Consider the following 103458-nt stretch of genomic DNA (forward strand, 5'->3'; position numbering starts at 1 on the left):
TATATGTACATAATTATTTTACCTACAAATATTTTATGTATCTGTTATGTGTGTATAATATTTGTATATAGCTATTTATTGAATAATACATTTTATAAAACTGTTTGATCACGATTAAATAAATAAATACATAATAATATTAAAAATATAAAATAACGAATTATTTACTATTCAAAAATGTATTAATAATAATATTAAATTCAAAATGTGCTGTAGGTTTAATTTCGTTTTTAAAAGGGTTTAAATTTAAACAAATACTATAAGGTTATTGAATTGTACGTACAACAATATTAAAAATTTAAAAATGTACAATATAAAATATAAATATTATAATTATAATTTCGCAAAAAAAAAAATATTTACATAATTGTTTTACTTTTACGAAAGTGTAAAATTTCACAGTACTTAATAAAATCCCGAATGAAGTGATGAAATTAACTATTTATAATTAAATCACTTATTGAATATTGGTTTTACATTAAATTGTTTTTGTTAACATTTTATAATCCAATTATATTTGTTTGTATAATATATAAATAGGTGAAGTCGTAGAGCTGTGTGCCAAAAGTTGAATTGTTTCAATTTGGCAATTGACTTTCTAGATAATATTTTATCGACTATATATATATATATATCAGCCGGTAAATGTAATCTAGTTATTAAACTTTATACCTAGAGATGATTGTTTTTCTCATTGACGTTCTTTAGGCAAACATTTAGTACTGAAATATAATATATTATATACTATTTACACTGCAAACTTTTTTTTAATGAAATCAGCTTCTATTTTTATGTGTAGTAATATAAGAAAATGTCAACGCAAACCCTAAATACTAGCTACTTAAAACATTTACCAACCATTTGGTTATAAAATAGTTTTCAAAAAATCGAAAATTTGTGAACTAAAAAATTATGAAATTCATTTTTTTTTTTACTTTAATTTTTAAGCTTTAATTGTAATATGTTTGTATAGGTGTTACCGGGATATAAATATGCACTAAATATGTAAAATTATTGAAAGTTTCGATTTTTCAACTAATTCAAAAAACTTAAAAATCATAGGACAATGTTAATTTTTGTGGACATTTTTAGTTTAAACAACAAAATTAATTCAAATTTAATCACATGTTGTTTTAGTCGTTTTAGATTTAATTTAAATGTTTGCATATTTAAAATCTTGATGAAATGTTTTTACTAGAAAATTACCAAATAAATAAGAAATCCCCAATGGCACAATTAATAATAAATTAATAAGTTGTGTATTTGGAACGTACAGAATACAATTTTATATACAACTAGCGCACTCCGCGTGACCACAATATTTCGACTGAAACAGATCCTCGTGTTTCACTTTCTAGCGAACCAGACCACTAGAGCGCGGGCTTAGTACGTACACAGTTTCGGTTGTCGACGACCCGCGACTGCAAAATCGACCAAACAATTATAGAGATTAATGTTATACAGATTAAAGTGTAATAATAACAATATATGTGATATTAATCAAAGATATTGTGCTATTCGATATTAGTTATAATGAACGTGACTCATGTCCACCCTTCCAGGTGTAATCATAAGTTTCAATTAACATAAAAATATTTATTAAATAATATGTTTTTTATTGCGTACCATAATTACCAAGAAAAACGTATTTATTTTTTTTTTTTACTTCCACCTCGTACGGCACCCAACACATTTCATTTCCATATCCCCTAGACACCGGCCCAGATTTCTTAGAGTATGCGCCGAGGAATTTAGAATATTAATTTGAAATTTTGACATATTATTATGGTATTAGACCATAAGTATGTGTTTGCCGTTTAGTTTACCGAACAGTCCGAACGGAATATTTTACACGAGTTCGTAGAAAAAAGAAACTACCTAACCCTTAACGGGTTAAGCCTTATTGTAATTGTACATCAGCATACCACGCATTATTTAACTCTGAAAAGTGAAAGCTATAGTCTTCACGGAAAAACAGTTCACACTGATTTTGATTATAATATATCCGCGATTTTCTTCTTAATCGTCGATAAATTTCCAACTGAAATATGAACATTTTAATACATGAATATTTTTACATCAGAGTATTGTAAAGAACACTTCTTTTTCAATTATATGAAATACTACTCAAGTACCTATATTTTCCTTACCTAAAATATTCTACATACTACTCAACTTCTCATATGAGTACTTTGAAAAATGAATTAATTGTTTATTGCACTTCGAAAACCTGATATTTTCAAAATTATCTCTGTCGTATTGGTTCTTTTTTAACCATGTCCGGATGGAGCATTGGAGCGTCCACACTGATTATAAGTAGTATAGGAGTGAGAAAAAATGTAGTTTTCTAACTGATTTTTCGAAAAATAAGCCAAAAGTATTCAACATAGATAGTAGGTAATATAAAAAAAATATACCTAAAATGTCATCTAAAATACTTCAAGTATTTTAAATAAGTATTCAATACTTGAAAAAAGTATTTTAATGTTTTTACTTGAATATTTCACAACGCTAATGATTTACCTCTTAAAAATATGCAGTTTAAAAACAGACATTTTCACATTTTCGGTTTTAACACTATGATTATCCAGTATTTTATTATGACAACATTATAATCTTATAAGAATCCTCTTTCTTTACTCATCCTTACCAATTGATTTTAAAACTTCCATAACTATCTATTGGTATTAATTAAATACTAATAGGAATTAATAATTGGTCCGATTCAGGGATAATATGTGACAATTGAAACGATAAATATTGCACATATCAATATTAAATATTAAAATAAGTATATCATATTTATGTATATGTATAATTTTAATATTTATTATGAAATAAATACATAATATGGACTTTTTTTTTAAATTATGTGGCTTTTTAAATAATCAACCAATGTATGTTATAACGAACGAGTACGATATAGCAAATATTTTCCTTTAGTACCGTAAAAAGGAAAACGTTAAACAAGTACTGTAAAATATAAATGTAATTAATGGCTTATTCCCCGTTTATGTCCAAAAACGTAACTAATGTTTATTACTTTTAGGCTTTTAGCATTTCAAAAAGTAGGTAATTTGCTCTTTTGGATTATCTCAAAAATAATATTTAATTGTTTTTAAAATCTAAAAAATGTTTGTTGAATAAAAGAACAAAATTATTCAAGGTTTTAGGTGATTATGTGAAATAATATAATAGAAGTACTCTATATAACTTTTCAAAAAGTCGTTTAAACAAATTTAGATGGTATAATAATAATATTAATGATCTATAAATAGTATGTAATTAGCAATTGATTTAAATACGTATTAATACATATAAATATGTTAAAAAATTGATTATTTTTTGATTGCAGAAACCACTGAATTAGTGTACTTCGATTATCGATTTATAATTTGTGTTATTCTAAATATTAATACGTAATCATGTGTTAATATGTAAATTATATAATATTGTGTGAGACTATTTGACGCATAAACCTCATAGTTAAACAAAATAACAAGGTTGTTAAAACTGAAAATTTTACTTTTATCCCATACTATAATATAATATATATTTTTTTTTTTGCAAGCTCAGCCTTAAATTTCTATACAAAGTTTTTCTCGTGAAATAATATAAATTTTAAAAACAAAGATACTACAACTTAATTTAATTAAATTAACAAAAGTTTGTAATAACATTACAAATTCTTGATAATTAGGTTAATACTTGTGACTTTGGGAATGGAACACAAATGTGTGTTACCAAATAGTGAGAAACAACCTCTTTAATACTCAAAAGGTATATTTTTCAGATACAATACCTGTTGTTATTAGAACTAAAAATATATTTTTTTAGTTATAGAAAAAATATTATAGGTTTTTTTTATACTATATTTAAGTAGAAAATGTAATTCATTTAAATGTATTAAATTAAAATTATTAACGTGTTGCAATAAGTATAGACTTTCTTGAATAACATAAAATAAACGATATCATACTTAAAACGAAACATTTCGCAGTTGAAAAGCACAATAAATCACTACAGAGAATATATTGTTAAAGAGGATCAATTTGGGATGAAGCCAATGCAGTCGTTTAGGGGCAAGTCGTGCATAGTTGCCAGCGATTTTGTTAAATTATTATTATTTGGAAAATTAGTTTAAAACCCGTAGAAAGTTAAAGAAATCTTTTCGATACATAAATACCAACCTTATTTCTTATCAGTGATCAATATTTTATCTACTACATTGTTATAGCGGCATTTATTATAATATCTTATTATTCGTATACCGTTACGAACTATTATATTATCTGCAACATTGCTGTACAAAGGCTGCATTAAAAAAAATGTACTATTTAAAATGTTGTTGTTATTGTATAAATAATAAAAATAAAAATTATAAACAACAATGTTGTATTACTTTTTTACAATTATGCATAGGTACATATAATTGAAAATAAATTTAATAAACATAAATAACATTAATTAATAAAAATTATTAGGTATTAAAATAGGAGTTGTTTTATTCATCGCTGAGAGATCCTAACACATCAATAATTGCAACTTTATATATAAATAAAATGTTAACAAACACATATTATAATAATCATACTAAACATATCATATTATATTTAAATCCAAAACGAGTGTGTCATTAGCTTACATTCGTTCTGCATTAAAAAAAAACTTGTTTAATATATATATATTTTATTTTTATTTATTTATAAATTAGAATTTGTTAATTTGTAATTGTATTGTTCAAAAGTCAATGATAATATTAAAACACGATAGACGTAAGGTACAAAAATCCAGTATTCTATCCAATTTAAATATATTTATCGTGGTAAATATTTCTATTATAATGTGTTTATATATTTTAATAAAATGTCAGTAAATAATATCTAAAATAAAAGACTTTTTAGTAAACCTAATTTTTCAATACTTAAAACTTAAAAGACGTTATTGTAAAACCAATACATCAATATCGTTCCATTCAGAGTAATAAATATACTTTGTCCAATAAATTGAACAAAAATTATTTGGTCGATTTCTTTTTTATTATATTAGCGGATAGACAAAGATAAATCAAAATTATGTACATGTACATAAATATATATTAAATGTTCATTAGTCGAATAAGGTATTAATAAAAAAAGCTTGATCTTAATTATTGATCTCTCCAGAATAACAACAAATACTTACCCAGAAATTTAAACAAAAATTATTTAAAGTTTAAAAAAGAAACATTCTACGTCACAAGGTTGAAGTTTAAATTTAGTCATTATAATATCGGACACTTTCAACAAAGGTACATATTGATGAAATCAATGTTCTCAATTTCATTTAAAATTGAATTTGTATTTGCACAATCTTTAATAAATACTTACAATAAGTGTACGTGTTATACGGTATGTTAGGTCGATTGTGAGTGAGTTAAAAGGCCTAGCAGTTTTTATTCGAGGCACTTTGGAAATTTAATTATTATTAAATAATTAACAACAATGTTCTATGTATATCACATTGCATTGTAAAAGTGTGAAATCACTGTCAAAGAACCGTCTCCAATCTTATTGTTACCTATATTCATTTTATATTTATTTAGCTAAATAATATCATAACTTAACTTAGCAGATTAAAAATATGGTATAAAATTGTTTTAATAACTTTTGTTGTATACTATTATTAACTAATTATTTGACTAAGTACTAAAATTATATTTTTTTTATTAATTAATATTATAACTATGTTTTTTTTATTGGTTTAAACTATTATGTATTAGTGTATTAGTTTTATATGTTTTTAACTCAAAACGTACATATTATACAATTAAGAACACTTAAATAATCACAAAATTTGTAACTGTAAATACTTCAAACTGTATATTATTATTTAAATTATTAAAACAATAATGTTATATTTATATTATAATTATCTTAAATTTTTAAGTGCACGACGAATGTGTACTCTATACTCGCAATGTCACAACACTTAGTTTCGAGTTTTAATCACCTACTTATTATAGTTTATATTACTGATTATTATAATATTGTAATTATTATGCTTTGAAAAATAATTGTTTTGTTTCTTTAGAAGGAAAAAAATAAATATAAAAAAAATATTTGAACATACATAAATGTATAAATATAAATGTTTGATATACATTAAAAAAAAATCGTAATTTTAAAATGAAATCATCTCCTATATCATTTCGTTAATGGAATAAAATATTTTCAGTTTATATAAACATTATAAACTATCAAATTTGCTGAATACTAAAACACAAAATTATATCATAGTCAATTATTTTTAAAACTGAGCTGATAGTTGTAAATTTTATTAATAAAAAAATGTCGTGTTCTTTTGAATGTTTAGTTTTTAATTTAATCTACCAACTTATACATACGTATATTAGAATAAACAAAAATCCCATTTGTTAAGCATGACTTTTAGTGTGTCTCATTGCGTTAATCAACAATGTGTATAAATAAAAATAATGAGAAATTTAATTCAGAAATCATAGGTGTCCAATGAGTCAGTTGTGGTTAACGCAAACGATTAGGTGCGAAGTAGTTATAAAACGACAATATAATTTACCAACGCGGCAACAAGCAACAAGCAACCCTCACAACATCACTTCCGTTCGACATAATTTGTGGTGGTCATGCAGTAATATTGTAATGTACTAACGTGTATTCAGTATTCACAAAATATCTACTCAAGATGGGTAAACAAACATTTAGTATACTTCAACATAATATAATAATTGATTCATAGCGAGACTCGACAAAGACACGAATAAATAAGTAATAATTTTAATTTTTGTGAAAAAAAAATGCAATATTAACGTATTAACACTGGCCACTTTTCTTTAGCTGTCGAGGCTTTGTTTCAGTAAAAAAAAAAAAAAAAGCTTTAGTCGTTGTGTTATGTATCTTTTCCACTGTATAATAATATAGTGGGACGCGCGTGTAATACGATAGATGATGATAGTATTATACAATATTTATGATACTAAATCACGTTTAATTTACTGAAAACAAGAGCAAATACACAGTATAGTTGTCTATAACGTCGTTAAAAAAAAACGGGAAAAATAGGTCATAGTACCCGATAGTCAGAACAACTCAAATTAAAAAAAAAAAAAAACTTTGGTAATACCAAACTGTATAATTGTATACATTCTATTGTACATTAATGTTAATTCGAATTTTGTATAGTATAAGCTAAAAAGTAAAATGTATTTCAACTAAGTATCTATTTTTATATATATGTATTACATATAAAAAAAATTCGTTTGTAACAATTTCCTTTTTTTACAGAAATTGTGATTTAGTTTAGTTTTTGCTTTTACAAAGTTTGTTCCTATATTATTATCATTTAGTCATATTATTGATTAATTTTCCTCGACCACGATAAAATATATTATTTTCATAAACTGTTTTAAATGTGGTATTTTGCGTGCGGCCATCATATTATTATAGATAGATTTTTCGTTTAAATTCACCAAAAATCATTATCGTTTCACCCGTATGGTTATTAATAGAACTCGGATTTCAATGCATTTGCATATTTTTTTTTTTTTTTGGAATATTTTACACGATGCTTTTCAAACTACAAATGTGTTTCAAGTACTCTGTGTTCTAACCACAAAGTTTTTTTAAGTATTTTTTGCATTTTAGCGGATTTTATAATTTAAAGCGCATTTTTTGACTTTTTAATGCATTTTTTTAGAACATTTTTAACCTATTTCTAGTGTTATGACCAAAATATTTACATCATTGAAATATAAGTAGGTACTACATAGTAATATAGTATTACGTAATATAAATTATTTTCATTTTGAACTTAACATCAGGTAATCTGGTTTTAAATTAGAGAAGACCAGTTAGATGAAAACCTTTAATCTTAGGCCTTTATACCCGATGTTTCCTTACATTTGGGGTAATAATAAACGGATTTATGTACTGTAGATAATTTCTGAAAACGCACGTGCTCGCTACATCGTGTTCCTACTTGACATTTGAAATTTTAAAGTGTATTATAGACCTATTACATATTTACATATTATTATAACAGTTATTAACGTACAATATAGTACGTCGGATACATTGAATAATTATCAATACAATTTGTTCGTGCACGCACACGTGCTCAATGTATTCGACTTTAAATACAATAGTAGTAGATATGTAAAATATATTAAAAATAATTAAATAGGCACATGACGAACCTATACACACACACACAGATGTAAAAAACAAGATTGCATTTTAATTGGCGAGCGATGACGTATAAGCTCACACTTATAATAATTGTTATTAAATGATACACTCGTCGTCAGTCGTAAGTCGTTATAATATGCGATATAGACGCGCGTTATCTCGCCGCAGTTATTTGTTCAATTATTCGCATGGTATGCTACAGAATTCGTAATATTTAAATTATTAAATTCCACTCGGCTGTTAAACGCGTCTTGATATTGTTATCCAATAGCTCGTTGACGTTGCGTCATGCACTTATGCCCGTCGCCGGCGTTCGATGCACGTGTAGACAACGTACATAATGTTATAATGCACCTAAAACATACTGCTCATAATATTTTGGCCATAATCGTACCGGTCCAAGGCAAACGGTGGGTATTACATCGCCAGTCGCCGTCGATCACGAACGTAGTAATTTAGTGAACAGTCACTGCGCTATAGTGTACCAATACATGATATCCACATAAACATATATTATTATCACCACAACAAGGCAAGTATAAATCATTTATAATAAATTAATTGGTTCAATTTCACTTGTAATATCAAAAAGACCAAAAAGATATAAAAATACTTAAAAAATATATTAATAAATTAATGAAAAATTTCATTCTAGTTTAAAAAATTAAATTTCAACTTGTTTTTTTTTAAATAAAAATATATTTAATATAAGCTAAAAACCGGTAAACTCGACATGCTGTGTAAATTTCAAATTTAATGTATCTAGATATTGACCTCGAAGTTGTCATAATAGACAGTGGCGTGGCCCAAGACTACCCACATTTTTTAAATCAAAACCATCAAAGTTTTTTTTAAATATAAAACATAATCATTTTTGTATAAGCAGGGTGTCCCGCGAGGATTTACCCATTGTGATATCTCCTGAAATAATGGAGATATCATAATTCTGTTTTTTTTAATAAGATTTACAGGAACAAGTATTACAAATATTTCATGTTTTAATTTTGTTTTTTTAAATTGTGTTCAATCTGATAATCCCATGGACATATTACTCATAGATTTAATACAATAAAATTGTCTAACACAATGTGATAGTATTAAGGGTTTTGATGTAAAACTGCAAAATTTATTTGATCCATAAAATAATATTAAAACTATTAAATAATTTAATAAGTACTTTTATATGTGGAGAATAGTTAACATTCAAAACTTCAAAGCACACTTTGTTATATGACTAAAAATAATAATTGTTTAACTTTTTATACGTATTAAGATTTTGGACAATTAAATATTGATAAATAATGTTAACGATACTTTAAAAATCAATTGATGATTTAGAATTTACAATCAAACTAAATTTTAGGAAAAATTATTTAATTATTAAAACGAAATTATTGACATAATATTATTTTGTAATTGGAATTTTTAATCAATTGAATAATTGTTATCAGACGATAATTTGTTGATCAATAGGTAATTAATTATTTATCAAATGTTATATTATTAGAAAACGATACAAGATTATACCACAGGATAAAATTATACCAAGGCGCATTTTATGATGAATACACCTTGTCACCTTATCAAAACTTTAAAATATTAATGATATTATGGAATATGGACTATGACCGACCTATACTCTATGGACCGACCATGACATTATAGGTTTATGACTAAAGTATTAAATAATCCAAAACTATTCTCTAAACTAAAAAATCAATATAAAAATTACGATGTTATTGAAAATAAAATTTTGAAATATTAAACCTTTCAGAAAAATAAACTACAAAATAGCTTTTTTCAATTTTTACTTGGTACTTACATTTAAATTTTATTTTAATTTTCCTATGTTCTTTCTAAAAAGTATAATTTGTATTCGTACAACGTAATATCACAAGTGTTAAGTACCATACATTTTACTACTCAAAATTAATATGACAGATACGAGTACAAAATTATGTGATTTTAGAATTTATGTAGTGATCATTTTTATCAAAATATTACATTATATTGTAGACCAACAATAAATTTATAATATAATGTTTATGTCTTGCCAACAAATGGGACAAGATAATAATATCGAAACATTAAATTAGGTATTTAAATTGTGGACTATATTCAAATTATCAACAAGCCATAAAATATTAACTATTACGTATTTATACGTTGGCGGACAAAACACATTTTTTTACTAAATTCCAAATAAACAAAATACATTTGTTTTATCTATTTATTATAATTATTATAATATAATCGTATTTAATACTAGGTATAACAAAAATGTACATATTGATATTTTGTACAATAGTTATTGACTTTATTTAAACATTTAACAATGTTGAAGAAATAAAATATGACGTTTATTGCGAGCCACACTGAAACCCGTTCGCCAGCAGTACGAGCACGCGAGCCACATGTTTGATACAATGATAATACCACTATGGCACTATCGTATTAAATAATTCGCAGTTTTTTTCGAAACTAGAAAAAATATTAAAAATCAAGAAATTGATGAAACTAAAATGTTAAAACGTCAATATTTTCAATTATTTTTAAAAATAATTAAATAAAAAAATACATTTTTTTAAACTTTTTTACCAAAACATAAAAATAAATTAAAACATGAAATATATGTAGTTCTTGTTTCTGCGAATCTTATTAAAAAATCAGAATTATGATATCTCCATTATTTCAGGAGATATCGCAATAGGTAAATCCTCGCGGAGCACCCTGGAGATACAATGATTTATATTGTATTTAAATTTAATACATTCATTAAAACAACCTATACGATGACTACTCAACTTCTACTATATATATACCATACAGCACTGTCTCCCAACCTTTTTGTAATAGTAATCCACAAATTTACTGTTTGTTATGTAAGTGATCCACACTAAAAAAAATTTGTCTGGGGTTTTTTTATATGTTAACAACCAATTAGTTTACAAACGCCACGAGTCACGAAACATAGGTTGGAAAACATTGCTATACAGCAAAGCTACTTTTTTGGTTTTTAATTATATTTTTGATTTATGTTTTTCATCTATTCAAACATTTAGAGCGATTTTATACTAACGGTAAACGTGGCAATGATTTCCACTTGTCCCTCCATCAACCAACCATAAATCCGATACTGGATATGTATATACATGATTTAAACTTGACGTATGATTTATTTTTTTTTATTAACTATAAAAAGCTTACTTGTAATATATAATTTATTAATTAAGTTATTAAGTTAATAAACGAAATAAAATTAACGGACTAATTTAATTTAAAAATTTAAAAAATATATATTTTTTATCGATTATGATTCCTGCCTTTGATGGTATCATCATATTATCATATAACATAATATTAATATACGTAACAATGTTTTGTATTTTATATAATAACACTACATCCGCCGATTCCAACCTAACGCTAACTTTTTTTAAATGATAACTTTTTTTTTTCACGCAGTTTTTCGTGCTTCGTTGACATATCTACACGATTCTACGGTGCGCAATACGAAAATGTACCTCTTGGACGGTAGTTTTATCAGTGGGATTTTGCCGTATGCAGACTACGACAATGTCATGAAACATCCACTTTGGGGATCGAATTTACTGTTAACCAACGAAGAAGCTGTGGTTAATGGTCACAAAGATTATATAAAAGGTAAGGTTTGTGATTATAAAAAAAAAAAAAAATCCATACGATATAAACTGCAAATTGGTGTTTTTTTTTTTTGTTATTCCGAAATCGATTTCTGTGATTGCACAATGAACGTATACAGCCGGAGCGGAATTTCTAACTACTAACACATACCAGGCGAGTATCGAAGGCTTTCGGAAATACTTGAACTTAAACTTTGATCAGAGCTTTGAGTTAATTAAAAAATCTGTCGCGATTTGTCGACGAGCAATAATGGAAGAAAGTTCTGGTGAATATCATTATTTTTGTAACTATTGGTGAATGACGTGACGAAAAAATCTATATTTTCATGTTGATGTGATCGCGTTTAAATTGCACCGTAAGATTAATTAATTTCTTACAGGACGGACAGTGCGAATAATGGGATCAGTCGGCCCGTACGGTGCTTCACTGTGCGATGGTTCTGAGTACACCGGCAGTTATATCGACAAGATCGATTTAAAAGAACTGTACGATTGGCACAAACCTCGGATCCAAGCACTGGTGGAGGCTGGTGTCGATGCCGTACTTTTCGAAACGATTCCTTCGGTCAACGAGGCCGAAATTTTACTAAACATATTGTCCGAGTTTCCCAATCAAAAAGCGTGCTTGTCGTTCTCCTGTAAGGTATGCAATTAGTTGTGTTTTCTTTTAGATATTAACATCACATCTGCGCGAGAATGACTTGTACGATATCAGAACTATATAAGCATTGTAACGAGTGGTGACTTGATTCAGAAATGAGTGTTACTTTAAAAGGTTTACTTGTTTTATTAATGAATATTGTTTTTGCATAGACATTACCTGAGTTGTATTATTTTTTCGTAGGATACCGAACACTTAAGTCACGGAGAAACATTTGCAAGCGCCGTCGAAAAGTTCTGGTCGAATGATTCTCGAAAACAGTTGATTGCTATTGGCATGAACTGCCTGGACCCAACACTCATCACACCACTTTTGACGTCCGTAAAAACTGATAACGTCGATTTCATTACCTATCCAAATGGAGGCGGCGTGTGGGATGCTGTTAAAAAATGGTGCGTATAATTATTACTTTACTCTCTTCTTGTATTTTATTTATTCGTTTGACATATTGCGATAAATTTATTATATTCGCATAGTTGGGATAATACTCAAAAGTATCAAATTTCCATCGACGACCTGAACTTATGGAGTAAAAAAGGACTGAAAATAATTGGAGGTTGTTGTAACACCGATGCGACTGAAATATTGCGTTTTAGAAACTTGATTGATAACTTATCTTCGTAACAATAAATTTTGTATTACTATTAATTTGGGATTTAATATCAATTGTAAATTATTCGTTTAAATATTAAATTTATAAAATTTGTTTAAAAATATTTATGAAAATAAAAAATGCGTCTATTGGAATCAAGTATTAACTAATTGTTGCATATCATAAATTTACCATAATTTTATAAGTAAAATGAGACAATTAAAAATTCAAATTAAATTAAAACTTTGTTTTCATTTGTTTAACTAACTAATGTTAGGTTTTTTATCAATTGTATATTATTTAAAGTCCTGGTAATTTGAAATTAGAATTCATTTTTTTTTATGTCTATGATTTGGACAAGATGGACATAATAAAATACCTATTATAAAATATAAAATAAATGGTCCCAATTCATTATCCTCAAATCATAGAATTAGATTTTGAAAAACGTTTTTTTGTATGTTTATAAAATATTTGTATTTTATTTTAAATTTATACTTATACAATGTTATTTTTATATTTTGACAAACAATTTTTTAGCAGCTTTAAATTGAGTTAACTTAAGGTGTTTAAAATTATCTGACAGTAATGTTGTAATGATACCATCATTAGGATGGTCTGTTTTAAGGACTATGATAAATTTCTTGCTATACTTAACTATACGCTAGCTTAGCTTTCAATTTAATCAAATTTAATAAGGATATTTTAATGATATAACCATTAGACTTTTATATAATAAAAATAATAAGCATAATATGGTTAGATACGAAAAATGTGAATGCTATTCCGACGATTTTAAAAATATATAATTGCAAAAACAAAATACTCAACTAAAAATGAAAATTTGTCTAAAAAATTGGGTTTTTATTGCTACTAGTTTTCACCGAGTCCATTTTGGTGGTTTTATGCACACGTATCCTATAATCACTATAATAATATCAGCTAATCCAGCTGATAGTAACTGATGACTATCGAATATTTTAATCTATAGAGTAAATTTTTGTTGTACATAAAATAAATAAAATACATAATATAAGGATATTGAAATACACAATATGTTTCACCATTTTTTTTTTACAATAAGTACATTTATTTTGTAAAAAGTGTACATTATATTTTGTCACTAGATATATAGATATATAATAATAATAATAATAATAATAATAATAAATATTAATTTGATCCCGATAAAAATTCAAATATACTAGAATATGTTGTATAGTTTATTTAATAATTAGTTACGATTACATAATATAATTCAACTAAATAGTTAGTACAACCAAATTGTGTTAGCTCTAATTTATTAATTGAATACATTATCATTCACAGCTAAGAAATAACACATAATAAACAGGTAATAACTAATATTACGAGTGCGTTAAATATAATAGAATATATAGTTTCCTAATCATAATAATTTTAATTCAGGTATTAGAACATTGTGTTTACGACTGTACCTATACATGTTTTATGGACATGTATATGTACAAAACGGAGTTTCAGATTATGTGGAGTTTTCCGTGTTATTATAAAAGGGCGATTAATATGAGCACAGACTCATCAATCATAACCCCTTTGATTTTTTTTTATAAACATTACATATTATTATGCAATATTACAATATACTTAGTCTTATAATATTATGTATTATGCGTGGTAGTTAATTAATAATATAATTCATAAATTTGTTACATACCAATCAAATTTTTTTTTTTATTTTTTATTGTTTGGCACTAAAAAAAAACATTTACAATTTTAAAATAGAATTAACGCTATTCATTATATTATTTCATAGAAGTAACATTATATTATACAATTTATAAATTGGAAAATATTATAGTTTCGCTTACCAAACTTAATATTATACAATATCTACTAAAATCGAAACATATTGCCAATGAGTTTCCTTATACATAATGTATACGTAGTTATAGACCCCTAATAGCTATGTAAAAACCTGTATCCAAATTATGCTAATGATAACCCAAAGCTCATTACTTGATTCTTATCACAGAACTGAGTATAATAAGAAATAACTAAATTAAATTTATTATTAGGTAGGTATGAATAATTTTGGTCATAATAAAGGCCTGGACGGCTACCTATTTTAAAATTGACTACTCTTTGCTACGTATTAAGATAATAAAGTAATAAATTATTAGTTGAAGTGTGGAGTACCGTCGTGTGAGGTTTATCTTGGTTGTTAGTGTCAAATGAAGTAACACAGGTGTTGGTTATAGGTATATATATTATATTATAATTACTGATTTACGAACTTAACACTGAATACATCAATATTGATATGAATTAAACACTAAAGAAATGAATATTTAAATGAATTACACACTAAAGAAATGAATATTAAATACTAATATTACGAGAGGATCTGATTAAAACTATACGAGGTTCTGCTATAAAAATTATAAGATGCTCTGCTGAGTAACGCAGGTGTCACTCTCTCTTTAGACCAGACTCGACTAATTACCAACAGACGGGGCGCGTTGCAACGGTCCGTCCGAGGTCTTCAGTATGTGCTGACCCAGCCTTTTTGGTCACGTAGACCATCGTGAGAACCGAATCGGTCACACAGGTAATTTATCCTGAGTCAACGCATTTGAGCGTTATATATATGCAAGCTCCATCGGCACATATATACATACACATATACGTAAATATATACGCAGTACATACATACATACATACATACATACATACATATATACATACACACAGGCATGCATATACAACATAGTAATAGGCACTAAAAATGTTCGTATTCGAGTATTAAACCTAACTTATCTATAATATATTAGTGCTATTTTATTTAATTGATTAGTGACGATTAACCATGTACTTTATAAATATTAAAAGACAATGTTTATTCGCATTGTCCTTTGAAAATGTTCCTTTTTCACAACGTGACGGTGTACGTGTGCAGGTATGCCTATACGTAATTAATCGAATAATTAGAATAATAGATAATAAATGTAATGTATTCGCACAAATGTTTTCATAACCCTCGAGCATGCGCACGGTGCACACGTGCAGTTAATATAGATATTTTTTTTTTAATAACAAATAGAAACCCATAAGTTTTTTTCATCACATGATAATAAAGAGCGTTGAACCAAATGTTCAGCGGTCGACAGCCGTAAGTAAATTGGAAATAACAAACTCCGTCACAGTTCAAAAAGCTGTGCGACGACCAGCCGATATCATAGGCGAACGCAAATGGTATAAAAAAATAAGTACGACAATCTGAGCGCAATATAAATATATAATATATATATAACTTATTTCAATCGGAATCAATATCGTTATGGCCGGAATTCAACACTATAAAATACGTGACGACTTTATCAAATAATTTATTATGAATCACAGGTTTAATTTAAAAATAAAAAAAACAATTGTAACGACTCTACACACTCGCAAACTACGTTAGTTTAGATCGGAGTAGTATAACGACGTTTCATAAAACAATATCGTAATAATCTCGAATCGTGTACAAGACCGGGGCTTGACACGATCTTTTGTAACAATATTATATCAATATTGCCGGTTTTTGACGAGTTCAGTTTTTATGAAGCTGTTCAATATCAGTTTCAAGCCCTATAAAAACGATTTTGTACAACATCAAAATTATCCGTTTACCTAACTATACTTAAACTAGTTAACGAATGACTATATCTATGTTATAACATTTTTTTATTATTTTTTTTTTTTTTGGCTGGGGGAAATTATACTGGTAGATCAATTTTTTATGAGATCGGTCCAACTTCCAAAAGGAATTTAATTGATATTATGATTATTTTTCATATTTATTAGTTTATTTTTTAAATTTATCAAATAATATAGATGTATAGGCCTAGTATTTACCTAGTCAAATTTAAATCTTTTATATTATAACTTATATTAATATATTATACATTAGTTTTATATAAACTACCTATTGTTTTATAACATTTACTTTCATATAGTAATAGATAACCATTTATTACTGATGATCGTTAAAAATTATTAAAATTTATATTGTTTATGATACATTTTTAACAAACAGGAGGAACTCACTCCCTATAATGCGTACATATAAATATAAGAAAATTACAATTAGGATAAAAAACGATATTTTTTTTAAGGTTACAATTTTATCCTTTACAAAAATATGAAAAAACACCACTAATATTGTACCGTAATATATAAATTAGACAATATTCTGTCCTAACACTATGCCCCCAAAGATATTCTTTGGCCTTTGTGACTTTGATACGATGTATAATAATATAGTGTAATACGTAACAGTACAAAATAAATATAATTGCTTATCGTCATACGCTGGTACCTACGCAGTACCGGCTAAAGAGTATCCTGCGGGCTGCGAAACACTTCACTTTCTAAATTTTAGATGAAAAAGTTAAAAAGTTAAACGTGACTTCCGTAACAACTTGTTCATTTTACGTACTATATAAAATGTTATAATATTATTTTAAACTTAACCACCAATGCATGGGCGTATTAAAATCATAGACTTATACTTAATATGTATATACATAGATAATATAGAAAAGGATAATGAAATCAGCTACGTTTTTTTAATTGAATATTCTAAGTAGTCAAGGTGAATTATTATAGTGTAGTTGCGTATGGTAATCGCTTCCTCAGTTAACAACCATATCGATTGCAGGCCTCACGAATATTTAGTTTTGGCAAGTATTTCATTATATATGATAATCAGTATAAGTCTACGACTATGTTATATATTATACAAATAGGCACATTTGGAATATAATAAAATCACCATCGTGGTTGTCACCGCAGTTATAAAAAGTGTTCGTCGCCGGCGACTCAGAGTAGCGTGTCCTCGTGCTCGTAGGTGACGATCGTCTGCTGACTGCCGACGTCGTCGTTGCCACTCATCTCTCGGTCGCTGCATCCCGCAGCGGTCGCCACTGAGCCAGGGCTATCAGCCGGCATTATAGTAGAGCAGCTGGCGGTTAGACAGTTGTGATGGTGGTGCAAGTGGACCGGAGATGACGACCGCTCGTCGGAGCTGCCCATCGGCATCATCAGCAGGCTGCAGTTCTCGCGATAACCCGACGTGCTGGACGTCCGCGACGGCGCGCTGTGGCTATCCTCCTCCCATATCATATCGGGTTTGGATATCGAAGTCCGGCCTTCGTCCATGGGCACCGTTCTCGTGCTCAGGCACTCACATATACAGTTGCTGGGCATCATCTGCACCTTGTCCATGTCGTCGTAAGTCTGCTGTTGCTGCGACTTGACGCCCTGCTGGATCACCTGTGGGTTTGTTGGGTAATTGAGTCGCGGCAAAGAAAAATACGCTCGAGAAAATTCGACCAAAAATAAAGTGTCTTAAAACGATTTTACGATAACAATATCATAATCTGTATACTGCAGTATTATATATTCATATACTCGTCATAGTATGGAAGTTGCGTGTTTGGTGAGGATGACGATCGGCAAGTCCCATTGAGCCTAAAGTACTCTTTATTACTACGTATAATATTTTCTATAATAACATAATACCTATTGTAAAATTAGCATTGAAGAAACTTAAAATTGATATTGCTGTGAAAAAATCAAGGAATTTAAAAAAAAATGATGAATTTTTGGGACACTTTTCATATCAACTATACTATTAAAAAAAAAATGATATCTTCTCTTTGGACGAGCTTCAAATATTCCACAGTCATATTACGGTTACATTTGTGTAATTAAGTACATCTGGTATCTGGTATCTGGTATTATTCGTGTTGCTATATAAGTTGATAATTATTTTGATTTAAGTTTTATTTTTATTATATGAAAATGAATGTATTTTAAAGGATTTCCTTTCACATTCCTACAACTAGTTTAACATGGGTATACAAGTGTATTCAAAATGAATAGTGTTATATCATTCAGTAATTTTTGATTATACTGGTGTTACACGCAGTAAAATATTTTTAAATGTATTTATCGAGATAGGATACGGATTATTTGGGAACAATGAAAATACCTATGCAAAATGTATACAAAATATTAATTATAAAAACGCTATCGTAAAGTAAAAGTCCACTTTGACATGTGATTTAAAAGTCGGCAAATTAAGATTGCTGATAAGTAAATAGAATATGTACTGGTATGAAGTATTAAAAAACATAAAATGGTAAAATGTTTTGGTTACCTCCATACGACGGCTTTGACGAAATCTAAAAATTTTTCGACTCTGTGCTCTTGAACGTTGTAAACGGGGTTCGTTGTGTTTGATATCGGTTTGGTCTCCATCTGTATTTTTAGAATCTATATTTAAATCGAAAATACAATTTATGAATATAAACAGTTATTTCGCTTTAGTTATTGTACAAATAAGCAATTTAAAACTTAAAATAAGCCCAGATAATAGAGGTAATATAGCGAATTGTATACAATTTACCATAAATAATACTACTATCTATTTTAATAGATATAATCTACAATATTTTGCACATGTGTGTTTGATGTGTACAAATAGATATATTTTAGTGTTGATTAATGATGATGATTTATACTCGCGATTTACTAATTAATAACACTATAACAACAATTAATTATAATGAAATGGGAAATATTGTATTAAACGCTAGAAATATAAAACTTATCATAAAATTATATTTTTATTATTAAGGTACTTTTGTGCTATTAAATTTAAGACATAGTGAGGACTGTGGTGCATTAACTCAATTTTTAATTTTAATATCGAGAAATCAGCATTTGATTGGGTTTGCAGGATCAAGCATTTAAGATTAATTTTGTAGTGAGAAGCTCGAAAGTTGTAAGTGCACTGGTCTATGAAAAACTTTTGGTCGCAGCTGAACATATTTATTTAAATCACACTAAGAGTATAGAATATTATGATTATGTTCTTAAAAGATTACCTCTTTGCATATTTCCCAAATTCTTGATGGAACTTTCTTGGCTACTCAAGTTACTGCGTACACTAGATATTGATTCTCTGTGTGTATTTATGGTACATACGCTGTACGAGGGGTTTGAGTTTCCGGGCAGCAAATTTATAATAGATGGTCGGTGTTGAGTTTCACACGAATTTCGCAAACCATTATTAGATCTTGTTCGTTGCTCATCTAAATATACAAATAAAACAAATAAGTTAAATATTTAATAGAATTATAATTTAACAAACGTTATGGTGATAAAATTATCATAAAATTATTTTTAACATTTTATTAAGATTTACTTTTTTGTATTCGAAAACACCAAAATCAAGCACAGTAATTAAGATATAAATTGAAAATGACAATCGTACCTAATCGATCATCTAGTTCTTGTTTGAGCTCAGTCATTTCATTCATTAATTCGACAAGAAGAGAACTTCTACATAACGGTGTAATGGCAGTATACTCTGTAAGTTTTTCTTTAAGCAAATTGTGTGATGTTGTTTCTTGTTCGGTCGCGTTTATTAATCCCAACTAAAAATTGAGTTAGTTAAACGGCGAGTTTTGCTAAAATTAACATGAATATAACTTACTCTTTGTAAAATGAAAGGCTGAAGAAGAATAAAGAGAGGTGATCGGTTAACAATGATAAACTCAATAAAAGACCAAATGGATGCTCTGGCGTCTTGCACGTTCATAAGTTCTTTCACAGTATGCGCTATACGTTGATATTGCAAAGCCAACTCGCATTCGAAACACACAAGCATTATTTTCAGAGCTACAAAATACAAGTAAAAATCAATTAATATAGTTATACTTCAATTAGCCATGTTGTTATTATGATTATTACCTAAAAATAAAACTTTGAAAAATGATTTAGAAACTGTTGGAGCTGGTTTTGAATCTCTGTTGAATGTATACGAATTTGTCCGCAAATCAGACGTTTGTTTTACGTTTGTAAGCTGCACAAATGTCAGACACGTTGTTTTTACGGGTGGGCTCATTGAATTTAAGACGACCGAGAGCATAAATTTGATATCACATGGTCTCATACAATGCATATCTTAAAAAAAAGTTTTACAAATATATTAAATTAACGCATGCTAAATTTAAAGAAAAAAAAATTCAACATTTATAGGTACCTAGATAAATGATACATTTAAGATGTATTCGTTATATTCGTTATTTACAACTAAAACTATACAACATAAAATGTATCAATCATAATATTATTTTAAAATCCTTGTTTTGTATTATTTAAAAATAGTTAACAGTATTTTTGTTCTAGTTTTTTGACATTTTTTAGTGACATTGTAATATTTTTTTCTTAGAAACGGTTACGATGAATATTTTTTAGTAACTAGATAATTGTAAAAAATTTTCAGGACTTAAACACTAATAATTATAAAAATAATAATATTACAAAAACTTTCATTTTATACAACGAAGAAAAACATACATTTTAGTAGCATCATAAATAGGACACCAAACCAGTATAATATGGATAACTTATAAATAATTTGTATTATAACTGATTAAGTATATTTTTTATATTATATATTTTTTAACAGGTTTTACCTATCATTGTAATATAAAAAACCAAAAATTAAATATTTAAATAAATGATTTTAGTGGTTACATTATAGTTTAAAGAGACAAATATACTGCCAAAATGTATAATACATTAAAAAAAAATTAGACTTAAGAATAATAATCAAACGCGGGTCAAGAACTATAATGTATTTAAAAATATATTTTTTGAATGATATAATTTACCTTTCTTTCCTATACCTACTCTGAAACAGAGTGGTAAAAATAGATTCATTAGAAAGCTTTCGGTTTTAACTTGCGATGACATTATGTTTATCATTCCTCCAACTGATTGTTCCAGCGTATAATTATCCTAGTAACATAATAAAATAAAATGTGTAATATTTTTTACAACCTTTAACAATAATAATATTTTAATATTGGTACAATATATTATTATCATAATTATTTAGTTATTTATATTTTTGGCTTAATGAATAAGTTAATAATAATATGTTTATGCTTGTGATCTTTAAAGTTTTAACTGTTATAGTAAATATTTATTTTTAAGATGATTTGATTAACTTTTTATATAAATACATATATACTATACTGCCCTGCTACTGCAAAAAGCAGTAACTACAAAAATATCAAAAATGAGGTTTTGATGTCATATTGTTAATGAGATTATTCTGCGTATAATTTTTTAAAGGTTAAATACACGAAAATTGACATCTAGTGGCTTAAAATGCAACTAAAAAAAGTCGTACCTAAAATATATTTACAAAAAACGTATTTTTCCTAGAGTAAAACACAGTAATTAACAATTCCTACAATTAAAAGTAGTATGTGCATTGTAGTTACTGCGTTTACCGTTAGGATTAAAATATTAAATGTTTTTACTGCGTTTTCTTCTAACAACTTTATTATCATTATTTCTCGCGCAACTGTCGTAATTTGATTTTTCTATCTAATGATGACTTGGCATAATACTACGAAAGTAAAGTATTAAAACTAATATGATTCAGAAGGATCTTTTTATTTGTGTAAATTGATTATTTTCGTAGTTACTGGCTTACTGCATTTTCTACTAGCAGTGTTTTATTATATTGATAATACTGCGTTTTATACATTGTACCGATATATAATATAATATGAGCAAAGAGAAACACAGTAGCTGTAATATTATGCGAAAATTGTCAAAAATAATTTATTAATCACAAAAATAATAGCATTTTTGAATTTCTAGCATAAATTTCCATCTATTTCAGTCAAAAAGTGTACTTTAAGTTTTCAATTAATTAAAAAAATTACAAAAACACAAAAGTTCAATTTCCCGAAAATTTGATTTTTGTAGTTACTGCTTTTTGCAGTAGCAGGGCAGTATAGTCCATTGAAATGTTTTTAAATGATAAGCAAAGTTATCTATTTTAATTTTTTAAATTTTAATATTTTTAGTTATTTTTTTAAACATTTATTAATTAAAATGGACGTCATAAACTTTCACATTATATTAGTTTTTTTTTTATAGCACTTATAAAATTATGCTATTTCGTGTCATATAACAATTTAGATAAATCTGATTACGATCAAAATTATTTTGTCCCCTAACAAGAATTTACATTTTATTTCTGATTAAGATACATATACAGAATTCAATTTTATATTTCGTGATTAAAATCATTTATCTATAACCTATAAATTTATGCAGGAATAGAAAAGAAGAAAAATGACTTAAAAAAACTATGCCAGATTAGTACTTTATAGTTTCCTAAATATTTCTACTAATTTACCCCTATTGCCAAAATATGTAATGCCAATAGACGTATGACAATGGCACAAAAATGCGGAGGAGGTGTTTCCACTGGTATAATAGATTGTTGGAAATTATCAACTACCGCAGTAGCCGTAGTCCCTGAATCGCCAACTATAATACCCTACATAAAACAAATAAAAGTTATATTAATAATTAAATGTAAAATATCTTTCATTAAAAAAATTACCCAACTAAAAAATAGTAGTATTACTTACTTGGCAAGTGGAAATAAGAGCTTTGAAATGTGGAATATGTACGATAAATGGATGTTCCGACAGTATTTCATAAACACCTTTTATTAATTCCCCTGCAGCATACCAATCAGTGTATCTCTAAATCATAAGAAACGTCGTTCTAATACAATTTAATTAAAATTCTATTTTATATAATATTTTTTTTTAAATCGACATTTTGAACTATATTGTCTACATCGATACATAATATATAATAAACTATAATTTTTTCTCTACTTACTCTGATAGATGGCTTTTTGTAAATTTTATTAAATGTTTTATCAAGTCTCCTAAGAATTCCTAAGAGAGTTGGACGTAAAGCTTCGGCTGCCCAATCAACTATTGGTAAAATATTTGTCATGTACTTAAGTAGTCCTTTACACGACATCGTTTCTGGGTCATAAGGCGATACTTTCAATAAGCTATGAGCCACTTCACCTAATCTCTATAAAAGTATTTGATAATAAGTAAACAAGACAAATTACAGTTTAAGTATAAAAACTAACGATTTGCATTCGTGTGTCTAAAATTTCAAAAGGTTTCCCTTCTTGAGGATATTTTCGACTTAATTCAGTAAGTCTGGCATGGCATATAACCACAAAATCTGTAACAACTGATAACAGGACATCTCTAGTTCGTCGAAATTCGTTTCTTAAAGCCTAAAAAAAAAGTAAGTTTGTAATAATATAAATGAAATAGACATAAATAATATAATAATCTTACCGCATATTTTTCCTCAACTTGCATCTCAAATTCCAAAAAATCTCTGTCGAATGGAGATTTATGAATTTTACGCTCACTAAACATTTTTGAATTCGATTCCAGATCTTTTGTTTCACCACCAGTTGGAGAACATAGTCCTTTACTACAATTTCTTTGGCTAGAATCTTTTGGTTCCTGGCTAGTTTTTTGTGGACCGTTATAATGTCTAGTATACAAATTTGAAATAGTTTTGATAAACAAAAGTTATTGTTGTATATAAACCTAAAATTCATACTTTGATAGTGCTTCACTGTTATTAATTAATGTTTTTATAGAAATTATTAATTGATTGATTACGTCTCTTTCGATATCCCGGTACATTGGTTGCTGAATGTGTTTCAAATAACATGGTAAAATGGCTTCCAAAATAAGCTACGAAAATAAAAATTGTATATACAATATTAAAAACATTACTCAAAGAGGTTATGTAAAATTTAAAAGAAAATACATCATTATAATAAAGACATGAGTTTTAAGTAAAAAATTGTATCTTTTGAGCAATTTTACTAGAAAAATCTTGTAACACCTTTGTACACTATTTATAATGATTCGTTTTGAATTAAGAACTATTATCCATGTTCAAAAATACTCACGAGCATTTGATATGAGCGTAGCGTTTCAGGTGAAAATGCTATAACCATTACACATAGAGATATACAATCCTGTATTGTGATAGTATCGTCTTCGTCTTGATAACAAAAGTCAACCGCTTGTAACGGCTTTTCTTCTTTTATTAATTCACTAATATGAATAGGATCGGGAGATGCAGTTTCCAAGCTCAATATCAATTTGAAAAAGTAATTAGCTTCAACCTAAATAATTAAATTTTATCAGAAAAACATAAGGAAAAATGAGTTAAATATTTAATAGGTACTGAATACTTATCATATTATAATCTCTAAGGTAGGTACTATTTAAATAAAATCGTTGTTATATATGATTTTTTAGATATAGCCATATATTGGGTAAACACCTCTACAATATGTTTCCGAAGAATCAAGTGTATACCCAAAACATGGATACATCCAAAAACCAAATGACTGGCTATACATATAATTAAATTCTAAAAATAAAAGATTTTTTTTTATACAGTTTTTGTACATAACATTAAAATATAAACTATGCGTAATACAAAATCATACTGTCAAATTTTAATTATAATATGAACTATAAATCACATACGCGACTTGAATCCTCAACATTTGTTGCATCGTCCAAGTCTAGTATACTAGATGCACTGCCAAACATTTGTAATATGAATGGTTTACGATTCATCAAGTAAAACTGCTTAATAGTGTATTCAATTGATCGAGTAACAATTTTGTTTGTATGGTGACTTGCGTATAGTTGGAGTAGTGTGGGAATAATCAATAGATACCTGTGAGTATAAATTATAATTAAATACTAATAAACTAAATATGCATTTTGAATATTTACCCGTTGCTTGAAAATATATTTTTGAAGTTGCGTGCGGCGTTTATATACGTAGCCATTACATAACGTAATACGCATGAATCTTCGCTGTGCAATGTAACCGCTCCGTTCAATACGTTCAAAAACAAGTGAATATCACCCGAATAAGCAAAGTTTCCAGCCATTGCTTCAAACATCCGGGCCAGTAATCGAACCCAAATAAACTTGTGTAATAAATCCAATCCTAATAATTCCTGTAAAAACGGATGAAACACAATATTGATCGAACGTCTTTAAAGAAAATTATTATCATTCGTGTGACAAGCATATTTCAAACCCAAAGCAAATTAAACAATGGCCCATTCACTACCCCTCAATAACATAATATATAATTTAAAACTAAATGTTAATTCAAAATGTTTATTATAGAATAAATATCATCAACAATTTAATATAAAAAAGTACCTAAGCAAGTAAGTACCTATTTGGTTGTAAAATAGATATCGATTATATGTGTGTTAAATTTGAATTCAATGAAATATCGTCGTATACCAAAAACGATTTTGAGCGAGAACTGTCTAACAACCTATATCACTAAGTATATCTTATATGTTTTTCATATAGCTATTTGATATAGTAATTTCTTTTACTTTTAATAGGGGTAAGTTGATTAAATTTTTTCCAAAAATACCTAATTTATTTATTATTTTTTATAATAAAATTATATTATTAGTATTTAATTATTTTTATAATATAATATAGGTATGTATATCGAATTATCAACTTAAATAACTCGAAAATATCATAAATAATTATCGTAATTAATAACATATTAGTGTTTAAGTACTATAAAATAGTACACATTAGACTCATAGTATTAATAGATAATATCCATGGTAGTAATGATATTTACCTTTCCCATATTACCACCTTGGTATAAATCGAGATCTGCGTCTAATGCTTTTCTAGGAAATGAAGGAAGTTTAATTAATTCCTCGTGTAAAAATACCACTCTTTGTACGACCTTAAAAAATAAAATTCAAAATAAACTAAATTATTCAATTGTATAAACTATTGCATGCTTTATAATAATGTATAATGTATTAATTAATAAATTTAACACTACAATTCGTGATTTTTTTCTCTAATTACCTTATAGTACCTATATGAAAATACATATAATAACTTGGTAAAAAAAAAATATTTTTTAATTTAAATAAAATAATAATCGGTGTTTTTAATTTAATATAATATATATTTGAATAAACACATTGAGCTTTTCGATTAACGCTATACTATTTTTTAGATAATCAATAAAAATTACAGTTTAAAAATTTTAAGGATATTATTAGTAACATATTAATGATAAATGGATGTTTCTATATTAACCTGAAAAAAATCATTGGTTTTACAATAATATAATTTTTATTTTATATTTTCCTATAAACATATTCAACTAGAAACAATGTCAAACAAATTTTAATGAAAAATCAGAATTTATAACGTTCAATATTGTTATGGTATTATGAGTTGGTTATTATTGGTTATTTTAACTAAATAGTAAAATATATAACTCACCATATCAACATTTTTTAAAATCGCCCAAGTGAGAAGTACTTTTCCTATTTCAATAAATTTGTGTATAAGCTCCTGACTTTGTAACTGATTGAAGGCTTCAGTAAGATCCATTTGGATTAATTCTAGTTGAGGATATTGTGATCTCTTGAAAAAATAATAATCCCTTACATAAGAAGTAGGATTATGAATTTGACCTAAAAATATAAATATTAATTTTACATTACTATAACATATCATTTTATTTTTAAAACAATAATCATGTTAAAATACAATTAAAATTATAAGTTCTAAATTTTTTAGATATTTAAATTGTACTCACGTGTTTTAATATTAACAAGGAAAAACTCTCTGTGTCGTTCTTCGGGTATACCGAAGAAATCTAAGGATTCTTTTAAAATTTGGAAAAACTGTGTATCTTCTTGCACAGGAAATTGTGATGGAATACCTCCAGACATTTGTTCTATAAAATTTGTATATTTTTTAATTTTATTTTTTAAATCTTTTTAGCATATTAGACTTATACTCAAAACAAGGGAATAAGTATATTATTGGAATAAGAACCAGCTGGGATAAATTGTCAATCTCACAACTATAGTCACTATACCACGATAACTAGTCAGTTTATATTTAATTCATTGCTCTATTATCTATGAGTGTACTATAGTGATCGAGTGCACACTAATTTAAATTACGTTGTATTTACCTTGAGGACCGTGCACTACAACTTTCTTTGTAGAAGGAACATTAGCTGTAAGTAATATTGAACCATCACATTGTTCTTTTCGTAGTATTTGTTTCAAGTCTTTGAACATTATACCATGCACACTATGGACAACCTAAGATATTCAAATTTTATTACACAAATTAAGAATAATAAATTAAGTCAATTATATTTTCTTACCATCCATAAAATAGATAAAGCCGAACCAATCATAATTTGACCTTCTTCATGTGGTGATCTCACATAAAACATAACATACCCAATTATATAATTATACAAAATAAACGCAGCTTGATGGGGTAGTTTTGGTACAAATCGTATTAAATGACGTAACAACTTAAACATTTTTTCTTGATTGTCCCTGGTTAGTCTTTCCAACACGAAACGTAAAAATAGATTACAGTCTTCAACCAGACAGTCCCATATGACCTATGCAATTGTATACGATTTTAACATTTTATAAACTTTATTTGTTGTATACATATTTTATTCATATTGCACTTGAATAGTTTATACCTGATAAGCTGTTTCACAAACTGAATTACCATCTGCTGTAACGGCAGGATCATTTAATAATGTTATGATATCGATAACTGCAGAACAAAGAGCAGATGGAAATAACACAGTTACAGATTGAACTAAATGATGTGCCACAACACGTAATTGGTTTTCATGTTCATCAACTTCAACGCCTATACACAGTATTAAGTAAATTAAACTAATAAACATAAATAATCAACGATTAACCTTCTTCGTATTCTGGATCAGATAAACCATGGTGCATGCTTGACTCGTGTGCTGCTTGACTGTTAATAGGAATGGCTGTGATGAGAAAACTTTCTCGTTCGTTTCTTCTTTGATCTTCCTTAGCTTCTAAAGCCAATTTAATAAGTTCTGTTTGCTGTTTTTTACGTGTTTTAGTCGCTGTTACTAATGATCGCTATAAATTAATTTTATAAACATCATACGTATATATTATAATAGTTGTATTATTGGTTTAGCGAATATTATTATTAATGCTTACATGTGTATCCTGACCAATTGTCACTTCTTCTACTTTGGTTTCCACTTGAGGCATCCAAGGAGGATCAACGATGGGTAAACATTCTATTCCAATTTTAGGTGAAGTTAAAGTAAATTCAATTCCTGGTGGAGGTATTCTGAATGAATTATGTGCTCCTTCTTCCATTCGAGGCCATGGTTGAAATCGGTTTTTCCATAAAATATGAAATCTATAGACATATTAATAAAACAAAATTATCAATATACTAAAAAAATATTTCAAAAAATGTATTTATTACTTTAAAATTGCATTGGCTCTAATTATAGGATCTTTATTAGTTAAACTGCTGCTAATTAGTTCAATGCATTTTTGAGGAGCTTTAAATGCTGCTATAATAAACAAAGTCGAAGATGACGCCACCAATTCTTGGTTAGGGTCTAGTAAAAATTCCCATGCAATTGGTAAAATATCCAGAACTTGTTCCTCCGTTAATACAACAGCTGCTTTTATCAATAAGGCCATTGAACAATGAAAAATGTCGTGTACCTATTTAACAATATTATTATTTATTTATAAATTAATTTAAATAATTAGTTTGTTACTTGATTTTTTATGTATTTCAAAATTATTGGAGGATCATTCTTATCTTCATTGGTATTTTTACTATCATTTTTTTCATGAACCTTAGAATCAGATTTTAACAGCATTTTTTTATTGCTTGACATACTTTCTCCGAGATTGTAAAGTAAATTAGAACTGAAAAAAAAAATATACACATTATATAAAACTAAATTGATTAATTTAAATATATGAAGATAATATTCTATTTACTTTTCTATTTTCCCAAGACTATCTTTTCGTTTGTTTGGAGAAGATTGACAGCTTGATAGTTGAAAATTTTTTTTAGCGTCAATTTTAGTTATCATGCCAAATTCTTCAAAATCCCCACTGCCTTCTAGGGAAGCCATTAAGCCAAATTCTTCACCGTATAACTATGTATAAAAGTATTTATAACATTAGCAAATAATAACGTTAGTGATTAAATTACTTAAATTACATAAAATAAAAATGTAAGCTACCTTTCTGATAGCTTTAATAAGTCTTGAACAAGATCGCATCTGTCTTTTATAACAGAATGGATGACAAAATGACTGATGAGTGCAACTATGGTCAAATGACTTATTTATTTGAATTACAGTCTGAAATTATAATTGAGTAATTAAATATTACTGTGTGTGTAATTATTCTAAAATAATTCGTATAAGAATGTTTTAACAAAATTACTTTTAACCATGGCATAAAATATGTCGTATCGTCAGTTTCATTACTTTCACATGGGCTGGTTGGCGCATGATCATCACTCATCATGGCTCCCGATTCATCTTCTCCGCTAATTTCGCCAGGTATTACTGCAGCACAACCGTCTGACGTATCGCTCCGATCTTAAAAAAATTTGAGTTAGTTTAATCACATCATGTATTATATATTAATAGCGTGTATAATAATAACACTCATATAATACGCACAATCTCCATCGGAAGACATAATTTCTTTTATTCCTTCTTTAGTATTTCTTCGTAATTTCAAACTATATCGCTTAATTGATCCCGCCATGCTCTTTCTTTGTGACAAAGGATGAACAGTAGATTGACTTGCCCCCTTATTTCTTTTATCATCTGTGTTTGCTGAACTCGTTTCGTCCCACTAACCGAACAAAATGTTAATGATATATAACAAGATCATTGGAAAATATGATTATTATTTATTTTTTTTTTCACCTGATTAAAATGAACATTTGAATTAGAATTTTCATTTGACTGTCCAGATTCACAATCGTTTCGCTTCAGACACGTTTTACCTTTGTCAGCGGGAGCTGATCAGACGAAAAAAAATAATTTGTTTGTCAAAATAATTGTGTACAATATTGAATATGAATAGTGTAATCTTGGTAATCCAACCTCTACGTAATCACATACTGTGCAACAAGAATTGCTATTTTAATAGCGCAATCTAAACAACACTACACCTAAACGATGCTGATAATCTGTACAATTATGATTCAGGTTCATAAATTATAGATACCACAGAAGAAAATAAAGACAATTAACTTGAATAATAATTATCTTCTATAAAAAAAAAATTTCGAGTAACAGAAGTGGTAGGATTACAGATATTACACTATTCAAACAAATATAATATTCTACCAGAGACTATACAGCTAATATTTACGATTTTTCAATAATTGGAGTACAAGATAATGACATATACTTTTTACAACATGTGCATTTCTATACATAAATATATATATTACAAATTGTTCTTGGTATTCTTAGTTTTCAATAATATATAATTGAAACACAGATTTATTACGAAAATAGTTATAGAAAATAAATAGTAACGCTAGAAAACGATTGGATTGGTAAATATTCGTGCATTAACCATTAATTTATCTTTTAATATTGTCAATATTAGTGATGTTTAATTTAGATTTTCATTATGTACACAAGTGAGCAGTAAACTTAAGGGTTTCCGTAAACAGTCTAAACATTAACAGGTAATGAGTATGAGGTATCTATTGAGTATGTATTTATGCAGGTTACAGAAAATATTTTATTATAATGAATAGTATCACATATTTATATAATTAAATAATTAAATACAAGAAAATAATAGTCATCGTTCTGTGTTTTCTGCAGAAGAATAACAGAATAGTTTACCATTGGGTACATAATTTTACAAATATATATTAAGTAAACAAAATTGTACATAGAACAATTGTTTCTTTACTGTTTAAATTCAACGACCTAACATTTAAACTGGTTTCAATCTAGGACATTTTGTATGTTAAAAAAGTGCAAACACTAATATTAGGATTCAATTCATTATTATGTTATATCATAGTATATACATATTACAGACTAAATAGTGACTCATATAACATATCTTATTTACAGATACCACACATAGGTAAGTACACAGTACATTTCACATTATACATTACACAGTCTATGCCTGATTGCATCAAAGTTCACTAAACATATAATAAATCAATATTTCTTGATTTAAATTCCATACAAATTAGTCATTAAACTAAGCATTATGTGCAATCTGGAAATTATAGTTAACACATTTGTAGTACATAGTCATATTCATACGAGACATTAAGTATGCAGTAGGAATAGTAGGATATTATGATTTTAAAGTGAAAATCCGTATAAATCGTAAGCTATTTTAGTTATTAGTAATTAGTATACCTATTGTAATATCTAATACTCAAAAATATGTCCATTGTCCAATGTTCATATTAGTATATGAAAATATTTAAATGTTTATAATATAAATTGATCGATTAAATCCCATTCAAATTGTGTGTTAAAGATACGATGCATAAGTAGATTATGCATCTATGAGAAAAATTCATTTATCATATTTTGTAAATCACATTTTTTAAATACCTATGTATATAAATGATAGGTATTATAAAGATTAGTTAAGTCTTTAAATATGTAATATATAATATACAAAGTAAGTATATAATACTAAAAGTAGTTTAATTTTATTAGAAACCCGAGTTTTAAAAAACGCGTATCTATAACAGTTTCACATGTTAAATAGGTAATGTTTTTTAAATATATTATTTATTTAAAAGTATGAAAAAACCATATATTTATCGTTTAATTTATTTCGAGAACAAGTTAGTTTATTATATTAATTGTATAAATAACACTAGGGTATCCGATGAATTGCTCACTCTAATGATATTTACCTCTGACTAGCATTGAACTAACTTGAAAACTGTAATGAAAACATAAAATATTAATACTAAGTTTTAAAACTTAAGCAGTTTTTAGTGTTTTAGTTTCAATCTATATCTTGATTATAAGAATTTTAATACAAATCATTGCGTTAATTTATTATAATACGTTAATTTGTGTCAAATGTACAAAAAAAAAATGCGTATTAAGATTTAAGTTGGACTTGTTGAATATAAATTCATTTTATACAAATATAATACCTAGATAATAATAGTATTTATAACTTTATGTAAGTTTTATGTTTAATTATAATGCGTCATTTAAATTAAATATTTAGTTAAGTACTGAAATTTTATAATTAACTATATTATATCAATCAACAAAATATATTAAACGAGTGTTATCATTAATAAAGAAGAGTAGGTAGTTGTTAAAATAATACCTAATGAATTGAAACGTAAAATCTCATCTGTGAACTTTGTAATAGGTACTTAGAAATAAGTTGTTAAATAAGCATGAATATATTCTATTGACAAATTTTTATCGGGAATGCAAAGCAAAATCAGTTTGTCACAAGGCGCAAGGCAAACAAATCAAACAAATGTTAACACAAATTAATTTGGTAAAAGCATCAGTAAAAATTAGTTTCGGACTATATTCCATGCAAACTATTTTTTTATATATGTAGTGCAATATTATTGGTCAGTAACACTGTTTGAAGCTCATACCGCGCTTTTCTTTAATTAGTTTAGCGTGTCTGCGAAGTTTGGTCAACACATTTGTAGCAACAATGACGCTACTTTTTCGACTAACTTCCTCTTCTGGTTTTAAATGACTCTGTAAAAGCTCATTTCCACTTTTCTCCATCTCTGCGATACAACAGTAATGACATCCATTCGTTAAACAAGCATTCAATTTTGCCAAAGATACAATATTTGTTCACACTCAAGTTTTTTTTTCTTAACAAATGTATAACTACGAAAGCTAATTTCAAACATGTAACATGAATCACAGAATTCAATAATCGATCTTAAGATACATTAGTATTATTATAACGCCATTCAATAGTAATTGTCATACTTTATGACATTTTTACTGGAATAAAGGTATATTTTATTTCTTAACATGTAGATTCTGCAATAAGTAAAAACTATTAGTAAACTTTAAATATTCATGTGAAATATACCTTGATCCTTTTCACCAGAAATCGATTGTAAACTTTGAGCAGAAGCTTGTGAATGACCCATCGACGATAAAGCCATCGACCATCGTCGTCCTTCTCTACTATGAGATTGCCTTTCCCTTTCCCAAGCATTTGATGTAACCGGTAATGTCGTGTAAGGATTTGATGGTCGAGTTTTTGGTAAACTTCTATATGTCTCCCGTAGATAGGAAGTTATTTCCAAAAATAACATACATGCAATTAACCGTAGGACCATTGGACAACTGAACATCCGAGAAATTCCCGATGCTAATATATTAATTATATATATTTAAAATGTGTTTTAGGAAAATTAAAATTAAAATTATTTTACTTTCATCCAAAAAATCTTCTTCTTCGTCTTCATTTTGTAACTCTCGTTGATTAGCTTCGTCAGCAATACACGATAAAACATGAGGCAATTGTTTTTTATCCTCAGAAATCATTTCATCTAAACGTGCAGCAATAATCTGTTTTTCAAAATAAATTATGTATACTATTATATTTGTCAATGTTTATTAATAACTTTACACATTTTATCACTTTTAAGGATTTATATAGTTATTTTTTATTAAATTTGAAATTGTAAATACTGATTTAAAGTAACTAATTAGTGTTTCTGCGTAGAACGTCAGTATTGAAAGTTGTGTAATTATATATTTAAAATTATTAAAATTAATTTATGTTCAACCAAAAATCTTGAAAATATACCACAAGAAAAACTTGTCATATACATAATCTGCACCATTCTTCAAATATAATTATTTACTATAATCCTTCCAAAATGGATAACATAACTCTAATATTTTGTATTTATGTTCTTATACATCTACAGTTTTACAGATCATTGATGTTTAATAGTAAGTATATACCAATACAATGTATACAGATGAATTTTCTTATTTCATATGAATATTACTTAGACAAATTAATGTGATAGTGTTTTTGATAGCTTACACGGAGGTATTTACTTGAATAGGATTTAATAAGCACTAAGGAGTAAAAATTATATAATAATGACAATATTTATTTAATTTTTTAAACAACAGGGAATACGAGTTGAATTAATAAAATAAAATACAAATTATAATTTTAATACGTGGGTGATGCTTTGATATTAAATATTGTTAATCGTATACGTGTTTTTCGTAAAAATTACTATATACGTGTTTTTAACTTAATAACTTTTGTGGACCCCTATTTTTATCTTATGCGTTTGGCACGGACCCCTTCCTTGAAAGTCAGATCGACCTAATACGTGTATTTATATATTATATATATTTACTTCTCCCCATTGGCGAAAAAGTTTTCCAGCATTATGTTGAACGACAACAGACTTCTTGGCTCCAGAAATTACTGATTGTTTAAAATTTAAACCAGAAGGTCTCACCATTCGTATCCAAGTAGACCATTGACCTTTATTACAGCCATGTACAAAATGACAACATTCCAAAAGAAAGACTGCTCTTGCCAAAACTGGTGTATTTGGCTAAAGAAATATTTTATATAAAAATGACAATCTAGATAAGTTATATATTTTTTTATTTACCAAATCAAATGCTGCAGATATGAAATTTGCATCTGGGACAGATCCTGGTCCACACATTTCCATCATTATTGAAAACCGCTGAATTCCCGCTCTTAGCTGTTTAATTTGTACTAATTTTCTTTCCTTTAAAACGACAAATTCTGATTGATGAGGGTGATCCCCATCATCTAAAGAATCTCGGCGACTTAAATCTGAAAAATTCATGGATATTAGTATTACGTTTTAGTTAAACTTTAAATATATAAAGTAAAATAACAAATTTACAGCTTCCTTGAGAATCTTCAGTACTCTTATCCTTTTTTCTTCCTTTTCGAAAAACATACTTATTTAAATGGTGGCCCATTCGCTTTTTAGTTTTCTTAAACGTGTGAGACATTCTATAACGTACAATTTTATTTATTTGAAACTTAATATATTCTATCTATATTAAATTAATTTACCCAGTTCTACTCTTTTTAGAACCTCTGCAATATGATTGATGTAAATTTGCTGCCTGTCGTACTAATGAGCCTACATCTGAAGATGAGTCATAAGAAGAACTTAAACCCTGCGGTCTTGTACGGCATTCGTGAACACTTGACTTTGAACTAATCCAATTAACTAATAATTAAAATAATAGTAAAACGATATTATTAGAAATTTTTCGATAAAATGTAAATTAATATTCCTTAAGACATTTATATTTTCTAACTATATATTATATATTTTTGTTAAAATAAAAAATAATTGTTCGACTAACCTATTTCTTTGATTTGTAAACGATTTGTATATGATTTTTTAGAACATTGCATACTTCCTTCACTGGGTTTAGAAACTAGCATTGGATTTTTTCTTCTTTTCAGACTAACTGATGACATTTGATTCCTAATATCATCGCTAATTTGATTTTCAAAAGCATTCTAGAAAAAAAATTGATATGTTCTTGGAATTTTCTTAATAATTGAAAAATACAAAATTGTAAAACAATGAGCCTTAACTGAATAACTAGCTATTGTATTTCTTTTTTTAAATAAAAGCTTTCTATTTGTTCTATCCAATACAAAAGGTTCCGTAATAGATTTTGAATGCTCATCGTGATCATGAATAGGTATGTGCCTTTAACAATACGCATTTAATTAAACATTTATTGAAACTATTTACTATAGATATTATATTTTTCCAAATATTACCTAATTACACGTGTAGTTTGAATATTGCAATGCTTTTCATTGTTTCTATTTGCTGTATCTAGTAATCCACTTAACATCACGCGTCTAAATATTGATGAATGAGTGTCTTTGACGTAACCGATTAAAAATCTTAAGGTATTATAAATATCCTATTCAAATGAAAGGTTTATTATTATATATATTTAATATTACTTGAACTTAATTATTTAACTAATTATAAGTTATAGTATTATAATAGTATTGTAACACTTAGGTGTATGTCATGCTTACAGTATTTTCAGGATGTTTTAGTTCTTTATATGACATAACAACTCTAGTAATAAGACTTCTAAATATAACACTTATAACATGATATTCATTTCCTTTACTACATATCGATGGTCCATATCCGGATGGAGATCCACTCATCTGGGATATCGTATCAAGAGATTTCCTTTTGTTGTCTGTAAAAAAAATAATACCATATAAAGACCATTTAATTAATACCAATAAAACTGAATATGTTTTATTTATACTTACACATGGGTGAGAGTATTTGCATTGGTTCAGTACAGAATCCAATGTATGAATGAATAAAATTTATTATAAAAGTAAGTGAGTTGTTTTTAACAAAATGTCTCAAATAGTTTGAAAATTGACGTTTGTCATATTGTTTTAGTCGATTTAGCAAACATTGACATTGGGTCCGTACAAAATTTGCAGGAGGTCCTCTATGTCCTTCTCCACAACTATGAGGACATCCTAAATTTTGTATTATTCTGTAAATCAAATTAAATTTAAAAATTTAGCAATTATTTATTTTGTATCGAGACAATTAAAAAAACACTTACTTTATAATGGAGCTCATAGCAAGTGCATGTGCTGACAATGGTTTACTGTACGATAAATGCACCAAGTATTCGGGACTAATATTATGTAAACTAGTATTGGGAACTTTAGAAACATCTCCATGCCATGATTGATTTAATATTCCCAGATCCAACAGTAATTCCAGTAAATTAATAACAACTTCACACACTCTAAATGTTTTACAAGTGTTTACTTGATACACTGAAAAATGGATGGCCTAAAAAAATCATAAATATTATAAAAATTAAATAATTAATAATAAATACGATCATACCCTTAACACAACTTCAAAATCAACATCCCCATCTTTTGTAATGTAATTTAATGAGCCTGGAACTTCTGCTACTTCTTCGCTAATATATGTTATATTCGAATCAGTTTGAGATCTTGTTAAATTCGACTGACGAAATTCTTTAGATAGTTTTTGTCCTTGGGGAAATACGTTGTCAAATGGAAACTCGTCAAAAAATTTTGCCTATAATATTTTAATCAATTTGTTTATGAAATTATTAAAAACCAACCAATAAATAATAAAACCAAACACACTAACCTTGTAGAAATTTATATCTGGAGAAGTTATACCAGAGTGTTCCGTTATAGTAATAATTGGATTTAGGAAACTTTTGACGTGTTTTATATCATTAACTCTGAAAGAAAAAAATATAATAATATTTATAGGTATAGACATTATCATCATACATTTTATACACAGACATAAAATATTAATAAATACCTAAGACTTGGAAGACTCTTTCCTCTATTGAGAAAACCAGTTTTATTGTTTTGAAACAAAAACTCTAATTTTTTAATTAAAGGGTTTGGTAATTCTTCATTTGCATAGCCATCATGACACTGTATTAAAATATTGAATATTTTTATCAAACATTTTAATTAAAAAATATTATTTCAAATGTATTAGTAATTACTGGCTCTAGCATCATCACGTCATTTATGTAATCTATTTTTTGTAAATTTTTTTCTGATTTTGACAAAAGTTTACGTCCCACTGCAAATGCTTTCAAGTCCACAATTTTTTTCTTTTTCTTTATTCGTTCACTGGCATGCCTTGAATGAAGGTTCGTTACATCTCGATCTTCAAAAAATGTTCTTTTCCTATCTTTGATCATTTCTGTGTAAATAATAACAGAAATATTTTATATTGAATGTATGGGTACATTCGTCAAACTTAATTTCGTAACAACACGTTTTGAAATAAGCATACCAGGTGAATTATCGCCTGCGTCAAATATGTTCGAATAATTCGGTTTTACAATTCTTCCTCGAAAATCTGGTTCATGATGAAATGATACCTCAATTTTAGGTATTGGCAATGAATTACTGCGTCTTCGAGGTTCTTGTTTAATTTTTATATTTTCATTGATACTCTGTAATCTATTATAACAGAAGATGCATACAAAAATTTAACTATTTAAGTAGAGTATTGAATTTTTATGCTCCTAACTAAATTTATTTATTTATTTTTCATGTATTATGTATAAAAGGTTCTCAAATATTATTCCTGTACTATTAATATCTACCATTATTCGTTTTTTAGATTATTTTTACATTTTAAAAATGTAGTATTATTATACAGCTTTGTAATAACTACATTATACAAACCTATGGTATAAAAATTGAAGAGACCAGTAAACACCTTCTTCGCACCATTGAGGAACAAATAAACATCTTAATACGGCAACATCTAAAAACGTGGCAGCATTCAAATCAATAGAAACAGATTCTTCTGTTAAGAAACTTGAACTTTTGTAACTGCTTGAACCTGTCATTTTTTTTTTTGAATTTCTAAAATTTAAAACGTAAATTATCATGTTTATATGTATTAATAATATGAAATGAAATTGGAAAATCCAACTAAAATATCTATGCAATTAGTTTTATTGTGTATATATATTATACAACGTATGTGCGTGTGTAGATGGGAGAGACATAAAGACAAAGAGAGAATATTTACCCTATTCTCATCTTTTTTTGTAATTGCTTCATCTCAGGTAAAGTTATTGCTGCCAAATCTTCATAAGTATAAATTGAGTCTGACTTACCAACTGGCAGTTGAAATATACTTGGTTTACCCTGATAAATATACATGATATTTAGTAGTATTAATGATCGATTAAATAATAATTTAATATTTCATTTTCATACTTGGTAATTATTTTGTAAATTGTCTGCATTATTGATGTATTCTTCATATGGAGGTATGTGAAAAATCACCTATAATGCATGTTTATAAAATGATAGTAGGTAACAATAGATAAACAAGGTTGTGTTCTTTTTGACTTACGACTTGTTCGTCTTCCGTACTTGAACTTTCTTCAGGTATAGTTTCTGGAAAACATTTCTCTTTTGGTGATGTTATCCATATCTACGTGTAAATAATAAAATTAATAATCATATCATTATTATATATTTATTGATTAGTGATTATAAATTATAATAATGTTTAACCAATTAATGGTAGGTATAAAAAAATCTAATGATAAAATTAAAAATTAATTTAATAAATAGCATATGCATAATATTATGTAGAAATAATTAAATACATATAGATACCTCATCGTCTAGTGATTTACTCTGACAATACTCGTTATGATTTATATTATGAGGTGAACTAACAGATGCTGATATTGTGCGACTGTTATATTCTTGATTCCTTAGTTTTTCTATAATTAATAAACATGTAAGTAATATAAAACTTAAATTTATAATTTAATTATAGAGAATAATATTTATTAAGAAATACCTTGTGACAATCGTTTAAGATTGTACCATAGAGATTTAGGTTTTGGCTTACAATGTGCCGAAAAACTTGCAATGTTAGGTGTGCGATTATCCCAAAATGCTTGCCACATTTTCAATCCACTTTCTAATCCATTAGTTATCAAATCTGATTCTTTAACTTGATTTATTAGAGGTGCAATCAAATAAATAAATAACTAAAACATATTTTAATTGAATAATTAATATAATTTAATTTTAGATAATTAAAATCATAATCTACGAATTAAAAATAATATTTACCGTCATAGTAGGAATATTAAAAAGGTAATAATGTGGTAAAGTTTGAAACGTCCCTTTTTCGTAATCAGAATCCGCACACTCATCAGGCGCGTCTTGAATTATCCAATGCAGAATAAGTAATAGTTTTGACTCTATCGGCCCAATGTATTGTATGTTTGTTCCTTTTCTAAATAAAAAAATATAGAATTAGAAATTAATTATTTAATAAAGTAACCTAATTTTACTAGAAAAAGAATTAAAATTGCATGTTTATGTATACTTTTTAGAATCTAAAAAACTAATATTAATTAAATATTTCGATAAAATTAGACTCGCGCAAGCATTTTTATTGGTAGGCACATATTTATTATTTCACATTAAAAATAAACCAAACTAATAAAATATAGAAAATATTTAATTCAGTTTAATAATTAGAAAAAAATTATTTTTGATAACAACGCAAACAACCAATATGTGCTATCTAAGATTCTAATCTAATTATAATAATTACAATAATAATATTATTAATAAAACAATGGCTGATGTATTGTTCTTAGAACCCTCACAGCAAATATCTCCAGCGACACCTCCGCCATACGAAAGAAATAAATAAATCTAATTATGAAAAAATCATAATAATAAAATGTGTTATACAACTTATAACAATTGAAATTTAAAATTGAACTAACATTTAAAAATTAGATATTAAAATTTCTGTAAATTTCTTCATAAATTTGAATACTATAAATTATAGAAATACATAAATTAAATTTAAGAAAATGACACGATGAAAATGATTGATTATTTAAATTACTATTTATTACAATGAAACTTAAGCTGCAGGTAAAAATTATATTTTAAACCTTTGCCAGTTTTCCATGTATTTGGGTTGAATTCTAATGAACTACAGGTTGCAGAAGTACAGTATAATTATACTTATATAATTTAATAAAAAAAATAAAACGTAAAATATTTTCATTCTCATATTTTCCTTTTTTTTTTTTTTTTTTTTTTTTTTTTTAATCAGATACAGAAATTAAAAATAGTATACGAGAATTAATGAAGATTTTAAGTTTAGCAAAATTAAATATTTTAATAATTATAACTAAATAAGTAAGAAATTGCATGTATGAAAGAACATTTTCAAAATAAATATTTATTAAAAATATATTGAGAAGCAAAATAAGTATATATGTGAATTATTAGTGACGCTGTAACAATATATGTAATTTTAATATATATTTATTAAATGAGGTCAAAAGTATGTGTATGCTTCATATCAACTTTGATGATAAATTATGATATTAAAATTTTATCAAACTTTTACTAGGTACTCAATGGGCACATAAAAAATGTAAACATAAAAAAGGAGTGAAAATGAATAATAATAATTAATATATAATATGATATATGTACCTAGTGACTATATATTATACCTATGCAGTCATGTCACAAACATATTGCTTGGTCACCTTATAATTTATTTAACATAGCAAATTTCATATCACCAAATCAATCTCTCAGAATGCGAAATTTAATAGATTAAACCCAACTTGACGATGTGTTGCAATGGAGTAGCGTCAAATTCCAATCATATTTTTAATAATTTCAATTTACTAAATTAATATGACCTATCTCTAATAACACTAGTGACATTTTAATTTATTTAAAATACGCCCTTCAAATATTAAACCAATGCAGACTTTCCAATCTATTTAAAGAAATAACCTGAGCCCTTTACCCCGTGGGCCGGTGGTATAAGACTAACAAGTAACAACGAATTACATAAGGATTTATTAACACCGACCTTTACTGAACCACCCAACCGACACACAAATGATTAAATGCAAAACTTCGTTCTAATGAAAAATCATTAATCTCCCTTTTGTAATCATACACGATTCTAAACAATTATCCAAGAGGATACAAAGTAAGAGTGACGCTCGTATTTAAAAATAAATCAAAGTGTCATAGTTAAATTAAAATATAAACCAAAATTAACTAAACTAAACTTTAAACATTGTTTAATTTTTAACGTTATGATTATTGAACGGTTTCATCCCTCGCGTTCACTAAAGTTTTTTAATTTAGGTTAGATTACCTCGTATTTTATTTATTTAATGTAAAGCGATAATTATTTAAATAAAAAAAAAAAAAATAATAAACAATTTTTTACAAAACATTTTTAAACTATTTGACTTGAATAACATCGTATAATATTTATGTTACGGCGAATGAAGTAAATATAGTAAATTATGTGAATGTAGATATTCCCTAGTTAACTACCAGTTTAGTTGAAGAATGATGTTCAATTAATCTATATCGGTGTAAACATCATTCAAGAAGGTTCGGTAATAAGTACTTATGTATGCAACAAAACTTTATTTGTATAAAAATATAATGACGACAGAGGAAAGACGATCGAAAACCCAACTAGTAATAACCCGCAAGTAATAATATGAAATGGTTTATTAGTTTATTTATTAATATTTTCGCTTATAATCTGCGAGTTGTGTTTGCGACGAGCACGTATAATCATTTGTACTTATGTTACTCATAAGTTGTGTCATTCGTGAACTGTTAAAATAAAATTTTAATTAAATTATAGTGTTGTGGTTTTATTTAGTCATAGTATTAAAGTACGAAGTACCGAGAAAAAATTAAAGCAATCTTAACAATAAAATAAAGGCGACATATATGATTTAGTTATAGTGTTGAAAATCACGAAAACGCAGTAAAGTCGAAGACAAAAATGAATTAAAAACACTAAACTATTATTATTAATGTTATTATTATTTTTTTTTTATTAATAATATTAATCATATATATAATTTACTAAAAAGTAATAGTTGTCTTTTTTGAAGATAAAAAGATTTTTAAAAAAAACCAAAGTCTAACGACGAATATCGGGTTTGACATCGTCCAAATGTTAAAATTTACTAACGAAAAATTATCAAAATTCGAAGTCGGTACAATACCAGGTGTTGATAGAACTCAAAGTTATACTCGTAATTTACTTTCAGTTATTATTTTGTATAAAAATGACATGTATAAATTATGTAAACCAATTTTAATTTGATAATATTTATTTATATAATATAATATTATGTTATATTATATTCTATTTTATTATATTAATATATTTTTAATTATAAGTAGCCGAATGTTTGAATCAGGTTCTAAATATGGTGTGTTTAAACACAAATATTTCTTCTTATATCAATAAATCTACTACTTTTAAAAAAATAACTTCAAAAAATTTCCGATTGAAAGAATGGATGTCAGCTGGTTTGTTATGTTCTACCCGACATAAACAGTCCTTATCCCTAAAATGTAGATCAAATCCAAATAATAATAAATTAGCCCTACACTATAAAAAATATAAAAACAACTATACAAAAATCTCGAGGCTTGCAAAAAAGACTTATTATGAGAAAAAATTTAAGAGCGTTTCAGATAGTCCTAAATTAACCTAGAAACTTATAAATGAAATTCCTTGCTCTAAAATTAATAACAAAGATGACATTAAAACTGTAATCTATAATGAATAGAAATACGATGTTAACAATGATCCAAAGAAGGTGTCAAATATTTTTAATACATTTTTTTATAAATATGTGGAAGAAATTAGCTGAGAGCTCTAATTTTTTTGCGAATAATTGTGTCTTGAATGGGAATAATGAATTTTCTTTCGATAGTCTTTTCTCTAAAAAAAAATAGCAAACATCGATGTTATCAATATAGTTAATAAATGCAAAGATGATACAGTTGCAGGACAAAATAACAATTAAATTATTAAAATATATTATTGAACTTATTGTCAACCCACTAGTATACATATATATATAACTTATGCATACAGCAAAGTATTTAACCAGACAATCTTAAAATAGCAGTGATTAAATCAATTTTTAAAGCTGGGGACCGCAAAAATTTAAATAATTATAGGCCAATATCCTTGCCGAGTAATTTTGTTAAAATATTTTAAAAAATAATTAAAATCAGATTAATCTCATTCCTAGAGAAAAACAAACTATTATCTAGAAATCAACATGGATTTAGACCAGGTATTGGCACTGAGGATGCCTTATTTAGTACGACCCAATTTATTTCTAATGAATTAGATAGCAGTTACAAGGTAATTGCTGTATTCTTGTACTTAAAAAAAGCATTTTATACTGTGAATCACAAAATCTTACTACAGATATTGCCAAATTTTGGTATTAATAATCTCAGTTTAAAATGGTTTGATAGTTATCTAAAAAATCGAAAACAAATGGTTATAATAAATAATATAATAGGACAAGAAGGTGTCGTTGAATATGGAGTCCCTCAGGGAAGTATATTAGGTCCGATTCTATTTTTATTATACATAAATTTGGTTAGTGATTTATGTCTTGATGGATTAGTTGTTTCATATGCAGATGATACATGCCTACTCTTTTCCGACAAGTCATGGGATGGGGTTCATAAAAAAGCGACTGTTGGGTTAAACAAAGTTTATCAATGTCTATGCGACAGAAATTTAACACTTAATGAACAAAAAATCATGTTTATGACGTTCTCGATTTATAAAAGTTTTCAAAATCTTAACCCCATAAAAATTCATAGATGTATCGATGGTAGCAGTTGTAGTATCGTAAGTAAATGTATAGTTATAAAAGAAGTAAATAGTATTCGATATTTAGGTATCATATTTGATAAAACTTACGATGCAATCTTCACATTCAAAACCTAGTTGGGAAGTTACGCTCAATAACTTATAAATTCCATAAATTAAAAGGTTTATTGCCCAAGCAAACAATGCGAGTTATTTATTTTACTCTATATCAATCAATATTCCAATACGAAATATTAGTATAGGGGGGGGGGAATTGGGCGATACCGTTTTAAACAAATTGCAAATAAATCAGAATAATATAATAAGAATTTGCTTAAATAAATACTCCCTGCAAGGTTCTACAAATCAAAATTATAAGGAGTTGGGGGTTTTACCGACTAGATTACTCTATAAAAAATTGCTATTTTGTTCACTTTTAAAAGGTTCAGTCAAGATAAAGATTACAAATTGTTGGATTGTAAAAGACAAAATATAAAGTACAATATACCTGTTAGATATTCTTATAAATCTTTTGGTCAATCTTTTGTAAATTATCTAGGGCCTGTTTATTTTAACTGTATGCCATGCCAATATAAAAAAAATATTCACTGTTCCAAATTTAATATTAAAAAATTGTATATCATTGGCTATTTTCTCAATTAATCTAAGACCTTCATAATATGTTTCGTTATATTTAATATGTAAAATTAACTCATTTTTAAAATTTTTCTATTTTTAATATTATTTTAATTTCTAATGTATTCATCACTTTAGTTTGCTAATTTTATAATATAAATTATGTTTTTAATTATTAATGTTACTCTCTATCTCTAACACAAGCTAATAGCTTAAAAGAGATAGATAATCATGTAAATTATCTGAAATTATTTGTATTCTATGTAATTTATGATGATTTAATAATAAAAAAAAAATTATATATATATATATACAAGAGCAAAAATATCTCCATGTAACGAAAAATTTATAGAACTGGATATAGTCGCGTAAAAAAATAAAAATAGGGAAATAAATCTACGCAAAACTGCAGAACTAGTAATAGCTGGTCATCAAGACTTCAATAGATGCAAACGTAAAACTGGTTATAATCCTAAAAAAAAAAGTTTGCAATGCAGCGAAAATGTTATACAGTTCGAAATGTCATAGTAATCTTAATTCTTAATTGCACTAATAAATAATTTGTATTGAGCACCTATTTTATTAATTTAAATTAACCTAACTTTTCATTAGATTATAATATGTAATAAGACAATCAATTAAGTAATAAAACAATCAATGTATTATTTAAAATTTATCATCATTGACCACCAATCTTAGTGAACAATGTCAGTAGCTGGTGAAAAATGTACATTTGAGTTTAAATTGTTTAAAACGTGTTTTTACAACATTTACTTACAACTTACATTGTTGAATAATTTACCAATTTTTATCATCCACTGTAACATATTATATATTAAGCGAGAAATTTTTTTTTAATCAATAAAAATTTCATAAAATTCAACTCCTTGAAATTATTATAATTATAATTTTGACAACTTAAATTTAATTTGAATCGCATTTAAAAGTTCTAAAAGCATCGTCAAAATTAATCAGAAAATCCATTTTTAGAAAAGGATTTCAAAAACTGAGATTTTTTTTAGCTTTTAAAATTACCTACTAAAATAGGTACTCATTTCTACAATATGAATTTAAAAACTGAAAATACATTTGTATCGTAATCTCTAAACAAATAATATTATCTTAAACTACAACGCATATTATTACATTTAGACATTAATATTTTATAACTATCATTAGCTAAATACGGTTAAATTAACTATTACTAATTTTATACCTGTTTTGAAGAATAGCTACTGTAGAATGTATTATGTGTGGGAATGAAGCTTGAATAATATTCCATCTGGGTAATAATTTAATTTCGTCTTTAAGTTTTTGCGGCAAGTCAATTTGAGAGTCTAGTACTAATAACCGTTCAAAAGTCTAATAATCAAACAAATTAAAACATATTAGACAACATATGACATTAGTCATTATATTTATAAATATATTAAGTAAAAACACACGATTATCTTTGTATTTAAAATTTAATACTCGTATTCGGGGTATATTAAACAATTGCAAGTGTTTTCAAAATAAATCTATCAAATATACATTAAGTTACCAATTGTAAGTTTATCAAATTTAAATTTATTATAAAAAAATATGATAACTATGTTTTCAGATTTTAAATAATTTGGAAAATCTGAAAACGTATGATTATAATAGTACGTATTTAAAATTGTTTTTAAAATACTGTTTTAAAACAATAAAAACGTTTGGTAAATATTGTTACTTTATTTTTCAAATTACTATACTACTTCTACGGTAGTACTTCCACTGATGACAGAATATTAAATTACCTGCATCATAATTAAATTGTTTTTGAGTACACCTCTTCAAAATAATTGAAATGTACGTAATAACTATACGAAATTTGATTTAAATTACAATATATAATCTAGTCATATCCAAACTAATAATGTAGAGTCACTTCTAGAACCTTAAAAAACATCGCGTTAACGATACTACGATAACAAATCGGAAATTCTTTCCTCGAAGAAAATACTGACATTTTGAAAGATTTTATAAGTTGACGACTATTTTAAATCTTAGTAGCTAGTAATAGACTAAAAAAAATTTTAATTTTAAAATATTATTACCTTGCATGCTTCTTTCATTTCCTGAAATATATTAAACAGAAATTAATAATTATTTATATTTATAAATATGAATTTTACTAAATAATTTATTTTAAATAGGTTTGGTACAGTTCACCAATATGAATAAATATGAGATAATATATTCACTATTTAGTCACATTTTAATACGTAGACGTGCTTACAGGGATAAAAAACTGCATTCACAAATTTATTTTTTTTTGTATGTATGGTTAATTATATAGATTTAAAATTATTGATGATTAATTTAAGAAAAATAATAAAAACAAACTTTTATTGGTACCTAAATGTTTTGTGCGTTCCGAAATACTAATTTATTAAAATTAAAAAAATAAGTATTATTATACTTTTATCGCTGAATTGTTAACCAAATAATATAAAAAAAAATAAATAAACATTTAAAACATTTTATACTAAAAAGTAAAAAGACAAAAATCACAATATTACTTTGATAACTCTAATCTAAAATAACGACATAAACAAAACAAAAAAAAATTTTAAAAAAAGATTAAAATTAAGTTTAAATGTTTAAAATAAGATTATTTTAAGGTAATTTCATATTGAGTATTTAATTTAAAAGATTTGTACTGTGTTAATTTATACTATAAGGAGCGAGAACAAAATATTTCAATGCACGTGATCTGTATTATGTATTATGTTAATAATTGTAAAACAATTCAAAGTTTAAATTTAATTGATTACTTGAATTGCTTAATTAATATTTTTAACTTTTTATTACAACTATTACTTAATAAATATAAATATTTATATTGTACGAGGCTCTTGATAAAAATGTTTTTGTAAAATTTGTATGGTGTGTTCTGCATCCATTCTCGAGTTAAGTTGATTTACATGTACACATAGTTGCAGTACAATTTTATTTCAAGTATTCCCTTTGGCCAAATTATTTTTTTTTTTTAATTTAAAATAAATTATATTTGAGGGTAAGTTATGTACTAAAAGGATATATGTACAAGGTTTCTAGTCAATATACATGTATCCTAGACAAAGTTAGTGTACCGTGGTATATGACAAAATAGTAAGCAACTAAACATTACAAAAAACTCTATTCTAAACTTTATTCAAACTAAAAACCCCTATTCTCTTGTATGTCATCAATCGCCGTTCCTTATAATCCAACGAAAATACTGAAAATAAAATAATCAAAAGACACCTAAAAAACAGTTTCTCCACTCAGACCCGTCAAGATATAAAATGAGGAGGTGCTGTTGTTTAACGGTTTTCCCACTATTAAGCTATCTATATCACTATTTATAATGTTATTATATATGTATTTATTGTATATTAATCATTTTATAAAAATTGTAAATAGAAAAATTATTCAATAATAATTTTAAAAAAATGTTAGTAAATTTAATGTATAATAAAATCATTTATCAAACTATATTAAGATTTAAGACACGATTGAGTCAAATAAATATTATTAAAAAAGAGTTTATTGTATTGATGTATAATAAATTGTAAAAAAAATTTATAATTTTATTATATTCAATTATCTGTCATTTTAGATTTCAAGCGAAGTGATGAATGTATTGAGTCAGTGGTGTAGCGAGGGTTTTTTATCGGAGTCGGTAAATTGCGTCCCACAAAAAAGGTCATAGTCATATACTATGTAAATTGCTGCCCGTGTATATTTTATATATACGAAAATTGCGGCCTGAGTATATTTTATATATACCTACTTAAATTGCGGCCTGGGATATTCTGATTTTCGGTCGGCTGTACAATTTAAAGATAAGTATTGATAATCTTTAATCGATGTAGATAATAATATGTTCACTAATATAATATTACTAGCAGCCAGTGTGCATTTGACCAACGATCTTACGCACGATGTTTTAACTCATTAATCTAAGTTAACATTTTTTTCAACTTATTAAAAATGGACGTTATGAAAAACGAAAGGAATAAAACTTTAAAAGTTAAGACACATGATTACTAATTGCTAATATTATATTTTTTAATTATAAGTAAAAAAACCAGCAAAACCAATATTTTTAATCATACCAATATTTATACAATTATATTGCCAGTCCTAAGACTGAAAAATGAAAAGGAAAATATTGATTTTGCAAAAAAAGCCTTAGACACAGGGTTTAAAACATTACTTTACAAATTTATAAAAGCTATTTAGATTTTAGGCAAATAGACCAATAGAAATAAACAGTAGAAAATAAACAACAGTCCTTAATCTTTAAACTTTTAAGTTTTAAAATAAAATTAATATATATATTTGTATTATTATTATTTTGTTAAATTTGTTATAAACTTGAAATTGATTATTCGGAGGTTATGTGCCTCCAAAGATTATACAACTAATGTATAGGATATCGGTAAATCGGTTGATCGGTTGATTAAATTTAAAATTAATTTTAATTAATAAATTACGTACTAATATAGGACGTAATTTACGTACCTATGAATAACAAATATTTTGAATTACTTCCGGCTCCCAGGTATAATTTCTGAATTATACCCAGGCCGCAATTTACGTTTTTTATTTAATATAAAATATTTACAATCTTCATATACTGATAATACAATAAGTAAATAAGATAAAATAGAATACAAGACATGAAAACGTGATAGAAGGAAGCACCCATCGACACTACTTCCAATTAGAATTTAGGGGGATAGTTCATAATTATAGAAATATTTTAAATGCCAAGTGTTATTTAATAGATCACGTAGCCATTTGCATTTGAGACGACGGATAGGTTTGTCAGGTAATGTGTGAGCAGATAGTTTAGACATGAGGGGGTTTGAGTGATTAAAGCAGTTATTATGAAATTTGTTGTAGTGATAGGAATAAGCAATAGTGTGGATAATGTTGATATGTTGAAATCATGATGTAGGGTGCGGTTACTGACGTATCAGGGAAAGCATTAGAAAGGACACAAAGAGATATTGATTAAAAAGCTTGAAGTTTGGTTAGGTTTGAATTTAAGTTGGATTCCACATGTCATTTCCGGACGTAGTAATTGTTTATAAATCAATGTTTTGTTGTTTAAAGAAATTTTGGAACGGAGTAGTGGTCTTAGTTTATGGAGTTAATGTTGAGTGATGTTTTATTTGATTGGATATGGTTAACCCAAGTTAGTCTTTTGTCAAGAAAGAGACCTTGGTGAATTCATAATTAAACGATGAAAAATGTATTGTATTATAATTTATTTCTTTGACATGAAATAATTTTTTTAATATTTTTAATTTTTGTATCTTGAAAATGTACAAAGTGTTTTTAGTTATATTTTTAAGTTAAAAACAATAATAATACACAACTAAATTATTATTATTAATTTAATATTGTTGGGATATTTTTTCGTTAAAAATAAAACAAAAAACAATCATAATATACAATTTATAGAAAAATAAATTACTTATAATAGTATAAACCATTTATATTATAATATCCAAAGAACTACGTAGACTGACTATAAATCTCTATCTAGAATCGCTTTTCATATTATACAGTTATTTACTATGGAATTTAAATTTAACATATGTTAAGTATGTTACATTTGTAACATAATATACGACAGAGCGACTTTTACGTATTTTTTATATTATTTGACAATTTATTGCATTTTTATACTTCATAAGAGGATATATTTAACTTTTTAGAAAAACTATACGTAAAATACTGCAAAACTATTAATGTTGAGTATATTATAAAATTTATATTGTAAAAATGATGTTTTCTATTTTATTTAAATATTTTTTTCTATACAATAAATATACTTTAAGTAATTTTATTTTGTATTTTTAAACAAATATAACATTTTAATGTGATCTTATTATTTTTTATGCCTTTTGAAATATTTTTATGTCATAAAATAAAATTATACCAGAATAATTACCAGGGTTTCAATTTTAATCTATGAAAAACAATAAAATAAAGTTCCTTGTACACTCAAAATAAGGAACATTTACTAAAAATTCAAAAATAAGTATTTAGAATTATGTTTGGAACTAAATTGCAATTTGTAGATGTACATCATAATATTTACAACCTGGGTAATGACTATAATAATTTACACAATGAAGTAAAAAAGGGATTTTAATAAATAATTAGTAGGTATTTGTATTCATTTATTTTATCTTAATGCTTAAAAAATAATTAATCAAATATAAAATATAAATAATATAATAACACAGCTATTTAGTTAAAATATAATGAAACCATATATTTATTATAGTTTTAGGCATTAAAGGTAGGTAAAATAAATTATTATATTTATAAAGTATTTCAATTAATATTTAAACAATTGAAATATAATATAATAAGCTCAGAAAGCTCAGCGTGGTATTTAGATGTTGGAATGGTTAGAATGTTTAATATAAAGACACACGTTCAACGAAAAAAATATACTATTAATGTGTCACATCAACGATCTTTACAAGACTACCGGACTAGCAGGCGAGACCAGTTGCCGTAAAGCTGATGCTGATACATTTTAAAATATCGTAGTGATAATAACCACAACAGGTATGAATGTGAGAAATTATCTCTACAATCTACCATCTATGTTTGACCTTTAAAATAAAACATCACTTTTATAGTCCTCCGGTTCTACTCGAAAAAGCGTGTACAGGAAAATGTAATAGAGGTAATAATAATAAAAATAAAGTAGATATATCATTATAACTAAAGCTCAAACATTTTTTGCGTCACTCAAAATCTAATAATATCGACAGTTTTGAACAGAATACTTTTATTTTGTATTCTGAATACGTATTCGAATAATTTTCAAAAAATATATTTAGAATAAATTCTGGAATACTCAGAAAATTATTCGAATACTTTGAGAATACTATTTATTAATACTTATTTTGCTCAAAATACGGATATTATCTACACTGGCAATAACAAATTACTATCACTATTTATCGGATTTTTTGTGCTAATACAGTAATACCATAGATCTTATGTCCTTATACTCCTTATACTATACGGAGGTATATGTATGTAGTTCCGGCGTATAAAGTATAAACGTGAAAACGCTGGTAGATAGTACATCGTACACCGCACGTCCAACATCTAGTCAACTAGTATATAAGGTCTTTGGGCTATGGATAATACTATATTTTATGTTTTCAATGACCACTACCCAGGATTATAATTTATAAACACAAACATTTTTTTTTTCAAATTTAGTATTTAAATATAAAATAAAAAATACTATAAAAAGATTTTCAGAATACGTATTCGAAATTCGAATATATTTATTTTAATGTATTTAGAATAGTATTCAAATACTTTTATTCGAATACTTACAAAACTGAATATCGATTATTTAAAGACAATGAAATAGTGATCCTAAATTAAAAATCTATCACTATTTATTAAAAATAAATACACTAAAATACACATTAACCATTATAAATTGTAGCCTAACTTTACAAGTAGGTATTATCATTGTGCGGGAACAGTTTATAATTTTTAACTTTATTAAAATGAAAACAAAAATAGAATATAGTTTCAATTAAAAAATAAGAACAAATGAATCATTCTTAATTGATTTTAGAGAGTTAACAATTTTTAATAAAACTACATATAAAACCTACTAGAAAATTATTTCATACTTAATAATTGAATTTGTTTAAGATAATATTTTATAATATCAATAATTATAATATTAAGTAAATACTAAATAATATTATTTTACCTAGTTAAAAAATTATTTTAAAATATGACAAATTCTTCAATTTATGTAATTTAACATTTAACCATACTATTATTAAATTATAAGAATGAAGAAATGGCTATTATAATTAATAATTATTAATGTAAATAAATTAATCAGTAATCTCGAAATGAATCAATCAATTAATATGATCATCATATGCAATAACATTATTTTTAACGAGACAACATTTACAATATTGTAAATATTACATTGTAATAATGATTTATAATATATTAATATTATATCATCATTTTTAATTTAATCTAAATAATTGACGAATGGTGAGATGCATCAGTATACATTTATTATTTAAACTTTAACTAATATTTGGTAGAAGTTATTATTTTTTTGAAAAAGAAAATGTAAACAATTACATTTGTAAAATTACAAAAATATAAATTATTTGGTAACAAAAACTTACGTGGTGTCCAGCAGTATGTTGACAAAACTTTATGGTGAGACAGCACAAAAAAAATATACATATTTTTATTGAGTAATTAAATTAAGTATATTAACAACAATAACAAGATAGCTATTATTAAAAAAATGAATATATGGAAAATTGGTACAGCTTTTTATTTTACAACTTTACAGTATTACCCTCGAAATTAAATTTTATATATAACATTATAATACGTACATAATATACCTACCCGATAACCCACAAAACAAAGCAAACTTTTTTAAATTCAACAATATGGTTTATTTAAATGTTTCTGAAATGTGCATAAAATATAATACAATTTACTCATACCTAAATAAATTACACAATGCATTTACGTTTATATATAGTCTTATATAATGTCACGAAGACAAAACAATTTTAATTAATGGTTTACTTTGTATGTTTATAACAATAATAATGTTTAAACAATACTTAGGTTACCTACCATCGCCTTAATTTAATAACATATACGTACGGCCGTACATCATGGACAATGAAATAAAATATTTTGATAAAATTATATAGATACACATGTAATATGTGTACAGTAATAATGAATATCTGGAAATTAAATCCTCAAAAAAACATTAACCTGGTAGGTAGGTATTGTTTAATATTTTTTCTGTAATATATTATATACACATAATGTATGTACATAATACATTGATACGTATGTTTAATATATTTAATTTGTTAATTATAATAACCTCTGAGAATAAATTTCAAAATAATTATGCTAAGTTGTATAAAAAGCAAGATCATTTTCAGTATACTTACAAAATTTGCTGTACCAAAATTTCAAATAATCTTATTTTTCAGATATACCATATATAATTAATAAATAATATAAGTATACTAAATAATTCTTACCAAACACGAATTTTCATGTAGTTTACCAACTTTAGGTCGAATAAATGCACTAAAAAATATAAACAATATTAACATAATGTGCAATATAAACAAATAGCGATAATAAATTTAAATAATACTAAATAATATTAATCAATGGTACGTATGTAATCTTTTTTTAAATGATTGCGCTCGTTTATAAATGATATTATAACTATGGAGCATAGGCTCTATCGAAGTACATATTTAATAATATGATGTATCTATTAATAAATATTTTATATGTTGTTTGTAATTTTAGACTCTTAGAGAAGTGATTAATATATTTATTTCACATTTATCTGTGCATTTTTTGTCTATCATCTTATGGGGAAGTAAAAAATCTTCCATTTTTCAATTTTGGAAATGGTTCCAGGTAGCAAAATGCCAAAATGTATCTAGTTAGCGCGGGGGAGTTGAAGGTAAAAATTGCAGTAGTCTTCAAAATAACCGAGAAAATCAAAAATAAATGTTGACTTTAAATGTTGAAATATAATACAAAGTTTCTCAGGTGTTATTGATAGAAATAAAAAATTTGAGCGTAAATCCACAAAAAAATATTATACCTAATTCTTTAAATTTATTATTTTAAGAAAGTACTTTAAAATCATGAAAATTAGCAAAATATTTTGTAGTTAAGAATTCATAAAATGTTTAATATTCATATCTCAGATTTTAAAATGTAATACAATATATTTATACTTTTTCAACAGAAAATTAAATACATTTTTATAAGCATTTAAAATTCAAATTTTACTACAATATATTTAGTTGTAAAAACTATTTATCCTTCAATGACTTTTGTTATTTTGTTGTCATTCAAAAATGAATAACCGTAGAATTTAGATAATTAATTGAAATTGTTACTAAATGCTTATAACTATCATTTCTTATATGATAATAGTCTAATATTATTATGCCTTTTTTTGAGTTTCGACATGTAAATTTATTTCAATTTTGTTTTATATCTACCGATAAAAAATGTTTGTTGGATTAAAATGCTTGAAAATTTAATAAAATATTTCTCATAAGTCTTTCCTAATCAACAATAATAACAATTATTAAAATTACATAATCATAATATTTATTTATAAGCGTTTAAATTTAAAGCTTTGACAAAATTCGTAAAATCACAATTATTTACACATATTTTTGTAGTTAGAACTTTTATAAGACATTTTATTTTTATAACTAAGATTTTAAAATGTAATGCAAAATTTCTCATTGGGTAGGTTAGGTACCTACAACAAAAAAAAATTCATGAGTCAAAAGAATGTCATATTTTTTATGACTACTCGAAGTTCAAATGTTCACTAGATTGGATATAATCAACGATCTTGATATGATATTTTGTTGTAAATCAAAAACGAACAACCGTCGTAGATACTTAGAATTTTCAACAAACACTTTCGTTAACATTGTCTATGTAGGTATATATAGGTACTATTTATGGATGTTTTAATTTTTTTAGTTTTTGCTATAAGTTACTATAAAAAATTATTCACTGGACAAAACTCTTGAAAATGTATTATATGATCTCACATAAGTTGATTTTACATCTGTGTAAAAAATAAAAATATTAAAAATACGTAAGCATAATTTTTATTTATATTAATCAAGTGTTTGACAAAATCACGACAATTTAGACAAAAACTAGTCTTTTGTAGTAAAAAAATTATAAAATCTTCAATTTTTATAGACAAGGTTTGAAAATGTAATACAATGTTTCTCATAAATATTTCATACCATCATAATTGAACCAAAATATCTAAAAAAAATATATTCAAGCTCAATCACTTTTTATAGACATTTGAAGTTAAAATTAGGAGAAAATTTACATATTTTAACGATGATAACAATGTTAATTATTTTGTTATATTCAAAACACTATTCGGTGAAATTAGAACATTTTACTTGTACCATGAATTTTACTATACGCAATGACAACGCAAATTTTCAAAATATGAAGATTAATTAAGGTATTACATATTTTATACTATTCGCACTATTTTACTGTAATAAGTACCAGTAGCATAATAAATTACTTTAATAGCAATTAAATTAAGATATCATGACCTATGTAGGTCATCAGACTGTCTCCACTCAGAATCATTTTTTGTATACGAGTACAACGAAATGTCATTGAATTCCTATTTAGCACACTCATAATAGTAACCCATTCGACGCCTATATTGTACAGCAAACCGGAACCCACTTACCCACCCTTTTTATATTTAAATCCCAATTAACGATGGTTGACTTTAAATAATGCTACAGCGTATATATTTTATAAAGACGTTACAAATATGAGCAAAACTATTTCTGATGTTTTAGTATTTTGATACTTTTAAGATTTTTTTTAAATTAACTTCATGATGTTATTAAAAAAATACAATCCTTTAAAATAGGTGATTTTTCGGATTTGTATTGTTGTTGAAGTTAATTTAAAATTGAAGTTCGTATTATTATAGTTTCAACCTTAAAGATAATTAAGTGTTTTCGGTCAAATATAACTTAAGATAACAACACACACTCAATTTTTAAATGGTTTGATTTTGATAAAAACAATCTGAAGAAAAATTTAAAAATTAACTTGAAGTAATTAACAATGAATTAGTAATCTGCTCCATAATAACGAAATGAGATTTTTTGGCGATATATGCATTTATTTACAATTTGAATTTATCTGATTCTGTGTCATACAAAAATAACAAAACGAATTTCTTACTGGGTTTTCAATGTGTACGACTAAAAGAAAAAATATGCAAAAGTCACAAACATCCTAACCCTATAGATAAGAAACCTAATTTTCACATATAAAAAATAACTTTAACTGTGTATTGAACAAAGTCGTTTTTATTTTTCAATATCACTTAAAAAACTTAAAACTAATTTTACAATATTCTTATATTAACGTTATCGAGAAAAAAGTAAACGGTTTTACTCGGTTAAAGTTTTTTTAACGGTGGAAATTCGACTAAAACCCGATAATGTATTTATAATGATATATTTAAGAAGAACGGCTTTAACAAACCATTTATGAACGTATAACATTCTATTAACATTTTTTTTTGCGCAGAAAATATTAAATAACATTTAGTATTATTCAAAGAAAATTATTTATCTGTATGTATATTGTACACATATTATTATATAAATATATTATATGTGTTAATCGGTGAAGATCAATCGAGGTAATTAGATGGAAAATACAAACAATGATGCTAATTAAATAAATTGTTACAAGTTAGTGTACACGCTCGATGATAATAATACGAAATAATATGAAATGCCGAGATTCAGCCCGACAGCTCCTAGCTCTTGTTGTAATTTCTCGTTTGCACTAATAAGATTAGAGAGACATCACACTAATCGTAAATCAAATCAGTGAACAAAAGAAATACTACACTACATGTTTAATTATGTCTATGTAGATATTACGAGTTTCCTGGTTCGACAAACACTGACCTATCTATACGCGAACCGTAGTGGTCCGTGGGTTTGAAACGTGACTGTCATCATTAATAAGCACGCATTTATAGTGATTTTAGTGGCGTATTTACAGCATAGATACATAACATTATTATACATGTCAAAAACGTCAATCTTTATTTAATATCACATCGTACAATGATATATAGTATTATTAACACCCCCTAAAGCCATAATATTGTATTTATTGTATTAAGACATGAGAACACGTCAGCGAAGTATCTTGGTATTATCAGAGACGTCTTTCAGAAGAGGGGAATGTGGGAGTAATCCCTCCCCCATCATACTTAGCAACTTTTCAAAAATATCGTCTTTTTTTTTTTTATTAACTTTACTGTAACTGAACAATTTTTATATACAACTGTTTATGTAATATATATATATATATATACGTATATACTAATAAAAAAATGTGTAGTAACATTTCAATGCATTTATATTATAATATTTTATTGCCTTAAAATGTGATGGTTATTATTGTCCGTCCGTTTAAACTCTTAAAACATATTTACATAAAGGTATAAATACATATTTTATAGTAAACGATTTAAAATCGTACGCAAAGACTATATAAGTATAAATCATTAGCTCCCCCTCCGCCAACCGCCTGCAAATTGATCAAGGGGCGCCTCTTGCGTGACAGAACTCGGGAATATAATATACCTAATATGGACACTCACCTGGTCAAGCCCCAAAAGAAATTTTGGAGATTTATCGGGACTGGCAGATCGTTGGCCGTGGTCAAGTCGTTCCAATTCAACGGATTGTTTTCCATGATTGCGAGTTACGGTAACAAAAATAATATAAGAAAAACGAACACAAGCAACGGCGGTGATGGATATCGTGAAGGTGAATATGACAGTGATGACAGTGATGATGACGATGATGACGATGATATTGATGACGATGACGATGATCTATAAGTTTACGCGATCGAAATCAGTCTTCGTCGTCGTCGTCGCCCTCGTCGTCGTCGTACCCGCGGTCCTAACCGCCGTCTTGGTGGTCGGCGTCTCTGCGATGTGCGGCTGATTGTCTTGGCGGCGGCGGTGCGTCGTTCGCGCATCGCCCGCCAGACGGCTCAATGTGCCGCGGGTTCGCGGACCGACGGGACGGCGAGATCGCGACGCATCGGAGGACCGCGCGTCCCGAAGACGACGGGCGGTGGTCGCACGTGCCGGTAACGTCGTGCCGCCGTATGAATTCAAATGACCGTAATGTGATAATAAAACGACCGGAGCCGCGGCGGCGGTTGTACGGTGTTACGCGGTCGCGAAGTCGCGTTTAATATTTAAACGATATTACTATAATATATATAATATAATAATATATAACCGGAGCGCGGCCGTGGCGATCGATAACCGCTCGGCGACGACGACTGGAACCGCGGCCGTTGCGTTGCGTTTTGCGCGGACGGTGGCGTCGCGACGAGGAGTCGCCGACGACGACGACGACGACGACGACGCCGGCGCCGGCGCGCGAGCACCACCCGCCCGCCACCTCACCGATCGCCCGCGCGTTACACTGCCGTTAACAACCCTCACCGCCGCCGCCACCGCCGCCACCGCTACCGCCACCGCCACCGCCACCGCCGAGAGGGATTAAATAATATTATATATTATATTGTACTATATATTCTTTACGGTCTCTCTCTCTCTCTCTCTCTCTCTGTCTCTCACTCTTTCTCCCGAAAACTTTTTTTTCTGTATCTGTGAAACGGTCTCGCGCGTATAGACGATCGAGGCGGCCGATTTCGTCGACGACACTTTTGTCGGCCGCGTGCGTGTGGTGTTAATCATTTTTTTGTTTTTCCCCGCCGACTGTGCGCAGTACAGCGCAATAACGTATATAACACGCGATATGGCCGCGGCGTTTGCCCCGACGAGTTCCTCGCGCCGTTCCCTGCGAACGAGCGCTAGCAAATATCCGACGTGATGATTACATAACATCACAAAATACGAAAATCGCCGAGAACCGCGACACCAAACAATGTTATACTGATTTTCCGAGGAACCGCGACGAAAACGGTATTCCGGCTGTTTTATTATATTATATTAAATCGTTTGGTTACAACTCGGTTGTACAATAATTATAATGACACCCACTGCCGTATACCTATGTATTTGTAATACCTGCTACTGTATTCGATAGTATTGGTCATTGCCTTACATACTCTATAATGTGCGTGCAACGTGTGTACCGAATTACGATATTAGGTATGCGAAATCGCGCGACAAATCAATTGTTTTAACGGCATTAGATGTGCTGCCCGGAAGGCCAAAAAAATGTAGATATTTAAAATATTTTATTACGCGTGTTATAACTTAAAATGGTTATTTTAATAATAAAAGTCATTTTGAAATTCAGCAGTATCTACCGGCTTATACGATTTATTATTTTAAAGGACTTTTAAATGTTTTTAACGTTTAATATAAGCGTGAGTAGTGAATTTGTTAGTTTAAATACGACTATATAATACTTTTACTGGTTTCGTCTAACCAAAATCTAACAGTTTTGTCAGATGATTAGATCTAAATTCCATCTAACCCTTTTTTTCAGTAAAAAGTAATCGGTTAGCTAACGATATGTTCACACAAAATCAAATTATAAACTTACAAAAATGAAACCGAATGAAATACAGCTGATGTGATACACATGTAATTAAATCCAAGGATTCCTATAATTAATGAAGTATAGCATAAATAAGTTCCCTATTTATAAACTTAAGTTTATACTGTGTGTCCACAATTCAGTTGACTTCGTCCTCCGCAGTCATACTAAAACCGTGTGTCTTTTATCACCTTATCGTGGTTACTGTATCGAGCATATGGTACTATTATAATTTATGGTTATTGGGGTTATTGCTATAGCCGTTAGTCAGTATATACCACTGCAGCATATTATACCTATAATAGTAGTGCAGTGCTATCGGACATGAGATTATGTCTTAACACTTACCTATATAAACATGCATGGAACATTCAATAAAATTATCTAATTCGAATTGTATACATACATTTCTTTTTTTTATTAGGAGAATATAAACTCTTAGATTAGGTACATGAAATTGGTGGAAGATAACATGAGCGGAGATGCCGTCCGTAGTGATGACGGAACTCCAACTGACGGGAAAAAGTTATATAATATAGACACTGAAAATCTGAAATATCAAAACCGCGTATTACACGCTGTATACACATAACTACATCCCACATTTCCACGGTATAAATCTTGATACGCAAGTATAATGCGGTTACAAAGTATTTCATTACACGACTTGCGGTAAGTGCTCAAAAAGTATTATTCAAAATCTGCAGTACACACATTATTTATTGCAGCTAACTCGTAGTAATATTATTATTTTCTTCGATGATTAGCACGGGAGAGAGGGGACCTTTCAACAGTCGAGTGGGCCCGGTGCCAATGCCCCGCGCGCGTAAATATGGCTCTGATAATATTATACATAACATTATGATATTGTTATCGAGTGTGTGCCGGCGGCGGGCGGTATCATCACCTATATACTCACCATTATTGTTATGTAACGTCTTGCGTTTACGCTCGGTATATAAATGTATAATATTATTATCATACGTAATATTATTACTATTATTATTACGTGTTTATCATAATATTAGCCGCCGACGGCACGATGACCCTCCCACCACAGTGTACGGACCGCGGTCGCCGTCGTTCCACACAAGCGGGGCAACAGCAAACACCAGTCGCTCCGTCCGCGTCGCACTGCTCGCTACAGCCGAGTGCCGCACACAAACACGCACGTCACATTATTCACAGCTCGCTCGCTCGTGGTCTATACATAATAATATTCAGTGCCACTACACGCCGTCGACGCGCGTCCTACGCCGAAAACCGGAAAGGTAAATATTGTTCGACTTCCACTCTTGCCACCACCACCACCACCACCCCCCTCTACGTGTAGCTCCTACTAATACCCCGACGCCACGGTCCGCGACTGCCGACCGCAACACCCCGCTCCGGCGATGCCGCACCCGCGAGCCCGTGGCAAACAAGCCGGGAATTAAGTTATTTAGGTGTTTATTCCCGTAATTAATTCGACTTGAACCGCGGCGGGTAACCGTAGCTAAACTTTTCAACTAAAAGTTTTTACCGAACGTCAGTTCACGCACCGTCGGACATCCTGTGCAAACGCGCGAATAATCGTTGCCGGCGCTCGTTAAGTTTTAATATATTATATTGCTACAATATATACTTTGCGAATTGATTTTTCGCTCGCCTACAACGAATGGCTATAATCATTCATTCGTTCCAACGAAGCGATCTCTGACTCGCGCAAATCGTTTTCGGCCAATATCGTCTAAACATTACTCTGTGGTACAGGCGCATTGTGCGTTGTCATTACATGCGAGTGTTATCGAATATAACATCACGGGTATCGCATTTAATATTTTTTTACAATAAGTGTTATAACGCCCATGACATGCGTATTTTGTAATCAAAACGACAGTACGTCTATATCGATGATTAATTCATAATATTCATGATTATCGTGAACTTTATACTATCATTGACGAACAATATTGTTCCGACGTTCTAAACGCGTATATGCTAATCGTATACGATCAAAGTGCGCTTGCGTGTTTATCCGATATTCGATTTAGTTCTCAGTCCTAACGTTGGATAGACTCGTTGGGTAGCATATATACACGTGTACATATACATAGTACTTTGCGAATCTCAATCGTCCATTCGTCCCCCATATCTCATATATATATATATATATATATCATGTCTCTATATAGTGCAGCAGTAAGTACCATCTATTCTCTGAGCACGCTGTATACAGTAATAACCGTACCAGAAATGGTAGAAATACCAACTGTATATGATGTTATAAAATATTAAGTGGTATACTACGCCGGAAAAGTTTCGTTTTTTTATTAGAATATCAGTGCCCGTTCGATGGTAGTGTGGTACAGATAAGAGCGGAATATAGATTGATTATTTTAACAGTATAAGCATTGATTATAAATACTAGTATTTTATGTTATATAACGACATTAATATAATATTATATATTTATATCATAAATACATTATTGTCAATTACGATAAGACATTTATTATACCTATTATTACTTATTAGAACAGTGTGAATAATATCAAAGTAATAGCTTAAAATTAATTTAAATATTGTAAAAATATATTATTCCTAGAAAATAATAATATTTATTTTGGTGAACATTTTTATGATTATATGTTTAACATTCTTTAATAACTAAATAATTGTTTCGTTTTAATACCTTAAGCTTCTTAAGGGATAAAATGCAAATGCTTATTAAAAATAATATGTCTATGTTGTAAATTATTAAGTCGATAATTTATTTTAAACATAGGTTATGAATACAATTTTAAGCATTTTGACAAAAATATTTAAAAAATTATATCAAGGTTATAATATAAACTACATTAATAAATTTAATATTTGATAAAAATGTCATGTATACTCGAGTTGCAACAAATTAACAATACAGACTTTGTCGGAAATTGACTTTTTGTAATTATACTTAAACGAATAATAATAGAACAATAACAGGCATTTTAAAGTTGATTTCGTCACTTTTATACTATTCAAAAATTATCTCTTATTCCTTAACAATTTCAATTTTTTTTTTAAATAATTTATTCGTTTTATGGTATACTTAACTTTGAAGACTTTAATAAGTATATATCTGTATTGGTACATACTTTCGACATATAAAATAAGTGACTTCCCGGAATTATTTAACTTTACTGTAGTACGTGGTACACGCTGATGCTGTTTAAATTCATGTAGTAACTATAATGGTTCAATATAATATTACGAATGTAGACGCGACGTCGCAATCGTACCTACGTCGTATTTATAAATATATATGTCTCCCACACGTGCAGGATAACTTTAAAATCAATACGTTTAAGTTCACTGCACAAATTATAGTCATATATATGGACCTACGATGTGTATACGTAAAAAAGATTGACAAGTGGTTTTAAAATTGTAATACTTTAATAAAAGTTAAATAAAACAATATTTTCAGTATTATAAAAAAAAATACCTATATTTAAAATATTACTCTTTCTTTTTGTGACCACCCAAAATTAACTTAAAAAAATATTGGAAGAAACGATTTACCGCATGTTTTGTTTTATTTTTATTATATTTATATTATATGTATACTGCAGGTGTGGTTATATTTTAATAGACATGTTTTATTATTAATTAGATTGAAATATAAATAATAATTTTCATGTCCAATATATTATGAATAATAATATGATACAGGCTGCAAACATTTTGAAATATTTGAGACATTGGTGTATATTATCTTTTTTTATGTTTTTATTACTAATTTAGAAAGAAAAATGATGAACTTAGACAAATTTGATACCTATATAATATTATTAATAATTTAGCATAAAAAGTTTGCTTTGAATAAATTCTTTCAAAAAGTTTTTTATTTTTTATAAAGTTTACCTATCTATTTATTTATTTTTCTATAATAAACATATTTTGTTTGCATATAAATTAAATATCGAACGCATAATATATATAAAAATGTGTTTTATTAACTTTTTTTTACATAATGTATATTTTGAAAATTTTTGTTCATTTTGTCAATTTTAACTTTTAAGTACATAAAACAAAACTCATGTTCCAAGTTCAATGAAAAATTGATTAATTTAATAATTCAATAAAATTGAATTGTTGGACCACTAAAACATGTTTAAAGGACCATTAAGTCACTATTGATTCAATAAATATTTAGTGATAGTCCACGCAATCTGGAAATAATGTTTTTAAATTTTTATACAAGTATTTAAGAACTTTAAACTTAAATATTTTTTGTAACATAATACATTAATACGTATAACGCAAATTAAACTAATTTAAAAACTCAAACATTTATACATTCTCATGTATGACCTAAAAGTAAGAATACAATCATATTAACTATATAAACTAATGTATTTGGTACCTACTTAATACTAGATAATATAATAATATATTAATTGTTCCGTGACCAAGGATAAACGTTGTTAAAATAATGTTTTTCTCGAAAGTTTAACTCACGAACGCACCGCATGCGTTTTGTTTTCAAAATCAGAACCCTCGTGAAATCAATACTTGGGAAGTTGGGAAAAGTAAATGATTCTGGCAAAGTCGTGATTGGACTACTATAGTGGTCTCTGCACCCATTTTAAAACAATATAAAATTAATTCTATAGCCTATAAAAAAGAATTAAAGTTTATTTAATCAACTGATTATTGGTGATAATCATGTATGTATATACCCGTTAAATATAAGTATAGTTTGGTAGGTATAACAAAGCAAAAAAACTTTTTAAATACCACGAAAATCCGTAAATTTTATCTTAACGTGAGTGCTCAATTTTTCTTTTATCGATTCTTTTACGTGATATAAATATAAATGAAAAACGATTTTTTAATCAACACTTATCCCGAACCCTCCCGCGTCATGAATTCATGTGCCAGGACGACATCGTGTGAAACAATAGTTTCGTACTTGCGTACAATGGAAGTTTGGGAAGTAAGAGCGGGTGCCGGGTGGCCCATAATATTATATAGGACGTGGCCAAGTGCAGACAACCACGACTGCAAACTCTCATGAATAGCCATTGTGTTAGACTATCGATCGTTTATTTAACAAATGTATATGTATATTATTATCACACTGGTAAACACGTCGTCTTGTCCGACAACGGTCCACGCGCGAGAGAACAACTACATGGTTAGTATACACAGCGACCACAGACGTGACTCCAAAAAGTTCAAAACCACCGGCTATTTTGTATAGTTCTACACATCCTACTTGATATACAGTATCATGAATATAAAAAGTGATCTTTTTATTCCTAAACAGTAATATTCTACGTACATTTGAAGATATTTAATTTAATTATTAATATATAAATTATTATATATTATATTATAATTATCAATTATTTAATGTTAATTGTTAAAATAACACGCAATTCAAATTAATTTTTCTCAGAAATAAATATTTTATAAAAAAAAATTTCCAAATAAATCATATTTCAATGTATGGCACACCAGTTTTTCATAAAATAGATTTTGATTCTTGTCATAACTCAAAATATTACTGAATTTTAGAGATTTTAAAGTTTTACGAATTATTTATAAAAATGCAAACATAATATAAGATATTAAAATTGTTTTCCCATTATTCAATTTCTATATTTTCAATTTAGTCTCATTCGATCAGAATTTATGTTGTTTTTTTCAAGTTTTTGTTATAAAGCTTTTTAATTATTACTATAATTACATTTTGCATTGTATGTTTTCTTTTTAAGAAAATCACTATATTAAGAAAAAAATATTTAATTTTTTTTATATATCATGTTTCATTGTACTCATAATTAACATTGTAAAAACCTACAACACAATTACAAGTATTTTAATAAAGTCATAAATATATCAATATCAATATATATAATATATATATTTATTATGTTGTTATTTTATATTTTTATAGTCGTCCATTAATTGAAAAGTGAACTTTAAGGTATCATACAGGTGGTACACTAGAATAGGAAAATGTCGATTTTGTAATGTTGTCAAAAGCTTATTAAGCAGAATTGACGCCCACTACCACATTGTATTCAGTATACTATATATTATATATTACCTTATAGAAACCATTAAACATCTCACGTATTCGAAATGATTTTGTAAAACTTGTTTTCTGAATATTAACTAAATATATATAAATTTTTAAATTTGTTTCATGTTAGACTATATCAAATCACATACTTATTAGTTAATTCGATTGTTGAGTTGTATTTTATTTATCTATAAATGGTTATCAAAAACAAAAATACAACTCAATACATTTGATTACTTAATTTATTTTTGGCTCGATACAAAGCGCTACTATAATTCATACATTAATGTTTAAATTTTAAATCAATAATAAATGATCATCGGGAATCAAAACTTAAAATCATTAGACAGCAGTTTTAATTGCAATTCTAGTCGATAACTCCCTAATGAGCAATTCGAAAATCCATTTCCACAAACGACTGAATAAATATGTGTAGTTGATTAAAACTTTAAAGTACTCTAATTCCCGAAAGAGTGTTCAAATTTACCAGCATTATGGAAAACTTTTTATTTTTTTACATTATTATTTTATTATATTGATATTTATTTATAAAAAAAATAATATAATTGGTTAGCCATGGTATCGCAATGCAACCTCTCTGGTGGCAATAAAAAGCGGAAATCATCATTATTCATTATGCATATTATATCATTATATATATTTGTATATATATATATATCGATTTTACAACAAAAATAAAATTAAAAATTAAACATATTACTATTTCTTATGTTAATGAAAGAAAAATATAAATCGTAAATTTAAGTAAAGTTTTTAATTTTTGACTCCACTTTAAATTTTTACACATTTTCATTTAAATATCAATTTACTATCGACATTCGTTACTTAGAAGGATAAAAGTACAATTCAAGTAATTATAATATTATAATGCTACTATAATATATATTATTGCATAAATAGTCATCAGCCGAGTATTATCTATAATTTGAAAGTTATAAATAGATAATTTGTTATTTTAAATAAAGTAAATGATAAAAAAAAATAGTAGGTGCAAGCGTTGTACAACATAATATTATAATAGGTACATTATTAGTAATAAACAAGCGGTTTTATCGTACTGACAAATTACATAAAATATATTGAGTCTATGTTTATTTTGACTTTCGTGGTTTTTTTTGTGTTTTTGCTGGCACTTGCTATAATAATAATAATATATTATATCATAATATCATGTTTTATGTACTTACATATAAAATTTATTTATAACAATACGGAGACAAATGTCAACGGAGGTGACTAAATCAGACTTCCAAATGTTTACAAGCCCCATAGGTGTTAAATTTAAAATTTTTATATATTACCTTAAATATACATTCAAATAGTTATATATTTGAACTTTAAATAGGTACTTTTTTTAATAGCGTTAAAAACAACATTTATAAGGAAACCTTATATTATTTTTGTACGCATAAAAACAAAAAATAGATCTTATTAAAGTCAAAAATATATTATTTATTTATGAGTTATAACAAAAAAAAAAATAAAAAAAAAAAATATATTTACAGCTCTGTTAAGTATAAAAAAATACACATAATTGATGTATCAATTAATTCATCACCACTCTGAATCTTATATATATATTATAAATAGAAAAAACCCTATAAAATCTAGTTAATATAGGTTATAAAATATATTCTTTGATTTGTATCGATATTTCAATTTACATTTACATATATTGGGAAATTATATGTATATTTTTCGTTATTGATTGAAGTTTCTGTTTACCTATATAAAAAAATAAATTATATTTGTGTTTTGGTACATTTAGACATGTTTTTTGCCAAACGTACCGATAATCTATTGAAACAATAAGAATTCTGAAAACAGACTTGAATTTGTCGTTAAGTCTACTTGAGATCGACTTTCTAACATTTTTGTTTATATCACCTTAAATCCAAAAAAAGTCATATTATCATATTTCAATTTTTGAAAAAGTTATAAGCAAAAAAAAAATGCAGAAAAAATTCAAATCTGTTTTCAGATTTCTTATCGCGCCACTAGATCAACCGCGATACGATTGACAAAAAACACGTCTAAATTTCCATGTTTCTCGTGTGTTAAACAAAGACAAAAACGATCGGTATCGATCACTTTTTAACAAAGGAAATTCTTGTGGCAGTAAAATTTAAAAAAAAATAACGATAGAAATTCGTACTTACATGACCATTTGAAAAACATGTAAAGCTGATATTAGTCATTTAAATTAATTAAATATCCCGATAGATATAAATGTCACATTTACATAGAGAAACTACTTATTATTTCATGAAATGAACGACCACTCATAACACCATAATAGTTACAACTTTTTACCATTTCGTGAAATAAATGAAATTATTTTTATCATAATTCATAATTTTTTATTTTATCATCAAGTATATGTTTTTATTATAAAATATACATAGATATCCATTATATCCTTAAAGTCAAGTATTGAGTGAGAAAATTGGCACATTGGACTTGGACGTATTATGTTAAGAGTATAGATTAAAAAACAAATAAAACCTGTAGGTCTTCAACATGTTCAATCCAAAAATACTGTTCGTTTTATCGTTTATACATTAGGTAGATAGAAGTCCCTAAATCTTATAATGTATTATTTGAAAATAATTTAAAAGTTGGATTGAAAAAATCAAGACTTGTAATGAATTAACATTGATAAAGATATTACCTTTGAGAAAGAAATTAAAGAAAATTTAGAAGATTTAACAGTTAATTGTACATTTAGTGTAAAATAATAAAAATAAATAAAATCAACCTAAATTTGGTGAAAAATCACAAAGAAGCAGAATCTGTAATTTATAAATTATGTTTCGAAAAATATTCATAGTTATAACTCCTAACTTTGAGCAAATAACTAATTATGTAAAAAATAGATTATCATAATGATTACATTTTTTTGTCCTCATCTTAGTTATTATAAAGTTATTTTAAAATTAATTAAATACATTTTAGAAAAATATAAAATAATACATAACATTAATCAATTTTTTTCACTTTGTAAAAAATTAAAAAACAAATATTCCTATAATAGGTACTAAAACAGTATGAGTGATTTCAGTGAATGAGACATACAGGTATATACATATATGGGATGATTCATATTATAATGAAATTACACATTAATATAGAAAATATTTATGTTTTTGAAAATGTATAATTTAAATAATTTTAAGTTATTATAAAACAATATTTTTGGAAAAAATATTAACTATTTTTATATTTATTTAATTTTTTTTTACTATTTTTATTAATTTTGTTTCAGGATAACTTCTATAGTTTATAAATTCACAGAAGATATCAAACTGTTGACTATAAAAGTATAAAACATATATAATATGTCAATGAAATTTAATGTGTTGATTTTATTTTCAATTATTGTACAAGTTTCTCTTTCGATAATAACTATGGCCGATAATCCCGCGGTGTAAGTATATATCAATAAATAATTATTACAATTATTATAAAACAACTACACAGCGGCAATAAATGATAATTACGATATATCATGTACGTATATGTCCCACGCATACATGTAGTTGTACATTTGATAAAAAAATAATAGTTTATAATATTTATGATTTTACTATTACAATTTTATAATTTTTAATCAAAGACTATACAGTATAAAAGTAAATACTAATGTAATAGCTTATTATCATAAATAATAGAAAAACGTAATTTCAATATTTCTACCTATATATTATTTTTGTATAACTGTGCTTAAATTTATATTTTCGTTTATTTTGAAATTCTGATTTATTAACTGACAAAATTACACAGTATAACTATAATATAATTACTGTGGTAATTAAATAGTTAAGAATAAACGATCATAAATTAAATCAAAGGAAGTCGTTGATTGTTGTAATAAGTAATTACTAATCAGAATTTGAGGAAAGATTAAATGTTTACAAGTAAAAATAGTAGTAATAGTACAATAAATGTGTGTTATAGGGTACATTATAAATTCATTACGATCATAACAATGCCGTATCTAGAGGGAGGGTCCAGGGGTCCGGATCCTCCCCCCCCCCGAAATTTTTTTTCAGTTACAGTCTGAATCATAATATTAAACGCAAAGGCAAAGCTAAGTTTAAAGTGTTTATAAAACTAAACTTAAAACGTTTTTAAGTTTTAACTAATGGATCGCACGTTTAAATACAATTCGATTATTGTCTTGGCTTTTAGAGCAAAATCATTAATGACTAAGTTTAAAGTAAACAATATTTCGGAGATAACCTCGTATTTGTTTTATAATAATACATGTGTTTAATAAAAAAGTTACATTTATTTTTAAAAATAAAATAAAATTAATAGTGTACTGTATACCGTATAAATTCATCAAGAAATATTTTTAGTATTCAAAAAACGAATATGAGGTGATGAATATTCTATGTATACTAATACTACTTACTCATAAAGCAATATTTTGTATCACCATAAACCATTTTGTACATTAATTTAATGAAAGCTTAATAGTACTTACTACATTTAACTGTGTTTTTTTTTTTTTTAATTTTTAGATCAAGTTTGTTGTTATTTGATTTTCAAAATGTAACCGATTTAAATAGCTGGACAGAACAATCTGACACTGTAAGATCAGCAGGAAGGTCAAAAGCATCATTTGACTTATATAAAACTCAAACTAAACAGTCTGCAATCTTATTCACATTGCTAAATCCACTACCAAACGGTGCATGTTTCGGTGGCGTCCGTACAGTAACACAACTAAACCTTGATGGATATGAATATTTATCATTTTTATGCAAAACCACAGGAAATGCCACTACATATAAAATTATTTTAAGGCACAATAATATGAACGACGAGCCAAACCCAACTTTTGAACAAAAATTTAAGGTATAATTATTAATTATATTCAAATGTAACTTTGATATAGGTTTACAACTATTTTCAATGTGTTATTTACAATGATGTTAACAGGTTAACACTGATTCAGATACCACAGTAAAAATGCCAATTTCACAATTCAAACCCTATTATAGAGGTAAAATAATAAATGATGGACCTACATTAAATGTGAAAAATATTACCTCATTTGGCATTCAAGTAGCTGGTGGCGTTTATGAAAATTTTAAACAGTCAGGCTTATCATCATTAGTGGTGGATCAAATATGGGCAGAGCCTTACGGAGATGCAAAATGAACAATTTTACGTCATCAATTATGACTTAAACAATACGAATTTCGGTCAACCATAATACTTATGACTTATTGGATATTATATTTTTATGTGGACAATTAAAACATATTGTAGAGTATACTATTATTAAGTTTTTACAATAAGGTTTACAATTTATATTTTTAAAAACAAGGTATAACAATAATTATAAAGTATATAAAATATATACAAGGTTTACAATTTTCTAACATCTCCACTAAACGGATTGTAAGTTATAATCTAGTCATGTAGTATTAAACAATAAGCTGCAGTCTTGTCCGGAATAGCTGTACCCGTTTCAAATTCTATTCGTAAGTCTATGGTCGACGATTTAACGTTATCATTCTGATGTGATAAACCGACGACGACGATTGGAGTATAGGTTTGAAAAACATGTTTTGATAATAATGGCTCACAATAATCTCGCTCGTAGTATGATTTTTGAAAGTCTGTATAAGCTTTATACAATAAACTGGTAGTATTTTTTACAAAATCGGCTCAAAAGTCTTCATATGGAAACACTTCAGAATTTAAGTGTACCTTAAATTTAATTTAAAGACATATAAATTTAAAAAAATTCAAAATCATCTCCGTCGTCTTCGTAGTTGTCGATGTTGTGGATTTTATTTTTAAAATTTAAATTAGTAACTCCACCAGCATCATCGCAAAACTCGTTTCTGACAGTTGTGGTACAGCAGTCTTCTCGAGGATCATCGACAGGTTTGGCAGCAGCGCTCATGCTTTGACATTTGGTATCCATAAAATGTATAGGTTCTGCGTCCACCAACATTTGAACCGGAACCTGTAAAAAAATTCGATATAAAATATAATAATGTGGCGTTATATTTTTACAATATAATATTACGATTTTGTTTTGTGCGGTAACGTCTTGGTCCATATATTTTTTCAAATTAATTTTATAATTCAAATTCATAATAAACCGTTTTGATTCATTTTCATCTTCTCCGACTCCGTTAAACAATCTACGTTTGACTTTATTATTAAATGATGACAGCGGTGATGACGATGATGTTTTTAAAACATTTTCATATTCTATACAATTCTTCATGCAATCATTCAAAGTTGTGTTTTTTGCCCAATTATATAAAATTGATGCAACTAACCGATCGTTATAATTAGCCAAAATACCATCTTTACAAATATGCACTATAGTTTTTATATAGTTGTACGCCGTATTCTTCAAACGAGGTACGTTTATCGGCAACATGACGCCCAACGAAATATATATATATAATATATACGTACAATATCGTATAATTCATTTTTCAAATCGACGATATTTTTCAATTTACCGGTTTCGTGAATCTTTTTTATTTGTTTCACGCTACCACGATTTCTAAATCCTGATAACAAAACCAACGTTACAATTTCAAAAATACGATTTTTCCAAATACTAGCGTCACTCTGTTGTGAATTTATTCTATAGTCCAATAAATCCATTTCGTAATGATTAACCATATCCAATTCTTCGGGTTGTATGCATGTAAAAAAACCGGTAACCATACTTGGAGTCAATAACGAATCTGTAAAATCGGTACCGCACATTGTACAAAATGTACGAAACACCAGTTTCGAAAATTTTAAGCGTCCCACAGTATCATCAAATCCATATATCCGTATCGGTTTGCTATGGCTGTTGCATTCTACCCAAGCGCAAAAATCGTATACTTCTACAGATTTATCGTAATCGTCGTTTTGATCAATTATGTTTAACAAAGAGTCTTCGACGTTGTAAATTTTTTGCATTACAGAAACTTCGTTTTTTATATTAGGTGTGTGTTCATATAAAATCGACAACATGTCGCTATCTTTTGTGAGAAAAACATTTAAATTTGACAATTTATCACGTTGTAAATATATTTGCAATTCACCTTCACCAGAAACCAATTGAACGATTCGGTATCCTTCACGTTCGCACATCTCTTTGAAAACGTCCCGAATTAAACTTGTACACATCATAATTGCGTTGTTCTTTGTTCTGCACTCGTTTTCCGTCCATATACACGTACACACCGTCAAACGTTTTACCGAAATATGATTGTAAAACATTCACGATATTTCGTAAATATTTCACACTTTCACGAGCTATAGCTTCTTCGGCATTTCGTTGAGTTTTATTGTAATCGGTCATACCTTTAAATCGTATCAACTCTCCATCAATGTAGATGTTGGAAGTGTTACAATGCGTACGTTTATATAAACCATTGTTGAAATAACTAGTTATTAGATCGCGATTTAAAATACCCATTTTCTCTAAATTAATAGTTATATAGATGTTTTACAAACGAATGTACAGCGTCAACTAATCGTAAATTTCATAAGCATTTTGTATTTATATACACACGATGTCTGATTTTTATCAACGTATCTCGTACGATCGACGCAACGCTGGATCCGAACATAACAATAAATGTGTTTCAAGGGCTATCGCCGTGTAGCGACCATGTGTCTAGATTCATATGCAACGCACACGCTTCCACTATATTCGGTTTGATCTATCAATACACGCACACCACCGATGGTAATAATGAAGTATCATATTCGGTAGTTACTTATACAACGACATCTACGTGGAATTGGTATTTGCCTCTTTTCAAAGATCACGTCACAAACGTGGTGTCATGTGACGAGATTATGGCGTATGCGTCCAACATATCAAGCCTCACCAATGGAAAATACGACGCTTTAAAACTATTTGATATACTGACACATTATATGAGTTTAAACGCATTTACAGAAAAATGTTCACCGAAAACTTGGTTCGATGACAATACCGCAAAGTCGGTAATAATGTACGATGAAATTGATAACAATATTTAATTTATCACAGATTTACCGCAATTACACAGATATTTGTTTGCATATATGGGTAGTTCATTAGTGAAAAACGGTAACGTTAATAAAATACAAATAGACACCGTTGCGTTATTAAGAACCAATAACGTGTCATCAGCTACATTCACACTGATAAACAAACCGCGTTTGTTAAAATATACTACGCATAAACATTCTGTAGCTACGCCTTTGGTTTTGGCTTCATTGCGATATATCACGAGTAAAGAGACCCGTATGACGTTTAATAAAATATCAAATTCACAAATGTGTTAGTTGTAAAAAAATCACGAAACCGATATTTAAAATATTGTATAGTGTTGGTTTTTCAAAAAAATTATGCACATGAAACAAAAAAATAATTCAATTTAATTAGTTAAATTTTTAAACACTAGTTTAAAATTAATTATAAATTTATTTGAGATGCTATATAGTTGTGTAATCTTTTATCAAGTACAGTTATATTAAACAAACGAGCTATACGACATATATCTTTTATAGAACCTTGTATGTTGATGACATGTGTATATTTTTCATTGTATAGATTTTCAATAACATTGTACACGGTATCGAAATCTTTATCGGTATCATTATGATATACCTTTACACGAAATCCCGGATTTCTAGATTTTATACTATATCGACTTACTAAATGCTCTTTTAAACGTAGAGGACTATAGTCTGATGTATGATAATTTGCGAACGTGTACATTATACTAAAAACCGATATGACTGCTAACAATGATGGCGATATGTCGGTCGATACTTCGAGTAAAATGTTTTTATACAACAGTGTCTATTTGTATTTTATTAACGTTACCGTTTTTCACTAATGAACTACCCATATATGCAAACAAATATCTGTGTAATTTCGGTAAATCTGTGATAAATTAAATATTGTTATCAATTTCATCGTACATTATTACCGACTTTGCGGTATTGTCATCGAACCAAGTTTTCGGTGAACATTTTTCTGTAAATGCGTTTAAACTCATATAATGTGTCAGTATATCAAATAGTTTTAAAGCGTCGTATTTTCCATTGGTGAGGCTTGATATGTTGGACGCATACGCCATAATCTCGTCACATGACACCACGTTTGTGACGTGATCTTTGAAAAGAGGCAAATACCAATTCCACGTAGATGTCGTTGTATAAGTAACTACCGAATATGATACTTCATTATTACCATCGGTGGTGTGCGTGTATTGATAGATCAAACCGAATATAGTGGAAGCGTGTGCGTTGCATATGAATCTAGACACATGGTCGCTACACGGCGATAGCCCTTGAAACACATTTATTGTTATGTTCGGATCCAGCGTTGCGTCGATCGTACGAGATACGTTGATAAAAATCAGACATCGTGTGTATATAAATACAAAATGCTTATGAAATTTACGATTAGTTGACGCTGTACATTCGTTTGTAAAACATCTATATAACTATTAATTTAGAGAAAATGGGTATTTTAAATCGCGATCTAATAACTAGTTATTTCAACAATGGTTTATATAAACGTACGCATTGTAACACTTCCAACATCTACATTGATGGAGAGTTGATACGATTTAAAGGTATGACCGATTACAATAAAACTCAACGAAATGCCGAAGAAGCTATAGCTCGTGAAAGTGTGAAATATTTACGAAATATCGTGAATGTTTTACAATCATATTTCGGTAAAACGTTTGACGGTGTGTACGTGTATATGGACGGAAAACGAGTGCAGAACAAAGAACAACGCAATTATGATGTGTACAAGTTTAATTCGGGACGTTTTCAAAGAGATGTGCGAACGTGAAGGATACCGAATCGTTCAATTGGTTTCTGGTGAAGGTGAATTGCAAATATATTTACAACGTGATAAATTGTCAAATTTAAATGTTTTTCTCACAAAAGATAGCGACATGTTGTCGATTTTATATGAACACACACCTAATATAAAAAACGAAGTTTCTGTAATGCAAAAAATTTACAACGTCGAAGACTCTTTGTTAAACATAATTGATCAAAACGACGATTACGATAAATCTGTAGAAGTATACGATTTTTGCGCTTGGGTAGAATGCAACAGCCATAGCAAACCGATACGGATATATGGATTTGATGATACTGTGGGACGCTTAAAATTTTCGAAACTGGTGTTTCGTACATTTTGTACAATGTGCGGTACCGATTTTACAGATTCGTTATTGACTCCAAGTATGGTTACCGGTTTTTTTACATGCATACAACCCGAAGAATTGGATATGGTTAATCATTACGAAATGGATTTATTGGACTATAGAATAAATTCACAACAGAGTGACGCTAGTATTTGGAAAAATCGTATTTTTGAAATTGTAACGTTGGTTTTGTTATCAGGATTTAGAAATCGTGGTAGCGTGAAACAAATAAAAAAGATTCACGAAACCGGTAAATTGAAAAATATCGTCGATTTGAAAAATGAATTATACGATATTGTACGTATATATTATATATATATATTTCGTTGGGCGTCATGTTGCCGATAAACGTACCTCGTTTGAAGAATACGGCGTACAACTATATAAAAACTATAGTGCATATTTGTAAAGATGGTATTTTGGCTAATTATAACGATCGGTTAGTTGCATCAATTTTATATAATTGGGCAAAAAACACAACTTTGAATGATTGCATGAAGAATTGTATAGAATATGAAAATGTTTTAAAAACATCATCGTCATCACCGCTGTCATCATTTAATAATAAAGTCAAACGTAGATTGTTTAACGGAGTCGGAGAAGATGAAAATGAATCAAAACGGTTTATTATGAATTTGAATTATAAAATTAATTTGAAAAAATATATGGACCAAGACGTTACCGCACAAAACAAAATCGTAATATTATATTGTAAAAATATAACGCCACATTATTATATTTTATATCGAATTTTTTTACAGGTTCCGGTTCAAATGTTGGTGGACGCAGAACCTATACATTTTATGGATACCAAATGTCAAAGCATGAGCGCTGCTGCCAAACCTGTCGATGATCCTCGAGAAGACTGCTGTACCACAACTGTCAGAAACGAGTTTTGCGATGATGCTGGTGGAGTTACTAATTTAAATTTTAAAAATAAAATCCACAACATCGACAACTACGAAGACGACGGAGATGATTTTGAATTTTTTTAAATTTATATGTCTTTAAATTAAATTTAAGGTACACTTAAATTCTGAAGTGTTTCCATATGAAGACTTTTGAGCCGATTTTGTAAAAAATACTACCAGTTTATTGTATAAAGCTTATACAGACTTTCAAAAATCATACTACGAGCGAGATTATTGTGAGCCATTATTATCAAAACATGTTTTTCAAACCTATACTCCAATCGTCGTCGTCGGTTTATCACATCAGAATGATAACGTTAAATCGTCGACCATAGACTTACGAATAGAATTTGAAACGGGTACAGCTATTCCGGACAAGACTGCAGCTTATTGTTTAATACTACATGACTAGATTATAACTTACAATCCGTTTAGTGGAGATGTTAGAAAATTGTAAACCTTGTATATATTTTATATACTTTATAATTATTGTTATACCTTGTTTTAAAAAATATAAATTGTAAACCTTATTGTAAAAACTTAATCTAATAAATAAAAAAATGGATTTTAATATCACACTTGTTTTTATTATTTTACATAAAATTATTTAAACAATATCATTCAAAAGAGTTTGCGTTTTACATTCCGTTTTTTCGTGGGCATGCCGCCTGTGAAGTCGAGAATTGATGGCGAGTGGTTAAAAGACGTTGGACCGTCGTTCTCATCAACTGCGAGGCTTGTTGGTGGGGATTTTATGCGGTTATTATACCATAGGGGGTATTGCGTAAAATTGTCCGAATCATTTCCTGTAGAATGATTGTCTATGATCGCCGGTGGTAGACTCTCAAGATCATCAATAGGCTATACAAATAATAATTTGTTATATATATATCTATTTTAAAAATTAAATGTGAGTATTATCAATGACTTGGTTGGTGCCTGTGTCACTTGTGTTAAAAATTCTTCAATACCACGATCCTCGTCAGCTGCCTATAAAATTAAAATTATTAATACTTAAATTATTTCAATATATATGTATATAAGTTATAAATTACTTGTGCCTGCGAAGGGTTAAAATCATCATACATTGGAGACATACTCGAGTATCTTGGAGGTGAAATGAGTCTCACTTCGGATTCAGTGAATAACTATAAAATAATAAAATATGTATTGTATTTTTACGAGTGAATAAGTTTTAAAAACTTACCTCTGGAGACATTTTTCCGCTCAATCGTTGCGCCCAATGTTCAGCTAATTGTGAAGAAGCATACATTTTGAGTTGACTGATGAAATTGACATCATATTTTGGAATTTTTGAAATTACACTTTCGTCGCGTACATTTTTGATAAATGTGACCATTTCTTCAGGTGTTTTCGGTGGTGAATCAACTTTGGTGGATTCAACATCGATATAGTTCAAAAACATATCGAATTGTTTTAAGACAACTGGCCGTATGATGGTTGACTTTGGAACGACTGTTTCAAATATGCACCATTCTAAATATTGCAATTTCATTAAATCTGCACGATTTAGCAATACTCGACATCCGGCTTGTGTTTTTGATTCGATGACAAGCATATTTTCTCTTTTATACACCATACTAGATAGTGAAATAATTTCTGTTTCCAGAAATAAATTCCGCTTGTATTTTTGAGGTAGGTCGAGTATAAAAGATAGAATGTTCCCCATAAGTGAGAATATACGTCTTAGAAAATCAGATGATATATTTACATATCTCAAAGGAGTAATGACTTGTACTATGGTGTTAAATTTATCTGCAGGATCAAGTCCTACATTCAAAAATTTACGCTCGGTGAAGTCGAGAATGAAATTGCTACAGTCGATGAGCTCTGCAGGCGGTGTTGGTGGAACATATGTAAAACTTTTCTGATTGTAGTGTTTTTTCATGTTAGCGATTGAACCGGCCATGATTAAAAGTATACGAGAAATGAAGAACACTAAATAAAAACGTTTTAAACACGGAGCGCGAGAACGGTTGTGGTGCGAAGAGCTATAAGGCTGGAGAAACACTGAAGAGCTGTCGGCTCTTTCGGTCAGGCTCTTAAATTGGTGCATTATATATAATATTCATGCTATTAAGTATCAATACATTAAATATAATACATTCTTTACATTTTCGGTGGTATAAATGCTAGACTTTAGCATTAATGTGTACATTCCATAGTGTATATCTCAATGACCATCCGGGATATTACAAACAAATTAAGAAGTATGAATACATTTATACGCCCGGCCGTGTTGGCGGATGTGTGTCGTTTGCTAATGACATGATATGTGTCTATGCTATTAAGTATCAATACATTCTTTAAATTTCAACACATTAACCTAACTGGTTGTGTTTGGGCATATCGATATTGGACAAAACGCTATTGTGTTTGAATCAGGGATACTAATGTAAATATACGCTATGAAGAACTAATGCTTCTTGTGGTAGATATGGCGTTTTTCAATAATAATAGTTTTCGCTAAGAAATGTGTTTGAATATTGATATTTAATCGAATAAGGATAATGTACCTACTAATGGTAGGAAATGTATCTTATTGTACTTCGAAAGTGTCTTTCAATTTATTGATATTTATTTGAACACAGATAAATGTCTCTTATCGTAAATACGTCAGTGATATATATATATATTAAAATAATTAATATTAAAAAATATAACGTTTGATAACACGTGATAACTGATTAAATGTGTGATAACTGATTAAATGTATGATAACTAATTAAATATATATCACGCACGTATATTATACCATGTGATGACAAATTATAACTGATAACAAATGATAACTGGTTGTATGCATACGTATATGATAACAATAATACAAGTCACGCGATCGGGCGTCGGCGGCGGGTTGCGGTTGCGGCGGGTTGCGGTTTCTGAATCGGCTATTTCTATCAACTGTAGTACTTTGTTCAATTCAACTAAAATAACCAAATCTTACTTTATTATTTCCAACTCAATTTCTCTCAGTTAAATATAGGGAAATTAATTACCTATTTATAATGTATAATATTGTATTTTCATCTATTTTCTACCCTCGTAAATTTCTGTTTGAAATATTTGTTAAAGAACGTAAAGTTAGAATTACATTGTTAACTGAACTCTTTAAAACAAATCCAACTATGTTCAAATAGACTTGTAGAATATAATTGGAATTCCTTTGAGCCCCTATTTTAACTGTCTCATATTAAACTTTGTACTGTCAATTTCAAACTTGTCGACATTACAATTTTATTAAAACCTTCCAACAATGTTTAAATAGACTTGTTAGACATTGTTATTAGTAACATTTTGGAATTTTCAGTAACCCCTTTATTTGTTCATTTAACTTTGAACTGTTAATTTCACACTTAGCACATTACATTTGTAATTTTGATTGTACAAATAAAAAACTATAACCCAATAAAAACCATACAACAATATTTATCAGGGTTTAAATTAATGTTAAAAGTTGAATTTAATGATAAATTTTAAATTTAAGTTGATTTTAATGTTAAAATTGAAGTTGAATTGAGAACTCAAATAGTCAAATTTAATATTTGAAAATTCAAAAAAATGCTGTTTATACGATTACGGGAGAAATAACACAATTATCTACAGACATAGAAAATGCAATCTTTTATAAGAAAAAATAAATTAAATAATTAAAACGTATTATAGTTATTTATATGAAATAGTAAAAATTAAATAAATTACTTGGATAAAACAATCACTCAACCTACTATTACTAGAGTCATTAATAAAATCACTAATTTCAATATTTCAAACATTAAAACATATAACTTAATACCTAAAAACACTAAAAAAATAATTATTAAACAACGTACCTACGAAATTAAGTTGGATTATTAATTAATAATGTGTTTTATAGACCTGAGAATGAAGAGTTAAAATTATAGAATCTATGTCCTATGCCTACTTCCCTTTAATATTAAATGATGATTAATTGATGTTTGATAATTGTCTGTTGTCAAAACGAAATACCCATTATAATCTCGGATTATCCAATGTAATCCCAGATAGGTCAATAGGTTAAAATTTTAACAAAGCTTTATTGCTTTTAAGAATTTATAGAAGAAGGATTTAAAATAAAGTATGCAGCAAACCAAATGTTATTTAATGTTAAAATTGAATCATTAAGTCACGGTACAGCTTATTAACTTGACAAAATTTAAAAATGACATTAAAATATAAAAGCAGTTACCAAGTTTAAATAAGAAAAAACACAAAATGGTATTAGATCTTTCATAGGAATGTACTCAAATTACAGTATATGTAAAATTTAATAAAATTAAATAAAAGTTATAAGAACACAATATAATATTTTTATATTACAAAGTTTTATTAAATAACTAAAATTGTTGTTGTTCATTCACATATCTAATATCGTATAAATTTAAACTTGAAATGCGTATAAAAAACAAACTTTACACGTCATGTATATTGTAGATAATGTATTTTTTGTCATAGTGTGAACTATTTTTGACGAACCTCGTTAGGTTAGGTTACACATTTTACGATCCACCTCTCAGAAAATGTATCATACGCCAATATGAATACTTATGTTTTGTCGATAATATAAAATATGTTTATTCGACTTAATGCCTTCTCTAAAACAAATTACAATTTATAATTTACGTATAAGTCAATATTTGCAGCTATAAGTGATGTATAACGACCGGGCTCTAGATATCTGACTTCGATATCCCTAACCACCTGCCGAGCTCTTATTTCGATATCCTGATAAATAGTCCCTTCCCATGAAAGAAGTAGTTGTGGGTATGACGAATCTTGGCAAAATGATAGTGATTTCACTGTAACATTTGGTATTCTAATCGATCCGTTTCCTTATGATGGTGAATACCTAAGGTTTTCCATTGAGACGTGTGGTCTGGTTTTTATTTATTTGCTATATTAAACTCGTACAATGTAAGCTACGTTCTTCATAATGGGCTTAGTATTTTTTTGTTTCTAATTTCCTTATTATATGTGTCATTTTTACCTTTCGTATTATTTAAGATGTTAAAATTGGTTTACTATTCTAGAAATTTATAGGCACTTACTACGCACATACAAACGCATATGCTTATAGAATTGCCTACACCTAGCTCCTTCGACGTTCAAATCGGACGGTATACTCAATAACATAATATTCCAAATCCATGTTCTAGCGATTCTATTTATCCAAAAATACATTTTTTCAAGAAATTTTAATCTCTAGATTTACCTATACAGCTATGTAGACTTATTATAACCTTATTCTTTTATAACTTATTTTTATTGTGCTTCCTATGCCTACAAAAATGTCCCGCTTAAAATCATACATTTATACGGTATATATATATAAGTTTAGGATCTAAACTGTACTATAGAGTCGTAATCGTGGAAATACGGAATATCTTTGTTTCTATATTATGTGGGAAATAGACAGAAAAAACAATTGTTGATGTTCGGCCCCTTAATAATTTATAGTATAAAATGATTAATAAATCTGAATTTTACACATACAACTATCCTATTTGGGTAAAGACTATCTACTAAACTTAGTTGTATTGGACTCAATGCATAGGTTCGAACTTTATTATAAGCGTCTGGAAATTCAAATTTTGATGAAATTAAATATTTATACAAAATATAACAATTTTAGTTATTTTGTTAAAAAAATGTTTGTGAGAACTGGGAACTTGAAATTGTACATAGATATGTTATTATATTTTACTATATGCAATGGAATTTTCAAAATATATTTACATTCACTTTTTTTGCAACGTTACCTGCATCGTAAAATTTAGTTTGGATTATCAAACTTACCTACGATTTCTTATTTGTTAATGTACTCGCACTTAATATACCCTATACAGTATACTCTATACCTACTGGGTCTTACCTTGGTACCAACCACAGACTTCTATATAATACATTATATATTATATAGAAGTCTGTGCAGATCTTACGCTAAAGAAATATTAGAGCTGCACACCTTGTTTGTTTTTCAGAAGTGAATAAATTTGATGCTCACTTCGCTCGCGTATAATATATGACACATACTATCATAAATATAATATAATATTTTATACATCATAAATAAATTATGATAATAATATTAATAATGATTAATGATATTGATGATAGTGATGATTAGGGCTCGGAAATTTATGCATTTTGCATTTTTTTTTTTTTGAACATTTTAGACGATGCTCTTCTGGCCACAAATGTTTTTAATTAATATGCAAATCTGAACAACTAATTTTTATTTTTTATTTTTTGGTGTTTATTACTTTTAAGTCGTTTTTTGACATTTTTAGGTAATTTTCTCACATTTTTAGTCAATTTTACTGATCTCACAATCTCACATCGGTTCACTTTTTATTGTTTCTTATCGACCATTATACCGATAACTTACTTAAAACTTTGAAATTACCACGGACTAAGATTAGTACTTATCCGATTTTATCTCACCAATTACAGTCATCGTTGTCGTGTTGTAGTGAGTATTATTATATCTAAATTTTATTATTTTTTCGTAATATTTTTGATATTCCGAAAATTAAAACTTTGATTAGTGCTCGTCTACGTCTACTATATTTGTAATTTTTTATTTAATTTTTAAGAACATTTTTTGTCATTTTTATGTCATATTTTGAGTAATTCGTAAACTTTAATAAATGTATATAGAATTTTATAGTAAAATACAGTACAATTAAAAAAATATATATTTTTATCGATTGAAACAAATATTTATAATATTTTTAGGTCATTTTTTAATGTTTTAAGGTCATCAACTTCCGAGCCTTAGTTATAATGTTTCCTTACAAATGACTTAAGTTCTTTCATATAATTTTCAAACATAAAGGTTGAATAGTTATGAAGTGGACCATCAATATATTGCCAGTTTAAATAACAAAATTCCTTAAATTATATTTTGATTAACAACAATTAATATTGATCTAATTTTTAACTTTTTTTTTCTTTTTTATGACAACCTATTCATCAATAACATTATTTTCTATTTGGCGATGGTTATTAATTTAAGCACAACTACAATATTTGGTGGCATAACGCAATGGTCATGACCACGGTTTATCTTAAAAACCGTAGTAGATTAAATCTCTTGATATTCATAGATAAATTATCAATTTCTAATTCATTTGGAAAACAAAATAATGTCAAATTATATCTATGTTATAAGCTCACAGACATATATAATTAATTATTAAGAATTAAAAACCATTTTATTTTTTATGAACTGCACATTTTATGCACAACTACACGTTAGCGCAAGCTCTGAATCTGTGGTACCAACATATAGTAAGTGATAGATAGGATATCTAAGATACTGTGATATAGAGATATAGAAATGATTTTAAAAATAAACCAACATGGTGTTGTTATATGATATCCTTCGGTTTCTTTGTAAATCATCTACTTGTTATGGGAGGTTATTGCGAATATTACGAAACTAGGAATAAATGATCGTGTTTGAATATTCTAAAGAATACTCATTCTTTAATCTTTATCATTTTGATAAAAAAAATAAATAATGACTATAATTATACAACTCGGCGTTAAATATTGATATAGTGTTTCCAATTATTATATATATACAGTATACACTATTTTATTTATAATGTAGCATACCCGATTGTGAAACAATCGACGTGCATTGTTGAAAATATGTGAGAATAAACTAATAACAGATTATCAATATTTTTTTTTTTTATATATAACAAACCTCTATAAATGTATTTAGTGTTTATAAAATTATTAAAAAAAAATTCATAATTCAAAATAATTCAATTTAAGTCGTATATAGGTTAGGTACTCTGTACTCAAATAAATAATAAATACATTTTACACCGCTTGAGTTTACGATTTTACATAAGTACCTACTCGACTCACCAGTCCATCAATCGACAGGTGCTCCAGGTGACAAAAAAAAAAAAATCTGAAAATACACTTGCAGATTCCTTTCTATACAGTATATATTGTCCCCCCTCCCCTCGTGGAGATCAGAAATCTTTGTGATATATTGATATTATATTCTTATTTTATGATTCGGACTACTGCATGTGTAATAATACCTGGTACCGCGAAAAAATAACCACGGAAAAAATACCTTATATGAAATTTTGTGAGATTTTAAATGATAATATTCAAAACTAAAATGTATATTCTAATTAATATTATATACGTTTTTTTATTTATATGTATATTATTGACCGTAATTGAAAATATTGACTATTTGTTATTATTATTATTATTACTTTATTATTTATTAATTTATTTATATATTATTGATATTTCAAACTAATTTACTAAATAACATGGGAAGATTAGGAAGTCCATATTTTAACAATATAAATTTAAATATAGGACTTATAAATATATTAAGATATACCATATCTTAAGAGGACATCGCACCCACAATTTAGTGTGCTTTTAATTTTTATATTAGAGTGAATTGACCTATTATCAAACTTTTAGGTAAGAACATTATCTATGTACTAAGAACTAGGTCGTATAACGGACATTCATAGGGACAAAAATAATTGTCCGTTATAGACAGGTTTCAGTGTTTTATAAATAAAATTAGAAATATATCTGTTTAAGGAAAAATTAAAATTGTGTATGTATATTATATTAATATTGTACATATTATTATAATCTTTATCATTATTATTATATTATTATATTTTACATATACATAATAAATTTAATTTTAATATTTATCAGCAAGTTTACGAATAAACAAACCGCTAGACTCTTTACAACGAATAATGTTCACCTTTTGTTTTAACTTGAAAAATTTACGCGGTACAATAAGTGCCATTGCTAAAAAAAAAAAATGTAAACTCTGACTGCAAACCTATAGAAACTGAATAAAAACATTAGAATTACTTATGGTTTTCTTTTATACGTATTACAATTTATTTCTGGATTTATATCTGTTTAATTGTATCTCAACTTCATAAATTCAATAGGTACTCGCAATCGACGTTATCAAAATCGCCGATAATGCAATCGCCCGTAATCTGTGTTTTCACGTATTGCGCTCTGTATTGACACTATTTCGTAGTTCGTATATGCACAATAATATGATATTACATTTATATTTGAACTAGTATTTTTGTCCGTTCTGAAATCACCGGGGTAAAATATTAGTGTCAGTGTCCGTAATAAAAAAGAATCCGTTATAGACAGGTCGAAATACATTGGAATGCCTATCTTTTTACCGGGACCGGGTCATTTTGTCCGTTAAGAGAGGTGTCCGTTGTATACAGGTGTCGGAGGTATCCGTTAAGTAAGGTTTTACTGTATTTTATAAAATATTCTCATACACGTATTAATTAAAATATACATTTTAGTTTTGAATATTAAACAATTATTATCATTTAAATCTTACAAAATCTCATATGGGGTTATTTTTTCCGTGGTTATATTTTCACGGGGTTATTTATTAGGCAAATCATAATACCTAACTCAGCATGGACTGATTGCCTCACAAACACTGACGGAATAACAATTATTCACGTAATATTATGTTTGTGTACGATATACCTACTTCCTTATTTCTTTATATTATTATTTTTAATACTTATTTGATCTTGTGATTTAAGTAATAATATCACCGTGTTGATATATGTCATATCCATGAAGATTATAAAGATGCCTAATTGCAGCAATAATTATATTTTTACATAGTTAAATCCATGTTTATCCATTATCCATAAAATGCATGAATTTATAACGTTAACTGGATAACAATCGGTTACCTTTTTTTATTCATAAAATAACGCAAAGTACTGGCGTTATTAAAGTTGCTACCTATATGTAGTGAGAAACAATCCTATCGTAAATCCTGACGATTACGAACCGTACTATAGGTATAATAATTACGTGTGTTCGTCATGTTAAGTATACACATTACTCACAATCATAAGAGTAGTATACAAATAATAGGTAATAATATATCGTGGTATATATTATGCACCTTATAAATTATAATATAGACAATATAGTTTAAGTAAATTTAAAGCGATACTAAACAAGTGATGATTGCATGTTGCATACACCAAGTCTATAAATAAATGACCAGATATAATGTTTGTTGAAACGGACAGGTATTACCATAGGTATATGAGTTATATAACTCCTTATAAGGACAAAATTAAAATAAAGTAAAATACGGGATACTAATAAAATAAAAATATTTATTCTTATTATGAATATGTCTGTGGTTGCATATATAGAAACCACGAAATCGGGACGAAAACCATAGACGTTTAACAGTTAAAATCGGTACATTTTACAGTCCTGGCACACAGACGTTTTAACCGAATAACAACTATGAAAAATCGGTACTGTACTGCACATTATAAAATCAGGACGTCTGCGGTAGTCACGCTAACACCAAGTATCTTCGTACAATATATCTAAGTAGGTAGGTGGGTATTCATTGTGTTCGACGACTGCAGTGTGTTATATGCGCGGCCAACTCTCTCTCGTACACATTTATTAAACGTATAGTATTATGTGCAGGTGACGATCATAACAGGTCGCAGGACACCAGGTGCAACATCTTTTATTGTTGGTACGTGGGTGGGTGGGTTCACGTATGCAGTGATTCATTCAGCAACACCATTATATTTACATACAACCGCCACCACTCCTACTACCTACAGAGCGTTTAATATTAATATACTACCTTGCCACTGCTGTACGAGCTGTTTCTGATTTCGAGAAGAAATATTACATTATTCGAATCGTCGTCAAACAAGCGGACGCGTTTTTATAAAAACCTACGCGACTGCGCATCGCAACACTTATATTATAATATTTGTATACACCTACTGTGTAGGTACACGGCTTTGTATAAGTATATATACGCTTATGATAAAATATATTACGATGGTAATATAATATGGTAGCTGAGCATAAAAAAATATGAAATTATTATGCATTCGGTGCTGCGATTTGATAATAATGTCGTAAATTAATCGTAACCATTTGACGAGCGTTCGAATCATCATTCGGTATACTCATATCGCACGCGTGCAGATACGACTCTAATATATAAATATTTGTTTCGAACGAATTCGCAAATCGAACCATCGGATACCGAGGAATATACAAATATACAGCATGTGTTTATTGTAAATAATAATAATAATAATAACAACAACAATAATGGGCAGGTATATTTCTATATTATATTATTATACGTTTTTACGGTTCGGCACGACGTCGGTTTCGCGTCGGTCGTGTCCGACGCCGCCGCCGCCGCCGGTGTAGAGTTTCGTACGAACGGGCCCGCCCACAAATGGTAACGGTGTATGGAAGGTCCTTGACAAAAACCTACGGGCCACAATATTATTTAAATTTAAACAAAAAAAAAAAAAAAACCATTATCATCGTCGTTTATGAATTAGTGATAACGGTTGTTCATTCTCTCATTAGTCATTACCGCATAGTCGATGTTCGTACTGCACTAGTGCTCGTCGCTCTTAGTGGGTTCTCGCCGCTGTAGGTAGTCGGTGCTTCGCGCTGTGTTTTTTTTTCCTTCCCGCCGACGATTAATAACCCGAATGATGTAGGCGTACTCGGAAAACGTCTTCCACGCGCTTTGAATCTTATTGTCCCGGCAATTCGTTTTGTGTCAGTCCGTGTCTGTGCACTCGTGATGTGAACGAAAAATACGGATCCCTCGAAATACCTAGGTAGCTGTGGCATGGAGTGTAAGAATCAATCATCACGCGCTGTTGACGCTGTCGAATGCGGATAATGGTCCGGTGAAAGACGCTTAATGCTTACTATTTTTGCAGCGTGTGTTCGTCGGAGACTATGATCGTTTCGTATAGGTAGTATAACTGTTTGATACGATCATGTTGATTGCATACTTGCTGTTCGTATCAACTCTGTTGTACGAATCCGCGATTTGCAACGCCAAGAAAGACTGTTACAAGAAATGCAAATGTCTCGGCTCGTATGTCGATTGTAGCAAAAAAATGATGAACACATTTCCAGAAGCGTTACCCCCGTGGATGGAAACTTTGTAAGTAAACCAAATTTCTGTCCAATACTTAGCCGTTTGTACACAATCTATCATTTGTAGGGTTGGAAATTATCTAATATTTAGGATAGATAAAATATGGACTCGTCTAAATAAATGTATGTAGATAATTTTAATATTATATTAGCTTTACAAAAAAATTACATTTATAAATTATATATTTATTTTAATCTTCATATTATATTACAAACATGAACTATGACGAAAGCACTAAATCTGTGTTACAAATAAAACCAATGTTACTAAAATACTAATATAAAATAAAAAAATTTACAAATGTCTCGTTAAAATGTATGTGCAATGTGCGTTGTGCACTCCATGAGCGTTAATGAAATATTAATTATTGATTAATTAATTATTATCCAATCTATTTTAAAAATAAACCTATATTCAATTCATAGAGACCATGATATTTTAGATATTTAAATATTTTTAAAAAGTATATTGATACATACATGTACATGTGAAATGTAAATTGTCAATACTCGATAGTCATGTTGTGTTCTCAGTTCTCAATAGACCAGTGGTTTTCAATTCTATTGGCTCCTTTGAATTTTGGAATCGAATGTACGGTTAGGTTGATAGGCTGAACAACGGCTTCCATATGAATAATGATAATAATAAAAAAATGTTTACAATTTTATTTTTTGTTAATACTACAAAATTGCGACTCCTTTGATAATACTCAACAATGCCCCAGAGAGCTGTGACATACTGGTTGAAAATCATTGCAATAGACAATATTTAGCTCAGTACATCACGTATTATGTGTTTTTGAATATGTGAAGTTAATAGCTCATCTTTGGGAATTGGTAGATTACGAGTGGCTGTAAGTGCATATATAAGCATTTGACAAGATTGATTTAGAACTAATATTTTTCTTGTGTGTGAGATAATATTGTAAATTAATATATTTTTCTTTATTAATTTATATTAAATTGTATGATTGGTATAAATGTTAAAATGTGCTATGATGTTTCATTTTTTATGTATTCTAAAAAATAATTCAAATATTTATGGTATGATTAAAATAAAAGGTAATCTGTACAATCCATTGTTATCAGTTGTCATATAATTACTCGTTATGCCATTATAAATCTATATGATTCAAATTCAAATAAATGTAAAACATAGTATTCATGTATATTTTTATCTGGATGAATGTATTATTATTTTTATCTAGATAAATTTCCTTTATGTTAACTATATTATTATCTAGACCAGCAGTTACAAACTATTAGGCGCAAGCACTGAACATGGGAGGTGTAATGTAAATATTGATAACGTATACACAATTCTATCATAGTATTATATACTAATAAAAAATGTATCATTTATTCAAAAGAAGCGCGATTATAGTTTTTTTATGCTCAGGGATGTATGAACCAAAAGGTTTGGGGATCTCTGATCTGGATAATATTTTGTTCAATCAATTTTAACTTTAGTTCTAATGTTTATTAAGTCAAAATTAATTTTTAAAAGTAGGCTTATCTAAGTATGGTAACAAAAATAAGTATGGCTATTCAACAAAACAATTTTAGCGTGAATAAGAGTACCGGTAAGATCAATTTCAAAATAATCTTAATCAAATCCAAATTTAGTAGTATAATTTGCTTGAAAAAGATAGTACAATCGAGTCACGATAACTCAAACCTCTATAATTCAAAAAAATTTGACAACTCAAAATTTTTTTTATTCCCCAATAAATATAAATTAATATAGATTTATATAAATTTGAGTTAGATATTTCGAAGCGAATTTTTATCTCCTTTCAACTTCGAGTTATCGCGACTTGACTATACTATATATTATAGTATCAAATGTACTTTTTATTATAATAACTAATCTAAATAATCAATGATTATTTTATCACAATATATATTTTATATATCTACAACATTTTAATTGTAAAATTTAATATTTTTATTTTCAGGGATTTGAGCTTAAATAAAATTGATGGAACTATGACAATCGATACTAATAGTTACTTACTTCTAACAACATTGTAAGTAATCAATATTAATATCTATTTAAATTGTGTAATGTATTATTTTATCATGTTATAAATTATAATAAAAATATAAAATTCTTGTGTAATATGTATCGTACATAGTTATAAAAACATTTAATATTTTTTAAATGATTATATAATTTGATTTTATCAATGTTGTTTAAATCACCTGTCATTTTTTTTTATTTATACATTAATAATTTTTTAACTTCTATATTAGCTAATAATTTTGAATTATTATATCCATAAGCGTTTGAGGAATGTCTAGTAAACATTTTTACCATCTCAATTACTCTATTTTACAGCTTTTTATTTACTAATTATATAACTATTATAATTTCTATCATAGATGTAATCAGTAAGGAGGCACCCACCACCTATTAAGCATCTTCTTTATATTTAATTTAACTCAAGAGTTTGCAACAGTCCTTAACATTATCAATTTACTTCTAACAATTATTTTTTTTAATTTATCAAAAATAATATAACTGTAATGGCTATAATATATTTGTTCTGTTTTTTCATTGGTCATACTTGCTTGTACCTATTGTACTAATATGTAAACTAAAATGATAAAGACTAATTATGTTCAATATTCAACAAATTATTATAAATCCAATAATTTACTTTTTTGTATTTTTAGGAAACTTACTAAGAACTCAATCTCATCTTTTCCAATATTTGTAAACAAATCAAATATCAATAATTTAAATTTGTAAGTTTAATTTTGTTATAATTTATTAAAAGTTATATTATAATATTAATATTAAATTATTTTTAAATTTTACAGAGCACATAATAAAATAGAAAAATTGGAGGCTTTAGAGAATTTACCTAGCTTAAAAAATTTAGACATGAATAAAAATAAATTGGTATTTTTGGATGATAATTCTTTTCCACAGTCTCCACACTTAAAAATACTGTTAGTAAACATTAAACATATTTTTTATTAATAATAAAATATATATTTTATGGAATCTATTGTATATTTTATGTATTTTTTTAGAAATTTAAACAATAATTTAATCACCAACTTAAGTGCAAATTGCTTGGACACATTGACAAATTTAGTAGAATTAAAAATATCTCATAATAAGCTCAACAATTTACCTGGAGGATTATTCAAAAAACTTAAAAACCTTGAATTACTGTAAGTACTTATTGATTATATATTTATATATGCATCTTGCATACTTTTTTTAATTATAACATTAATTACAAAAAACATTTGTTATTTTTAGCGATTTAAGTAGAAATCACATAACTGTCATTCATGGTTTATTATTTATGGACTTAGTGAATTTGAAAACAATGATACTTCGACAAAATCAAATTGAAGATTTACAAGATGGATCATTTTTTGGTTTAATAAATTTACAATCATTGTATGTTTATTTATATTTATATGATATAATATCTAAAACTGACAACATAATTAAATTGTTTTTGTAACCTTTTTTTATAATTTTAGACATTTAGAAGATAATAATTTGAGCAAAATATCCAAAGGCTGGTTATATGGTTTGAATTCACTTGTCTACTTAAATATAAGTTATAACAGAATAGATCAAATCAAAAGCGGATGGGAATATTGTGCAGAGCTTGAAGAATTGTAAGTCGTTTATTCAATATTATATTTTGTTACAGTAATTATTTTTGAATGTATTATATTAATAATACATTAGTAAAAACCATGATATTTATATTTTAATTAATGCGAAAATGTGCCGTTTTATTTATTTAGGGATTTGTCCTATAATAAACTACAGTACATTGAAAAAAGTAATCTAGAAAATTTAAGGAAATTACAAAAATTACATTTAAATAATAATAGATTATCTTTCATTGAAGAAGGATCTTTCAATAATACACCTATGATACAAATACTGTAAGTTATATTTATATAGTTAATAATAATAATAATAATAATGTTAAATAAATATTATAATATAATAATCTTTATCATTTTTTTTTTCAATAGTATCTACTATAAAAAATCGTAGGGAATTTATTCAGGATATTAATTTATAGAAAATTAGTTTTATAACAACATTAAACTATTTATTTCTTAAATTTTTCCATTAATAAATAAACTAACATTATATTTTAATTTTATTTTGTATTTAAATTTACAATTTTTTTTTTATTCGTCTATCTAATTTGTTACTATTATACAAATTATTATTCTTTATTTATTAAATATATGTGAAACATATTTATTTTATAAAACTATATTTACTTTTTTTAGTCAAATGGATCACAACTATTTGTCATGGCTTATTGAAGATGCAAAAGAAACTTTTATCGGTCTAAGAAATTTGAAAAAATTAAGTTTAGCTAATAACAAAATATTATTCATTAAAAAAGAAGCATTCTCTGGTTTAGACAACCTAGATGAATTAAATTTACTTCAAAATAATGTCCTAGAAATTCAGGATGAAGCATTCAAATATATGCCTAATCTTGAATATCTATATTTAAATAGTTCTTCACTTGTATGTGACTGCTCAATGTCATGGCTTAAACAACCAAATATAATTGAAAATTTACCATTTGATTACATAAATGCATTTTGTGGCTTCCCAGAAAAAAATAAAGGAAAAAATTTGAAAGAAATATCCTTAACAGACTTCTCATGTCGTAAGTATTAATAATTTGTAATTTTTTATTACAAAGCTAATTTATAATTATTTTAGTTGAGAACAGTCCAAAACCCATGATAATATTCCATCCTGAATCGAAAATGGTTCTCGAAAGGCAAAACATTACCTTAAAATGTGGAGTAAATTCTTCATCAACTGAAAAAATTAATTTTATCTGGAAAAAAGATAACCACGATTTGGAATTGATTTCTACAAACCATTACTCAACCTTAGAGTTTAATGGTATGACACAATTTTCTGTTTTAAACTTGTATAATATATCAATGTCCCAAAGTGGTAAATATCAATGTGTTGCTTCTAATGAATTTGGTATTACTTATTCTAATCGTTCAGTTTTATCAGTTGTTGGTAAGTACCAAATGTAATTAACATAATAATAGTTGAATATTTATTTTATTTTTTATTTTTAGTTTATCCATTTTTTGCTAAAGTCCCCGGAAATAGTTCGGTAAAGACTGGCCTTACTGCTAAATTAGAATGTGCTGCAAATGGATATCCAGCTCCTCAAATATCTTGGCAAAAAGATGGGGGAACTGATTTTCCAGCAGCACAAGAACGCCGTATGAAAGTAATGGCTAGAGATGATGTATTTTTAATTGTTGATGTAAAATTAGTTGACATGGGCATATATAGCTGTACTGCCAAAAATGTTGCTGGAATGATAGCTGCAAATGCAACACTTAATGTTTTAGGTATACAAATACTATTATAATTATTTTTTTTATAGTTACATTTCTTTTTGTACATTGTTATTTATTATTATTAAATGTTTTTTTTCACAGAACCCCCTTGGTTTAAAAGTGAAATGTCCAACAAACAAGTTAGGGTTGGCGAAGAAGTCGTTTTAGAATGTTTAAGTTATGGATCTCCAAAACCAAAAATAAAATGGATGAAAGATGGTGTATCTCTTACCTTGAGTAATAGACACTTTTTTACTGCCGAAAATCAACTTTTAGTTATAATGGAAACAAATACAGATGACTCTGGCACTTATCAATGTGAAATAACTAATTCTTTAGGAGTAAATAGTCAAAAAGTTGATGTTCTAGTTATGCCATGTAAATATTATTTTATATGTATTTAGTTTTTTCTTGAATATTATGTTTCTATTAAAAATAAGATTGAATGTGTAAAATAAAAAGTAAAAATAATGTCAAATTAAAAACAGAACTACTAATAATAGTTATTAAGGGGAAGCCCACATATGTTGTTTCAGTCCCATACTCCTATATAACACTTAGGTTTAACAGAATCCATTGTATGCTGTTAACTTTAATATAATAGTCAATTTATCTATTATCTAACTTAAAGGTAGGAACTAATATTATCTAGGGCATTTTATAAGCTTTCATTTTAATTTTATAGTGAGTTATAGCTATATAAAATATTACAACCAAAATGTTCATAACTTAGTAACTTACTTAAAATTACAATATTAAACAAATCAAATAAGATGCCCTAGATAATATTCTTACCTATTAATTTTATAACATGTAAATTTACCCTAATATAGTAACTACACCAAATAGATTTTCCTGATTTAAATTTGTTATTTTGCACATTAGTAAAATGGAAACAACATGTATTAAATTATGTATAATTTTTTTTCTGTTACATAAAATAGTAAATTTTACTAAAAATTTATGATATTTTGACTTATAAATATTACCACCATTTAAATAGATATTTTATCAGTTATTAACATTTTATCTTTAAACAAACTCAATTTTCTTTTAAACATACAATTATACTTCATAATATTAAAATTAATAACCCAATTATTGTTATAATACATAAAATTGTTTAATATTATAAAGAAGTATTTAACTACTCTGTACACAATCTATAGATCATTTATATATTACGTGAATAATATTAGTTTTTATCATTTTTTATTTACTGAAGTCTAACTATTCTTATAGTTATATATCCTTTCCTAGTAAAATAAAAAAAAATCACAATTTTAAAGATGAAATCTTAGGTATATTAAATAAATTACTCAACATTTTTCAAAATAAAGCAACATATTTATTATTTATATTCTAAAATTAAAATGTTTATGAAAATATTGTATTAATAATAAATAAAAATAAAAATGTATATTATAGGTATTATTTGTATAATAAAAACATAATATAAATATTACATGCTATTTAAGATTATATTGTTTCAATTGAATTTTAAATTTTTTAGTGTATCGAAGTTTAATTCACGAATATACTCTCGGAGTGGTTGTCATAGTTATAATTATGTGCATTATAATTATATCAGCAATTTGGGTATTTTTTGTGTATAGAGCAAAACGCCCTTCATCAAATTTAATCAATAGTGCCGATAATAAATCATTGGATTCTTCAAACAGCAAAGATAGTGGTACTGGTGAATCCACTAAAAGAAGTCAAGAACAATTATTTAATGAAAGTAAATGAACTATATTTTTGAAAATTAATTAAATTACTAAAAATTTAATTTTCAATTATTACAGGTTTGAATGCGTGTCAAAAGATGAATAATAATGTAGGCAATTTATCACCTGAAATAAATTTGCCACTACTAACACATGCTTCTGTTATTCTTGGCGAAAATTCTGTCAAGTACAAGCATTCACATACAGCTTCTCCTGTCCAATTATCAACTACAGAAACACATGAAACTGTCGACGACCAAATAAAATGTGTTAAAACATCTGAAAAACCATGTTCTATACCAGTTCCACTGCCAAACGAGACTCAGGATTTACCTACAATTGTTCAACAGTCAAGTTCCCATGTTTGCTTGCATGATCCAACTGTTGGCCCTTGTTAATTCATTGTTTAATCTTCTTATTTTTTTTATCTGCCAATGATATTATGTAAAATGTATATACATATTTTCTACTATTATTCCAAGATTTATAGTAACCTATTATAGTAAGCCTATGAGACTTGATCCATAAAAAAAGAAGATAACAAAAAAACTTGTGATATAGGAAATAAAGTCTTAGAAACATTTATGGACTGGTATATAGTATTTACTTAGGAACATACAAATAAATACATAATGAATAGCTGTATTTTCTTTAAGGGAATTTATATTTGCATTTATAAATTCTTAGAATGGCTAGGATATGTATAGACAGCCAAAAGGTTGTATAAAAATGTTCTATTTGTAAAATATAAATAAGAAAAGACCACTTGGTAGACCAAGAACTGATACTGAAAGATGGAAAGATACTGTAAAAAAAAATATGAGATTAATAATCGGAAATGCAACAATAGAGTGGACTTCAGATAGAGAAAAATGAAAAACCTATTAGTGGTAGCACAGTTCTTCAATGGATCGTTAAGCTGTTGGTTATGATTATTATTCCAACTTAATCCTACTTAGATATTATTGAAATATCAAAATGGTTCCTGTCTTAAATTTTTGTTTTTAATAGTTTTAAGATTTTTTTATTTGAAATATTAACAAGATAATGTAATAACTTCTATTTTCTTTAAACCTTTGACATGAGTTATTTAAAATGATTTGTATTTATTGCGGTTATCATTTCCATAAGCTAACTCAATTATAAAAATTAATTTACTGTTAGAATGCTTTCAGTATTTTTCATGTATTGTTATTAAACTTTTTATGACTTTTAATAGCATGTACATAAATATTTAAATATCTATTAATTGTTAATTAACAATTTAATTACCTACTACTAAATTGTAACACAATACAGTCAATTCTTGATTATCTGCGGTCTTCCGCAAAGCTATGAGAAATTATGTATCCATGTATATTATAAAAGTAATTAAAGAACATCTCTTAATACTGATGACAATGCCCCGTTCCACCCAGAGGTTTTTGATTTTTGGAGATGGACATACTTTTTATCAAGTTTTGCCTCCAACATGAGAATTTGCTCATTATTATCGTGCCACCCTAATCAAGAGTTTACTGTATCTATTTTTATTTATATTGTTACTTCTTATGTTTTATAATTTTTATATGTATTATATTATAAATAATGATCTCACTACAAATATTGTTACAATAAAACTGCTCGTATTTTGTACTACTTAATTAAATAATAATAATAACAAATAAAATATAATGTTTGATAATATTTTAACTATTTATTTATTTTTAATTTGTGTTTAGTTAAATAAAATGGATCAATAACCATCAAAGTTTGTTTAACCTTTAACAACTAATGGTAGACTGGCTAGATGTTCAAGTGTGCTAGTGTTCTGTAGTACACCGAACTGGAAGCCACTGAACATTTGACAATATTACTAATACATTTATTTTAAATACCAAGAAGTTTTAAACTGCCACTATCGAGCTAATAAGAATAAGTAATAACATATGTCAATGCTTGATTCATACAATTTATAGAAAAAAAAATAGGAATGTATTACTTAGGTAGAAATTTATCAAATGTTTACTCGTATCATCCATGTTTTTGAATTAAGCAATGCTAAATTATAATATTAATGTCTGATATAAATGTTTACCACTTTTTGGTAAAAAATTATTAATAAATTATTCATTAATTTTAAAATTAATGAAAAAAAGATCTTTATTAAAATACAGAAATGACTTTCAATTTGAAGCTTATAATATGACTTTTAGTCCTTTGTCTTGAATTTATATACTTTTTGATCTCATTTTTTCATATTTTTGTTTAAAACTGCCATTAATTATTTTATTTATTGTAAATTCTTATTTTTTGAAAGCAAAATTTTGTAAAATTATTTTTCATTAATATTATCCAACATCTCAATTTTAATTTAGTGAGGCTCAAGATAATTAAAAAAATATATTTTTAATTTATTAAGACTATTATTTAAGTTGAGTAGTCTAGTTAAAACAATTTTTATTTGAATTCCTAAAAATCTTAAACTAACATAATAAACATATTTAAATAATTATAAAAGTTGATCATGTTGATTATGTTTTAAATTATATTTTTCAAGCCAAAATGTGCAATAAATGTTGAGATTTTCAATTTTGTGTCACTATTTTATAATTCATGATCAGACAAAATAACCATACTATAAATATGTATACTAATAATATACAAATACTTGTAATATTAACCCTATACATTTTATTTTAAAAATGTCTACATCACTGATACCAGATTTAAAGAACAGATTAAGCCTAAGTTATTTTTTCAATCTTTTTATTGACTATATTTAGTAACTCTACTTATCAGATTATTAAACTACATCATTTCTGAAAATATATTTAATGTTTGGAGTTATAGTATTAAATATTTTATAATTATTTATTATTTATGTAAAAAGGTTAATTGTTAACATAAATTTTGTTATATTTGTTAACCAATTTTTATTACTTTTTTTTTTTTATTTAGAATTTATTAAAATTAAAGTCTTGAGTATATGATGCAGTCACTGCTATAATCACAATAAAATATTTAGTATATTTTTAATGATCCTAAAGACTTTATCATTTTTATTATTGATTGGGTATACTACCTAATAAAACATGTACGTAAAACCTAACCATGGAAAAAAATTTCTTTTAAAATCAATAAATAAAAAGTCTGGTATAGAATGGGTTTGGGCCATTATATTTGTAATATATCTCCCAGTCTTCTACTATTAACTACCGTTGAGGAAATGAGCAAATTTTTTTTATCAAGAAAAAAAAACAAAATTTTTCGTTCCTTACGAGTTTCAATTCACACAGATATTTAAGTAATTTAAATTAAAATATATTTTTAAAAGTTCATTCAGATGTTATGAAAATATTATAGAGTACAATACATCAGTCATCAATGTTCTCAAGCGCTCCTGTCAAGAGATTGTTTCGACTGAATCCAATGTAATGACCATTAAACGTTACAGACTAGAAGATGAATTATTTATGAGAAATTAGTTCTTCTAAAACAGAACAAAATTACTTTATAATCTATTTATTATTTATATATAATATTAATTTATTTTATTTAAAAAATAATGATTAAAAGAAAAACTACATTCAATATTATAAATCCTTTTACTAAAATAACTAAGTAGTAAATTACAAAATAATGTACCTAATTGTAGGTATGTATAATTAAAAATTAAACTCAAAAATAAATAACTTACAACAATATTTAATTTATTATTATAAGAATATTTTTATATTTTTATTTAACCAGTATTTCTATAAGTATAAATGTAAAAATGAAAAAAAAAACAAAGATGATTAAATAAGGAACTTGCCAAACGCTAGTTTTTAATTATTGAATTTGATTATTGTAGACATAAACACTTAGAATTGGTTTAAATCAATCAATTATTATTCAATTGCTTTTACTATAATGCAAGGTATTAGGTAAAGAGAAAACAAACGTGATCAGCTTAAAAATAATTTATATTATAACCTTGGACATACAAAAAGGTTCTGTCAACTAAGCAACTTTGTTTGATACATTATTGTAATTACAGTACTATGCTAATGTATAATTTGTGCTAACAAAAATTATTGTGACTTTATGAAATTTGACCATAATAGAATATAGTTTTAGTATTGTGTATTTGTGCACCTAACCTAACCTTTAAAATTATTCAAAGTGGCAAAGGGTATAATATTGGATTTTAGTATTATATTATTTTATAGGTATGGTGTACAAATACACAATGCTAAAACTATATAATATGTAAATACCTATGTTAAATAGTCGTTAATATTATTCAATATGAAATAAGTATATCACCTTGGTTAATAATTATACAATAAATATTAGCAACTATACTTTATAAGTGCAATAATGATTATTTAAAATTGCTCGTTTAATGACTTCATTTGTCTAACTTAGTCAAGTTGTATCTTATATTATTAAGTTTTTAGGGCATAATAAAACTTATCTTAAATTAATAAGAAAAAATACAAATATTATCCAAAATGTAGACGGTATTATGCATAAATCAAGGAGTATCTATATCTGATTAGTTGGTTATTAAATTTATTTTGATAATCTTGATTGCTATATAAACTTAACTCAACAATATAACTTATCGTTTAATGTGTGAACGTTTGATTACAGCTTTGTATTAAACTTGTACATTATACTATTATAGTATTAACGCTACATACTTACTCAATAATTTAATTGATACTTTATCATTACACAATATACATAATATATAAAGGATTATACTATTTTAATATTCAACTATTTTGATATCCACTAATAGACTTTTATAACATTCTTGTTTAAAAAGTTGATAGTGATTTAAGTATATTAATTTATTAGATTTATAAAATTATTAAGTCATAATATTATGTAATTAAACTACATTTTTAATGAAAAAAAATATTTAAAGTTTAGAAATTTCTTAACGACAGATTTTCTTTGAAAAATTAATTTAAAGAATATTAATTGTCATTTTTAATTTTTTTTTACACCATTTTAAGAATAAACAGTCTAAAGTATTTTGAAGTTGTTTTATGGATATAGCAATTCATTTATTAATTATTATTTGTATATAATTATACTGATTCACTCTTTAGCTTTTACCATAATATAATTACTCAATGAAATATTTAAAAAATAAAAATCTGAGCATCTATAATAATATACTTCAACTAAATGTGTTTTTTTCTTTATTCATAGATTTTTATTTTGGAATGAAGTATTCTTATAAGAATGTAATGAATGAAGATCATTATTCTTTGATATTTAATAAATCAATATACATAACATATTATTATGTAAATAATACTGTATTTTATTTTTATGTATTTTTTTTTATAGAAGAATTTATAAATATTATTAGGTACTATAATATGGATTAAACTATAGGTAAAACTCAATTTAGTTATTTAAATTGCTTATTAAAATGTGTAACATTAATATCTTATTATTTTTTCTGTTTATATTTTTCAAAACTTATAACATAACATTTGTAATTAATGATGTATCATAAAAAAAATAATATTCAAGATATTTTTACGTACTTATTGCATACACAACATAATATTTTAAGATAAAATAACTTTTACAAAATACTTTTAGCATATAATTATTTTTTTTTTTTTACTATTGAGTATTGACACATATTATTAAAGGAAATTTGATGGGGATTCAAAAATCACTATGTTTATATATCAGCGGTTCTTACTAGGATTGTAGAATGGGCCAAATGTAATTTTTGAAAATTATTTGCGGGCTACATACATTTTTAAATTTTTAATGATTTTTTTAATAATTAAAAACATATAAGTTATATATATATTGTTAAGAAAGGGTATTATAGGAAAATGTACATTAATTTCAAATGATATCATAATTATTAATAATACAATAAAAAAAAAATATATTTATATGGATAAGTATATTTATTTGATATATTTGTGTATGTAATAATATATATATACAA

At 27.0% G+C, this 103458-nt stretch overlaps 5 protein-coding genes across 7 annotated transcripts; 3 read left to right on the forward strand and 2 right to left on the reverse strand.

Annotated features, from left to right (window-relative positions):
• The first annotated feature begins 8396 nt into the window (after positions 1-8396).
• On the forward strand, positions 8397-13274 carry LOC113557190 (homocysteine S-methyltransferase-like). Its single transcript, XM_026962557.1, has 6 exons — positions 8397-8736; positions 11670-11867; positions 11986-12132; positions 12247-12509; positions 12711-12919; positions 13004-13274. Exons 2-6 carry the CDS (start codon positions 11723-11725, stop codon positions 13149-13151), a joined length of 912 nt encoding a protein of 303 aa, XP_026818358.1. The 5' UTR covers positions 8397-8736; positions 11670-11722; the 3' UTR covers positions 13152-13274.
• Positions 13275-14894: 1620 nt separating this feature from the next.
• LOC113555598 (protein unc-80 homolog) lies at positions 14895-59489 on the reverse strand. Of its 2 annotated transcripts, XM_026960046.1 has the most exons (61): positions 59200-59294; positions 55010-55058; positions 54116-54142; positions 47969-47989; positions 47104-47249; positions 40673-40838; positions 40395-40587; positions 40205-40314; positions 39936-40016; positions 39797-39865; positions 39606-39724; positions 39254-39436; positions 38856-39025; positions 38560-38762; positions 38367-38485; positions 38184-38280; positions 37908-38108; positions 37615-37850; positions 37304-37542; positions 37055-37227; positions 36785-36933; positions 36593-36710; positions 36355-36514; positions 36056-36215; positions 35880-35992; positions 35616-35806; positions 35352-35555; positions 34401-34536; positions 34052-34336; positions 33594-33734; positions 30889-30983; positions 30637-30814; positions 30395-30552; positions 30190-30309; positions 29942-30102; positions 29713-29866; positions 29409-29656; positions 29132-29339; positions 28855-29047; positions 28624-28799; positions 28288-28536; positions 28090-28222; positions 27706-27846; positions 27387-27580; positions 26722-26832; positions 25833-26062; positions 25578-25773; positions 24989-25207; positions 24631-24767; positions 24357-24561; positions 24140-24292; positions 23875-24078; positions 23616-23732; positions 23378-23521; positions 21831-21957; positions 20905-21117; positions 20648-20832; positions 20426-20588; positions 20037-20243; positions 19307-19422; positions 14895-18417 (listed from the first exon to the last, which is right to left on the reverse strand). In XM_026960046.1, the coding sequence occupies exons 1-61, from the start codon at positions 59292-59294 to the stop codon at positions 17965-17967; spliced, it is 9942 nt and encodes a 3313-aa protein (XP_026815847.1). In that variant the 3' UTR covers positions 14895-17964. The 2 variants fall into 2 exon arrangements, with proteins under 2 accessions (XP_026815847.1, XP_026815848.1); XM_026960047.1 differs by lacking the exon at positions 33594-33734 and having other exon boundaries at positions 59200-59489.
• Positions 59490-62242: 2753 nt separating this feature from the next.
• On the forward strand, positions 62243-72492 carry LOC113555623. The gene is made up of 4 exons (XM_026960087.1): positions 62243-62400; positions 70474-70635; positions 71735-72071; positions 72156-72492. Exons 2-4 carry the CDS (start codon positions 70547-70549, stop codon positions 72375-72377), a joined length of 648 nt encoding a protein of 215 aa, XP_026815888.1. The 5' UTR covers positions 62243-62400; positions 70474-70546; the 3' UTR covers positions 72378-72492.
• Positions 72493-78945: 6453 nt separating this feature from the next.
• Positions 78946-80254, reverse strand: LOC113557786. Its single transcript, XM_026963337.1, has 4 exons — positions 79532-80254; positions 79386-79472; positions 79264-79314; positions 78946-79185 (listed from the first exon to the last, which is right to left on the reverse strand). The coding sequence occupies exons 1-4, from the start codon at positions 80252-80254 to the stop codon at positions 78946-78948; spliced, it is 1101 nt and encodes a 366-aa protein (XP_026819138.1).
• A 9531-nt stretch (positions 80255-89785) lies between these two features.
• Positions 89786-98147, forward strand: LOC113558672 (leucine-rich repeats and immunoglobulin-like domains protein 3). Of its 2 annotated transcripts, XM_026964165.1 has the most exons (15): positions 89786-90086; positions 90174-90403; positions 92355-92426; positions 93076-93147; positions 93223-93354; positions 93439-93582; positions 93674-93817; positions 93904-94044; positions 94177-94320; positions 94681-95072; positions 95129-95443; positions 95506-95787; positions 95878-96153; positions 97289-97516; positions 97581-97900. In XM_026964165.1, the coding sequence occupies exons 2-15, from the start codon at positions 90234-90236 to the stop codon at positions 97898-97900; spliced, it is 2832 nt and encodes a 943-aa protein (XP_026819966.1). In that variant the 5' UTR covers positions 89786-90086; positions 90174-90233. The 2 variants fall into 2 exon arrangements, with proteins under 2 accessions (XP_026819966.1, XP_026819967.1); XM_026964166.1 differs by lacking the exon at positions 89786-90086 and having other exon boundaries at positions 90234-90403; positions 97581-98147.
• The last annotated feature ends 5311 nt before the right edge of the window (positions 98148-103458 follow it).

Source organism: Rhopalosiphum maidis, chromosome 3 (genome assembly GCF_003676215.2).
Source record: "Rhopalosiphum maidis isolate BTI-1 chromosome 3, ASM367621v3, whole genome shotgun sequence".
In the NCBI taxonomy this organism is placed as follows: domain Eukaryota; kingdom Metazoa; phylum Arthropoda; class Insecta; order Hemiptera; family Aphididae; genus Rhopalosiphum; species Rhopalosiphum maidis.

Bases quoted from the DNA above. Each gene is read 5' to 3' on its own strand.
- LOC113557190 (XM_026962557.1), top strand. From the start codon at position 11,723: ATGTACCTCTTGGACGGTAGTTTTATCAGTGGGATTTTGCCGTATGCA. The intron at 12,133-12,246 runs GTGAATATCATT...AATTTCTTACAG, and splicing joins AATAATGGAAGAAAGTTCTG to GACGGACAGTGCGAATAATG. The intron at 12,920-13,003 runs GTGCGTATAATT...ATATTCGCATAG, and splicing joins TGGGATGCTGTTAAAAAATG to TTGGGATAATACTCAAAAGT.
- LOC113555598 (XM_026960046.1), bottom strand. From the start codon at position 59,294: ATGGAAAACAATCCGTTGAATTGGAACGACTTGACCACGGCCAACGAT. The intron at 37,851-37,907 runs GTATGATCGTAT...TGATTTTTTTAG, and splicing joins ATTTTGAAGTTGTGTTAAGG to GCCATCCATTTTTCAGTGTA. The intron at 25,208-25,577 runs GTATGTGATTTA...TTAATTATTTAG, and splicing joins ATGTTGAGGATTCAAGTCGC to GTTGAAGCTAATTACTTTTT.
- LOC113555623 (XM_026960087.1), top strand. From the start codon at position 70,547: ATGTCAATGAAATTTAATGTGTTGATTTTATTTTCAATTATTGTACAA. The intron at 70,636-71,734 runs GTAAGTATATAT...TTTAATTTTTAG, and splicing joins ATGGCCGATAATCCCGCGGT to ATCAAGTTTGTTGTTATTTG. The intron at 72,072-72,155 runs GTATAATTATTA...TGATGTTAACAG, and splicing joins CTTTTGAACAAAAATTTAAG to GTTAACACTGATTCAGATAC.
- LOC113557786 (XM_026963337.1), bottom strand. From the start codon at position 80,254: ATGGCCGGTTCAATCGCTAACATGAAAAAACACTACAATCAGAAAAGT. The intron at 79,315-79,385 runs GCACAAGTAATT...TTAATTTTATAG, and splicing joins ATGATTTTAACCCTTCGCAG to GCAGCTGACGAGGATCGTGG. The intron at 79,186-79,263 runs GCACCAACCAAG...TTATTTGTATAG, and splicing joins TTTTAACACAAGTGACACAG to CCTATTGATGATCTTGAGAG.
- LOC113558672 (XM_026964165.1), top strand. From the start codon at position 90,234: ATGTTGATTGCATACTTGCTGTTCGTATCAACTCTGTTGTACGAATCC. The intron at 93,583-93,673 runs GTAAGTACTTAT...TGTTATTTTTAG, and splicing joins CTTAAAAACCTTGAATTACT to CGATTTAAGTAGAAATCACA. The intron at 95,788-95,877 runs GTATACAAATAC...TTTTTTTCACAG, and splicing joins TGCAACACTTAATGTTTTAG to AACCCCCTTGGTTTAAAAGT.